The sequence below is a fragment of the Scyliorhinus canicula genome, chromosome 13 (assembly GCF_902713615.1).
Source record: "Scyliorhinus canicula chromosome 13, sScyCan1.1, whole genome shotgun sequence".
In the NCBI taxonomy this organism is placed as follows: Eukaryota; Metazoa; Chordata; class Chondrichthyes; order Carcharhiniformes; family Scyliorhinidae; genus Scyliorhinus; species Scyliorhinus canicula.
In genome coordinates this window covers 7,543,209-7,665,104 of record NC_052158.1, presented here as the reverse complement: position 1 = coordinate 7,665,104, position 121,896 = coordinate 7,543,209, and the positions used below count along the sequence as shown (strand labels likewise).

At 48.2% G+C, this 121,896-nt stretch overlaps 3 protein-coding genes across 9 annotated transcripts; all 3 read left to right on the top strand.

Annotated features, from left to right (window-relative positions):
- The first annotated feature begins 842 nt into the window (after positions 1 to 842).
- LOC119976296 (zinc-binding protein A33-like) lies at positions 843 to 9,607 on the top strand. 3 transcript variants are annotated; one of them, XM_038816725.1, is made up of 7 exons: positions 843 to 1,118; positions 1,203 to 1,264; positions 1,357 to 1,452; positions 1,537 to 1,770; positions 3,184 to 3,206; positions 6,445 to 6,560; positions 8,872 to 9,607. In XM_038816725.1, the coding sequence occupies exons 1-7, from the start codon at positions 857 to 859 to the stop codon at positions 9,456 to 9,458; spliced, it is 1,380 nt and encodes a 459-aa protein (XP_038672653.1). In that variant the 5' UTR covers positions 843 to 856; the 3' UTR covers positions 9,459 to 9,607. The 3 variants fall into 3 exon arrangements, with proteins under 3 accessions (XP_038672653.1, XP_038672652.1, XP_038672651.1); XM_038816724.1 differs by having other exon boundaries at positions 843 to 1,264; positions 1,543 to 1,770; XM_038816723.1 differs by having other exon boundaries at positions 843 to 1,264.
- Positions 9,608 to 15,890: 6,283 nt separating this feature from the next.
- LOC119976297 (butyrophilin subfamily 3 member A3-like) lies at positions 15,891 to 49,446 on the top strand. 5 transcript variants are annotated; one of them, XM_038816730.1, is made up of 10 exons: positions 15,891 to 16,043; positions 18,341 to 18,492; positions 20,220 to 20,309; positions 28,975 to 29,322; positions 30,511 to 30,795; positions 36,398 to 36,517; positions 38,715 to 38,752; positions 40,726 to 40,752; positions 48,385 to 48,411; positions 48,682 to 48,883. In XM_038816730.1, the coding sequence occupies exons 3-9, from the start codon at positions 20,252 to 20,254 to the stop codon at positions 48,397 to 48,399; spliced, it is 891 nt and encodes a 296-aa protein (XP_038672658.1). In that variant the 5' UTR covers positions 15,891 to 16,043; positions 18,341 to 18,492; positions 20,220 to 20,251; the 3' UTR covers positions 48,400 to 48,411; positions 48,682 to 48,883. The 5 variants fall into 5 exon arrangements, with proteins under 5 accessions (XP_038672658.1, XP_038672654.1, XP_038672659.1 ...); XM_038816726.1 differs by lacking the exon at positions 38,715 to 38,752 and having other exon boundaries at positions 48,682 to 49,446; XM_038816731.1 differs by lacking the exon at positions 48,385 to 48,411 and having other exon boundaries at positions 48,682 to 48,882.
- A 17,939-nt stretch (positions 49,447 to 67,385) lies between these two features.
- LOC119976302 (E3 ubiquitin-protein ligase TRIM39-like) lies at positions 67,386 to 85,075 on the top strand. The gene is made up of 3 exons (XM_038816742.1): positions 67,386 to 68,582; positions 82,903 to 82,923; positions 83,998 to 85,075. Exons 1-3 carry the CDS (start codon positions 68,450 to 68,452, stop codon positions 84,507 to 84,509), a joined length of 666 nt encoding a protein of 221 aa, XP_038672670.1. The 5' UTR covers positions 67,386 to 68,449; the 3' UTR covers positions 84,510 to 85,075.
- The last annotated feature ends 36,821 nt before the right edge of the window (positions 85,076 to 121,896 follow it).

The following is a 121,896-nucleotide window of genomic DNA, read 5'->3' as shown; positions in this document are numbered from 1 at the left end:
AAAGGATGAATGAGTGGACAAGTAGCAAATAGGGACTATGGCGACATTAGTGGTATTGTCAGTGGGTTAGTAATCCAGAGACCCATGATGGGAACCGGGTTCGAATCCCACCTGGCAGATGGCGAAATTTGAATTCGGAAATAAAAGTTCCATGACTATGGAACCATTGTTGTAAATACCCACCTGGTTCACTGCTCCGCCATCCTGGTCTACATGTGACTCCAGATCGTCAATCATGTTAACTGCCCTCAAAATGGTTTATCGCTGGCTTTTAAAGCAGGCCAAGGCAGGCCAGAAGCACGGTTCAATTCCCGTACCAGCCTCCACGAACAGGCGCTGGAATGTGGCGACTAGGGGCTTTTCACAGTAACTTCATTGAAGCCTATTTGTGACAATAAGCGATTTTCATTCATTTCATGTGGCCAATTCAAAGGTAATTAAGGTTGCACACATCCACCATATTCAATTTTTAAAATTTCACATTCTTCATAGCACCAAAAGAGCTCAACCTTTCCTCATATATTCCTTATCCAGAAAAAGAGTTGAGAATCTTCTCTGAACAGGATTTTTTTTTAAATAAGGAGACTAAACTGTACACGGTATCCAGGTGTGGTCTCATCAAGGCCCAATACAAAACGTCCCTACTTTTATATCGTATTCCTCTTGCAGCAAACAGCAACATTTCATTTACATTTCCTAATCATGTGCTGTATCTGCAAACTGGCAGTTTGTGGTTGATTACCAGATCCTTCTGTACAACTGAGTTTTGCAATTTCTCGCCGTGAAATTGATAAATTCGGCAGCAAAGTTATTTGAAACTGAAAGTGCTTTGAATCAGGAAGTGTGGAATATAGAAATGGCTACCAGGCAGCAAATCCAGAGTTTGGCCGAGGAGGCTATTTGTCCCATTTGTCTCGATTTCTTCACTGATCCGGTTTCACTGGAGTGTGGACACAACTTCTGCCGCTCCTGTATCACCCAGTGTTGGGAAAAGGAGAGAAACTCCTGCCCGGAATGCAGAATGAAATTGACAGAAGGAAGCCTCAGAGCCAGCCGGGTCTTAGCGAGTCTGGCCGAGAAAGCTCGAAAATTGAAGCTGAATCAGAAAGAGAAGGAAAGTAAGCTCCACTGCAAGGATCATCAGGAAGAACTGAAACTGTTTTGTGAAACTGACAAGAAATTGATCTGTGTGAATTGTGTAGTTTCGCAGGAACACAGAGAACACCGCTTCATCCCGATTAAAGAAGCTGTTGAAATCTACAAGGTAAAAGGGAACAGATTTTTTCACCAGATTATTTGATCATATTTTCAGGGTCTAACGCTTTTATTCTCTGTTTTTCCTTCTTTCAATTCCAGGATGGGGTGAAATCTTCCTTAGATTTTCTCACCGAGAAGAAATCGACGGTTCTACAAATGGAGCAGAAACAGAAAAGAAGGATTTCCCAAATTAGGGTAGAAGCCTCCCTGTAGATTTGCGAAATTTGATTTGTTTTGTTTTGCTTTCAATGCGGAATGTTTTAACTTTTCTATTTGCAGGAGCAGGCGAGCAGTCTGCAGAGCCACATCACATCCGAGTTCGCCGAAATGCACCAGATTCTCACCGAGAAAGAGCAGCGTCTAATCCGAGACCTCAGGGAGGACGAGGAAAGAATTCTAAATATAATGCAGAAAAATCTTCGAGAACTTCAGGAGAATTTAAAATCTACTGAGGAGAGACTTTCAGAATTGCAGAAGCAGCTGAAGCAAACAGACGGAGTGACATTTCTCAAGGTGAGCGAGTATATTTCAGTGAAAATGTGCAGTCACAACATGACAGGGGAGAAGCTCGAAGGAAACACAGCCATTTCACAATGATGTGAAACTGATTTAAACGTTTCGATTGTTTTGACAATTCTGGGTGGGTCTCCGATTGGTTCCAAACTATTCATTCTCCCACAGTATCGAGAGAATCCTGGAAATAGCTACAAACTCCCAGGAAATGATTCATCGCAATGTTAACACTCATCTCGCAATTAATTGTTATTAAGTGTCTACCGCTGATGAGATGCGCCAAATGTGTTAATCTAGTCACTGAGTGGTGAGTAGTTCTTGCTTTCAGCTCTCACTGCTGGCTAGCACTATAACTATTACCAGGTGAGTGTATAAGTCTCACCTGCCAGCATATAGCCTCTTCATTAGCAAGCCCCAAGTAGTGCCGGCTCCTCCTAGGCCCAGGCTAAACTATAGATGGCTCAGAGGAGGTCTGACTCCCAGATCCGTGGCATACAGGTCCCAGGAGTGGGGTTATGCACTAGGGCCCACGGACCACACCCTCGCTGCCTTATGGGTGTCTCAGACAGAAGTAAACCCTGTCAGAAAATTCTGACAGGAAATTCAGCGTGGAGACCCGTGCGCTGTAGCCTGTCAACTATCAGGCAGCTTTCTAGCAACTCCTTCAGTAGAGCTGACGCCAAACTGTGTCATCTTTTCCTTTGGACATTACTAACAATGTCGAAACATAGATCCTGATGCTTTGGGAACTCAGGGTCTCCACACTATTTGCCCAGCACTTCCATGAACGTGCTGCAAATAAAGGTTTGTGCATGGACATATCCAGGATATAAAAATAGTCATTTTGTACAAAAGCAAAGGAAATCGTAGCAATTGCAACAATTACCGAAGCACATTTTGTGAAGTATTATTGGGAATGCCTTTTATTTTACTCTTTCACATATCATGGGCCTTGCTGACTGGGCCTAGATATTTCATTGTCATAGACTTCCTATAGAGCAGAAGGAGGTAATTCGGCCTATCGAGTCTGCACCGACCCTCTGAAAGAGCATTTCACCCTATCCCGGTAACCCCACCTAACATTTTGGACACTCTGGGATAATTTGCGGGTTAAGAGGATTACCCATGCTAAATTGCCCATCATCATCCAAAGGTCAGGTGGGGTTACAGGGTTGTTGGCATAGGGGTGGAGGGGTAGCCTTGGTGGGATGCTCTTTCAGCGGGCCTGATCAGACTCGCTGGGCTGAATGGCCTCCTTATGCACTGCAGGGATTCTATGATTCTATCATTCCTTGTCTGCAGTAATAGGAATTGACAATTCTTAGCAGCTTGTGACAATGTGAGTGTCATTTCTGCTTTCTGGATATAGACAGCCATCTCTGTCAACTCAGATTTGTGTTTTGTTTATTTCAGGTGGAAGCATCTCAGAAGAGGAGGTAAGATGGGAACTTTACTGAAAATCTAACAAGTTGGGTAAAATAACACAGAGAATTGTTTTTGGTTGATTTAAAGTCACTTTGAGCAGCAGCAAATGCAACATCATTATTCAGAGAGGGAGTGAGAGCGAAGCCAGGCATCTACAGGGCAGTTAGCCTGACATCATCAGTGACATGCTAGAATTTCTATTAAGGAGATGTTTCCAAGACACTGAGAAAATCATCATATGATTAGGTGGAGTCATCATGCTGTTATAAAAATGTTTGTTAGGTTATTGGAGTTTCAGGAGGAAGCAACTAACAGGTTAGATGAAGGTAAACCATAGAATGAAATATATTTCAATTTCAAAAGCTATTTTGACAAGGTAAGCACTCATAATGTTGCTATCCTGCAACTCAAAGCTATCTGGTGCACTCAAAGCAACCAGCATGCTCAAAGCTGTCTAGTGAACTCAAAGCTATACAATTCACTCAAAGCTATCCAATATGCTGAAAGGTATCCAGTGCACTCAAAGCTATCAAATATGTTCAGAGTAACCCAATGTATTCAAAGCTATCCAATGTGCTCAAAGTTATGCAATGCATTCAAAGCTGTCCAATATGCTCAAAGGTATCCAGAGCGCTCAAAGATATCCATTATGCTCAAAGCTATCTAATATGCTCAGAATAATTCAATGCACTCAAAGCTATCTAATGTGCTATACAATGCACTCAAAGTTATCTAATACATGCGGAGTAATCCAAAGCATGCAGAATAATCTAATACACTCAAAGCTATCCAATGTGCTCAAAACCATACAGTGGACTCAAAGCTTCCAATAAGCTCAAATGTATGCAGTGCACTCAAAGATAGCCAGTATGCTCAAAGCTATCTAATACTCTCAAAATAATCCAATGTACTCAAAGCTATCTAATGTGCTCAAAGCTAACCCACGTCCTCAAAGCTATCGAGCATGCGCAAAGCATTCCAGCATACTCAAAGCAATGCAATATATTCAAAGCTATATGGCATGCTAAAAGCTATCCAACGAGCTCAACCTTATCCACTGCATGCAAAGCTATCCAATACACTCAATAATCTACATTAAAAATAGAAAGAAATTAATGATTTAAATAATATCTGAATTTATTCAGCTTTTCAATTTAGTCCCAAAACTCTTTCCACTATACAGTACATGCTTGAGAGCACCACCCATCAGTTCTGAAGCCATTTGTTCTTTCCACATGCACCCTGCCTTACCCACCCCTCCGCCCCCCCCCCCCCCCCCCCCCCCTCCCCACTTCCAGCCCGACAATTGCAGACCCTGGACACTCTCTCTCATCTCAATCTCAGGTTCTAAACTCTGTCCCCTCCAGTCTACAAACTCTTCCCCCTTTCTCCTTCCATTCTCCAGACTCTATACACCCCTCCCTACAGTCTCCAAACTCGTTATCCCCTTCCTCCAGTCTTCCTCTGTATTTCCATTCTCCATGAGGTGTCTAAATGTTTAAGTAATGTTGCTAATTGCAAATATTTGAGTGTGGCAGTTTGGGGCAAATGGTGACATTGCTGTCAGTTATGTTACTGCAATGTCAAATGAGAGATAAATGATTGCTTTTGAACAATTGATGTCAAAGGATGGCTAAATGCGTAAGCATAACTGATGTTAATTGAGAGCTAAATTAATGTTTCTGAGCACAATTGATACCAAATGAGTTAAAACAAACACAGTTGAATGCGAATGATGTTGAGATGTGCAGATAGGCCCCATCTATATCAATAACTTAGGTGAAAGGACTGAGAATAATCCAGATATCCCGCAATATCTAGGTCTGCTAGCCATGCAAAGTTAGCTTTGACAGACTATGATGAGGATACAAAAAGGCTGCAAAGGGAAATAAACTGGTTAGGTGAGTAGGCTATAAGGTGGAGTATAATGTGCAGAAATGAAATATTATTAACTTTGATAGAAAAATAGAAAGCAGAATATTTTAATATATGGTGGGGAATGTTTAAATGCTGATGTTTACAGGGGCTTGAGTACAGAAAACACAGAAAGTTAGCATTCAGCTACAGCAAGCGATTAGGAAGACAAATTGAATATTGGCCTTTATCACAAGGGACTGGAGGGCAAGAGCAAGGGGGTTTTACTTCAATTTTATGGAGTTCAGGTGAGACCACTCCTGAATACTGAGCACAGCTTGAGGTTTTTTCATCAGGAAGGATAAACTTGCCTTGGAGGCAAGTTCAGTAGGTTGATTCCTGGAATGGCTCCTGGGGCAGCACGGTAGCACAGTGGTTAGCACAGTTGCTTCACAGCTCCAGGGTCCCAAGTTCGATTCCCAGCTTGGGTCACTGTCTGCAGAGTCTGCACGTTCTCCCTGTGTCTGCATGGGTTTCCTCAAAGATGTGTGGGTTAGGTGGATTGGCAATGCTAAATTGCCCTTAGTGTCCAAAAATAAAAGGTTGTGGGGGGTGACTGGATTACGGGGAGGGTGCGGGTGTGGGCTTGGATAGGGTGCTCTTTCCAAGGGCCGGTGCAGACTCGATGGGCCAAATGACGTCTTTCTGCACTGTAAATTCTATCTATGTAATGACAGTGTATTCCAAGGTGAGAGAGTTCGTAGGTTGGGCTTATCCAGACTTCAGAAGATTGAGAGATGGTCCCTTTTAAACTTTTGTTATTCCAAAGGGGCCTTGAGAGTGTAGACCCTCAAAAGTTGAGTCCACTGGCTCTGAAATTTAGAACGGGCTTGGTTAGTCTCAGGATAAAGCGTTTCTTATTTAAGACTGAGATGACGAGGAATTTTTTCACCCAGCGTATTGGGAACATTTGAAATGCTGGAGCCAAGAAAGTTGAGCCTGCTCAATTGTTAGGTTTATGCACAGTTCAGGCCGGCAGAAATGCAGACTCTGGAGGAGACAAGTGTGATGGGAATCACGGACATCAGTGAAACAGAGATCAAAGGTCAGCGAGAATCTTATTGAATGGTGGAGCAGACAAGTTGATTTGATTTAATTTGATTTATTATTGTCACATATATTAGTATACAGTGAAAAGTATTGTTTCTTGCATGCTATACAGACAATGCATACCGTATATAGGGAAGGAAGGAGAGACTACAGAATGTAATGTTGCAGTCATAACTAGGGTGTAGAGAAAAGATCAACTTAATACGAGGTAATATGAGGTAATACGAGTTGCCATGCAGCCTCCCAATGCTCCTATTTCATATGCTCTCACATTATCCATTTTAGGATTAGTAACGATGTAAATGAACTGTCACTAGCAAATGGTGAGATCTGCATCGAAAAGTTCAACGGTCCTTTGCAGTACTCAGTGTGGAAAGAGTTGCTGGATGCTATTAAACCTGGTAAGAGTTCTTTCCGTTCCTGTTTCCTGCGTTTAATCTCATAGTCATGCACAGATTTCAATTAGAATATCTTCATCTGCTAAGTGGACACAAACCAACACAGTTAAAAGCAGCAGTGAATGAAAATAATAATTCATTCACCAAGGCCATCTTCCAAATACCATCGCCATCAACGTATCAGCTGAAACTCTCAGCTCCCTAAACATTACCAATACAGGAACTCTCAGATGAAGCACTGTCTCCAGAACCTATCGATACTTTACAAACTTCAGCAAGTGGAAACTCCGCCATTCCCAGCTGAACCTTTCCTCCTCTACAATCCTCATCCTCTATATACATCTCCACCTTGTGGTCCAGACTCATGTCCATGACCAAGGCCGATGATGGGGCAATATTTAGTTTTAAACTAAGCCCCCATTTCCAGTTTTTTTCATTTTCTTATCTCTATCCCCACAGAGTTGCCCAGTGCTGAGGAGGGTAATGTTTGATATTTTCAGAAGCTGTGCCCTCCCCCTGTAGAATCATAGAATTCCCACAGTATAGAAAGAGGCCATTAGACCTATCAAATCTGCACTGACCCTCTGAAAGAGCACCCTACCTAGAGTGAGGCCACCACCCTATCTCCGTGACCACAACTACATTTCTGGACACTAAGGGCAATTTAGCCTGGCCAATCCACCTAACCTGCACATCTTTGGACTGTGGGAGGAAACCGGAGCACCCGGAGGAAACCCACGCAGACACAGAGAGAACGTGCAAACTCCACACAGGCAGTCACCTGAGGCCAGAATTGAACCTGGTTCCCTGGTGTTCTGAGGCAACAGTGCTAATCTCTGTGCCACCGTGCCGCACAGTGGCAACACTGGAAGTCCCAGTGTTTTCTGCTGTTGTCAGATTTTTAGTTTCTCCACTCTGGATGGCTCAGTTACATGTAGGAGAACAGGAACTCAAATCAGAAATGGTGAAATTAGGATGAAAACCTTCCGCCATCACCAGCAAGACACCCCGAGTGAGTCTCCCCCCCGATCCCCAGAGTCTCCCCCCCGAGCCCCAGTGAGTCTCCCCCCCGAGCCCCAGTGAGTCTCTCCCCCCGATCCCCAGTGAGTCTCTCCCCCTGATCCCGTGAGTCTCTCCCCCAATCCCCAGTGAGTCTCTCCCCCCGAGCCCCAGTGAGTCGCTCCCCCTAAACCCCAGTGAGTCTCTCCCCCCGGTCCCCAGTGAGTCTCTCCCCCCGATCCCCAGTGAGTCTCTCACCCCGATCCCCAGTGAGTCTCTCCCCGATCCCCAGTGAGTCTCTACCCGATCCCCAGTGAGTCTCTCCCCCGTTCGCCAGTGAGTCTCTCCCCCCAATCCCCAGTGAGTCTCCCCCCGATCCCCAGTGAGTCTCTCCCCCGATCCCCAGTGAGTCTCTCCCCCTGAACCCCAGTAAGTCTCCCCCCGTTCACCAGTGAGTCTCCCACCCCGATCCCCAGTGAGTCTCTCCCCGATCCCCAGTGAGTCTCCCACCTTGATGCCCAGTGAGTTTCTCCCCGATCCCCAGTGAGTCTCTCCCCCCAATCCCCAGTGAGTCTCTCCCCCCGATCCCCAGTGAATCTCTCCCTGAACCCCAGTGAGTCTCCCCCCCGATCCCCAGTGAGTCTCTCCCCCGTTCGCCAGTGAGTCTCCCCCCCGATCCCCAGTGAGTCTCTCCCCCATTCGCCAGTGAGTCTCCCCCCCGATCCCCAATGAGTCTCTCCCCCCGATCCCCAGTGAGTCTCTCCCCCCGATCCCCAGTGAGTCTCTCCCCTGAACCCCAGTGAGTCTCTCCTCCATTCGCCAGTGAGTCTCTCCCCCGATCGCCAGTGAATCTCTCCCCGATCCCCAGTGAGTCTCTCCCCGATCCCCAGTGAGTCTCCCTCGATCCCCAGTGAGTCTCTCCCCCCGATCCCCAGTGAGTCTCTCCCCCGATCCCCAGTGAGTCTCCCCCGATCTCCAGTGAGTCTCTCCCCCCGATCCCCAGTGAGTCTCTCCCCCGATCCCCACTGAGTCTCCCCGATCCCCAGTGAGTCTCTCCCCCCGATCCCCAGTGAGTCTCTCCCCCGATCCCCAGTGAGTCTCTCCCCCCCGATCCCCAGTGAGTCTCTCCCCCGATCCCCAGTGAGTCTCTCCCCCCCGATCCCCAGTGAGTCTCTCCCCCGATCCCCAGTGAGTCTCTCCCCCGACCCCCAGTGAGTCTCTCTCCCCGCCGATCCCCAGTGAGTCTCCCCCCCCCGATCCCCAGTCAATCTCTCCCCCATCCCCAGTGAATCTAATTTTCTGCTTTTTCTCCCAGTCTCTGTGACCCTGGATGTGGAAACAGCACATCCCTGGCTCGAGGTGTCTGAGGATCTGAAGAGTTTGAGATTGACCCGAACCCGGACACGAACCCAGTGGAGTCCCCCAGACACTGGGAAGAGATTTACTGACAGGCCATGTGTATTCGGATCAGAGGGATTCACATCAGGGAGACATTACTGGGAGGTGGCAGTGAATCGGTACTGGAGTCTGGGAGTAGCTGCAGAGTCCGTGGACAGGGAGAGAGTTGGCCAAGTGAGCCCGGAGACTGGATTCTGGACTATTGGACGCTATAAGGATCAGTTTAATATAAACAACTCACTTGTATGCCCTCTCCCTGTCGGTCAGATCCCCAGGAAGGTGGGAGTTTATCTCAGTTATGAGTCTGGGATAGTTTCATTTTATAACGCGGACACCAAGTCCCATCTACACACCTTCACTGGGAACAAATTTGCCGGGAAAATGTATCCTTTCTTTGAAACTTGCGATGAAAAGAAGTGGATTCGAATCTGCTCCGGTTCTGAACCGAGTCAGGAAAAGCGGCGGACCCTCAGGCTGGTCACATCATCCCTGATGTCACAATGACTTGACCTCATGATTAGGGTCAGAGGCAGAGGTCAGGGGTTGGGGGTTATAAACCATCATTGACAACAGGTTGTCACTAAATCTGTTATTTAATTTCTAAATTATACATTCAATATCCCAAACTGTAAATAAAAACAATACAAAGAGACATGTCAGAGGATTAAAATAAAAAGTAAATTAAATATCTTGTGTCTCTCCTTCCTTATTTATTCCCTGCCAAACCCAGGGAGTAAATTCCACAGATTCACCACCCTCTGGCTGAAGAAATTCCTCTTCATCTCTGTTTTAAAGGAGTGTCCCTTTAGTCTGAGATTGTGTCCTCTAGTTATAGTTTTTCCTATAGTGGAAACATCCTCTCCACATCCTCTCTTTACAGGCCTCGCAGTATCCTGTAAGTTTCAATAAGATCACCCCTCATCCTTCTAAACTCCAACGTGTCCTCAACCGTTCCTCATACAACAAGCTCTTCATCCCAGGGATCATTCTTGTGTACCTCCTCTGGACCCTATCTCCTGCCAGTGGCATTGAAGGTCACCGCACCCCCCTCAATTTCCTCTGTGGATCATTTCAGGGACTCTCAAGTGAATTAGTGCGACATTTCACAGCCCACCACACATAGATGCATCAAGGAGATCGCCGATGTAATCTACAAGAAAGTAAATCACTCTGTGAGATTTTCACTTGATGAATATAGCCAGGCTGTAGGATTCAATTGGTTTGAAGCTATCTCTGGCTTCTCGAAAATGCAGCGGCTTTGAGGGCTCCAAGGCAGCATGTCGTGGGAGTTAATCAACTATAAAGGTTTCTACTGCATCAATCTTCAACCAGTGTGTCTGATCAATGGAAGCATATAATGCTGTGTGTGCCAGGTATTCTGGGAGTTATCATGACTCATGCATTCTGAGTCACTTCCAGGTGCCTGAGATTTTCAAACGGCCAGAGTGCCGACAGGGATCGTTGCTTGAGGACATGTCAGCCTCAGAGTGCTTCAGAGGAGAGGTACAATGCAGCTCTCGGATCCACATGGTCCCGAATTGAGCAGAGAATTGGCGTGTGAAGATGTGCTTCTGCTGTCCTCACATTAGGGTATAAAGGGTTACAAGCGCATAAAGCACACACTTCCAGTAAAGATTGTAACACACCTCCATGATGTCACACGACTGTGCATCTTCAGTGTGGTTGACACCACATAAATGTGAGTTTCGGAAAGAGAGACAATCGCTGAGTGGGAGGATGGCTAAACCTCCAAATAAGAGATTCACGTATACACAATCACCATGCCTTCGGTTGACCAAGCTGTCCATACCAACATAAACTGATACGCAATATTTTTAGTGGTTGCACACTCGTGACGCAAACATGAGGTCAATATTTCTTCATTTTCCTCACCCTACCACGACACCTGGGCGTATCCCTGACATCCAGAGCAGAGTTAGAGGCAGCTTGCTGACTGCTACATCCTGATGTCTGTGATGACCTTGGCAGATGTCCTCTGGTGGCCCAACAGCATGACTAAAGGGTCACCTGCTCAGGGGCAAGTGCACCCTCTTTGGCCTAAGCAGCTGGTGGATATAGTCACAGGCAGAGGCTGTTCTGAATAGCTGGACATCCTTGGACATCCTGAGAGGGAGGATCCCTGGTGTCTGACTGATGCTCATCCTCCCTATTGCTGCCTGAGGGCCCCGGCGTGGATCCTTGAGGAGAAGGGGCACCTAAGGGAAGGTTAAAGTGCCCTCCATCACCTAGCCACGGATGGATTCCAGAAATGTCTGTGATCATGGAGACCAGGATCGAGCGCAGATCTAGCAAGACCTGCTGGACTAAGGTCTCTATGATGACCTCAAGGTGCTGGTATATCTGAAGCACGACATCATAGAGAACATGAATGGGCGCCTCCATCATTCTCACCAGTCTGCTGTGTGTTTGCCAAATCTCTGCCTGATGTTGTGCCTCCTGTTATTGGACCTCCAGCATTGAATCAGCAATCATCTGACTTGGACTGAGCGGGTGCCCGATCTCCAGGAGCCCTGAGAGTCCAGCAGATCTGTGCTGGCCCTGCTTCTAACTGCTGTGGAGACGTGTCAGTGAGGTGTTCTCCAGCGACACTGAGCCTAATCCATAACTGTGACCCACCGAGGCGAATGACTCTGCGCTGGTGGAGGGTTCTGGTGAGAACAGTGATGTTTTTTCCTCAGTGGCTTCCTAAGGTTTCTCCTCTGATGTGTCTGGTGGCTGGGGATTACGTGGGCCCTCCATGTGAGCCTAGATCTCCTGGTTTTATCTCATGAGCAGGTGTAACACAAGATTGCATGCCACTCACTGTGACAGTCAGCTCATGGAGGTGTTATCCGTACTAAACTGCTGGACTTAGCCAATCGCCCCTTTCCTAAAAGGAGTGATTCCTGTCCTCTCTAGCCAGCTCACCAGCATCTGCCTCGAATTTGGGGAGGGATGTGATGTTGGCAGTCCCTCCTCTCGTCTGGGATGTTTCCCTTAAGTTGTGGGCCAGCTTGGTCTGCAATTAGAAGAACAAACAAGACGTAATAAGAAAGAATGGGGCAGAGGTTGGGAAACGTGCAGTCCCCCATGTGAGTGGAGAGCCCTCCCCAGGTGGGGCTCAAGATGGTGTGCGCAACATGATAGATAAGATGGTGGTGATGTAAAAATATCCGTGAGACTATCGGTGGTGATATATGTCCCCTACTAATGTTGTGTGAGATCCCTGCAGAGTATAACCCTTTGAATACATGATACCATAATGAGTAATAATAATAATAATCGCTTATTGTCACAAGTAGGCTTCAATAAAGTTACTGTGAAAAGTCCCTAGTCGCCACATTCCAGTTCGGGGAGACTGGTATGGGAATTGAACCCGCGCTGCTGTCTTGTTCTGCATCACAAACCAGTTTTTAGCCCACTGTGCTAAACCAGCCCCTATAAGGGCGCAGTGATGGAATTGTCACTGGACTAGTAATCAGAGACCCAGGGTATTCCTCTGGGGACCAGGATTCGAATCCCACCATGGCAGATGGTGAATATGAATTCAATAAATGTCTAATGATGACCATGGAACCATTGTTGTAAAAACATTGCCGCTAATTTTGCTAATGCTAATTGCCTTTAGAGGAAATCTGTTGTCCTCACCTGGTCTGGCCTATATGTAACTCCACATCCACGGCAATGTAGTTGACTCTTAAAAAAATGCCACTCAATTCGAAGGCAATTAGGGATGGGCAACAAAAGATGGCCTTCTCTGCGATGCCCACATCCCATGAAAGGATTTTGTGAGGATTTAAAGGTTAACTCACCCTGGCGGAGTAGATTATATCATTCATCAAAATTCTTGCCGCACTGGAAGGCATTGCGGGTGCTGATACCAGCTACAATGACCTGCTCTGCTTTGGCCTCCCAGGCTGGAGAGGTGAGGTGTATTTCTTCTAGCCAGCCCTCTGCTTCTGAACAGCTGTGCGCAAAACCTGGAGCACATTGTGGTAGAAGTGAGATGCAACCTTCGCTTTTTTGTGGACAGCCACATCTAAAGGTCTCCTGAAGCTGGAGAGAGTGAAGTCTGGACGCTCGGGTGGCATTTAAATATGGCACCTGAGGGCGGCACGGTGTCACATTGCTTAGCACTGCTGCCTCACGGCGCCGAGGTCCCAGGTTCGATCCTGGCCCTGGGTCACTGTCCATGTGAAGTTTGCACATTCTCCGCGTGTCTGCGTGGGTCTCACCCCCACAATCCAAAGATGTGCAGGGTAGGTAGATTGGCCATGCTAAATTGCCCCTCAATTGGAATTTTTTTCAAAATTAATAAATAAATGAATAAATATTGCAACAGGGCCATTGACACTCTTAGATAACAGTGAGGTAGACAAATCAGTTGCTGACCCGCCAGATGATTGAGAGAGATACTTGCCTCTGCGTAACCAATTAGCTCACAAAAGCAAAACCTGCCACAATTTCTCTCCATTTGACCAGTGGGAGACACAGTGCAGAATCTGTCTGAGACAACAATTAGCTTCAAAAGTGGAAATGCTCTGCCCATTTTACATGGTTTCTCATTGTAAAAATGCTGACTCAGCAGTGCTGGGTTTTGTTTTGGTTTTATTTTCAGCAACCACAGTGTTCAGTTTTGACTCTTTCCCCTCTTCCTAATCCATCCTGTCCTCATTTCCCTTTCACTCCTGATGAAGAGTTTACATCCCAAATACAGATGTTGATGGTGAGGAATGGTTTACATTCCAAATCTGGAGGTTGATGGTGATGCAGAGTTTTATGTTCCAAATACAGATGTTGACAGTGAGGAAAGATTTACATTCCCAAATCCAGATGTTGGTGAGAGGAAGAGTTTGTATTCCAAGTACAGATGTTGATGATGAGGAAGTATTTACATTCCAAATACAGATATTGATGATGAGGAAGTATTTTAATTCAAAATACAGATGTTGATGGTGAGGGTTTCATATTCCAAATACAGATGTTGACGGAGGAAGTATTTACATTCTAAAGACAGACATTGATTGAGGAAAGATTTATGCTCTAAATACAGATGCCACCAAGTCAGTTATAATATTGCACCATTTATATTTATTTTCCTGAAACTAATTTATGTACACTGGAAATGATTGGGGGAAAAACTGTTGTACTTGCCTTGCCCGCTTTGTCAGGTTGTCCATGTTCTCCTCAACTATTCAAACTGGAACTGTTTACATCATCTTTCCACCCAGGGAACACCAAATGGCCAGTTGCCCTGGTAATTGTATTTTTTATAATGTGGAGAAGCTGGCGTTGGACTGGGGTGAGCACAGTAAGAAGTCTTACAACACCAGGTTAAAGTCCAACATGTTTGTTTCAAACGCTAGCTTTTGGAGCACTGCTCCTTCCTCAGGTGAATATTTTTTATAGCTATGTTTTATGAAATGTCCTGGAAAGAGAGTCACGTTATGTAGTTAAATGACATAAATGGGCGTGTTCTGTGAAGAAGGGAACTTAGAGCCTGGTGTTTCTCTACAGTTCCTGGTTTTGGCCTGGGAATGTGGTCACTCCAATTGATGATGTGGAGATGCCGGCGTTGGACTGGGGTGAGCACAGTAAGAAGTCTTACAACACCAGGTTAAAGTCCAACAGGTTTGTTTCAAACACGAGCTTTCGGAGCACGGCTCCTTCTTCAGGTGAATGGAAAGGCTTGTTCCAGAAATGTTTATATAGACACAGTCAGAGATGCCCCGGAATGCGAGCACCTGCAGGCAATCAAATCATCAAAGATGCAGAGAGAGAGGTAACTCCAGGTTAAAGAGGTGTGAATTGTCCAAAGCCAGTTCAGTCGGTAGGCCTCTGCAAGTCCAGGCTTGTTGGTGGGGGCCAAATGTAATGCGACATGAATCCCAGATCCCGGTTGAGTCCGCATTCATGCGTGCGGAACTTAGCTATAAGTTTTTGCTCAGCAATTTTGCGTTGTCGCGTCTCCTGAAGGCCTCCTTGTAGAATGCTGACCCGGAGATCAGAGGCTGAATGTCCTTGACTGCTGAAGTGTTCCCCAACTGGAAGGGAACATTCCTGCCTGTTGATAGTCGCACGATGCCCGGATGTCCCGAAGCGTGGTACATTGGCGAGACCATGCAGACACTGCGACAACGAATAAACGGGCATCGTGCGACTATCAACAGGCAGGACTGTTCCCTTCCAGTTGGGGAACACTTCAGCAGTCAAGGACATTCAGCCTCTGATCTCCGGGTCAGCATTCTACAAGGAGGCCTTCAGGAGACGCGACAACGCAAAATTGCTGAGCAAAAACTTATAGCTAAGTTCCGCACGCATGAATGCGGACTCAACCGGGATCTGGGATTCATGTCGCATTACATTCGGCCCCCACCAACAAGCCTGGACTTGCAGAGGCCTACCGACTGAACTGGCTTTGGACAATTCACACCTCTTTAACCTGGAGTTACCTCTCTCTCTGCATCTTTGATGATTTGATTGCCTGCAGGTGCTCGCATTCCGGGGCATCTCTGACTGTGTCTATATTAACATTTCTGGAACAAGCCTTTCCATTCACCTGAAGAAGGAGCCGTGCTCCGAAAGCTCGTGTTTGATATTAACATTTCTGGAACAAGCCTTTCCATTCACCTGAAGAAGGAGCCGTGCTCCGAAAGCTCGTGTTTGAAACAAACCTGTTGGACTTTAACCTGGTGTTGTAAGACTTCTTACTCCAATTGATGTTTCCCTTCCAGGTGACCCCTGGGGCAGTGTCCTCAGATTGAACTGAGAGCACTGGGCACTGCAGGACTGGGGGATAAAGCAAATGACATTATTTCAATTCACCAGTTTCAATTTTTTTGCATTAGTTGGTTTCCTATTGTCCTTGCATGATTGCTCCGTTTTTCTTTTGATATGTCTGCTTACAGTTTCGTCAGAAAAGAGGATTTGAAGAAGCAGAGAGGACCAGGTCCCCGGATTTCCTCACCTCACTCAGTCCCGCCCAACTCCAAACTCACCCAGTGAGCCGGGGCAAGTTCCCGTCAGGAAGTTCTGAGTAAGGACGCTCTCCCCGGGAGATGGGGAGTGGCTGCTCAAAGTGTTGAACAGGTAAGTGGCTATTTCGCCTCACAAAGAGTTGAATGGGAATAAAGGGTTCACTTTCGGATCTTTCACCGGGAATCAGTGAGTGTTAAAGCCGCTGCCGTGTCCCACCTGTCGGCTTCTGAGGGGAGAGAGAGAGAGAAGGAGGGAGGGAAGGCGGTTCGTTTTTGTGCTGAGTTCAGGATAATGGGAAGACGTAATGGGATTTCTGTCGGGGCCATGAGATTTGAATCCTTCCCTCTTCTCTCCTGAACCAGTACTGGGATTTATGTTTGCATCAGGAACTTTCCAGCTCAGTAATGTGTGGAATTCCCTGCTGCTGGACTGTGTGGGTTTAGATGTGGATGGAGTAGAGAAAGAATTGAGATTTTTTTTGTTGACACACATCCGTGGATAGATTTGTAGCGCATGGAATTAGACAGAATTTTCCACAGACATCCTCTCCCAATTTTCTTGCAGTGTCCCCTACTCCCATTTCCCTGTTTGTTTAAAGTAGTTTTATCCCATCAGTCAGAAAGCAAACAAACTGGAGGCCTTATCTGTTGGCAATAAGAGTGAATGGACCTGGTGGAGGTCTTTACAATTGTGATGGGATTTGACATCATTGTCGGGGTGACTGTTTCCACTTGTAGGAGAATCCAGAACTTGGGCGGGGGATATATTTAAAATAGTGATTTATGAGCTCAGTAACGAATTTAGGAGAACATTCTTTATCCGGAGACTGGTTAGAATGTAGAATTCTTTACCCAATGGAATGATTGAGGCAAAATCATAAATGCATTTAAGAGCAAGCTAGATAGCTACATGGTGACAGGGTGAGATGAAGCAAACAGGGTGGGTTAGAGATGTGTGGATTTTCTCTGCTGTAAATTATTTTCATTCATTCATGGGATGTGGACATTTGACTGAGAAAAGGACAGTATTCATTGTGTAGGGAGCAAGATTAGTGAGAGGAAGACTGAACTGTGTGTTCCCAAATATACGATCACCATAAAACCATGTTGTTACTGCAGAGAAGGTGGAGGACAGTGTTGTAGTGCTGGCATGTGGGTATCACTGGCTGAGCCAGTATTATTACTGTCCATCCCTAATTGTTCTTCAACTGAGTGGCATTCAGAGGGCAGTTAAGAGGGTCTGGAGTCACCTGTAGGTCAGGCCAGGTAAAGTCGGCAGATTTCTTTCCGTAAAGGAACTGATTATGACAATTGCTGAGAGTTTCATGGCCATCATCAAACTTTCAATTCCAGATTTTTATTGAATTGATATTTCATCTGGGTCTCTGAATTACTAGTCCACTGACAGTATGACACCACCACTTCCACCTTCTCTGCAGTAACAACATAGTTTTATGGCAATTGTGTATTTGGGAACAGACGGTTCTATCTCTCACTAATCTTGCTTCCAAAACAATTAAGAATTAATATTGTCCTTTTCTCACTCAAATGCCCATTATTAATGTCTGACTCTGAATGCTGGCATACTTCTCGACCAGGCCTGATCTTGTCCCTCGCCTGTGCACTTACAGTATAATGATCAGGAATGTATGTCATGATATTTCTCCTACTAAAATGGGGCAGTGTATTATAGTTCCTGACCCAACTGAGAGCAGTTCACTCGCATTAATAGACAGACATCAAACTTTTGACTGTTCAGGTCCGTAGGATGACTGGTTAAACCTGTTGGGTCAATATTAAATTAGATTCGTTGTTGATGTGTTGGAGCATCTGTACTCACTGCAACAATATTAGATCAGTACGAGACCAAGGGCAAAGGCTGGGACAGTGGCGCGAAAAGCAACAGCACCTGGACCGGATGGATTACAACCCAGAGTTCTAAAGGTGTACTCACTGGAGTTCAGAAGAATGAGAGGCAACATTATTGAGACATAGACGATTCTCAAGGGGTTTGACAGGGTAGATGCTGAGAGATTGCTTCCTCTTGTGGGACAGCCTAGGACCAGTGGGTATAATCTCAGAGTAAGGGGGCGCCCATTTAAGACTAGGTTGAGGAGGAATTTCTTCTTTCAGAGGGTAGTGAATCTGTGGAATTCTGTACTGCAGAGAGGCTGGGTCGTTGGGTGTGTTCAAGGCTGAGAAAGACAGATTTTTAATTAGTCAGGGAATCAAGGCTTGTGGGGAGAAGGTGAGAAAATGGATTTGAGGATTATCACACCCGATCAGCCATAATCTCATTGAATGGCAGAGCAGACTTGATGGGCTGAATGGCCTACTTATGCTCCTATGACCTATGGTCTGTCTTCTTCACTCTTGTTGGTTCAAATGCTGAAATTCTCTCCCTAACAGCATTGTGTGTATACCTACACCACATGGACTGCAGCAGTTCAAGAAGGCATCTCACCACCTCCACCATCTCGAGGACAATTAGAGATAGACACTAAATGCTGGCATGGACAGTCGTGCCTACATCCCTTGAATGCAAAGAAAAGCCTGAGGAGGTATGAAACCTAATCCTGCTCCTTATTCCTTGTGTCTTCTAGTACTTTTGTTAATTTTTAAGTAAAAAGTTACAAATTAACTTTCTAACTTTCTAATACCTATTCACCTCTTAATTCTTAAACCTTTTACTACTGCGGGATTGTCGCCTGGATGATATTTAATCAATTTTATGTTAAATTACACCACCTCCCAGTCTCTCCAGTTGGCAAGGAAACAACTCCAGCTCTTTCAACCCTGCCTCAGTGTAAATTCCTGATGCCTGGATTCATGGTTGTTGATCCTCTGTGAATGGCAACAATATCCTTACAATGAAGTAACCTGTCTGCGCTGTGCTCCAAGTGAGTTTGCACCAATATCTTATGAAGGACAGAATAAGTTCTTATCATTTGTTTCAAACCCAGCGATCTGATAACCATGAGCATAAGAAATAGGAACAGGAGTAGGCCGTTTGGCCCCTGTGTTATAGCGTGCTCTGCTATTCAATAGGAACATGGCTGATCCAACATTCCTCATGTCCACTTTCCTGCCCTTTCCCCGTAACCCTTGCTTCCCTGACTGATCAAGAATCTATCTGTCTCAGCCTTAAATATACACAAGAACTCTTCCCGCATAGCTCTCTGCGACAACTCTCTTCGAGAAGAAATTCCTCCTCATCTGCACCCCCTTTATTCTGTGACTATGTCCTCTGGTCCTAGACTCTCCCTTGAGGGGAAACATCCTCTCAGCAGTTAACCTGTGAAGCCCTCAGGAATCCTGAGCTGGATTCTCCATCCCGCCAGACCCATTTCCTGGCACGGTATGCCCCTGCTGGCAGCAGGATCCTCCATCCCGGCCAATGGGGTTTCCCAATGTAGCAACCGCCATGCCATCGGGAAATCCGCGGGCGTGCGTGCGCTGCTGGCAAAGCAGAGAATCCCGCCCCATGTATCAGACTCTTCCCTGTTGTGTAACACGATGATGATTTCACAATGTTCTCCACTCCCTGCTGCGTTTTTCCAGCTCTTTTTCTTTACTTCAGCATCTGCAGTATTTTGCTTTTACAATATTTCTTGAGCAGTGATTATCTGGAACATTTGTTAAAATTCCTTTACTGAAGAATGTTTGGCTTGTTTTCTTTTTCACAAAAAAGGAAGCTTGTAAGGTGACTAACAATAGAATAAAAATGAGTTCACCTAAGAATGTTAATTATATCAATTGAGGTTAAGTATGTACATTGTAACATTGGATGGTTACACGAGCACTCGGTGAGATTCTAATTTAAAAAGTTGTGTTTCTTTCCCCCTTTTACAATGAAATGAAAGTGCCACTTTTTTGGGGTGAACCATTTGTTTACTTGATTATTTGATTGAAAAGTACAAAGAGATGATTACTGACATTGGGGTGTGGTTGGGTTAGGATTTAAATGCCTGTAATATTTCACTCTGAATAAATCTATACCGAGTTAAGGAAGGATTGTTGCTTCACCAACTTGTTATCAGGACTATAACTAAGAACATGGAGGACTTGCAAGTAAAATATACCAGCCCTGAAATAATGCTGTGGGATAATGCAGCTCAGTGTATTTGGCTGGAATTCCAGTCTCCATTGCTTTGACAAGAAATAGTAATTGATGAATTTCAAATGGGTCAAACCTCAATTAAAACATCAGGGAATGGAATGGAAAGAAAGTTAATTCCAGTGTTGTAGTTATGTTTCATTAAGAAATACATCTGGGAATATTTTTCAGGTGAAAAAACTTCAATCATTTTCCTCCCAGTGATGAAAGGAAGATGCTTCAGTATATTCTTCCTACTTGGTCTTCATAATGTAATGTTGGGTAAGTTATGGAATCATCAATGTAATCTGACTGGAATTATTATTTTTTGAAGCAATATCTTCACCTGCTTAGCTCATGTGTGAGTTTTCACAAACTGGAAATCAAGGCCCAAATAATGAGATTGTGGAGGAAACTCACCTATCCTTCATCTTCTGCATCTCATTCTGTTCTCTCGCCAGAAATATTTACATAGAAAATAGGAGGAGGCCATTCGGCCCTTTGAGCCTGCTCCACCATTCATTATGATCATGGCCAATCATCAAGTTCATCTTGATGTCACCATGTAACCTGTTTCTTTTTACATTCACTGGCATCTTGGTGCACAACTCTATATAGAGTACGTTACCAGTAAAGGCGATGACAAAGGGTCCACACCACACAAAAAAAACAGAACTTATCCCTTCTCTTCATTCATTCTGATTGATCTCCTCTGTATTTTCATCACTTTCTGTTCTTGCACATTTCCATCATTTCTTCTCACAATTGTTGCAATTCTATTACTTCAGAAGCAAAAGCCAATCTACCTTTTTTTTCTCTCAGGGTCATGAGTCATAGACATATAGAACAGTACAGCACAGAACAGGCCCTTCGGCCCTCAATGTTGTGCCGAGCCATGATCACCCTACTCAAATCCACGTATCCACCCTATACCCATAACCCAACAACCCCCCCCCCCCCCCTTAACCTTACTTTTTAGGACACTACGGGCAATTTAGCATGGCCAGTCCACCTAACCCGCACATCTTTGGACTGTGGGAGGAAACCGGAGCACCTGGAGGAAACCCACGCACACACGGGGAGGACGTGCAGACTCCGCACAGACAGTGACCCAGCCGGGAATTGAACCTGGGACCCTGGAGCTGTGAAGCATTTATGCTAACCACCATGCTACCGTGCTGCCCACTTCCAAAGAGTCTTTGGAACTCTCTTCCTAAAAAGGTGGTGGAAGCTGAGTCTTTGAATATTATTAAGAGAGAGATGTGGATAGGTTTTTTGTTTGCAAGGTGGTGACAGGCTTTAGGGGGCAGGCAGATTTGAGGTTATGATCAGATGAGCCTTGATCTTATTAATTGGTGGAGCAGGCTGAAGGGGGCTGGTCGAGGGGCTGAATGGGGCTGCTGGAGGGGCTGAAGGGGGCTGCTCGAGGGGCTGAATGGGACTGCTTGAGGGGCTGCTGGAGGGGCTGAATGGGTCTGCTCGAGGGGCTGAAGGGGGCTGCTCGAGGGGCTGAATGGGGCTGCTGGAGGGGCTGAAGGGGGCTGCTCGAGGGGCTGAATGGGGCTGCTGGAGGGGCTGAATGGGGCTGCTCGAGGGGCTGAATGGGGCTGCTCGTTGGTTATATGTTTATGTTTCTGTACTCCTAATTCTCCATTTCTGTCATAACTAATGGAACACTATCCTTTTTTACAAGAGGAATTAAACAAAAAAGTAAGGCTGTCATGCTTCAGTTACACAGGGCATTGGTGAGTCCACATCTTGAATATTGTGTGCAATTTTGGTCATTAATTAAGGAAGGATGTAAATTTATTAGAGATGGTTCGGAGGAGGCTAACTAGATTGATACGTGTAATGAGCTGGTTGTCTTTTAAGAAAAGGTTGGACAGGAGTCCAAAGTTTCCACTGGAGCTCAGGAGAGTGAGGGGTGACTTGATTGAAGTATGTAAGATCCTAAACGGTTTTGACAAGGTGGAAATGGAAAGGATGATTCCCCTTGTCCAGAAATAGAATCATAGAATTCCTACAGTGCAGAAGAAGGCCATTTGGCCCATCGGGTCTGCACCAACCCTCTGACAGAGAACCCCACTTGGGCCGACTCCCCTGCCCTATACCCATAACCCCACCTAAACTGCACATAATTTGAACTCTATGGGGCAATTCAGTATGGCCAATCCACTTAGCCTGCTCATCTTTGGACTGTGGGAGGAAACCGGAGCATCCGGAGGAAACCTACGCAGACATGGGGAGAATATGCAAACTCCACACAGACAATCACCCAAGGCCGGAATTGAATCCTGGTTTCTGACACTGTGAGGCAGCAGTGCTAACCACTGTGCCACTGTGCTCGGGGAGGGTGGGGGGGAGGGGAGGGGTGGGGGGGGGGGGGGCTCTTAAAATTAGGGGTCAGCCTTTTAGGACCGAGATAAGGAGAATTTGTTTTCTGAGGTTTATATGACTTTGGAACTCTCTGCCTCAGAAGCCGGTGGAGGGCGGGTCATTGAGTATGTTTACGGCGGAGGTCGATAGATTCTTGTTTGGCAAGAAAATCAAAGATTTTCTGGGGTATGTAGAACTTAATACAAACAGATCAGTCTTGATATTATTGAATGGTGCAGCAGGATATAAGGGCCTACGGCCTACATGAGATTCCCAGCCATATGGTTGACTATTGACTGCCTGAAATGGCCAAGCAATCCGTTCAAGAAGCAATCAGGGACAAATGTAGACTCTGCCAGTGATACTCGTATCGCATAAAAGTATTTAAGAAATACTTGCCGCAGATGTTCTCTAATATTATCTCGAGTATTGTAGAAGTCATCTTCAGCCAGGATTCTCCCACCCCAGGATCCTCCGGGCCATCCGTGAGTCAATGTACAATTGGTTAACTTGTCCCATCCCCCATGGTGGGCCCATCTGCGGAGAGACCAGAAAATCCTGGCCTTTGATATTGGCATATAATTTGGTGCATAAGCATGGATGATGGTAACAGAATCCCTTTCTGATAAGACATGAAGAGATATGAGTTCAGAAGTCACAGCAGGCATCCCTATTATCTGTGTCAGACTGTTTGTTGACAGTTCATTCCACCCCATGTTCACGGTAGTCAGCTGCAGGTTTGTCACATAGAATCATAGAATTTAAAGTGCCGAAGGAGGCCATTCGGCCCATCGGGTCTGCACTAGCCCTTGAGAAGACCACCCTAGGCCTCCACCCTATCCCTGTAGCCCAATAACCCCACCTAATCTTTTTTTTAAACTAAGGGGCAATTTAGCATGGACAATCCACCTAATCTGCACATCTTTGGACTGTGGAAAGAATCCGGAGCACCCGGAGGAAACCCACGCAGTTGTGGGGAGAACACGCAAACTCCACACAGCCAGTCACCCGAGGCCGGAATTAAACCTGGGACCCTTGAGCTGTGAGGCAGCAGTGCTAACCACTGTGCCACAGTGAAGCCCATCATTTGAAAGTATGAAAATGAAATGAAAATGAAAATCGCTTATTGTCACAAGTAGGCTTCAAATGAAGTTACTGTGAAAAGCCCCTAGTCGCCACATTCCGGCGCCTGTTTGGGGAGGCTGATATGGGAATTGAACCAGCGCTGCTGGCCTGCCTTGGTCTGCTTTTGAAGCCAGCGATTTAGCCCTGTGCTAAACCAGCCCCTATGGCCTTGCATATTGATGTAGTCTCTGCCCTTCTAGTCTCTCGAAGAGGAGCAATGTCAATGTTGAACTTGTGTAGCTCATAGTTGATTGATACCACCTTGCGCACATTGGCTGTAGGTCCTCATGTGTGCCCGGGTACCAACCTGACATTCCAGCATCTAAGGTAAAGAATCCTCACATTTTATTCCTCATTTACTCGTCTACCACCTGCTTGTCAGGATCTCAAACCCTCACACACCCATACAGGAAGGTGGACCTGGTAGGTACCTTATTGGCTGGGGGCTGTCCAGCTTGAGGCGGACAATGACTTGCCAACAGAATGTGATCATTCTCACCGTCAGAGCTTACCTGTGGCACCCAGCCGTTCTGTCGATCAGGTTTGGCTTATGACTTGTAAACTGCTACTTCCTATGTTTGTCTCTTCACCTGTAAGAGGAAGGACAAATAATCAGCTATCTGGCTGCATTGTCTGAACAGAATGTGAAAACCGGTGTATTAAACTTATAAACAAAACCCTGAGCAAGGGCAAGGGTCCCTACGACTAGAGCCCACTTGATTGCAGGAGTTGCTGGAAGGTAAAATCTAGCACTACTGAAAGGGATCAATAGGGGCCTACGGGATTCCTCTCGAAGAACAAAGACCATGACAGCACAGGAACAGGCCCTTCCGCCAACTAAGCCTGGGCCAATCCAGATTTCTTATTTAGATCTACTACCTATTGCGCAAGCATTCTGTATCCCTCTATTCTACAGCCATTCGTGTGTCTATCAAGATACATCTTAAACGTTGCTATCATGCCTGTCACCCCCACCTCTGCGTGAAACACTTTCTTTTTTTATAGAAATTTAGAGTACCCAATAATTTTTTTCCAATTAAGGGGCAATTTAGTGTGGCCAATCCATCTAACCTGCACATCTTTGGATTGTGGGGGTGAAACCCACGCAGACACGGGAAGAATGTGCAAACTCCACATGGACAGTGACCCAGGGCCGGGATTCGAACTCGGGTCCTCAGCGCCGCAGTCCCAGTCCTAACCACTGTGCCACATGCTGACCTCTCCTAAACTTTCCCCCTCTCACCTTGAACCTATGCCCTCTTGTAATTGAGTCTTCCACCCTGGGAAAAAGCTTCTGACTATTCACCCGCAGGGTAGCATGGTGGTTAGCATAAATGCTTCACAGCTCCAGGGTCTCAGGTTCGATTCCCGGCTGGGTCACTGTCTGTGTGGAGTCTGCACGTCCTCCCCCTGTGTGCGTGGGTTCCCTCCGGGTGCTCTGGTTTCCTCCCACAGTCCAAAGATGTGCGGGTTAGGTGGATTGGCCATGCTAAATTGCCCGTAGTGTCCTAATAAAAGTAAGGTTAAGGGTTGGGGGGCAGCACGGTGGCACAGTGGTTAGCATTGCTGCCTACGGCGCTGAGGACCCAGGTTCGAATCCCGGCCCTGGGTCACTGTCCGTGTAGAGTTTGCACATTCTCCCCGTGTCTGCGTGGATTTCACCCCCACAACCCAAAGATGTGCAGGATAGGTAGGTTGGCCACTCTAAATTGCCCCTTAATTGGAAAAAATAATTGGGTATTCTAAATTTATTTAAAAAAAAATAATTTAAAAAAAAAAAGGGGGGGGTTGTTGGGTTATGGGTATAGGGTGGATACGTGGGTTTGAGTAGGGTGATCATGGCTCGGCACAACATTGAGGGCCGAAGGGCCTGTTCTGTGCTGTACTGTTCTATGTTCTATGTTCTATACCTCTTGTAATTTTGTAGATCTCAATCCGGTCTCCCCTCAGCCTCCGTCTTTCCAACAAACACAATCCGAGTTTATTCAATCTCTCCTCAGAGTTAACACACTCCAGACAAAGAACAATCCTGGTAAACCTTCTTTACCCTCTCTCCTAAGCATCCACGTCCTCCGGTAATATGGCAACCAGAACTGTACGCAATCTTCCAAATGTGGCTTCACTCAAGTTTCATCCAACTGTAACATGACCTGCCAACTCTTGCACTCAATGCTCCGGCTGATGAAGGCTTGCATGCTGTATGCCTTCTTGACCACCGTATCCACTTACATTGCCACTTTCATGGAACTATGAACCTGAACGCCCAGATCCCTCTGTATGCCAATGCTCCTAAGGATTCTGCCATTTATTGCATTATTCACACCTGAATTTGATCTTACAAACTGCATCACCTCCTCATTTGTCCAGAGTGAACTCCATCTGCCATTTCTCTGCACAATTCTCCAATCTATATATATTCTGCTGTATTCTCTGACAGTCCCCTTCACTATCTGCAACTCCACCTATCTTAGTGTCATCTGCAAACTTGTTAATCAGAACATTTACATTTTCCTCTAGATCATTTACCTACCACTGATGTCAGGCTCACCAGTCTATAATTACCTGGATTATCCCTACTTCTTAAACAAAGGGACAGCATTGGCTAATCTTCGGTCCTCTGGAATCTCACTTATGGTCAAAGATGTGCAAAGATATCTGTTAAGGCCCTAGCTATTTCCTCTCTTGCCTCCCACAGTAACTTGGGATTTATCCCATCCAGCCCAGGGGACCTGTCTACCTTAATGCATTTTAAGATATCCAATACTTCCTCCTTCATTATACTGACATATCCGAGAGTATTCTCACACCCATCCCTAACCACAACATCGGTCATGTCTCTCTCCTTGGTGAATACTGATGAAAGTACTCATTTAAGAATCTCACCCATTTCCTCTGACTCCATGCATATCTTCCCTCCCTTGCACTTGAGTGGGCCTACATTTTCCCTACCGAACCCTCTTGCTCCTTATATATGTATAAAAGACCTTGGATTTTCCTTGACCCTACTTGCCAATGACATTTCATGACCTCTTTTAGCCCTCCGAACTCCCCTTTTGAGTCATTGTCATTGACTCTCCTGATCTGGGTCAAATAATACCCATGGCTGGCACCTGTTTGTGGGACACAAAGGCATGTCCACGCACCAGTGGGCCTCCATATCACCTCTCTGGAGTCCAAGGTTCCTCCAAGATCTGCTCAATTCAGCTTCGAGACTCGTTGTCATGTGTCACCATGAGGAGGCAATAGAGTGGAGAAGCAGAGACTTGCACACTGGGATCCTTCTTCACCATAAACTAGCAAGCTGCAGTGGATCATACACTTGATGCACAACACCACCCTGCAGTAAAACTGCTGCATTACAGAATACCAGGAATAGAGCTGAATGTATGCTTCTTGTCCCTGGGAAATGCTTCACAGCTGGTGTCATCAGCCAAAATTATTTCAATGTTATGTTGAAAGGGTGTTTCCTCTTATGGGTGAGACCAGAGTCCTAGGAGGCAGTGTTTTAAAATTAGTGGTTGCCCTTTTAGGACAGAGATGAGGAAAAAATGTTTTCTGTGCGGGTTGTGCAACTTTGGAACTCTCTGCCTCAGAAGACAGCAGAGGGCAGGGTGATTGCAAGTAGTTGGTGATATGGAACTCAAAATGAACAGATCAATGATGATTTTATTGAATAGTAGAGCAGGCTCGAAAGGCTGAATGGCCTACTCTTGCGCCTGAGCTGATTTATCCTGAAATCGCTGGAGTTGGGTTGACAGTGAGAAAACCGCGGCTTGTTCCTTTCCACCCTCCTCTGTACAAATCTTTCAGTAGTTGCAGGCGCCCTGAAATCTCCCAGACCCCCTGGTTCCTGTTGCTACTCATGGAAGGCCTACTAAAATTAAGGTTTCAATGATCCCTCACTTCCTTCCCAGTTTCCTAAATACCTGTATTGTCATGTGAGAGTACCTTTAAGAAATTAGCATTTAAGAAATGGGTGTTTATAAAAATATCTGTAATGGATGTACCTTTAAGAAATGGGTGTTTATCAGTGATGTCAGAGTGTGGATGGAGCTGGGCTGTATGTCTGCTTTATTTTCGTTTTAGGCTGTTTGCTACAGGGTGTGTTTAGTTTTGTTTTGTGAACTGGATAGCTACAGGCAAAGCAAGGAGCTGTATAAGGATCTCTCTCTGCAAACTAAAGACTGTCTCCAAATCAATTGGGTGACTTCAAAGTGCTGACTGCTCTCGGCAGTGAATTTAAACCTAATCTCTGTGTTAAAAAGGGTCTTTTGTCTTATGGATATTAATAAGGAAAGATTAAGGTTTACTTATAGAATATTGTATCTGTGGGGAGGATTAGTGTTGATAGGTGATAAGATGTTTACTGTGTATTTATAAAATGTTAACTGGTTTCATAAATAAACATTGTTTTAATTTGAAAGTACTTTAGATCTCTGTTGCATCACACCTGTAAGGTAGGCCCGTGTGCTGCCCATAACTACAATCTATTAAAAATTGTGGGTCAGGTGAACTCCGTGATACACTTTGGGGCTCTCTAAACCCTGGCCCATAACAATATCAAAATAACCTGACGGGATGTTTAACTAACATTTCACAACTGCACTATTCTTCCAAGTGTAATTCTAAGATTAACAATCAGAATACCCTTTATGACCCAACATATTACTGGGGGGGTGAGGGAACAGGATTTCCTCCCGCGTCTCCGTTGTCGTGGGAACGAATAGAGGGGAGAGCGGGGAAGACGCAAAATGACTTTTCCGCTGGCGGGATTTCCCTGCGCGATTGCGCCCGATTTCCCCCCCCCCCACACACCACCAGTGATGTGATGGTGGCACGAACTCCATTAAATTCATTTAAATATGATTAGCATGTTGTCTTGACGGAAAATGCCCAATGATTGGCCAGGGGCACAGTGGGGGTTTCTGTTGCAGAGGTTTGGGGTGGGGGTTCTCTGGTGGATGGGTTGGCTTCTGTGTCTGTGGGGCTGTTCCTTTATAAAATCTTTATTTCTTTTACAATGGGTGCCTGGAGCCGAAGTTGCTGTTGGGACAGGCGCATTCAGAGCCCACCCTGCCAACATGACATCGTGGGACTTGCCTCCAGGATTTAATTTTCCCAACGTGTTTAAAAATTCAGCAGGAAAAGCTGGTAGTGCAGCCGGCAGGCTACGCATCACTTTTCCCACCCGAGTTGTCACTCAGGAAAAAAAAGAGAAAATTCCATCCATATAAATTGATTAAGAGAGCCAGTATTTACCTAAAGAACGCAAGAGGGAATAGTTACAGTTTGTTCTAATGTTCTAATTTATTTCATAATTGTGAACATATTTTCCAGTTTAATGACTTTTAAAGGAATTATTTACACTGAAAATAGAATTTTATTTCTGTCCTTTTCAAATGATCTGCCTGAAGATTAAATGTGAAGTTGTTTGTCTATTTTGCAGAGAAATTCCATGTTCAGGTGCCTAACAAGCCTATCATAGTCACTGTGGGTGATGATGTTGTATTAGAATGCCAACTGGTACCAGTTAAACCTTTGGATAACCTGGAGGTTCGATGGTTTACATCAGACTACGCTTCACCAGTACATTTATACAGCAATGGACAGGATCTACCTGATGTGCAGGACAAAGCTTATAAAGGGAGGACGGAACTTTTTAAAGATCAGTTTCTCCATGGAAAAACCTCTCTCAAACTGAAGAAAATAAAAACATCAGATGAAGGAAACTACACCTGTTTCATTGACTCGCAAACATACCACGCTGAAGCAGTATTAAACCTGAAAGTTGAAGGTTTGTCCATCTCTTTGTAAACTATGAAGTCTTTGTAAACTAAGTAAGAATGAAATATGAATTTCGCTTATTGTCACAAGTAGGCTTCAAATGAAGTTACTGTGAAAAGCCCCCAGTCGCCACATTCTGGAGCCTGTTCGAGGAGGATGGTACAGGGATTGAACCCACGCTGCTAGCCTTGGTCTGCTTTACAAGCCAGCTATTTAGCCCACTCTGCTAAACCAGCTCCTATAGTCCAACTTTAACCCGGTGCTGTAAGACGTTTTTACTGTGCTCACCCCAGTCCAACGCCGGCATCTCCACTTATGGCTTTGTGAACTAAGAATTCATCATATTGGTGAATATGAGGCACAATAGTCAAGTTGCAACATTTTTAAATCGTGAATGACAATTATCAAGTTTTATATTACTGGAAAATGAAAATCATGAAGAATTTACAGGAAGGTTCCAGATTTTTGTTCAAAATTTCAACTGCTTTCTTCAGCAAAAGCCCAAAATTTATGCCATTCTTCAGATGCTGCTTCAGGTTCAGGGGCTGATTTAGCACACTGGGCTAAATAGCTGGCTTGTAATGCAGAACAAGACAGCAGCGCGGGTTCAATTCTCGTACCGGCCTCCCTGAACAGGTGCCGGAATGTGGTGACTAGGGCTTTTCACAGTAATTTCATTGAAGCCTACTTGTGACAATAAGCTATTATTATTATGAAATAAGATTGTATCACCTGGTGTACAGACAAAACAGGGAAGAGGGAGATGTTTTTACAAAATCATTCATGGGATGTGGGAGTTGCTGGCTTGACCAGTATTTGCTGCTCACCTCTAATTGCCCTTGAATTGAGTGTCTCCCTGGGCCATCTCAGGGGGCAGTTAAAAGTTAACCACCTTGCTGTGGATCTGGAGTCACATGTAGGCCAGACCAGGTAAGGAAGGCAGATTTCCTTCACTGAAGGACATTAGTGAACCAGATGGGTTAAAAAAACAGAAACTGGCGATATTAATTTGGCAGTTATTGATGAAGGCATTGAATGAAGATGAAGGAATCCAGGATGATTGTGAATGCTGGAAACAGGAAACATTATCCGATTCACAGACAGACTCCTGTCTGGGAAACAAGGTTCACAAGTGGCGGTGGTGGCAGAAGAGTTTTGCATGAGTAAAAGTTTGAATTCCATCAAATCCTAATTGCAGGTTTTGGACACCGGCCTTGGATGCAGCTGGAGGAAAACAACAAAGACGGACTTCGTATTGTGTGTAAATCAGATGGATGGTATCCTGACCCAGTGATACGGTGGGAGGATGGGAATGGACAGGATGTAACAGCACAGTCAGAATGGGAATTCCTAAAGGACTCCAGAGGCCTTATTACTGTCCAGAGTCATATTGATGTCACAAGTGACTCGGTAAACAGGTTTTCATGTTTCATGGAAAACCCGTTATCGAAGAAAAGACAAGAGGCCCATGTCCAGATATCAGGTAGGTGCAAAATTAGAAACCTGTCCCCTCTCCTGAGGGAATTAATTCGGACTGGGTGTGGATCCACGGGCACTGTTTCCCATCTGGAGCATACCCAAGGGATATTTTTTTATATTTAAATCAAAAGGGTTGGCTTGCTAGTGCTATCTGTGATGCTGCAGGTGAGCCTGTTGTGTCCTCACCCAATGGCCACATGCGTATATTGCAACAGTGGTCGCTGGATAGAGATTCAGAGCTAGATCATTCACGTTTTGCATGGCTGAGTATTATTGGTTACCTGGGATACAGGTGAATGTCACTATTTGTCCGGAAACTACTGAAGGAACAGTGTGGGAAGGGGAGAAAAGAACTGTTGTCTGTAAAACTTCAGACACTTTGAACAGTTTATTAATCAAACGTTTTACCCAGGTATCTTTATAGACGAGACAAACAAAGGACAACGCAAGTGCATAAATGAAAAGAACTTTATTCAACAAACAGTACACCAGTTACCTTTAAATTAACCCTTAAATTATTCTACTCATTACAGCCCCAGGATCCATAATACTACCCTGCCAATGAGCTCCGTCGTGCTGGGGGTCTGATTCTCTGAGTCTCCAGTTCCTTGGCTTCCTTCTGCCCCTGGTCAGTCACCTCTATTACCTCTGCATGGCGTCTTCGCTGCTGGGAGGTCCGGGGGGTTCCATTCTTATACCCCTCCCCGCGCCTTTCCAGAATGTTCTCCGGCCCCCAAACGATGAGGTCACAGGGTGGGAGTGGCACCCCCCATTGGCGTTACTAATGGCCACCCAGCAGGACACCAGTGGTCCATTTTCTGGTGCATTGTTTGTATGTAACCGTGTCCATTTCGAACAATCGATCCATGAATAGAGGATTATCTCTTGATGGTGATTGATTTACTCAACCATATGAATAGGGCTAATTGTCTCTTGATGGGTCAAAAACAGAAAATGCGGGACAATTTGAGCAGGCCTGACAGCATCTGTGGAGAGAAAAGGGAGCTATCGTTTTGAGGCTTGATGACTCTTTATCAAAACTTTGACAAAGCGTCATCCAGACTCAAACCGTTAGCTCCCTTTTCTCTCCACAAATGCTGTCAGACCTGCTGAAATTGTCCATTTTTTTTGTTTCAGATTCCACCATCTGTAGTAATTTGCTTTTGTCCCTTGATGGGGGGATTTAAACGTGGCCGAGTTTGAATTCCAAAGGGCTCTGCTGGAGCTATCTGTGGATTGATTTAAAATGGCTAATGTTTCATTTAAAGTGGCCACTGTACATTTTACCACAGAATTGGATGCAATCTTCCGGCCACGCTGCGTCAGAAAAGCATCTCACCGTGGCGCAGTGTGGCCGGTGAAAGCCAGGAGATCCCGCTCCCGGGATCCACTTGGCGCGCAACACCTCCCGAGAGTCAACGCAATCTCGCGAGACGTTGCCCACAATGGGCGGGATCGGTTTTTGGCAAATCTTCATATTAGAACGAGGCAGTAAGCCTGACTCTAATGTGCAGATTCCTGAGGTACCTGAGGCCTTGGGATTCTATCCCTTCATCTCCGAGACCTCGGGCAAGTGCCGTTTGTACTGGGCAGCACGGTAACATAGTGGTTAGCACAGTGGCTTCACAGCGCCAGGGTCTCAGATTCGAATCCCCACTGGATCACTGTCTGTGCGGAGTCTGTACGTTCTTCCTGTGTCTGCGTGGGTTTCCTCCGGGTGCTCCGGTTTCCTCCCACAGTCCAAAGATGTGCATGCAGGGTTAGGTGAATTGGCCATGCTAAATTGCCCTTGGTGTCCAAAGAAAAAGGTAAAGGTGGGCGTACAGGGATAGGGTGGAAGTGTGGGGCTAGGATGGAGGTGTGGGCTTAGGTAGGGTGCTCTTTTCGAGGGCCGGTGCAGACTCGATGGGCCGAATGGCCTCCTTCTGCACTGTAAATTCTGTGAGATGGAACGGCGATTGTGGGGGTCTCCAGGAGGATTGGAGGCCCCCAGCTGCATACCCTTTGGGCTGGGTGGTACCCTGGTACTGCTGGTGCCATCTGAGTATCCAGTTCAGGCTGTGATTGGCCTGCCGTCTGTACCCTGTTCAGCCTGTGATTGGCCTGCCGTCCGTACCCTGTACAGCCTGTGATTGGCCTGCCGTCCGTACCCTGTTCAGCCTGTGATTGGCCTGCCGGCTGTACCCTGTTCAGCCTGTGATTGGCCTGCCGTCTGTACCCTGTTCAGCCTGTGATTGGACTTCTATCCGTAACTCTCCAGTCTATGATTGACTCCAGTCCTACATCAATGAAGTTGGTGTAGGACTGGACTCTATCACAGACTAGAGAGGGTACGGATCGCTACACCAATGAAGCTGACATTTAATTGTCCTCTTAAAGTGTCCTAAAAAGCTGCTCAATCACACAAATCCATTGGAAAAGAAAAGGAAAAACAAGCTGCATGGATTTCTCATCTGCAAACGGGACGGAGAGCAATAAATTTCACATCAGCCATTGACTCTGCAAGATCCTCCTCACTGACATCTGGGACTTGACCATGGCTGGGAATGCTGTCCCAAAGACCAGTTAAGCAACAGCCTGAGGCAATCATACTCACAGTACACATATTTCAGTCAACGTTGACTCCTCCATTACTGTATCCTGGGTATGTCCTGCCCCAGATCATCAGAGATACGACCGCAGTGATAGATAGTCGGGTGGGAATGGCATTGAGAACTCACAGAATTGACGCGGGTCCCAATGAAAGCCTCCATGGTTACAGGTAAAATCTGAGCAAGGAAACCGCTCGCTGATTAACATCCCTCCCCCTCCCCAACTATTGTCATCAAGGTTCACTCAATCACCAATAGACTGCTTATTGGTGCTCAGTATTTGTTCCTCCAGAGCATAAGCATGGATCCACATCCTGAATTCCAGAGATAAAATGGGAATGACTGTCCATGATGTAAAGGGGTGCGTTCATCTGACTGGCTCCAAGGAACCCGAGTAAAATTGAAATCAGTAGAGATCAGAGAGAATCTCTACGGGCTGGAGTCGCAGCTGACAAAAGGAGGATCATTGTGGTTGTGAGAGATCAATATCTCAACCTCAGAACATCACTGCTGGAGTTCCTCACGGCAAGGTCTTTACCTGCTTCATTGGTGACCTTCCCATCATCATGAAGCTGAAGAAGGGCTATTTGCTAATTGTGGTTCTCTTCTCCAATTTGCTTTTCTTTCGATAATGAAGCAGTCCATGCTGCTTGCAGCTAGCGTTCTAAGCTTGGCCTGATGTAGTGCGATTCTTGCTTTGCCACTTAACTGCCAAATAATGACAAACTCCAACAAGAACGAACTGTACACTTTCACTTGACATTCAATAGCATCACCATTGCCAAATGCTCCAGTATCAGTGCATCGATTGAGTCACCATTAATCAGAAATGCACCAGGATCAGCCACACAACTGTAGTGGCGATGACAGCAGCTCAGAGGCTGGGTATTCTGCAGCACGGGGGGGGGGGGGAGGGGGCACGGTAGCACAGTGGTTAGCACAGTTGCTTCACAGCTCCAGGGTCCCAGATTCGATTCCCAGCTTGGGTCACTGTCTGTGTGGAATTTGCACGTTCTCCCCGTGACTGCGTGGGTTTCCTCCGGGTGCTCCGATTTCCTCCCACAGTCCAAAGATGTGCAGCTTAGGTTGATTGGCCATGCTAAATTGCCCTTAGTGTCCAAAAAGGTTGGATTGGGTTACGGGGATAGAGTGGGGGGAGTGGGCTTAGGTAGGGTGCTCTTTCCAAGAGCCGGTGCAGAGTCGATGGGCTGAATGGCCTTCTTCTGCATTGTAAATTCTATGATTCTAGCAAGTGGCAAAGCTCCTGATTCCCTCGTCTTTCTACCAACTACAAGGCACAAGATAGGAGGTTATTTCCCTTGTGGGAGAGTCTTGGACCAGAGGGCATAGTCTCAGAGTAATGGGCCCATTTAAGACGGAAATGAGGTGGCACGATGGCACGGTGGTTAGCACAGTGCCAAGGACTCGGGTTTGATTCCTTCCTTGGGTGACTGTCTGTGTGGAGTTTGCACATTGTTTGCATGGGTTTCCTCTCACAGACCAAAATGTGCAGGTTAGGTGGATTGGTCCCCCTAAATTGTCCCTTAGTTCAAAGGTTAGGTGGGGTTACGGGGAAGTGAGGCTCAGTAGGGTGCTCTTTCAGAGGCTTGTCAGATCAGTCATGATCTCATTGGAGAAGCAGACTCGATGGGCTGAATGGCCTACTTCTGCTCCTATGGTGATGTAATGCTGGCTCCAAGCCTGCTTGGGTGCAGTTGCCCTATCGCGTAAAGCTCAGTAACATCCAGGGCAAAGAAGCTTATTTGATCACCACCCTACTTGCCAGATTCAGCACCTCCTCCATCCACCATTGTTGCATCCTGACCAAACCGTGACCTCCATCAGCAAAGGAGACAGGCACAGAGGAACAGCATCATATCCAAGTGTCCCCTTTAACCTTTGAACTTTTGACTTCCACCAATGAAGACATCTGAGGAACCTGAGCAGAGAGAGAGTGTAGACGTTGACAAGTCCAGTGGGGCAGCTCCGGCAAGCTGAGGAAGGCAAAGCCTCAATCCAGAATCTAAGAATAAACAAAACCCATTGCTACAGCTGTTTCTGTGACTTGAAGATAGCATTGGTGGATCCATGCCATCCATACCTAGTTGAGCAGGTTCTGCAAGACATGTTATTTTTTAGAAGAATATCGCCCATGGAACTCTATTTGGTTGTGCTGTGCCATCGACCAGGAATCAAGTTAGCTCCTGGAAGAAGAGGAACTGAGATAAGGAAGACAGAGCTCGTGACTGAGATTGACCAATGTGATGAGTAGATTGGTGGGCCAAATTTTACGATATGTTTTAGTTAAATCTGCATTTAATGTGTAATTAATAGTTTATAATTGACTGCAATTTGCCTGTTCTCACCTTTAAATAATATTGACTCTGGATTTAAGAACATCAATGATTAACTAAGACAGCATTTAATCTTTGCTTTGATTGACTCTTGTCTAGTAAACTTCCTTCTGTTTTAACTGTGTAATCTTGCAACTTCATTTTTTAGTGAATAACTGGGATCTCTTTATTTTTCAAAAGAAAGTTACTAATATAATTTGGACCGGGATCAGTACCTGAGATTACTGTCAGTCTTAGTCTTAAAATGAGGAGAAAGAGCTCTTTGATTGAATCTTGGAATCATAGAATTTACAGTGCTGAAGGAGGCCATTCAGCCCAACGAGTCTGCACCAGCCCTTGGAAAGAGCACCCCACTTAAGCCCACACCTCCACCCTATGCCCGTATGCCACCTAAACATTTTGGACACCAAGGGCAATTTAGCATGGTCAATCCACCTAACCTGCAGATCTTTGGACTGTGGGAGGAAACCGGAGCGACCGGAGGAAACCCGCGCAGACTCAGGGAGAAAGTGCAAACTCCCCACAGACTGTGTCCCAAGCCAGGAATCGAATCTGGGTCCCTTGAGCTATGAAGCAATGGTGCTAACCACTGTGCGACCGTGCCGCCATGTACCATGCCAAACAATGCCAGCCAGGTACTAATTCTTTTTTCTTGCCTTAGATGAGTTCTTCCCTAAAGTCAACATCTGGCTGATCATTTTCTGGGTGGTTGCAGGCCTCGTAATTACAGGTGTTGCTGTCGATGTAATGATACACAGAAAAGAAGATAAGAAGATTGAAGGTAAGAGTGCAAATAATAGTTCAGCATTGTTGCGATAAATAGGTCTATAAAACATGACATCAGTGAATGTGAATAGCAAAGTGACTGCAGATTGCAACCGTAGTCATAAAGTAACATTTGAATTATAATTATAGGAGGAATTTCATCATCTAAACCATAGGCTCAATTAGAAAATAGTGGCGAGAAAGTGGAACTTTATTTTAGTATACGCAAGGCGAATTTAATCATTATGCTGCTACTCAAATAATGACATTTCTTGGCTTAATTCTAGGTTACCAGGGGAGGAAGAAGATCTTTGTGTAGAGGAACAAAACAATGAGCACAATGTGATTTGTGTCTAGTATAGGAATAGACAAGGAAAAGCTGAATACAGGGAAACTTAGCTGACAAATGCAATCATGGCATCATTTAAAGAGACCTTATTATTAACTTGAACTGTTGGTCAATATTGTGGAATAAAGAAAAATCAAGTAAGTTCTCAATGAAAGGGAACGGGAGTCTATTGAAGCCTGGGATTGAATGGAGGAATAGACCTGTTGGGCTGGGTGGCCCTTTTACAGCCAAACCTGACCTGGCTACCATCTGCCATTCAAACACACAATTCTGCTCGAGTAACTGTACAGTGATCAAGAGAAGGAGCCCAGTTCAATATTTACCATTCCCTGGTATGAAATGCACTCCCAGGTAATAAGATAAAGAGGGACTAAGGACAGTGGTTTCAGTCCATTCCATATAGATTTGGTGGAAATTTCTGCTAATCCAGAGTTGGATGTCAGACAAACAACACGACAAACCAGAGGCAGGACAGAAGCTGAGACCACAATGAGGTAGATTCAGGCATCGTTTACTGAGGTAGATTCGGGCGCCGCTTAATGAGGTAGATTCGGGTGCAGTTTAGTGAGGAAGATTCGGGCACCGAGGGAGCTGGGCGCCTATTTATTTGGGTGAGGGGTGGGGGGAGTTGGGCAACTTTCCTGGAAGATGGCAGCTTCCCTAAAGGATATCAGTGCACCAGATAGACTTTTTCAACAATGATGTCATGGTCATCATTAGATTTTAATTCCAGATTTTTATTGAATTCTAATTCCACCATTTGCTGAGATTTGAACCTGGATCCCCAGAGCATTACCCTGGGTCACTGGATTACTAGTCCAGTGACAATACCCCAACACCACCGATGAAGAGAAGGAATCATTAATGTTATCACCACATGACCTCTCATCTCCGGCCCCATAATCCTCGGACCCCTGTTCTCATCCATTTATGGCCACTTGAGCATCGCTGACTTTATTTGGTTCACCATTAGCAACCATGTTTCAGCGATGCCGTTCGTTACTACTAGAATTGGAAATCCCAAAGCACTTCCTCGCTGGTCTCTCACATTCTACCCTCTAAAGTTGAGGTAATCGAAAAGTCTGCTGCCTGTGTCTTAACTCTCAGGAAATATCATTACCCTTCACCTGTGTCCTCGCCTATATTGGTTCCCAGTTAAGCTACACAATAAACTTGATCGGCTTATTTTTGTTGTCAGATCCCTATATGGCCTCACTCCTTCCTCATCTCAAATCTTCTCCAGTCCCACAACCCCTTGAGATCTCGTGAGCGTTCCTGATTTTAGTCACTGTGGCATTGGTGGCTGTGCCTTCAGTCACTGAGGCTCTAAACTCCAAAAGTGCCTCCCTCGACCTCGTCACCTCATTTTCCTCCATTAAATCTCTTGAAAACCCAGCTCCTTGATGGATGAAGCCTTTGGTCATCTGTTGTAATGCTCTGTGTCTTGGTGACATATTTTGGTTTATTAAGCCTTTGTGCTGGGTCTTGAAGCAATTTATTATGTTAAAGACATTATGTCAATCAGAGTTGTGGTTGATTCTACAGATGCGTAGTACTCATTCAGTACATCAGCATCACTACGACTTGAATGATAGACTACAGATTTATTGATTATGTACCATTCTGCTTCATTGATTTATTTGGCCCATTTAAGAATTGATAATAGGGACTGGTTTAGCTCACTCGGCTAAACCGCTGGCTTTTAAAGCAGACCAAGCAGGCCAGCAGCACGGTTCGATTCCTGTACCAGCCTCCCTGGACAGGCACCGGAATGTGGCGTCTAGGGGCTTTTCACAGTAACTTCATTGAAGCCTACTCGTGACAATAAGCGATTTTCATTTTTTCATTTCATTTTATAATTCAGTGCATAGACAGAATCCAGAAGGTCAATGTGGAAAGATGGTTAGTGGTTCATATTTTTAAAAAACATTGCTTTGAAAGAATTTAAGATTAGTAGAAAACAACATTGTTTTCTGAAAAGTTGCATAAAAGTCCCTTGTAATGCTTAAAATGTATCACAGCCTAGCAATAGCCTAGAAACAGCCTGAGTAACAGCAACATTTAGTAATAAAAATGTACCAACAGCAAGGTTAATGCAAGCATCTTATCATAGAATCATTGAATTTACAGGCCATTCAGCCCATCGAGTCTGCACCAGCCCTTGGAAAGAGCACCATACCTTAGCCCACCCCTCCATCCTATCCCCATAACCCATAACCCAGTAACCCCACCTAACGTTTGGACACTACTGGACAATTTAGTATGGCCAATCCACCTCACCTGCACATCTTTGGACTGTGGGAGGAAACCGGAGCACCCGGAGGAAACCCACGCAGACACTGGGAGAACGTGCAGACTCCGTACAGCCAGTGATCCGAGCCGGGAATCGAACCTGGGACCCTGGAGCTGTGAAGCAACAGTGCTAACCACTGTGCTACTAAGCTGGCCATATCTTTGTAGGAATGGCACATGTGGCGGGTGCACATAGACATTTAATTAATTTGATGGACATTCGTGAATTTTAAGTCATGACCAGTGCCTGGATAACAAATCTTGTTCTAAGTGATATACAGTTGTTTGAATAAATCAGCAAATCTCAGCTGAGAATTAGAAACCGATGAGAATGTAAGGGGGATGAAAGGGGGATTAAACCGATGATAAGAATTTCTTTAAGAATAAGGATTCATGATTAACGTTTTTGTTCTGAATCTATGCTCTTAAGAAATTCTGAAACATCCATTGGTTTTCTAATATTTTCTTATATTTCCGTTTAACTCTCTTTGTTATGTTTTGGTGTAAGGCAACCAAGGTGAATGAACAGCAAATTAAGGTGTATTTTTTGAACACCTTCAATCAACCAGACCTGTGACTTTTATTTAAAAGATAAATAAGAGATCGTACAGTGAGCTATCATTTTACTTTTTATGTTTCGTCAAGATTTTGAGTTATGTTAGTCACTGTTTTCTCACATACACTTCATTTGTCCATCTTATATGCTTTCTTCAACCTACCCCTGAATTCTCTGTATTCTCCCTGGTGTTTGATTATGTTCTACATTTATCACAAACCTCTTTTCCCATTTTACTGCCACCTCTACTTCCCTTGCCTTTAGGGAGCTCGACAATTAGAAACCCAGGGCGAGATTTTGCAGCCGGAATAACTGGCAGGATATTCCGGCCTTGCCAGAGGCATCCTCCCACAGTGAGTTCCTGGGCGAGCCATACAGAACACCATAGACCTCAGCGGGGCTGGGTGATCCCACCAGCGGCCAATGGTGAGCTTCCTCTGCCACTGAAAAACAGGCCGGGGGGGAGGGGTTGGAAAATTCCAGCCTCAGTCTTTCCTCTTTATGGGAATAGTATTAGTTTCTGGCATTCCTGCCAATGGTGACCCCCCCCCCCCCCCCCCCTCTCCCCCACCCTGTTGTAGGTTCCTCAGTGGTGGAACTGCCGAGACTCTCAAAACACCACAGATACTGTCGGGACTGGATGATCCGGCTGGCAGCCAAAGGCAAGCTGTCTCAGCCACCGAAGAACATGGGGATGTGGGAAATCCCACCCAATGAATATACAGCCTAATTTGAACAGTGCATTAGGTAATGTCATTAGCTGAACAGGCCATCACCTCATTATGTCATCACTAGAGAATTAAGTGAAAGGTGAAAAAATATTTGTAAATTCTATCAAGTCTCCAGAGTGTTAGAATATTAAAACAATTTCTTAATATTATCACACTTTCTTTGTTAAACTGTAATGAGTTTAATTTTGTATTTAGATAGGAATTGTGCTCTGTTTGTGTCTCCAGTATTGTGGTACAGTGTTGGACAGTAACTGTACAATCTCTCACTAATATAGTCCTGTGTCCTTGACTTTCAGAACTACAACGGTTTTGCACTTTGGAAGGTAAGCGATTTAGGAACCATATTGGGTCTCTGATTTACATCGGCAGAATAAGAAGATTGCAGTTCAATTCCAGCTGAAAATGGCTGCAGCATTTGGTTGGGCTGAGCTGTCTGGTTTTCAACTCCCAATTTTTGGAGTTGCAATGTAGTAATCGTGGGATGATTGCGTAAAGTAGCTTAGTTTAGTTCTCAATCTGCAGCTCAGTCTTTCACTGTCTCAAAATAATCATCCCGTTAAATTAAAACACGATATTTAATGATTCAAAAGAGAAAACATTTTTAGCTAGTCCGGCAGAATCTGAGAAAAGCAAAGTTTTTTTTAAAATTTAGAGTACCCAATTATTTTTTTCTCCAATTAAGTGGCCAGTCCACCTAATCTGCACATCTTTGGTTTGTCGGCGTGAAACCCACGCAGGCATGGGGAGAATGTGCAAACTCCACATGGACAGTGACCCAGGGCCGGGATTCGAACACCGTAGGCTGCAGTGCTAACCACTGTGCTACATGCCGCCCAGAAGCAAAGTTAAAGGGTGAGATATAGCCGGTCTGTTTGCCTCGGGTGCAAATCCCTTCACGGCCGCTAAATCACGCTAGAGGGCCATAACGGAATTTGTGCCAGTGAGATCTCGGATTGAGATATTCTCCACCCCCTGCTGATGACATGATTGGGGCATGAATCTGATCTCCCTGGGTTTAAATCTATTTAAATATAATTAAAAGGCTCGACACCATATCATACGGTTCCATTGAATGCTGCCCCTCCTGGTGGTGTGACATCATGCAGCGGGATCACGACTGGTTTTCAAAAATGAAAACCAGTCGTGATGACCATGCGAGGGGTGTGGAGGTGAATATCGACCCCAGGAGATAAGGGACATGGCTGGGCAGTGCTGGGTCGGGCCTTTGGGGTGGGGGAGAGACGGAATTGGCATGGAGAGTGTGACGAGGTGGTGCCCAGATGCTGGCGGAGGTGGGGGGGTGGAGTCACCCTGATGCTTGGCTGATGTATGAGTGGGAAGGGGGGGGGGCGGTTTTCCTCTGCCTGCGAGAGATAGGGTGACCCCCAGGGGCCAGATATCCATTTGTAAAGGCTCGGATGTCTGTGGGGTGGGGGGGGGGGGGGGGGGGGGGGGGGGGGGGGGGTTGGTTCGATTCCTGGAGTGGCCCCCGGATGTCTGGGTGGAGGGACTTTACCTTAGCCTTGACATCAGAGCACCCTTTAAGGAGATAACGTCCCGATCTCTGGAGATGGGCTTGCCTGCTCTCTCAGGCCCCTCCCTGGCTGAGTGACAGTACAAACCACGCCTCCTCATTTTTTATTTTTTGACAAGTGTTAGAAGATCTGTTGAAAAAACCCAACTGTGTTTCTAGAGAAAAACACGTCGGTTTTTAGTCAGGACATGACACCTTTGCCGTTTTCGTGGAAAACTCTTTGATGGAACCATCAATTCTACAGACATGTGCTTGTAGGATTAGAATAGCGGTTTTAATATACTTACAACAGAGCCAGCCTGTTAGCTGTTGAACGTTTGGTGAACTGGCTGGCTGACTCTGTGGCACGGATCTTTATACAGCAGATCCAGGGGGAGGAGTTCTGGGTGGAGCCAAGGGAGGAGCTCAGTACAAACTCTCGCGTACTCCCAGAGTTACGCCCCCTGGTAGTCAGGCAATGCAACTGCACTTACAATATCGGTACATATATACAATGGGAACAGAGTGACATTGGTAACTATAATGCCATGTGAATCTCATTCACCACATTCACCCCCTGTGAAAAAAATCGAGTCCGGTGGGGGCAGTGGCTCAAAGGTTAGTCTGTCCGGTGGACGAATTGTTCGTTTCGATCTGCGGAGCACCGGAGTTGCAGCCTCTTGCGGTGGCTGGGTGGGTGTTGAGAGCTGGGGTAAGATGGCAGACACCGGGGCGGGTCTCGTCCAAACTTCATACACCTCTGGCTCGACCGGAGACTGGGGGCGCTGGGGGCGGGCTGGTGCTGGCGCGTGGAACAGGTGGGGTGAGCTTGCGGAATCGGGGGCGCGAGGGGGCGATAGCATAGGGAACAGGGTAAGGGGTTACTCAGTGGGGGTAGGGGGGGCTGGATCGAGCGGGTGCCGGGTCCCGAAGGGATACTGTGTCCTGGCGACCGTTCGGGAACTCCACAAATGCGTACTGGGGGTTGGAATGGAGGAGGCGCACCTTTTCGACAAGGGGGTCAGTTTTGTGCCCCCTGATGAGCTTCCTCAGGAGGACCGGGCCTGGTGTCCTCAGCCACGCCGGAAGTGAGACCCCCGTGGTAGTACCCCCTAGAAAAAATAAAGAGCCGCTCGTGAGGGGTTTGATTTGTCGCTGGACAGAGAAGGGATCTAATTGCGTGGAGCGCGTCTGGGAGGACTTCTTGCCATTGGGAGACTTGGAGTTTTCTAGACCGGAGGGTCAGTAGGACAGTCTTCCAGACCGTTGCGTTCTCCCTCTCCACCTGCCCGTTCCCCCTGGGGTTGTAGCTGGGAGTCCTGCTCGAGGCGATGCCCTTGTCGAACAGGTACCGACGCAGCTCGTCGCTCATGAAGGACGAAGCCCAGTCGCTGTGCACGTAGCTGGGGAAACCGAACAGGGTGAAGACACTATGCAGGGCCCTAATGACTGTGTGGTAGGTCATGTCGGGGCACGGAATGGCAAAAGGGAATCGGGAGAACTCATAGATGATGTTGAGGAAATAAATGTTCTTGTTAGTGGACGGGAGTGGCCCTTTGAAATCGATCGCAAGGCGTTCAAAGGGCCTAGAAGCCTTGACCAGGTGGGCCCTGTCTGGTCTATAGAACTCTGCACAGATCAGGCAGTCCCTGGTGACCGCTTTTACCTCCTCGTTGGAGAAAGGCAGGTTTCGGGCTCTGATGTAGTGGGCGAGCCGGGTGACCCCTGGATGGCAGAGGTCATCGTGGTTGGCTTTCAGACGGCTGATCTGCGTGCTGGCGCATGTCCCGTGGGATAGGGCATCCGAGGGCTCGTTGAGCTTCCCCGGTCGATATGTAATATCGTAACGATGGCTTGTGCTTCCTTCTCGACTGAGGAGTGTCGGAGTTCTGAAGCGGATAGGGTACGGGAGAAAAATGCAATGGGCCTCCCTGCCTGATTTAAAGTGGCTGCTAGAGCTACCTCTGAGGCGTCGCTCTCAACCTGAAAGGGAGTGGATTCATCCACCGCCCGCATGGCTGCTTTGGCGATGTCCTCCTTGATGCAGCTGAAGGCCTGGTGCGCCTCAGCTGACAGGGGAAATCGTGTGGCCTTAAAGAGTGGGCGAGCTTTGTCCGCATATTGAGGGACCCACTGGGCATAGTATGAGAAGAACACCAAGCACCGTTTGAGGGCCTTGGGGCAATGAGGGAGGGACCCGCATACGGTCCGGGTCTGGGCCCAAGACTCCGTTTACCACGACGTAGCCGAGGATGGCCAGTCTGTTTGTGCGGAAAACGCATTTCTCCTTGTTATAAGTGAGATTTAATTTCTGTGCCGTTTGGAGAAAACGGTGGAGGTTGGCGTCGTGGTCCTGCTGGTCATGGCCGCAGATAGTAACATTGTCCAGATACGGAAACGTGGCCGCAGCCCGTACTGGTCTACCATTTGGTCCATTGCTCATTGGAACACCGAAACCCCATTAGTGACGCCAAAGGGAACCCGGAGGAAATGGAAGAGGCGGCCATCGGCCTCGAATGCCGTGTAGTGGCGGTCCTCCGGGCGGATTGGGAGCTGGTGGTATGCAGACTTCAGATCCACCGTGGAAAATAGCCGATATTGGGCGATCTGGTTAACCATGTCTGCAATTCTGGGGAGGGGTAACGCGTCTAGGAGCGTAAAGCAATTTATGGTCTGACTATAGTCGACGACCATGCGAAATTTTTCCCCGGTCTTGACGACCACCACCTGAGCTCTCCAGGGACTATTACTGGCCTCTATGATCCGCTCACTGAGCAGCCGTCGGACCTACGATCGGATAAAGACCCTATCCTGTAGGCTGTATCGCCTGCTGCGAGTAGCTACTAGTTTACAATCTGGAGTGAGATTGGCGAAGAGAGGAGGGGGGGAGATGCGCAGCGTGGCTAGGCTGCAGATAGTGAGTGGGGGCAGGGGCCCGCCGAAGCTGAGGGTGAGGCTCTTGAGGTTGCACTGGAAATCCAGGCCTAATAAGAGTGGCGCGCAGAGGTCGGGCAGAACATAAAGTTTAAATTTCGAATAACTAGCGCCTCGAATTGTGAGCGTAGCGACGGTGTGTCCTTGGATTTGGACTGAGTGGGAGCCCGAAGCGAGGGCGATAGTTTGGCTCACAGGAAAAATAGGAAGCGAACAGCGTCTTACCAGCTCTGGGTGTATGAAGCTCTCGGTGCTCCCGGAGTCAAAGAGGCATGGTGTGCTGTACCCGTTGATCTGGACCTCCGTCATCGAACTTCGTAGGTGCTTGGGGCGGGATTGGTCTAGGGTGACCGCGTTGAGTTGCGGGCCGCGTGATGGGTGCCCGGGGAAGTCGTTGTCTTCTGAGTGGGCGTCCGGTTGAGTAGATGCCGGTACGTTCTGGTGAGCTTGATGCAGGATCGCTGCGCTGAGTTGCGGGCCATGTGATGAGTGCCCGGGATGGTCGTAGTCTTCTGATGAGCTATCTGAGCATGGAGATGCAGATGGGGCCCGTGGATCGCACGTGGTGAGCGGCGAGGAAGATGGCGGCCCCCATGAGTCGCACGTGGCCGGCCGCATGGTGGGGGTTTGCCAAGATGGCAGCTCCCATGGATCGCACGTGGCGGGAGGGGGCGGAGTCGTAGGCCGCAGCGTTTTGGGGCCCGCTGGTGCTGGGAGCGATTTGTTCTCTCTACTGGGGAGTTATAAACTGGGGCCCTTTTCGTGAGGCACACTCTGGCATAGTGGCCTTTCTTCCCGCAGTTGCTGCAGGTCGCGGATCGGGCTGGGCAGTGCTGCCGCGGGTGCTGGCTTTGGCCACAGAAATGGCAGGCTGGGACAGCTGAGTAACTGGCTGGGGCAGCAGAGTAACTGGCTGGAGCAGCCGAGTAACTGGCTGGAGCAGCAGAGTAACTGGCTGGGGCCGCAGAGTAACTGGCTGGGGCAGCAGAGTGACTGGCTGGAGCAGCAGAGTGACTGGCTGGGGCCGCAGAGTAACTGGCTGGGGCAGCAGAGTGACTGGCTGGGGCCGCAGAGTAACTGGCTGGGGCCGCAGAGTAACTGGCTGGGGCCGCAGAGTAACTGGCTGGGGCAGCAGAGTGACTGGCTGGGGCAGCAGAGTGACTGGCTGGGGCCGCAGAGTAACTGGCTTTGGCAGCGCGGTAGCTGGGTGGCCGTGCGGCACAGGCCTGGGGGAGTTGTTGGTCGGGGGCCCACGATGAGGTCGCGGGGTCCGCGGGAAACGAGGTGAGGCTGCGGAAGGAAACTTCCATAGTGGTAGCAGCCTCCACAGTAGTATCTAAGTCCTGGGCACCCTTTTCTAGCAGTCTTTGGCGCACATAGTTCGATCTAAGGCCCGCTACAAAAACGTCCCGCACAGCAAGCTCCCTATGTTCAGCCGCGGTAATGGCCTGATAATTACAGTCACGTACAAACTCGGCTAGCGTTTCTGTAGGCCGCTGATGGCGAGTCATAAACTTAAAATTTTTTTTTTTTAATAAATGTAGATTACCCAATTATTTTTTCCAATTAAGGGGTAATTTAGCATGGCCAATCCACCTACCCTGCACATTTTTGGGTTGTGGGGGTGAAACCCACGCAGACACAGGGAGAATGTGCAAACTCCACACGGACAGTGACCCAGAGCCGGGATCGAACCTGGGACCTCAACGGCGTGAGGCAGCTGTGCTAACCACTAGGCCACCGTGCTGCCCTAGATGGCGAGTCATAAACACGTGGCGTGCATAAACCTCAGTTAATGGGCCTAACGTACATTTTGTCCAATATTGCCAGCGATGCGGTTTAAGTACCGGCCGGATTTAGCTGTGTGGAGATTCTGTGGCTTACCCTCGCGTGCAGTAGGCTGAGCTTTTATTCCTCCGTTGTTTCAGCGGTGCTGGCCTCTGCCAGGTAGGCCTTAAAACATCTCAGCCAGTGGGAGAAAATTTCTTTAGCCTCTGCATCCTTCGGGTCGAGTTCTAGGCATCCGGGCTTGAGGGCTGCTTCCATGATTTACTTCGACTGTTTCGTATGTATATTAAATTGATGGAACCATCAATTCTACGGACACGTGATTGTAGGATTAGAATAGCGGTTTTAATATACTTACAACAGAGCCAGCCTGTTCGCCGTGGAACTTTCGATGAACTGGCCGGCTGGCTCTGTGGCACGGATCTTTATACAGCAGCTCCAGGGGGAGGGGTTCTGGGCGGAGCCAAGGGGGGAGCCCAGTACAAACTCTCGCGTACTCCCAGAGCTACTCCCCCTGGTGGTCAGGTAGTGCAACTGCACTTACAATATCGGTGCATATATACAATGGGAACAGAGTGACATTGGTAACTTATAATACCGTGTGAATCTCATTCACCATACTCTTTTGGCTCGAAAATCTTAACGAGCGAAACTGAGAAAGGTCTTTGAGATCTAAGAGGTTTTCAGCAAGTTCAGTCACAGGGAGCAGGGGGAGGTGGGGTAATCACAGAAGGGGCGTGGTGTAGTCTGTGATGGTGTGGACGGCTCGAGAGATTACAAAAAGAAGATAGTAATAGGGCAAGTAAAGAAACAAAAGATGTTTCTAAGGTGGTGTAAGTCAAATAACAGAACAATTATTCAAAAAATGGGGGTGGAGGTTATGATCTGAAAATTTTCAACTCCGTGTTGACTCTGGAAGCTTGTAGAGTGGCGAAGAGCATTTGATCCATGTTATTACTCACTGAATTATAACTAGCACTCATGTAATAATAATCTTTATTATTATAGTGACTAGTGTCACAAGTAGGCTTACATTAACATTGCAATGAAGATACTGTGAAAATCCCCTAGTCGTCACATTCTGGTGCCTGTTCGGGTACACAAAGGGAGAATTCATAGAACAGTACAGCACAGAACAGGCCCTTCGGCCCTCGATGTTGTGCCGAGCAATGATCACCCTACTCAAACCCACGTATCCACCCTATACCCGTAACCCAACAACCCCCCACACCCTTAACCTTACTTTTAAGGGCATTACGGGCAATTTAGCATGACCAATCCACCTAACCCGCACATCTTTGGACTGTGGGAGGAAACCGGAGCACCCGGAGGAAATCCACGCACACACGGGGAGGACGTGCAGACTCCACACAGACAGTGACCCAGCCGGGAATCGAACCTGGGATCCTGGAGCTGTGAAGCATTTATGCTAACCACCATGCTACCGTGCTGCTCAGAATGTCCAATTCACCTAACAAGCATGTCTTTCGGGACTTGTGGGAGGAAACCGGAGCACCCGGCGGAAACGCACAAAGACATGGGGAGAAGGTGCAGACTCCTCACAGGCGGTGACCCAAGCCGGGAATCGAACCCTCCCGGGTGCTAACCGCTGTGCCACCGTGTTGGGAATTTCTTTGTCCTAATCTGTGAGGATGCAGTTTGTAGTTTAGCTGAGTCAGCAAGAAGTGTTGAGATGTGAAATATTCTTTGTTCCCTGCAGGTTATGATGAAGTGAAGATAGATTATGGTAAGTACGGAACCATGATACAATTCAATAAGACCGTGTCCTAATTTATGAAAAAAATAGAAGTACAGTTCCTGAATAATTCCGTGTTAATGCCCAAAAAGTTGACCTGATTTAGATTATTCCCCCCCCCCCCCCCCCCCCACTCCGCCAAATGGGATTGCTCTATTTTGGCTGTTTGTGAGTTGGAAGAGATTTTAGGGATATTGTAAATGATTGTAGCAAATACCCCAATTGGCGTGGATCGCTCTAATTCTCCCCTTTCTCTCCCAGTCTCTGTGACCCTGGATGTGGAAACAGCGAATCCCTGGCTCGAGGTGTCTGGGGATCTGAAGAGTTTGAGACGGATACAGACTGGGAGGAGTCTCACTGACACCAGGAAGAAGTTCACCTATTGGTCCTGTGTGCTGGGGTCAGAGGGATTCACATCGGGGAGACATTACTGGGAGGTGGAGGTGACGGGAAATCAGTTTTGGAACCTGGGAGTAGCCGCAGAATCTGTGGAGAGGAAGGGATGGGTCAGACTGAATCTGGACACCGGATTCTGGACCATCGGGCGGATTGAAAAACTGATTTATGTAAACTACTTTCCTCGATCCACTATCTATGTCGGTCAGATTCCCGGGAAGGTGGGAGTTTACCTGAATTATGAGTCTGGAACAATTTCATTTTTCAGTTTGGATACCAAGTCCCGTCTCCACACCTTCACTGGGAATAAGTTCACCGAGAAACTTTATCCTTTTTTTGAAACTTGGGGTGAAAATAGGTTGCTGAGAATCTGCTCCAGTTCTAAGCCAGATCTATAAAAGAGGTGGGGCCTCGGATGGTCACATCATCCCAGACAGCACAATGACTTGACCCCATGATTAGCTCGGGTCAGGAGCAGAGGTCAGAGGTTGTAGGTTAGAAACAACCATTGACAACCTGTTGTCACGAAATGTGTCATTTAAGTTCCAAATTGTAAAATCACAGGCAGACTGTAAATAAAAACATGGCAAATAGCAATGTCAGAGGATTAAAATTAAAAAGTAAATTAAATATCTTGCGTCTCTCCATCATTTATTCCCTGCTTCAGGCAATCAAACCTCATCCTCCATCTCTTCACCTCTTTCCCAGTCTGGAGCTGGGAATTCTGTGTTTCCATGTCTCACTCTGCTCCCACAACATGAAAGCCTGAGAGGGAAATCTAGATATTGAAAGGGAACAATGTCTGCATTTTCATGAAGTCTCAGAATATTTGATTTTTCATATTTGAAAGTTTTTACTTTGATCGTAAGCAGTTCTATTTCAATTACATAGGCGATATGAACGAGGAAAATGCAAGTAACAGAGTTTCAACATGCGACAGCATCATTGATTCCTGTAAAGGAAACGCCTGACATTGTCCCATACCCAACTTGCAACCCAACAAATGCCATTCCCTCAAGACCCAGTTGTGCAATGCTGCAATCCATCTGACTGAATGTCCATCCTTTCAATGACACTGTATATAATCCAGCTTTGGCACCACCCTCCCCCACACCAACTCACCCTTTTACACTGAAATGGCCTTTCATCCAATGCTGCACCCTTTCATCACAGGAGGGCCGGCATTTTACACGAGACATGGCTCTGCTGGATATTTTGAAGTGGGGCAGGGGACATGGCAACAGTCTGAACCATTGTGACCGGAAGGTGTAGGTGGCAGGAGGGGGGGGGGGGGGGTGGAAATCATCCAGTAAAACTGCTGCTCCATAATGCCAGCTGTACAAGTGGGCCAAGACCAGCTGCAGGTGGAAATGAAGCCCATATTTGGAGCAAATATCAATGAGAGTTCAGCAGTTGCCAGAAAAGTGAAATACATCGAAAAGAAACATACTGGGAATGCTGGAAATCTAAAGTAGATACACGTTTCTGCACACCTTACCCCATTCCCCACCTCTTATCTAAGTAAAGATAGACAGGCATTGGAGGCAGTCCAGAGAATGTACACTGGGTTGATCTCAGGTATAGAGGGATTTTATCATGAGGAGAGGTTGAGTAGGTTGGGCCTGTACTCATTGGAGTTTAGAAGAATGAGAGGTGACATTATTGAGACCTATAAGATTCTCAGGGGGTTTGACAGGGTAGATGCTGAGACGATGTTTCCCTTGTGGGAGAGTCTAGGACCAGAGGACATAATCTCAGAGTAAGGAGGCCGCCCATTTAAGACAGAGATGAGAAATTTCTTCTCTCAGAGGGTTGTGAATCTATGGAATTCTTAGAGCCTGTGTCGTTAAGTATGTTCAAGGCTGAGATAGACAGAATTTTAATCAGTAAGGGAAACAAGGGTCATGGGGATAAGGTGGGAAAGTGGAGTTGAGGATTATATCAGATCAACCGTAGTCTCTTTGAATGACAGAACAGACTCGATGGGCTGCTCCTACGTTTTCTCGTCTTTTGTTCTTTGGTCTCTTCCAGTCACGATGGTTCAGCAAAGTCTGGCGTTACCTCTGGAGAGAGAGAGAAAGTGTTTTTTGATTTCAGATTGATTGCCCTTTGTACAATAGTATTCTCGTGTTGTTTGATATTCTGGTAATATTCCTCAGGAAATTTGACCAGTTGACACAACTCCATCTTAGCCTGATCTCCTCATTCCCCCACTCATTCGTATTAAAAATATAAATAGGTTACAAGTTGTGCTCCAAAAATGAGAACCGTCCTCAGGTATTTAATAACATACAACATTCCTGATGAGAAATACATAGGCTGGAATTTTCAGGATGATGGATGCTCGGCGCCATCTGGTGGAGTTGGTGGGAATGCGCTCCTGCCGACTCCTGCAACGGATCCAATACCGCTTCCAGCTCTAACGAGCATTGATTGGCTGAAGTCACCTTGAAAACGGAAACAACTTGTTTGGACAACTGTTTGATCCAGATGTTCTGAACAACTGAAGTATGAGTCGGGGCCCATCACAATTCCCACCTGCAAGGCGCTGGAAGTTGTTTAAAACAAACAATCTGCTTTCATTTCTTGTATTCAAAAGGTCAAGGTTTAATACCCCTGTCCTCAAAATGTGTCGGATGAAACCCAAATTGTCGTCGATGTAGTAAAAAAATACGTCAGTGTCTTGCGATTAGAGTCAAATGTCACAAAGAGGTGTGTTTGTGCGGATGGAAGAGGTTCACTTCGACACATAGGAAATAGGAGCAGGAGGAGGCCATTTGGCCCTTCGAGTCTGCTCCGCCATTCATTTATTGGGGCATATATAGTGTCTTCATTTATTAGTTCTGATGGGCTCCCTTTCATAATGCGATTAAGAACATAAGAACTAGGAACAGGAGTAGGCCATCTGGCCCCTCGAGCCTGCTCCGCCATTCAATGAGATCATGGCTGATCTTTTGTGGACTCAGCTCCACTTTCCGGCCCGAACACCATAACCCTTAATCCCTTTATTCTTCAAAAAACTATCTATCTTTACCTTAAAAACATGTAATGAAGGAGCCTCAACTGCTTCACTGGGCAAGGAATTCCATAGATTCACAACCCTTTGGGTGAAGAAGTTCCTCCTAAACTCAGTCCTAAATCTACTTCCCCTTATTTTGAGGCTATGCCCCCTAGTTCTGCTGTCACCCGCCAGTGGAAACAACCTGCCCGCATCTATCCTATCTATTCCCTTCATAATTTCAAATGTTTCTATAAGATCCCCCCTCATCCTTCTAAATTCCAATGAGTACAGTCCCAGTCTACTCAACCTCTCCTCATAATCCAACCCCTTCAGCTCTGGGATTAACCTAGTGAATCTCCTCTGCACACCCTCCAGTGCCAGTACGTCCTTTCTCAAGTAAGGAGACCAAAACTGAACACAATACTCCAGGTGTGGCCTCACTAACACCTTATACAATTGCAACATAACCTCCCTAGTCTTAAACTCCATCCCTCTAGCAATGAAGGACAAAATTCCATTTGCCTTCTTAATCACCTGTTGCACCTGTAAACCAACCTTCTGTGACTCATGCACTAGCACACCCAAGTCTCTCTGCACAGCGGCATGCTTTAATATTTTATCGTTTAAATAATAATCCCGTTTGCTGTTATTCCTACCAAAATGGATAACCTCACATTTGTCAACATTGTATTCCATCTGCCAGACCCTAGCCCATTCACTTAACCTATCCAAATCCCTCTGCAGACTTCCAGTATCCTCTGCACTTTTCGCTTTACCACTCATCTTAGTGTCATCTGCAAACTTGGACACATTGCCCTTGGTCCCCAACTCCAAATCATCTATGTAAATTGTGAACAATTGTGGGCCCAACACGGATCCCTGAGGGACACCACTAGCTACTGATTGCCAACCAGAGAAACACCCATTAATCCCCACTCTTTGCTTTCTATTAATTAACCAATCCTCTATCCATGCTACTACTTTACCCTTAATGCCATGCATCTTTATCTTATGCAGCAACCTTTTGTGTGGCACCTTGTCAAAGGCTTTCTGGAAATCCAGATATACCACATCCATCGGCTCCCCATTATCTACTGCACTGGTAATGTCCTCAAAAAATTCCACTAAATTAGTTAGGCATGACCTGCCCTTTATGAACCCATGCTGCGTCTGCCCAATGGGACAATTTCTATCCAGATGCCTCGCTATTTCTTCCTTGATGATAGATTCCAGCATCTTCCCTACTACCGAAGTTAAGCTCACTGGCCTATAATTTCCTGCTTTCTGCCTACCTCCTTTTTTAAACAGTGGTGTCACGTTTGCTAATTTCCAATCCACCGCGACCACCCCAGAGTCTAGTGAATTTCGGTAAATTATCACTAGTGCATCTGCAATTTCCCTAGCCATCTCTTTTAGCGCTCTGGGATCATTCCATTAGGGCCAGGAGACTTGTCTACCTTTAGCCCCATTAGCTTGCCCATCACTACCTCCTTAGTGATAACAATCCTCTCAAGGTCCTCACCTGTCATAGCCTCATTTCTATCAGTCGCTGGCATGTTATTTGTGTCTTCCACTGTGAAGACCGACTCAAAAAACCTGTTCAGTTCCTCAGCCATTTCCTCATTTCCCATTATTAAAACTCCCTTCTCATCCTCTGAAGGACCAATATTTACCTTAGCCACTCTTTTTTGTTTTATATATTTGTAAAAACTTTTACTGTCTGTTTTTATATTCTGAGCAAGTTTACTCTCATACTCTATCTTACTCTTCTTTATAGCTTTTTTAGTAGCTTTCTGTTGCCCCCTAAATATTTCCCAGTCCTTTAATCTCCCAGGAATCTTTGCCACTTCATATGCTTTTTCCTTCAAATTGATACTCTTCCTTATTTCCTTAGATATCCACGGTCGATTTTCCCTCTTTCTACCGTCCTTCCTTTTTGTTGGTATAAACCTTTGCTGAAATAGAGCAGCTCATATTACTGATGTGATGTTAGAGGATGGAGGGAGCTGAGATGAGCTCACATTTGCTTTTTGGGTGTTTTAGTTTCAGTTTTGAGAAAAAGCGCTTGGGTGTGTCTTGATGTGTTGGGTGCTCTGGATCCGTGGAACACTTACAGGCTACCAACACTTAAAATAGTACAACACTATTTTATTAAGCTAGAAACTGTTGAACATACTTTCACTGTGGGTTAACACAATATTAGATTAAACTAAAGACCTATGCCTATCCTAACCAGTTTATGCACTCAGCACACGATGAAGACCTGTGCTGTAAGCTCTGTCAATCTGAAAGGCTGCATCCCGAATGAGCGGGAAAACTGATGCCCTCTGTCTTTATAGTGAGTGTGCTCTAACTGGTGATTGGCTGCGATGTTGGTTGGTCCTAATGTGTGTCCATCAGTGTGTGTGTCTGCACCATGATATACTGGTGTATATTATGACATCCGCCTTTTATAAAAAAATGTATGTTTGTGGCAATAAATAATGTGTGGTGATAATGTTCCTAACTACGTGTGGGGTGCAAAGACATATTTACATGACTATGTACATAAGAACTAAGCTATTTACATGGGAAGGTGCCTGGTGCAGAGAAGCAGTATGCAACAAGAGTAACAAGATCAACATTATATACAAACTAGGAAAACGATCAAACAAAGCAACAAAACAATTCAGAGAGTCCATCAATTTGAAAAGTTCTTAAATATAGTCTCTGAAGTGGGCGACGAATTCTGGTCGACCGCCTCAAGGGTGGGTCGAGAGCCGCCGGTTCAGGAGCGGGCTGGACTGCATCACAGTCAGGGGGAGGCAGAGTGACAGGGAGCTCTGCATAGTCCGTGGCAGGGTCAGCAGGAGGGCGAGGCGAAGGGCGCGTTGATTGCGGCGCAGAACAGAGCCATCAGGTAGACGAACAGGAAGAGCGGGGGGGGCACCTACCGAAGGACAACAGCAGTTGCAGACCAGCCACCATCCGGGAGATGGACTCGGACGTTGTCATCTGGAGCCAGAGCAGGGAGATCAGCTGCACGGGAGTCATGAGCCGCCTTGTGCTGTGCACAAGACAGCTGCATCCGGAGAAGAACCGGAACGTGGTCGAGGTCTGGGACATGGATGGACGGCACCGTCATCCTCAGGGTGCCATTCATGAGTAGTTGGGCTGGCGACAGGCCAGTGGACAGTGGGGCGGAGCGATAGGCTAGCAAGGCAAGGTAAAAATCAGACCCAGCATCGGCAGCCTTGCACAAGAGACTCTTGACAATATGTATGCCCTTCTCTGCTTTGCCTTTGGATTGGGGGTACAGGGGACTGGACGTTACATGGGCAAAATTGTACCGCCTGGCAAAGCTGGACCATTCTTGGCTGGTGAAACAGGGGCCATTGTCCGACATAACCGTGAGCGGGATGCCGTGTCGAGAAAAGGTTTCTTTACATGCACGAATGACTGCAGACGAGGTAAGGTCATGCAACCATATCACCTCCGGGTAATTTGAAAAGTAGTCTACGATCAGGACATAGTCTCTGCCCAGCGCGTGGAATAGGTCGATGCCCACCTTGGTCCATGGTGACGTGACCAACTCATGGGGCTGCAGTGTCTCACGTGGTTGGGCCAGCTGGAAGCGTTGACAAGTTGGGCAGAAGAGCACTGTGTTGGCTATGTCCTCATTAATGCTGGGCCAGAACACTACCTCTCGGTCCCGTCAGCGGCACTTTTCCACGACCAGGTGGCCCTCGTGTAGTTGTTCCAAGACAAGCTGGCGGGATGACAATGCCGTCCAGTTTTAGAAAAACCCCGTCTACTACCGCCAGATCATCTCTGACATTATAGAACCCGTCCGTTAGGTGGCGCATGACATGCTGTAGCAGGGGGTCAGCCGCCATTTTGCGGCGAATTTGGACTAGGCGTTCATCCAAGGCAGGTAGATTGGAGGCCGCAAATGCCACATGGGCGTCAACCTGGCAGACAAATCCCGCTGGGTCATATGGAGTGTTGACTGACCTGGAGAGAGCGTCAGCACCAATGGGGTCCTTGCCTGGGGTGTATACCAGCTGGAAGTCATATTGCCGACGGCTTGAGAAAAATACGCTGGAGGCGAGGCGTCATATCGTTCAAGTCTTTCTGTATTATATTGACCAGTGGGCGATGGTCGGTCTCGACGGTGAATTGAAGAAGACCGTAGACATAATCGTGAAATTTAACAACACCGGTCAGAAGGCCCAGGCACTCCTTTTCTATCTGCGCGTAGTGCTGCTCCGTGGGGGTCATCGCACGCAACGCATACGCAACGGGGGCCCATGATGAGGCCTCATCACGTTGAAGGAGCACTGCTCCAATGTCGGATTGACTGGCATTGGTCAAAATTTTGGTCTCCTTTGCTGGATCAAAGAAAGCTAAGACCGGGGCCATGGTCAGTTTTGCCTTGAGTTTCCTCCATTCACGCTCGTGGGCAGGGAGCCATTGGAGGTCTGTCATCTTCCTGACCAGATTCCTGAGAGCCGTGGTATGAGAGGCGAGGTTAGGGATGAATTTCCCTAAAAAAATTGACCATACCCAGAAAACGGAGGACCTCCTTCTTGTCTTCTGGTGTTCTCATAGCTGTGATGGCAGCTACCTTGTCCGCATCCGGCTGTTGTATATTATGACATGTCTGTGTTTGCAGTAAGCTGGATCTGCTGTGATCTCTGCCAGGAAAGATTATCTCTGAATCATTTGGGTGATTTTAAACTCATAATAGTAATGTCTTTAACCTGATGGGTTTCTGTTTAAAGGTGTTAAGTCTTTTGGAGGTTTGAAGGAACATTTTGAAGGATTATTTAGTGTTGTATTATTTTAAGTAAGGGGTGTTAAAAGATCCAATGTTTATTTAAGAAGGTTAAGTTGAATTCATGGAATAAGCATTGTTTTTGTGTTTAAAAACCCACGTGTCCATAATTGTAATACCACACCTGGAGACCAAGCCGTGTGCTTCAAAAGCAACAATACATTAAAGGGAGAGGTTGGTTGAACTCCATGATACATTTTGGGGTTCTGAAAACGCCGCTCCCATAACATGCCTTAGACAGGAACTTCACATGTTCTCACTTGTGAGCCAAGTCTGTTGAGAAATGTGGGGGTCTTCAGTGCAGTCCAAGTTCGGGAAATGAAGGCAGAATCTTCATGTAACCATCTGCCACAAAAATATTTTGAAAAATTAGTGAAAGCCAGTAGGATCGGATGAGTCAGGCTGGAGGTTTTTCAGAGTGCTCGGGGGGGGGGGGGGGGGGGGGAATTTCAGTTTTGGGGATACTTGGGGGGGGGGGGGGGGGGAGTGGTCCGAATCATCCAAAGTCCCTGACTTAAAATTGCAGAGGTTTCCATATGTAGGGTAAGGCTGGCTTCTTACAAGAGCGATGGGTGACTTGATTAAAGAATATAAGATCCTGAATGATATTGAAAAGGTGGATGCTGAATGGATGTTTCCTCTTGTGGGTGAGCCCAGAATTAGGAGCCACTTGTAGGACAGATTAGGAGAAATGTTATCTCTGAGGGTTGTGCGACTTTGAAACTTTCTGCCACAGAAGGCGGTGGAAATGAATCACTGAATATTTTTAAGGCTGAGGCAGACAGATTCTTGTTAGGGAATCAAAGATTATCGGGGGTAGCTGGAAGATGTGGAACTCGACGCAAGTAGTACAACTTGATCTTACTGAATGGGAGAGCAGGCTCGAGGGGCCAAATGGACGACTTCTGCTCATTTTTTGTATGTTTGCATTTGCAAATTGAAAGTTGAAACTTTCCTGGCAATTCCTGTGCTGACTTTTCATGAGGAAGTCTGAGGGGTCCTCCATCACATCACCTGGGGTGCCTCTAGGATACAACCCTCTGCCAAGTAGAAGTCCTGGGCCATTGTTTTGTTTATTCTGGGCTGGATGTGCTAACTCGTCTGTCTCGCACAATATCTACACAATTTCAGATTGGGCGAGAGTGATCTTAACACCTAAGAAACACAAAAATAATTATAATCTAATTAATATTACATTAAGAACACACATTACAGTCCAGGTGGTTAATGTGTGGATATGTCTGGGACAGTGGACAGGACTTTAGTGAAACCCTCGGGCTGGCAGGATGGGTGCAGTGGTTTGGAATCTAGATTGTTTCTGCAGCAGACTTTGCCGTGCCTGTTTAACTATGACATGGCATTAGAATTTAGCTTGTAGATTTTCTGAACATTGACGGTGCAGATGTATGACAACCCACATCTACCAACAAAACAGTTTCTATGAGCGGCAGTAGTGTAGTGGTTAGCACTGCTGCCTTACAGTGCCAGGGACCCAGATTCGATTCTGGCCTTGTGTGACTGTCTTTGTGAAGTTTGCACTTTCTCCCCATATCTGCGTGGATTTCCTCCGGCTGCTCCAGTTTCCTCCCACGTCCAAAGATGTGCAGGGTAGGTAGGGTAGGTGGATTGGCCGTGATAAAATTGCCCCTTGGTGCCGAGAGGTGTGCAGGTTCGGTGGGGTTATGGTACTATGGGGATAGTTTAGTTTAGGGGCTGGTTTAGCTCACAAGGCTAAATCGCTGGCTTATAAAGCAGACCAAGCAGGCCAGCAGCACGGTTCGATTCCCGTACCAGCCTCCCCGGACAGGCGCCGGAATGTGGCGACTAGGGGCTTTTCACAGTAACTTCATTGAAGCCTACTCGTGAAAATAAGCGATTTTCATTTTCATTTCATAGAGCGAGGGAGTGGGATAGGGTTCTCTTTCAAAAGGTCGGTACAGACTTTTAAAAATAAATATGTTTATTGAAGTTTACGGTTTACACGGGACAGGAGATGACTGAAACGATTTTTATTTACAATTTATGTGCAGTTCCTTATTGGCACCCCCCCCCCCCCCCCCAAATCCAACAACTCCAGATGGAGAAATTTCGATAGGTCCACCAGCCAGGATGGTGCTGCTGATCGTCAGCCGAGCAGCATTCATCAGCAGGCAATTGGGGAAGCGAGGGCAAGAGCGTCAGCCCTCTTCCCCATATGTAGTTCTGGCTGGTTCAATACCCTGAACATTGCTACTCTCGGGCACAGCTCCAACCTCACCCCACAACCGTGGACATCTCCTCGAAGAAGGCTGTCCAGAACCCGACAAGCCTGGGGCAGGCCCAGAACATGTGGGTGTGGTTGGCTGGACCTCCCTGGCACCATTCACAATTGTCCTCCACCTCTGGGAAGAACCTGCTCATTCAGGTTCTGGTCAGCTGTACTCTGTGCACCACTTTAAGCTGCATGAGGCTTCGCCTTGCGAAGGAGGAGGTGGAGTTGGCCCCGCTCAGCTCTTCACTCCAGAGTCCCCACCCTACTTCTTTCCCTAATTCGTCCTTCCATTTCTGCCTTGTTCTGTCCAATGGTGTGTGCGTCTTTTGTAAAAGTCACCCTTGTATGTCCCTGCAGTTCCCTTTTTTAATACTGTCCAGTAGCAGCTCCAACGTTTCTCTCGGGGCTCTAGGGTACCTCGTCGTCTCCTTGCGGAGAATGTGGGGGTGAGACCCACGCAGACACTGGGAGAATGAGCAAACTCCACACGGTCAGTGACCCAGGGCCGGGATCGCAGCCAGGTCGTCAGCGCCATGAGGCAGGAGTGCTAACCACAGCACCACTGTGCTGCTGCGGAGAACGTTTTTGACTTGTGAATGTCGGTGTTCCTGTCTGTTTGGTACTTCCAGTCTCTCTGTCAGCTCTTCTAAGATCGCAAGTCTGCCCCCCCCCCCCCCGTGTAGAAACCCCTGATCGCTAGCGTCCCCCCGTCCTGTCTCCACCTCTTACGTATGGTGTCTAGCATGGCTGGTGGGATCCTCTGGTTACCGCAGGTGGGGGCCATGTTGGATACCTCGGTTAAACTTGTTGGTTCCAAGTTTTTTGTGTCATTACTACCACTGGGCTGGATGTGTATTTTGCCGGCGGGGAGGGGAGTGCTTTTGTGGCGAGGGCTTGGAGGGTCGTTGCCGTGCAGGAGGACTCCTCCATTCTCACCCATTCCATGTTTGGTTCCCTTACCCATTCCTTCACTCTCTCGGCTATGGCTGTGGTAGTATTGCAAGTTCGGGAGGGTCAGGCCACCCATGCTTCTTCTCCTCTGCAGTGTTGTCTAAGGGATACTTGGGTTCTTTCTCTCCCCCCCCCCCCCCCCCCCCCCCCCCAATATCCCCCCCTCACACAAGAACCATAATCATTTTGACTATTCTATGGGAAAAGGCCTTTGTCTATTCTATGGGAATGAATCGGTACGGATTTAAACAGGAAGAGGAACCTTGGCAGTAGGTTCATCTTGATCGTCTGCATTCTCCCTGCCAGGGAAAGCGTGCGTGGATCCCATCTCTGCTGGTCCTTTTTAACTTCCTCCACCCGACTGATCATAATCCACTTGTGAATCCGTGTCCAATCCCCAGGTAATGGAGTTTGTTTCGGCCTATTTTAAATGGGAGACCATCCAGCTCTGTCCCTCCCCCATTCGGGTTCACTGGGAAGACCTCACTTTTGTCCAGGTTGAGTTTGTAGCCCGAGAATGCCCTGGACTCTTCCAGGAGCTTCATGATTTCTTTTGTGGCGTTCTGAGGGTCCGAGATGGAGAGGAGCAGATCATCCGCATTGAGTGAGACTCTGTGCTCTCTGCCTCCTCTTCAGATACCTTTCCTGGCCCTTGCGTCTCGCACGGCGATTGCATGATGTTCAATTGCCATGGCGAATAGGAGCCAGGACAGTGGGCATCCCTGCTTGGTGCCTCTGTGCAACTGGACCTATTCAGAGTTGGCGGTGTTGTACAGGAGTACTTGGGGGCATTGAATAGGTGTTGCACCCATGAGGTGAACCCTGTCCCGAGCCCAAACCGCTCCAGTACCTCAACTCTGTCGAAGGCCTTTTCTGTGTCCAGGGAGATGATCACCTCTTGTGTTCTTTCTCAGGATGGGGTCAGTATCACATTCAGCAGCCATCCGATGTTTCCAGTTAACTGTCTACCCTTGACAAAGCACTTCCTGTCCTCTGCAACCACGTCTAGTACGCAGTTCTCCAGTCACCAGGACGTTCGCGAGTATTTTCGCGTCTACATTGAGCAGTGAAATGGGTCTGGATGATCCACATTCCATCGGGTCTTTGTCTTAAGAGGGCTGGTTTAGCTCAGTAGACTAGACAGCTGGTTTGTGATGCAGAACAAGGCCAACAGCGCAGGTTCAATTCCCATGTTTACCCGAACAGGCGCTGGAATGTGGTGACTTGGAGTTTTTCACAGTAACTTCATACTTGTGACAATAAAAGATTATTATTATTATTGTCTATTAGTGATATAGTGGCCTGAGTTAGCATTTGAGGCAAGTTGCCCCTTGCTAGTGAGTCTGCGAACAACGCCCACAGGTGCAGAGCGAGAGTTGGTTCTAATTTTTTGTCGAAGTCAACCAGGAACCCGTCAGGTCCCGGCGCCTTCCCCACCATCATGGAGTTGATACTCTCCATGAACTCTCCCAATTCTATTGACACTTCCAGCTCCCTCCATTGAAGTAAAAACTCACCACTATTCATAGAATTCCCCCTGTACCAAAAAGGGTCAATAAGACATTCTGAATGGTGAACAGGGATTCTCACTCCCTGGCTCCTATGCAGACTTAGGTGGGTGCTATTCGGGTCAAACTGTTTTCAAGTTATTCTCCAGCATAGCCCATATCTTCATAGAAGATTTTATCTACTTACCACTTAGTAGCATTGATCCTGGTTCCCGCATTGCTGAGTAACTAAGGTAGACTTAGTAATAACCACTTTTTCAGGTTAAAACTTTAGGTTATTTTGTCATTATATTTTTTCTTTTAAAAGATGAAATCACTGTCTTTACAGAAAGGTAAAAAGATATTTTCTTCAGATCCTCCTGGTCAGTTGTTAGACCTTCAGGTCTGCCTTGACAATCTCTCTTCTTCAACTTTTGGTCTTCCTCAGATGGATTTGCTGTTCCGCTCGGTCTCTGTGTTCTATCCGTCCCATGTACCGAGCTATGGGAGCTGACTCTGCTGGCTGTCCCCGATTTTAGGGTTCATATTCTCCTTCTAGCAGTTATGAAGTTTATATGACATTATCGTAAAGTAACTATTTTACTCTTGATTGTTCAAGGTACCTTTCATCTGAATGGTTTCTACCACGACTATGTATTCATGTTGAGCATGACTTTGGTTGATCGAACTCTGATTACATTTTTTCCCTTGTAATGTTCAAAAGTGCTTTGATTCTAGAGGGGTGTTACATCTGGTTCCTGTCACTTCTAAAGTTGCTTTATTACCAAATAGTGCCCGTAGCTTGTCAGAACTCGACTCCTATTTGGTGTTAACCTGTGTTCTCGTGGACATGTCGTCTCCAGTTTCCCAAATTCAACTGGTGTCAGCAGGATTTCACACCAAAACATTTGTCACCTAATTCAACTGAAGATTCTGGCAATTCTTTAATAACTGTTAACTAAAATAATTAACTTCAAAGAAGGTGCGAAATATTGTTTCTATTCATGTAACTAAAAGTTCAATCTGTTTTAACTTGAAAGACATGCATCAGTTATGCAGTTTGAGCTGATACAAGCTGTTTCATAACGCCTGTTTGATAAAGACTATCTGCATTTCAAAACCTTCTTTTGCAGCTGCTGTTAACCCTTCGTGGGATTTTCCCCTACATTTTCTCATACCTCAGGTTCTGCCAGACTTCTATGTTTCAAAGGACATATTTTTCCATTTCTCTTTACACCGTCTATCAACCCCCATGACTGGCATGGCCAATCCATCGAGGAACTGTTTCATGCCTGGGGCCCCGTCCGGGGGGGAGGGGGGCGGGTGCTCGGAGATGTACAGTCCCCGGTAGAAGGCCTCATAATGCTTTGTTGACCTTTTCTTGGATTGGCTACCAGTCTGCCTCTGCTGTCCTCTGCTTTCTCAGTTGGTGAGCCAGCAAGCGGCTAGCCTTCTCTCCGTGTTCATAGAAGGTCCCCCGATGTCTGGTGGAGTTGGTGTACTGCCTTCTTGGTGGATAGCAGGTTCAAGTCCATTTGTAGGTTTTTCCTCTCCAGCAGAAGCTCTCGGATCGGGGCCTCGGAGTACCTTCTGTCGATCTCCAGTGTGGAGTCGATCAATTGTTGCCTAGCCGCCCTGTCTTCCCTATCTCTAAGTGCCTTGGAGGCTATGATCTCTCCCCTAATCACTGCCTTAAGTGCCTCCCAGAACGTGGAAGGTGAGACTTCCCTATGCCGGTTGTTATTAACGTCGCCTATGGGTTGTGATATTTTCTGGAAGAAGACCTTGTTGACCAAGAGGTTAGTGTTCCAACCTCCATATGGGCGTTAGGCATGGCCCGTCTCCAACCTCACATCCACGTAATGTGGAGCGTGGTCAGAGATGACAATCGTGGAGTATTCTACTCTTGACTATTTCTGGAAGCACCCTTTTCCACACTATAAAGAAGTTGATGCGGTTCAGGCCTTGTGCACTGGTCCCGCCATGGGTCCACATCCCCTATTTGCTCCATGAACGTTCCCAGTTGCCTCGAAATGACTGTCGCTTTTCCTGTTCTGGGGTTTGATCGGTTTATCAATGGGTTCTGTACTCAGTTAAAGCCCCCCCCCCCAATGATAAGTTGGTGTGTGTCAATGTCGGGGATTTCCGTCATGGTCTTCTTTACAAATTCCTTATCATCCCAGTTGGGCGCGTGCACATTTACCAGGACTACTGGTGTCCCGTCTAGGACAGTGCTGACCATGACATACCACACCTTTTGATCCATGAGCATATTTGACGCTGTAAACACCGTCCTCTTGCTTATCAAAATAGCTACCCCCGAGCCCTCGTTCCATATCAGGAATGGTCCCACCCAGCCCTTCCTTACCCACAGTCAGTCCTTCTCCCTCAGGTGTGTCTCTTGGAGGAAGACTATGTCGGCTTTCAAACTTCTCAGATGGCCGAAGACTGGATCTTTTCACTAGGCCATTAAGTCCCCTAAACGTTCCACGTGATAATCCTGGTGATGGTGTTTCGCCCCCTCCTGTGGGAAAACATTGCAAACATTGTTCGTGTCTATTACTGGTGGATGCGCCCCTGCATATTAGGGTTTCCCCCAGTTAGGGGGACATCAAAAATGGCCACGGTTGCCGTTCTCACTCTGAGGTTTCCCTTTGTCCAGGGGCCACCCAACATGCCAGCCTGTGGTTCCCCTTCCCCCTCCATCCCCCTTTCTACTCCCGCCTTTTCCCGCCCTCCGTGTGCTCACCCCTCCCTATTAACCCCCTTATGGTACTCCTCCCCGCCCTCCCTCAGACACTCCTTCCTGTCTGGAAGATGTGCCGTGGCCCCCATTCCTCTTATACCACCTGCCGCTGGCTTTCTCTGCTCGTGTGGCCGCCCCCCTCCCGGGTTGATCTTACTCCCTCCCTATGTCCGATCAATTGCCATTCCCTCTGCCTCCTCTTCCCTCTTTCCTGCGCTCCGCTGCTCTTGCCCCTTCTTCCCTGTGAGCTGGTGCTCTTGCTCAAAGGGAGGCAGTACTGACCGTGCAAACATTGTTCATGTTTGATAGATCTACCGTGCGGTTTCAGCAGCACTTTGCGATTACTGGAACTCAGTAGAAATTTAAGTTAAAACTTCTCAGGCGCAAATAGGAATTGTTTTATTTGTCTTCTATTGATTACAATTGAAAGTCATTTAAAAGGCAATTCGTAGACAATTTGAAGCTTTCAAAGAATCACAGAAATGATCTACTTGCTTAGGCAAACAGCTCGCAATAACTTTAGAAATCAAAGTCTGAAAATGAAATATGAAGAGAGCAAATAGTTCAGTCAAAGTGTAGATTGATTCCAGAAAGAGAGAGAGAAAGAATTCCAGTTAATGATCCAGCTCCAGCTAAAAATGGCCAAACAAAGCGTTACATCTATACTATTTCATACCTGTCTTAAGCCATCTAATTACACCCCAATATAATCCTAATTGATTTGGGTTAGACTCAAACACATCTGATTTGATGGCAAGTCGTCCATTTTAAATATGCAACATTAGTTCTAATTGTTTCGTGTCTGCATACTTCTGTATGTTAAAGAATGCAATATTGTGCTGTTGTCAAGACCAGTTTGAACTGGTCTTTTGCTGACTTAGCTGTTATAACAATAGAGCCTTCATGTTACTGTGTCGTTGCCATGCTGTTGCTATGGAGCCTGCCCTGTCCTTGGACACTGTCTTGAAAAATGTATTCATTAGTTCAATTAAAGTGTTTGTTTTAATCTCTACTGCTTTTGCACGTATCAGGTTCTTTTGTGTAGTAAAGTGAATTATGCTGTGTTGTGCTGTTTTGTAAGCTGTATGTTTTGAGATGACCTGAGGTTATGAGAGTGTTGAAATCCTTAATTTAAAATGGGTAAAACTGGGGCTTAATATATATCCTAAATAGCTATCAATATATATCCTAAATAGCTATCTTTTACCTATGAGGTGTGTTTGGAAATAGTTCACTTCTACAATGTCCATTACTTTTCTTTCTTCTTTCTCTCTCTGCATCTGCCTCATCGCTGCCTTTTCTGCTTTCTGTCCAGGCTATTTGCCCACACCAACTCATCAGCCTCTGCCAGGGGTGGTAAAATAATGTTCTTTATTCTGGAATGTCACACAGAGCCTGGCTGTGAATAGCATCCCAAATTTTTTCCCGTTGTACAAGGCCGGTTTTGCTTGGTTGAACTCGGCCCTGCACTTTGCAAGGTCTGCCCCAATGTCTTGGTACATCTGTATTCTGTGTCCTTCCCAGCTGCTTGCTTTTGCCTGCCGAGCCCTACGCAGGTTTCACTCCCGATCCTGGTACCTGTGTAGTTTGGCTATTATTGCCCTTGGCTGCTCCCCGGCCTTGGGCTTCGGTCGGAATAATCTGTGTGCCCTGGCGATCTCCAGTGTCTTGGAGAAGCTGTCCCTTCCGACCAAGTTGCCCAGCATCTGGGCCACATAGTCTGTTGGGTCCCTACCCTCGATCCCCTCTGGCAGGCCCACTATTCGGATGTTGTGATGCTGAGACCGGTTCTCCTAATCCTCGACTTTCCCCTTCAGGCTCTAAGGGCCACCAGAGCAACTGGAGTCAACGCCTTCTCAAGCTCCTGTATCATCTTCCCCTGAGCTTCCAGCTTCTTCCCCATTCCATCGATTGCCATCTGCATGGCGACCAGCGCCTCCGCTACCGCCACCTGGATCTCCACTTTCATTTCCTCCTTCATCACGGTCGACTCCTCACCCCATTGATCTGTCGATTTGATTACTCGCTGTTCCTGTCCTTTTCCACTGCTTCGACCTTTCTTGCAGCCTCTTGAGCTCCCACTTGCTGGCATATTGCTACTTTCCTCTTCCTTTACTGTTTAAGGTTTGCATTAATCTGGATTTTCGGGCTCAATTTGTCTTAAAAGTGCCTATTTTGTTGTGTTCTTGAGGAGAGCCACCTGATGTGCGACTGCTTAGCACATCCCTGTCCCCGGAAGTGGTTGGTGCAGACTCGATGGGCCAAATGGCCTCCTTCTGCACAGTAGGGATTCTACAGAGGATAGTGGTTGCTCACTTGTGAAAATATCAGGGGTGTGCCAGCTCGCATTTGGGGTGCAGCCATTCAATGTTTGACAGCCGGTGAGATATGCCCCTAACCAAGTTGTCTCGGTTGGAGCTGCCAACCTGTTGGGAGCTATGGCCACTGTTGAGATTGCACTGAGTCTGAGAGTAATGTCATGGGAGTGTCCCTTTAAGAAAGGTTTTTGTCTTATCACTTGGCTTCAGTGATGTAATTTTGTTGGTGGAGCTGAGTTGTGGCTGTGTGAGGCTTTTAGTTTCACTTTCAGATTTGACTGCTGCGGACTGCAAACAGGAGAAGAAGTGTTTGGTCTGTCTCTCTCTCTCTCTCTCTTTTCATTTTTAAAACTGTTTCAGAAATAAACAGATGATAGCTACCTGCTTTGGTAACTTAAAAGGTATAGTTTGCTTTCCGGATGGGTTTAAACCTGCTGGTGAGACGGAGTCAGAATCTCAGGGAAAGATGGTTTCATTCTAGTGAGAATGCAGTGTGCTGGGCCACGTCCTTGAATAGGGTTTTTGGTTTATTGGATTTTGTTTTTGAATTGGAACAGTTAAGGGGGAATCCATTAGGTATTATACGTAGATTACTGTAGCTGGGTGGTGTCTTTATGTTTGCAATTGATAAAACATCTTGCTGTATGTTTATAAACATATGTTAACTAAGTTCTTAGAATAAAGTTTGTTTTGATTAAAGTGTCTGGGAAGACTGATGAATCAGACCTGGAGGGAAGACTCCTGAGGTCATCCTAGCCAAATGCAACAGAAAGGTTGTAGGTCAGGTAGACTTCACAATATACTTTGGAGGGGTGGAAATTGCGCAGTGGCTAGCACTGGGGCTGCAACGCTGAGGACCCGAGTTTGAGTCACTGTCCGTGTGGAGTTTGCACATTCTCCCCATGGCTGCGTGGGTTTCACCCCCACAACCCAAAGATGTGCAGGTTAGGTGAATTGGCCATGCTAAATTGCCCCTTAATTGGAAAAAAAATTGGATACTCTAAATTTATTGAAAAAACAATAATAATATACTTTGGAGTTTCTAAACCCTGGTCCATAACAGGAAGGTGTTCAGAACTATAGGTTTCCCAAACTCCCATAGCAATGCCTCGGGAAATTGGAGTTGATCTGCCAGACACTTTTCCTCCTGTTCTATGCCACCAAGTGATTATTGATATTAATTCAATTTCCATTATCTGACGTTAATAACATTTGTCCTCTATATCTCATTTTTATTAACGCTTGAACAATTTTGGTGACATTTCTGCTGCCTGTTTTTCAAATATATTCCCCACATTTTTACAATGTTTGGTCGTACGGAGGCAGGCATCCTGCCAAACACACCTGTTTTACGTTTGTGCGATGTGAGCATCACTGGTAAGGCTGCCAATCCCTAATTGCCTTGAGAAGTTGGTGAGGTACTACAATGGTCCACATATCCTCAGTCTGCCTTGGATCCCAGAGATTTGTATTTTTGTGACCTTGCTGTAAAGGAAGATGACATAAAATACACTGCCCACATTGTTAGCTCCTCAAAAATGTCATGTCACTCGCAGCCTTTCCTTGTTGGTTCACCTGACTTAATCCGTGTCTTTAAAAGTAAAGGATAAATATCCCTCAGAGTTTCTTCTGATCATTTGTTCACAACTGAGATTCGGGTGACTGGCCTCTAATTATTCGGTCTATCAATTTCTTCCTTTCTCTCCTCCGACACCGCACCTGTAGCCAGAGAGGATTGGAAAGTGATGGTTAGAGCTTCTGTTATTTCTTGCCCTGCTTTTGACTTTACATTCCTAGACTAAAGAACCCAGACTGTTCAATCTTTCCTGTTCTGTGCTGGCATCAATCTGGGAAATCTTCCTGTCCAACAGTGAGAATTGTGAACTGTAGCAATGTCATTTCTGTTGTCTAGATGTAGTCAGCCAGTCTCTGTCAACTTAAATATCTGTTTTATTTTTTTCAGGAAGCGTTTGTACATCACTCGAGGTAGGTCGTGTTCGTTACTGGAAATGAATAAAGTAATTTCGGGAAGGAGGGGTAGTTATGGTCAAATAATAACTTGAATGTTTAATATTTTCAGAAATTGGTATCCGGACAGCAGCAGAATAATAGAATCTGAAGGACTGCATAAAAAAGAATTCACCAACCCTTTGGGTGATCCACTTTGGAGAGATTTGCTGCCTGCCATTAACCCCGGTAAAAACTCAATTTTAGTGACCCTGCATAACTGTAGCAAGGTTTCTTTCTCCTTGTCCTCCAATCCATTGGCATTAAAAACCAACATGCCTTTTGCTTTCTAATTGCTGGCTAAATGTGTCTGTTGTATGAATAAATCCAGGCTTCTCTGAGCATTAAGGTTTATAGCTTTCACTTTCGAAAAAAAAATGTTCTGCTTGAAGCAATAGAGACCCCTTAGAAATGCATGTCCACAGACCCCTGAAGTTAGCAGGGCTGGTAGATAATTTTGTGAAGAAGGCATACTGGATATATGAGCAAACGTATGCAATATAAGAGCTGTAATTATTTTGGATTTGTTTGTTTATTGTCATGTGTACCGAGGTACAGTGAAAAGTATTTTTCTGCGAGCAGCTCAACAGATCAGTAAGTACATGAAAAGAAAAGGAAATAAAAGAAAATACGTAATAGGGCGACACAAGGTACACAATGTAACTGCATAAACACCGGCATCGGGTGAAGCATACAGGGTGTAGTGTTAATGAGGTCAGTCCATAAGAGGGTCGTTTAGGAGTCTGGTAACAGCGGGGAAGAAGCTGTTTTTGAGTCTGTTTGTGCGTATTCTCAGACTTCTGTATCTCCTGCCCAATGGAAGAAGTTGGAAGAGTGAGTAAGCCGGGTGGGAGGGGTCTTTGATTATGCAGCCCTCTTTCCCCAGGCAGCAGGAGGTATAGATGGAGTCCATGGATGGGAAGCAGGTTCGTGTCATGGACCGGGCTGTGTACACGACTGTCTGATGTTTTTTGCCGTCTTGGGTCGAGCAGTTGCCATACCAGGCTATGATGCAGCCAGAATAGGATGCTTTTTATGATGCATCTGTAAAAGTTGATAAGAGTTAATGTGGACATGCTGAATTTCCTTAGTTTTCTGAGGAAGTATAGACGCTGTTGTGCTTTCTTGGTGGTAGCATCAACGTGGGTGGACTTGGACCGATTTTTGAAGATGTGTAACGCTAGGAATTTAAAACTGCTAACCATCTCCACCTCAGCCCCGTTGATGTTGACAGGGGTGTGTACAGTACTTTGCTTCCTGAAGTCATTGATCAGCTCTTTAGTTTTGCTGGAATTGAGGGATAGATTGTTGTCGCTGCACCACTCCACTAGGTTCTCTATCTCCCTCCTGTATTCTGACTCGTCGTTAGTCGAGATCCGGCCCACTATGGTCGTATCGTCAGCAAACATGTAGATGGAGTTGGAACCAAATTTTGCCATGCAGTGGTGTGTGTACAGGGAGTATAATAGGGGGCTAAGTACTGAACCTTGCGGGGCCCTGGTATTAAGGACTATTGTGGAGGAGGTGTTGTTGTTCATTCTGACTGATTGTGGTCTGTTGGTCAGAAAGTCGAGGATCCAGTTGCAGAGTGAGGAGCCAGGTCCGAGGTTTTGGAGCTTTGATATGAGCTTGGCTGGAATTACGGTGTTGAAGGCGGAGCTGTAGTCAGTAAATAGGAGTCTGGGACTTGCGCTGGCGGCCATGGAGGAGTAGGTTGCACATTCGATAGCTCCCGCCTGTAACGGGCTTTCGGACCTTTTTCCCCCGACTTTTCTCGGATTTTATGGGATAAAACGGTGAACCGTGCCACAGTAAGGAGGATTCCCTCTCTGGTGTGTGGAGAATTGGACGAGAAGTGGCCGTGTGAAACATCCTGGTAGAAGCAAGCGGAGCTGGTATCGCGGGACAGCATGGCGGAGGACAAGGGCAGAGGAAAGACGGCACAATGATCGACGGAGCAGCTGGTGAAGTTTTTTTGAGGATTGCTTCGCCAAGCTGAAAAAGGATACGATGGACCCGATCAAAGCTTCGATTGATCAAGTAGTCTTGAATCAGGAGACCCGGGGGAAAGCGATGCAGGAGATCGAACAAAGGTTATCCGACCAGGAGGACAAAAAAACCGTGCTGGAGAACAAGGTGGAGGTGTTGGACGACCGCCCAAAAAGGATGCAGGAGAAGCTGGAGGACCTGGAGAATAGGTCCAGGAGGCAGAACCTCAGAATTGTTGGCCTCCCTGAAGGCAGTGAGGGATCGGATGCTTGTGCATATGTGTCGGACATGCTGGAGAAGTTGATGGGGGGTGGGGCGTTCTCTCAACCCCTGGAAGTGGACTGAGCACACAGAGCTCTTGCGAGGAAGCCCAGGGCGAATGACTTGCCGAGGGTTGTGGGTTACGCACGAGGAACGGGACTTTTATTTTGAGACGCCGGACGATGTATGGAAGAAAAGAAGCTGGAGATGTTTTAAAGGACATTTAAGTCTGGGACCATTGGTAGCTGCACCTCTCCCGTTCTCGCCGGCCCGTTACTACACAAGTCCGGTGGTAGTGGCGGCACTGAGGATCTGGGGGCAATGGAGGAGGTATAAGAAGGTGGAGGGTGCATCAGTCTGGACCCCGATTTGCAACAATCACAGGTTTGTACCAGGCAGGCTGGATGGCGGGTTCCAGAGCTGGCAGAGGACAGGAACTGGAAGGATGGGGGATCTGTTTATAGATGGGAGCTTTCTCAGCTTGAAGGCGCTGGAGGATAAAATTAAACTGCCGCCAGGGAATGTTTTTAGATATTTGCAAGTGCGAGACTTCCTGAGGAAATAGGTGCCGGCCTTTCCATTGCTGCCGCCACAGGGGATACAGGATAGAGTAGTTTCCAGTCCTTGGGTGGGAGAGGGGAAGGTATCGGATATTTACCAGGAGCTGCTGGAGGCGGAGGAACCCCGGTGGAGGAGCTTAAGGGTAAGTGGGAGGAGGAGAGCCAGACTTAGCCGAATACAATTTAAGGTCGTCCACCGGGCACACATGACGGCGGCGAGGATGAGCAAGTTTTTTGGGGTAGAAGATAGATGTGCGAGGTGCTCGGGAACCCCAGCAAACCATGTCCACATGTTCTGGGCATGCTAGAAGCTCAGAGGGTTTTGGCAGGGGTTTGCAAAGTCAATGCCTACGGTGCTAGAAAGACAGGTGGTGCCAAGTCCAGAGGTAGCGATCTTTGGAGTGTAGAAGGCCCAGGAGTTCAGGGAGTGAAAGAGGCCGACGTCTTGGCCTTTGCCTCCCTGGTAGCCCGGAGACGGATCTTGTTAACGTGAAGGGACTCAAAGCCCCTGAGTATAGAGACCTGAGTTAGTGACATGGCTGGGTTTCTCAGTCTTGTGAAAATAAAGTTTGCCTTGAGAGGGTCAATGTTGGGGTTCTCTCGGAGGTGGCAGCCGTTCGTCGACTTTCTCGGGGAAAATTAAAATGTCGGCAAAAGCAGCATTCTGTGTTAGATGGTTTTGGTGTGTGAAGATGGGTCGGGTGGGGAATTGTTTATTTTATGTTAATGTTATTGTTTTTGTTATTGTTATAAAAATTGTGCAAATACCGTAATAAAAATATTTTAAAAAAAATAAATAGGAATCTGATGCAGGAGTCCTTTTTGTCGAGATGCTCTAGGGATGAGTGTAGGGCCAGGGAGATGGCATCTGCTGTGGACTGGTTGCGGCGGTTTGCGAATTGCAGTAGTGTTCTGGGAATATGGAGGTGATGAGCTTCATGATCAACCTCTCGACGCACTTCATTACGACTGAAGTCAGGGCCACTGGACGGTAGTCATTGTTGCCTCATTCTTCTTTGGCACTGGTGTGATGGTGGTCTTCTTGAAGCAGGTGGGGACCTCGGAGCGGAGTACGGACAGGTTAAAGATGTCCACGAACACCTCTGTCAGCTGGTCCACGCAGGCTCTGAGTGCACCACCAGGCATCTCGTCTGGACCTGTCGCCTTCCTAAGGTTCACTTTCAGGAAGGCCGATCAGACTTTGAAAGCTGTGATGGTGGGTATGAGTGTGTTATGGGCTGCTGGGGCACTCAACAGCGGATCGTTGGTCTCCTGCTCGAACCGAGCATAGAACGCCTTGAGTTCATCGGGGAGGGGTGTGCTGCTGCTGTAGATACTCGGCTTCATTTTGTAGCCTGTTATGTTGTTTAGGCCTTGCCAAAACCGCCGTGAGTCTGTAACATTAATCTGTGACTCTAGCTTGGTCTGATATTCTCTCTTGGCATCTTTGATGGCTTTGCGGAGGTCATACCTGGAATTTTTGTATAGGTCAGCGTTGCCTGACTTGAACGCCTCAGACCTGTCCTTCCGGGACAGCTGGGAGATGATGCTGGTCAAACAAGAGTTCAGTAACTGCTGGAGTGCTGTGTGCAGTTCTGGTTACCATATGATAGGATGTTTCACTATTTCACTAGAGAGGGTACAGTGGAGATTTCTGCGGATGTTACTTGGACTGGAAAATTTTAGTTATGAGGAACAAGTCTACAGGCTAGGATTGTTTTTAGGTGCCCTCGTGACACCCTGCAGAATACTTCACACCCTGTCTGATACTTTACCCTGGCAACAGGGAGTCACTGCACTGTGTAGTACCAGCGATGATTGTTACAAAAATACCTGTCTAACAATGGATTCTATTATAAAGACTGCATTTCTGCTCTTTACTGTTCAGCCCTGTGCAGTCCCTTACCCATTGATGCCATGAGCTAATCATAAGAAATCGGTGTCGAAGGCTTCTGGTGGCGGCCATGGAGTGAAAGGTGGCACATTTGGCAGCTCCTGCTCATGGTGGTCTTTTTGTGGCTTCTGTGCTGGATTGTTGCAGGAATTTTGTGAAGTAAGGGTGTAGAAGGAGGAACAGAAGGAGGGGATCCCCAGTTTATGGAGCTGCGGCCCAGAAAAATTCAGAAAAGGGGTAATCAGAAGTTGGTGGCAAGTGAGGACCAGATATCGAGTGTGGGAATGACAGGTGTGCAGGGTCCGGCCCCGCCAGCTCAGTGGTCAACGGCCCAGTTGGTGAGCTTCTTGAATGTAAGGAGTGTGCGGAGGAACTGGCCCGGGTGGTAGACTTGATCAGGCGGTGGTTGACCGCGTGGAGGCAAGGCTGATGACCCAGGGTCAAGCGATCCAGAGGTTGGAGGAGCTGGCGGGGGTGCAGGAGGAACAGTCCACCTCGATGGCAGCAGAAATTGTGATGCTGCAGGGCGAGCAGAAGCGACTGCTGGAGAAAGTGGAAGACCTGGAGAACCGCCCTCGGAGGCAGAACGTCCGGATTGTGGATCTGCCGGAGGGAAAAGAAGGATGTGTATGTGTGGGGGAAAATGCTGGAGAGGTTGCTGGGGGAAGGCGCTAAGCGATTGGAGGTGGACCGAGCCCACAGGGCACTTCTGCGTAAGCCTGAGGGGGGTGATGGTGGTACGACTGCATCGGTTCCAAACAAAGGAACGTATTATGAGATGGGCCAGGCAGATGAGGGGGTGTACATGGGAAGATGCTGAGATCCGGGTATACCAGGACATGGGAGCAGAACTCGCAAAGAGGAGGGCGAGTTTTAACAAGGTCAAGTCGGCCCTGTATGAAAAAAGAATAAAGTTTGGACTGTTTTACCCGGCCCGTCTATGGGTCACCTGTGCGGGTCGGGAACTGTACTCTGGCTCCCCAGGACAAAGTGGACTTTATGAAAGATAAACTGATGGGGGATCTTGAACTTTGACTGTGGGGGACTGAGCTATGAGCTATGTTTTGTAAAACTTTTAACTTCCGATTTGTGATGCTCGGACTGACTTTTGAGGCGTTGTATATATATTTTCTTTTTCCGTTTCTTATCTGGTTCTGTTTGGGGTTAGGTTAACAGATATTTTATTAAGGGAGGTGGGATGGGCCTTTGTGCTCGGACCTTGGGAGGGACTATTTGTTTGTTTTTGCTTCTTGCCATTGTTTTGAGTGTTTGCACTAAGAGCCGAAGGGAGGGGAACCAGTGGGGGGTAGGATGCTAGACGCCGGGGGTGGGGGCTGTCAGGCTAGCTGGGGGGCTAGTCCACGGAAGCAAAGTAGGGTGAGCTGAAGACCAATGTGGAGGGGGAAATGTGTGGGGAAGAGGGATGGGAGGCGGTGGGGGGGGAATTAGACTGCTGATGGGGAGGGGATTCTTAAGTTGGTGGAGGAGAAGAGTTGATGACGGTAGCTGCTGGAGGGCGAGCCAGGTGAGGTGTGGGACATGGGCCAAGGACTGGCCTAGGAGAGGTTATGGCTGATCGACAGGGGAGGGGGATGGGGTGCCCCCTCGACCAGGTTGGTCACATGGAACGTTCGCGGACTAAATAGGCCGTTCAAAGGGCCCGTGTGTTCGGACACTTGAGGCGGACATGGCCATATTGCTGGAGACACACTTGAAGTTGGAAGATCAGGTTAGACTGAGGAAGAGATGGGTCGGACAGGTGTTCCATTCAGGATTGGACTTTAAAAAGAGGGGGGTGGCAATCCTGGTCAACAAGAGGGTGGCATTTGAGGTGGGGAAGATAGAGGTAGATATATTATGGTTAGTGGGAATCTGGAGGGAATGGCCGTGGTATTGGTAAATATATTTGCCCTAAACTGGGATGATGTTGAATTCGTTAGGAGGGTGCTGGGGAAGATTCCGGATCTGGACTCGCATCGATTGATTGATTATGAGGGGTGGATTTCAACACAGTCCTGGATCTGATACTGGACCGGTCGAGTCCCAGGTCTGAAAAGGTGTCAGCTATGGGAAAAGCTGCAGAGGTTTATGGAGCGTCTGGGAGGGGTGGATCCGTGGAGATTCGATAGGCCAAGGAACGAGGAGTTTTCATTATACTCCCATGTACACAAGGTGTATTTCCGGATAAACTTCTTTGGGCTGGACAAAGCTCATGCTGGCTGAGATGGTGGGAACTGAATATTCAGCTATTGTGGTGTCAGATCACGCCCCACGTAGACCTACAAGTGAGCAAAGGAAATGCCCAGCGGCTGCAGTGGAGGTTAGATGTAGGGCTGCTAGCCGAGGATGAGGTGTGTGAGGGAGGCCATTCGGGGATACATAAGAATTAATGATACGGGTGAGATCTCGGGGAGGAGGGTAAGAAGCGATTCTTGGGGCTGGAGTTCCCGAGGGTAGATGAGGAGTTGGTGGAAGGCGTGGGAGGCCCAATCAGACAGGGGGAGGTTATAAACGAATTGGGGGCGATGCAATTGCGTACGGCCTCGGGACCTTATGGATACCCGGTGGAGTTCTACAAAAAGGTTTCTGGGTTGCTGGGGCCGCTCCTGGTAAAGGTTTTTAATGAGTCAAAGGAGCTGGGAGTGCTCTCCCAACGCTATCGCAGGCATCAATTTCCGTTATTTTGAAGCGGGATAAGGATCCAGAGAGCTGTGGCTCATATAGGCCGATTTCTCTTCTGGATGTAGTTGCAAAATTGTTGGCAAAGGTCTTGGCCACGTGCATAGAGGATTGTGTCCCAGTTATAGGGGAGGATCAGACGGGGTTTGTGAAGGGACGACATTTGACATCCAACATTAGACAGCTCTTAAATATTATAATGATACCAGGGGATGGACGCGAGGTTGAGGCGATAGTAGCCATAAATGCAGAAAAGGCCTTTGATCGGGTGGTGAAAGTACCTGTGGGATGTCGTGGGAAGGTTTGAGTTCAGGCAGGGATTTGTGGATTGAGTCCGGTTGCCATATCAGGCACAGTTGACGAATGTAAGGACCAACCGAGTCCAGTTAAAATACTTTAGTTTGTGTTGGGGAACAAGACAGGGGTGTCCACTCTCCCCATTACTGTTTGCCCTGGCCATAGAGCCCTTGGCAATGGCGCTTAGGTCACCGAACGTCTGGCGGGGGATAGTGAGAGGGGGGTGGAGCATAGGGTTTCACTCTAACGGACGACTTGCTCATTTACATAACAGACCAGTTGGGCGGGGATGGTTTAGTTACCTTTTAAAGTGGTGAGAAAGGAGTTTTAGGTACCTGAGGATTTAGGTGGCAAGGGACTGGGGTCAGCTCCGTCAGTTAAATTTGCGCAGGGCCGTTGAGCAAATGAAAGGGGACTTCAGTAGGTGGGACATGCTCCCGCAGTCATTGACAGGGAGGGTACAGACTGTGAAGAAGTCCTCCCGAGATTGCTGTTTGTGTTTCAATGCCTTCCAATTTTTATATATTTTTCAGGAAGGTGAACGTGGTGATCTTGGGTTTTGTATGGGCTGGTAAGACCCGAGGGTGAAGAAGGTCCTTTTGGAACGGGGACGCGGGGAGGAGGGCTTGACCCTTCCGAATTTTATTAACTATTACTGGGCGGCCAACATATCGATGGTCAGGAAGTGGGTAGTGGGGGAAGGGTCGGTGGGAGTGAGTGGAGGCGGCATCTTGTAAGGGTTCTGGAGGCTTTACTAACGACGCCTCTGCCATTCTCGCCGGCTCGGTACTCCACAAGCCCAGTGGTAGTGGCAGCCCTGAGGGTGTGGGGGCAATGGAGGCAGCACATGAGACTCGAGGAGGCGTCGGTGTGGTCACTGATCTGTGACTGACAATCCTGATTCTTTTGCTGTCAGTCTGGTCTCTAAAATGTGAGATGGATTTGCAGGTATCAATTATTGTTTATTTTAGCCAGCTAGCTGGGGTGACTCCCTCTATTGGGAGAGCAGGACACAACCAGTCTCCTGAATCTTCAACAGCCAGAGTGAACAACGGCACAAAACATTTCTGTACAGATACATTCAAGTTGCATCAAATTTCACATACGACCAAATAAGTAATGAATGCAAAATTCCCATAGGCTATCCCTATACACTTCTTGACCTGGCCATATATCCTGATTGGCTCACTTCACATTCTTCAGCCCTTGGGGGGGGGGGGGGGGGGGGGCTTTCACTCAGCATTCTCGTCCTAGCAATTACCCATTTTGTATCACATTCATTTGTTCAATTCCTCATTCCCTCCTTTTATCATTTCATGATAGCCTATTGGTCCAATCCCTAGCTGTGCTCAGGATTCTCCTCTCGCAGGATTCTGCTGAGACTGCCCGCCCGCAGAGGGGCAGGGGACTGTGGTAGGGACTAAAGTCAGGATAGCGATTTGGCTGGGAAATGGAGGTGACAAAACATTGGTCGCTGTGCCATTAAAAAGAAAGTAGTATCCTTGATCCATATGCAGGCTAGCATCACAATCATATATCGGTTGAGCAGGGATTCCCCCAGTAGCCCAGTTTATCCAGCTTTGGAATGCCCATTCGGCCTTCCTAGCAATGCGGAAAGCCCTAGTCCCCACAGTGATATGAGAGACATTCGCCCAGCCACAAAGGAGCTGAAGACACATTGTGCTGATGTCAGGGTTACGTGACACTTCCGATCAGTACAAGTGGAGAACAGACATGTTGGGCGCGATTCTCTGCAAATGCGGAGAGTCGTAAAGGCTGCCGTGAAACTGGCCGTGTTTCACGGCAGCCTCCGCGCCCCCTCCCGGGACCCGATTCTCCCCCCCCGGTCGGGGCTAGCAGCGCGGCCCCGTGAAGCACGGCATCGCGGGCTTAGCGACCGTCGCTAAGCCCAAGCGTCACGGCGGCTGATAACAAACTGGCTAACCGATAGAAGACAGAGAGTGGTGGTGGATGGCAAATATTCAGCCTGGAGCCCAGTTATCAGTGGCGTACCGCAGGGATCAGTTCTGGGTCCTCTGCTGTTTGTGATTTTCATTAACGACTTGGATGAGGGAGTTGAAGGGTGGGTCAGTAAATTTGCAGATGATACGAAGATTGGTGGAGTTGTGGATAGTGAGGAGGGCTGTTGTCGGCTTCAAAGAGACATAGATAGAATGCAGAGCTGGGCTGAGAAGTGGCAGATGGAGTTTAACCCTGACAAGTGTGAGGTGGTCCATTTTGGAAGGACAAATATGAATGCGGAATACAGGGTTAACGGTAGGGTTCTTGGCAATGTGGAGGAGCAAAGAGATCTTGGGGTCTATGTTCATCGATCTTTGAAAGTTGCCACTCAAGTGGATAGAGCTGTGAAGAAGGCCTATGGTGTGCTTGCGTTCATTAGCAGAGGGATTGAATTTAAGAGCCGTGAGGTGATGATGCAGCTGTATAAAACCTTGGTCAGGCCACATTTGGAGTACTGTGTGCAGTTCTGGTCGCCTCATTTTAGGAAGGATGTGGAAGCTTTGGAAAAGGTGCAAAGGAGATTTACCAGGATGTTGCCTGGAATGGAGAGTAGGTCATACGAGGAAAGGTTGAGGGTGCTAGGCCTTTTCTCATTAGAAAGGAGAAGGATGAGGGGCGACTTGATAGAGGTTTATAAGATGATTAGGGGAATAGATAGAATAGACAGTCAGAGACTTTTTCCCCAGGTGGAACACACCATTACAAGAGGACATAAATTTAAGATAAATGGTGGAAGATATAGAGGGGATGTCAGAGGTAGGTTCTTTACCCAGAGAGTAGTGGGGGCATGGAATACACTGCCTGTGGAAGTAGTTGAGTTGGAAACGTTAGGGACCTTCAAGCGGCTATTGGATAGGTACATAGATCAGGGTAGAATAATGGAGTGTAGGTTAACTTCTTAAGGGCAGCACGGTAGCATTGTGGATAGCACAATTGCTTCACAGTCCCAAGTTCGATTTCGACTTGGGTCACTGTCTGTGTGGAGTCTGCACATCCTCCCCGTGACTGCGTGGGTTTCCTCCGGGTACTCTGGTTTCCTCCCACAGTCCAAAGATGTGCAGGTTGGGTGGATTGGCCATGAAAAATTGTCCAAAATTCTTTGATTAACCTAGGACAAAAGTTCGGCGCAACATCCTGTTGCATAGGATTGCCGAAGGTCCTGTTACATAGACTTACATAGAACAGTACAGCACAGAACAGGCCCTTCGGCCCTCGATGTTGTGCCGAGCAATGATCACCCTACTCAAACCCACGTATCCACCCTATACCCATAACCCAACAACCCCCCTTTAACCTTACTTTTTTAGGACACTACGGGCAATTTAGCATGGCCAATCCACCTAACCCGCACATCTTTGGACTGTGGGAGGAAACCGGAGCATCCGGAGGAAACCCACGCACACACGGGGAGGACGTGAAGACTCCACACAGACAGTGACCCAGCCGGGAATCGAACCTGGGACCCTGGAGCTGTGAAGCATTTATGCTAACCACCATGCTACCATTCTGCCCTGTGTTCTGTGCTGTATTTCTCTATCTATCTATCTATAACTACCAGGCTACACTGATATTTCATTTTTCAAGCAAGCTATGTAATGGGGACGGTGACGGGTGAGCCGCTCAAACCTGGCTATGGAGTTCCTTGAGGGCTTTAGTGAGGGCTAGAACATAGTTAGTCCTTTCTTCAGTCATATGGTGAAACTGGACCAGTCTGGGAACAGGCAGGTTCCAGGGTGTTCTATTGGGCCTGCCATAAAAGATCTCGACAGGAGAGACCGGGCCGATCCCGCAGGTGTGACCCGCAGCTGGAAGAGAGCAACGGGGAGCAACTTAAACCACGTTAACCCCCTGTCCACTCGTAATTTGGCCAATTTGGTTTTGAGGGTCTGATTGTGTCTCTCAACCAAGCCGGCCGTCTGTGACCAGTATGCACAGTGGATCTGCTGGCGTATGCCCAACTGGGAGCAGAACTCCTCATTAATCTGTCCAATAAAATGAGGCCCATTATCAGAACTTAACTGAGCCGGTATTCCGTACATAAACACCTCATCACATTTTTACAGCCACTGGCTTCCTTCTGGTGTGATGGTCACCAGTAATGGGATGTCATCTTGGTGAGTAATGATGGGCCGAGTCTATCGGCATCATCCAAGCCATAGCCAGCTTACAACACATATTAAGGCATCCAATGATTATACAGTATACAATTATAATAACAAGTATTATCAATCCATGCATCAGGTAAAACCCCATGACCGAGCTATGAGAGCTAACTCTGAGCTGAATCCTGCTGTCGGGTTTATATCCCTCTTATAGTTGTACTGACTAGCAACTATCCCTCATCCTTGTTATTCGTATGTACATGTCATGATTTGTAAACTGTGCACGGAAATCAATGGTAAATGCATCCATCTCGCAGACCAGTGTCGATAGACCCATTGTATTGTTCTTTCCTCAAGTCCAATCACCGTGAACCATAGCTGTTGCCGCTCAGGAAGGTAACACAATAGCTATGTCCGTGTGTTCCACTACCTCCAAGGCATCTGACTACCTTGGGGTAGAAGCACCGTAAAAGCTCCCTCATGTCCCTTAGAAACAGCACACAACTCAGTCCATCAGCGACCAAAAGGTCTTTTATCCCTCACTGTTTTTTTTTGTAGGAAGAGCTTTCCGTTTCTCATTGGAATGGTAAATTATGATATCATGTATTATCCACTGATTATCTTGCTTTATTAATTGCAGGAGCTTCAACCGATCCTGTTTCTATTCCTGACTTCCTTACACTAACGTCGAACATTGTACTGAATGATGTAATCTGCCAGTCCTGGCTTACTTGAGACAATAACTCAGTTTTCCTCAAACACCTTTTGTCCATTATCATTTTCCTTACAGCATGAAGTGTATACTTGCCATTAATCGTTTTTTTTTGCAATAACACCACTCGCACATTTAATACAGTTAACTTTTTGAGTTTACAACCCAATTGAATCCATACATAACAGTCCCTAACAACTTACTTTGTCTGTAATAACTTCTACTCTCCAATGCCATATTGGTTGCTGCAGTGGTTACAAATTTCCCCTCGTGGCATCAAGCTGCCAAGATTCTTAAAACTATTGTCATTTAAAATGCGGGGGTTCCTCGTCAGTCGCTGCTGTCTGCCGAGACCCTCATTTCTCACTCACAAACTAAATGTGAAATTATTTGTGTTATGCTCACTCTTAAAGATGATCCTTTACTGTGAGGTCATTAATTAATCCTTTTGGGCAGCATGGTGGTGTAGTGGTTAGCACTGCTGTCTCACGGCGCCAAAGTCCCAGGTTCGATCCCGGCTCTGGGTCACAATCCGTGTGGAGTTTTCACATTCTCCCCATGTTTACGTGGATCTCTCCCCCACAACTCAAAGATGTGCAGGGTAGGTGGATTGGCCACGCTAAATTGCCCCTTAATTGTAAAAAATGAATTGGGTACTCTAAAGTTATTTATTTTTAAATTAATTAATCCTGTCTCATTACACATTACCAGGTCTAAAATAACCTATTCCTTTGTTGGTTCTAAGATTTATCGTTGTAACCAACTGTCCGGAGTGCGCTCCATAAACTAATTCTTCAGGCTACATTTACTAAATTGATTCAACTAATCCATATGAAGATTAAAATCTCTTGAGGTTATTGAAGTATGTTTCTTGAATGTCCTCTCCTTCCATTATTTCTTGATTTAATTATGTCCAACTGTCAGGGAGCCTATAAACTATTCCCCCAGTGAAATATTTCCTTTGTTTACTTTATCTCCGAATTGATTCTACATTTTGATCCTCTGAACCAAGATCATTTCTGGCCGCTGCACTGATTTCATCCTTTATTAACAGAACTACCACATCTCCTTTTCCTTTCTCCTTGTCCTTTCAAATGTCAAATACCATTGGATAATCAAATCCCAGTCATGATCTCTTTGCCACCATGTCTTTGTAATGGCCACTATATAATGTGCTATTATTTGGTTCATCTTGTTATGATTGATGCGTGCATTTGGATAAAGAGCCTTTCATTCTTTTGCCATTTTCCCCTCTGACCTTGGCCTAAATTCTCTGATCATTGGGATTCACATTTCCCGCCGGCAGTCCACCCTGGTTTCCCGCATGGGTTGGTTACAGTGAGAAATCCCATTGACAAGCGACGGGAAGATCAAATTCCACCGCCAGCGAACGATACACAGCCATGAAACATGCAGCTGTGGGATCGGAGAATCCGGCCCCTTATTTTTCCCAACCCTGACTTATGATTGTACCGATTTCCCTTCCTGTCACTTCAGGTTTACATTATCAGTATCGCTACCTGCATTATTGTTTAGTTCTTTCTCTTTAACTTAACACCACAACATCCTACTCTTTAGTTTAAAATACTGTCTCCAGTCCTAGTTGTACAATTTGCCAGGACACAGATCCCAGTGAAGTTCACGTGAATCTGTCTCAATGGTGCAGCTTCATCTATCCCCAGCACTGGGGTCAGTGTCCAATGACTCAAAATTGTTTCCCATCTGTTCTTAAAATATTTCCATGCCTGGGGAATTCGCTGGAATTTCTCGGTCATTCCTGTCCGATACATGCACACACACACGCACACACACGCTCTGTACAGACACATTCCCACTGTACAGACACAGCTACACCCAGTCCTACAGAGTTAGGTTCCGCAATGCGTTGTAGCTGTGTCAAACCCAGGTTTTGTAAAATACTGTCAACAGAATTTAATTTTACTTTGAGGCTGCAGTTCCAGCTTTTGTTCATTTTCTTATTTCTCTCCCACAGAATCTCACAGAGTTGAAATGGGTGAGTATGATATTTTCAGAAGTAGTGACCTCTCTCTCTGTGGAAGTCCCAGTATTTTCTGCTGGTGTCAGATTCCCGTTCCCTCCCCTCAGAGCGGTTCTTTCTCATGTTGAGGAATAAGAAATTAAATCAGAAATGGTGATCATTGAGAGAATTTTTCCTGATCCGAGTGAGTCTCTCTCCCCTTCCCCTGTCCCCCAGCTTCTCTCTGCCCCATTCTTGGACCTGCTCACAGTGGCTCTCAGCAACCCCCCAACTCGTCTCTGCCACCTCCAGCCCCTCGCGCGCACCCTACCCCCAATTGCTCTCTGCTGTCCTTGGACCGCTCCTGTGTCTCTCAGACACCCAGCCAGTTGGTCTCTGCTCCCTCAGATGGACTCTTTCCCCCCCCCCCCCCCATCTCTCTCTGCCTGCCTTGGACGTACCCCCCCCCCCCCCCCCCCCTCCCTTCACCCCAGTGGCTCTCTTCCCCTCAGACACACCAATAGTTCTCTGCCACAACCCCTACAGCTCCTAGTGGATCTCTGACTCCAGATCCTCCGGTGGCTTTTGACCATTCAGCATCGCCTTGCTCCTGCCCACTTGACCACACCCCAGCAGTGCTCTGCACCCCCTCCACAGCTGTCTGACTTCACAGTAGCTCTGTGCTCCCCACAGACAGAACCCAACAGAGCCTCTAGCTCCCCCCCCTTGCCCCTCTAGCCCAGCAACTCTCTATCCCCCTCAACAGCCATCTCACATCACCCAGCTGCTTTCCCCCCTCCCCTCAGATCACCCCAATGGCTCCCTACCCCATTGGATGCCCCTTACCTGGACCCCCCCCCCAAACAGCATCTCTAGGCTCCACCCCATCTCAGCGGCTCTGTCTCAAACCCCTCGCCCACTGGCTCTGTGCCCCACCTCAGACACCCCAAATCCCCGGTTTCTGACCCCTCCCAACGGGTTTTCTTCTCCCCTCCCCTGTGCAGTGGCTCTCTGCCCTCTCAACCTTTGCGGCGGGAGTCAGCTCCTCTTCAATTCACCCCACATTCCTCAATGATCCAGTGACTCTCTAATTCTCTGTTTTTTCCCCAGTCTCTGTGACTCTGGATGTGGAAACAGCGAATCCCCAACTCGAGGTGTCAGACGATCGGAGGCTTTTGAAATACACCGGTTCGAAGAGGTCAAGTCAATCTGACACCAGGAAGAGGTTTATGGACAGTCCCTGTGTGCTGGGGTCAGAGGGATTCACATCGGGGAGACATTACTGGGAGGTGGAGGTGACGGGGAATCAGGTCTGGAGACTGGGAGTAGCCGCAGAGTCTGTGGAGAGGAAAAGAGGGGTCAGTCTGTGCCCAAAGAATAGATTCTGGACCATTGGGCGGGATTGGAGCCAGCTTTCTATAAACTCCTCTCCTCGATCCCCTCTCCGTGTCAGTCAGATCCCCGGGAAAGTGGGAGTTTATCTCAGTTATGAGTCTGGGACAGTTTCATTTTTCGGTGCAGACACCAAGTCCCATCTCCACACCTTCACTGGGAATAAATTCACTGAGAAAATGTATCCGTTCTTCTTTACTTCGGATTTAAAGAATTGCCTGAAAATCTAGATCTAGAAAAGGGGCAGGGCCTCGTGGTTCTCCCTGACGTTATAATGACTTGACCTTGTTATTAGGGACCCGGAGCCGGAGTATATCTCGCAGCTTTTACTGCAGATACGGGTCCCTGTATTTTCGGGTCGGAGGCTGCGTATGCGCACGGCAGCGGCCTCCAACGGCCGTGTCGGGCTCCATGACAGACTCGGACTGTGGAGCTAGACCCAAAAAAGAGAACCCCCCCAAACCGGCCGCGCACCCGACCCTCAACCCCCACACAAGCATTCCCCAGCTGCCTATAAGGCCCTCCCCCGGCCTCCGATCGTCCCGCCCCTGACCAGGGTGGCCGCGGACTGAGTCCACAGCCGTCACTCGAGTATCCCAATCGGCTGGGGCACATTAGTTCCACAGCGTCGGGACTTCGGCCAGTTGGGGGGCGGAGAATAGCTGAACGGGCCTGTGGCAATGTTGCCAGGTAGGTCCCAGGCAGTGAGGCGTACTCCCAGAGTACGCCGCTTTTCGGGGCCCTCAGAATCAGTGCCGGTCCTGATTTCTTGGGGGAACATGGATTCCCCCCCCCCCCCCCCCCCCCCGGCTGCAATTTTGGCTCAAGGGTGAAGAGAATCCAGCCCCAGGTGTGTCTAACTAGTGCCTTGTATAGTTTTAACAGGACTTCCCGATGTTTATACTCCATTCCTTCTGCAATGAAGGCCAACCTTCCATTTGATTCCTCATTACTTGCTGAACTTGCATGCTAGCTTTTGGGATTTATGTAGGAGGATCTCTAAATCCTTCTACGATGCAGAGTTTGCATTGTTGCAAATGAAGCATGTATTCAGATAGAGTTCCTTCAATTCTGTCTTTTAATTATTTTTGAAACATCTAGACTTAACTTCTGGTGCACTGTTAAATGTCCACGCTCTTACCCTTCCTGCCACACACAGATGGATCAATTTCTTTATTGCTACCCTGCCCACTTGCCTTTCCTTCATTAATTGATCACATCTTTCCTCACATTATCTCTTTTCTCCACTATTTAGTTTCATGCCCTCTCTACCACCGTGTCATATGACTCACCAGGTTTTTTTGGGGGGGAGGGGGGAGGGCGTAATTACCATTGAACGAAAACTGAACTGGACCGGCCATATAAATACTGCGATTACCAGAGCAGGTCAGAGGCTGGCAATTTCGCAGTCAGTAACTCACCTCCCGACTCTCCAAAGCCATCCAAAAAGCACAAGTCAGGAGTGTGATGGAATATTCTCCACTTACCTGGTCAAGTATCGCACAGAGGTAGATAACTTTATGGCTGATGTGCCTTATAAGTTATTTTTGGGATATCTAGAAAGTTGTTCTGAGTGTATAATATACGTTGTTCCAAATCATATTGCTAAAAGAGCTTGTTTTTTTTAATATGCAATAAAGACTTTTCGATAAAAAATAGAGTTTGCATATCTTTTTAAAAAGTGAAATCTTGTGGGGTAGTTCTGGTTAAAATGAGGTAGTTAGATTTATTCTTAAATGTTAATAGTCCCAAACCGCATCAGGACAAACCATCCACTGTGTGCATTAAAGCCTAGTTTTATCTTCCACCTGCTTTCCAATTGACATTTTTCCTCCAACTCCCTCCCTACAAGCTGATCCTTCCCCCAGAGTTTGTGCTGCTCGTTCCACATTCCCTCTCTGTTTAACACCGACACACTCCTCCCTCACACCCTGAAGAACCAATCCCAGGATCTGCCCTTTTCCCTCTCTGCTCCTGCACCACACGTTTTCACCCTTTTCTATTAGTTTCCACTCATTACTATCTCCCAAACATGGACCCCATGCTTTCCACCTCATCCCTAGATTGATTGATTTGATTTATTGTCACATTCAAGAGTCTGGTAACAGCTGGGAAGAGCTCTTTTTTGAATCTGTTCTCAAACTTGTATCTCCTGCATGATCGAGGAAGTTGGAAGAGTGAGGAAACCTGGTGGGAGAGGACTTTGATTCTGCTGTTGCCAACGCCTGCAACCCTGACCCCCTGCAAGAGCCTGCCTCCATCTTTACCCAGCGAGCACCCCCATTCCCTGCTCCAGCCCTGCACATTCTCTACACTTGGCGAACAGTACAGCAAGTTTGGGAGGCCTAATCACACCTCCCCACCCATCCTCCTTTCGTCTCCTCTGCAAAACCACCCTCCTAATCCTGGCCACCTTACCCCCTCCCACAAATTAACTAGAAGATCAACTTGTCCACCCTCCGGTGGGTAAAAAGACTGCCAGACATTGAAATAAAAACAGATCATGAAAAGCATTGATTTTAACTGACTGCACCTGGTCCAAAAACGTCAGAGGAGATAGTCCCACCTCGACAGATCGGTCTTCACCCTCCCTACCAAGCCCATGAAATTAAACATCTGAAGCCTTGTTCAATCTCGGGTCATCTGCACCGACAGTGGGTTGCCACCAAGCAGAATGGCACCCACTCTCACTCCTACCCCCGTATACCACAAGAACGTCCGGAATCTCTGGAGCAGTTCCATTATACTCCCAACGGATGTGCTCTGTTCTGAAATATGCAACAGCAGATCGTTGGGGGATGTAATTGAAAACATGGAAAGATGTGTAATTTGAAACATGGAAGCCTGGCAATACCTGATTTAAGAAATGAGAGGATACAGGGAAAGATCCCACCAAGGGTTAACAGCAGCTGCAAAGTGCAGGATTATAAAATGCAGATTCTTTCTCTCAAACAGTCTTAGCAAACAAACAAACAGGATTCTTGTATGAAGTTTAAAAACAATGGTTCACACCTTCATTGAAATTAACCACCTTAGTAAACATCTGGAAAAGCATGGATGAGGGGTACACTTGAGTGATAAATGTAACCCTTTCAAGTTATAACCAAGTGGATTATAGCATACAGCTAAAAGCAATGATCCACACCTTCATTGAAGTAAAATCAGCAGATAGAAAAAAATGACTAGGAGGGCAAATATATAGGTGTGAAATTCTGCTAACACCAGGTAAATTAAAGAAAATAGGAGACTATCAGTCTACGAGAAACATAATTTAGAGCCAAAATCAAAGTCAAAATTATGAGCTGGGGACACAACTGGAAAATAAAACTATAGAAATGACAGGAACCAAAATTCATACCCCTATTGAAACCAAAGCATTTTTGTATATCACAAAGGAATTTTGAACATCGCAAAGGACACAATGTAATCTGAGACCTGAGAGGTGAGGTCATATCAAAATAAATATTTAGTTGTGTTAGAAAAGTTCAGATTAAAGGTACCTTTTACAATCCAAGTGCAATAAAAGTTACTTTTCAATAAAGTCATAAAAACTTAATAACTGTTAGAAAGAGAATATAAACCCAGAGACCAGAGCAGGAAATATCAGAACCAGAGAGAGAGAGAGGCACGGAAGGAACAAGAGAAGCAAGCAGAGTCACCTTACAGTCAGCTCTGTCATGGGAAAGGGACAGAGCCAAGTGGCCAAGCTAAAACAGCTAATACATCTAAGGAAGACTAAAATTTAAAGAGGAGGCAGAGTCAGCTCAGAGATAGCCAGCTCTCATAGCTCAGTACATGGGATCGACCAGACATAGCAACCAAGCTAACCAGCCAATACATCTAAAGAAGACCAGATTTTAAACAGAAGATTGATTGTCAAGTTGGGCCAGAAGGTCCCTTCAACCAACCAGAAGGATCCAGAAGCAAGATCTTTTTACTTTTCTGTAAAGACAGTGATTGCATCTTTCAAAAGAAAAAAATATATAATAATAAAATAACTTAAAGGTTTTAACCTGAAACAGTGGTTATTCCCAAGTCTACTTTACTTACTTAGCAATGCGGGACCCAGGATCGATGCTACTAAGTGGTAAGTAGATGAAATCTTCGGTGAAGGTATGGGTTATACCGGGGAATAACTTGAAAACATAGTTTGACCTGAATAGCACCCACTGAAGCCTGCATAGGAGTCGAGGAGTGAGAATCCCTGTTGACCATTTAGAATGTCGGCCCTTTTTGATATAGGGGGACTTCTAAGAATAGTGGTGAGTTTTCAACAACAGGATATGGACACCCTATGCTCCAGGAGCCTCCCAACCCCCACCCTCACTCTCCCCTTCCATAACTCTCCTATGCGCAATGGCCAAGGGCTCTCTCGCCAATGCAAACAATAGGGGGACACTGTCTTGAACAGTGCAAAGTACTCTTGAGTTCACGCTGTTAGTGTGAATACTCGCCATCAGTTTCTTATACAACAGCCTCACCCACGTCACAAACCTCAGCCCAATCCCAAATCTCATAGTACTGCCATCAAATAGCCCCACTCTACCCAATCAAATGCCTTCTCTGTGTCCAGTTCCATCACCACATCCATCTCCTTTCCCGCTGCCGGAGAATGATCACATTTAACAACCTCACATTCGAGAACAACTGCCTTCCCTTCACTAACCCCGTCTGATCCTCCCTAATCACCTTCGGGAGACATCCTTCCAACCTTGCCATCAACACCTTTGCCAATATCTTGGCATCTGCATTCAGCAGAGATATGGGCCTGTACGACCCACAATCCACTGGTTCCTTCTTTTGTAACAACGAGATTGGAGGCTGCCCCATTGTTTACTGCAAGACCGCCCGACCCATCACATCCTCAAAATCAACATCAACAGCACCAGCCTGTCCCCATTTCTTATAAAATTCAACTGGGAAATTATCGGGCCCCACCACCCTCCCTGCCTGCATCCTCCCGATTGTCCCTTCACCTCCTGCTCCCCCACCAGCCCCTCCAACCCTGGTCTATCCTCCTCTCCCAGCCTCGTATACTCCAACCCATTCAGGTACTCCCTCATTCTCCACTCCTCCTCTGGTGGCTCCAACTTATACAGTTCCTGATAAAAATTCCTCAAATACTTTATTAATCTGCTCCACGAGCTTACTTGTCCTATCCCATACCCAAACTATCTCCCTTGCCCTCCCTCCGGATTTGGCTGGCCAGCATATGCGCTGCTTTCTCCCCATACTCATAGAAAGCCCCCTTCACCCTTCTCAACTAGCACACCGTTTTCCCATTAGACAATTGGTCGAACCTCACCTGCAACTCCTTCCTCTTGGCCAGATGACCTGGGTCCGGGTCCTCCCATCCACCTCCCAATCTACTTTAGCCTTGAATGAGATCACCCCCCACTCACTACCGCCTTCAGAGCCTCCCAAACCATCGATTGCAAAACCTCCCCATGCAATTAAACCCCATATTTCTCAATCACATTCCCGATCTTATCACAGAAGCCCCAGTCTGCTAACAACCCCACACCCATTCTCCACCCCGGCCTCAAAGCTATCCACTTCTCCAAAACCACATCCATCCAATGCGGAGTATGAGCCAAAATCATGATTGCTGAATACTCCGACCTCCTAACCCCAGCCAATAGCACCTTCCCCACTATGAAAAAGTCAATCCTCTAATGCACCTTGTGTACCAGAGAAAAACAAATACTTCCTTTCCCTCGGGTGTAGGAACCTCCAAGGGTCCACTCCTGCCATCTCCCTCATGAGCCGAATCAATGGCCGCCCCCCCCCTCGCCCCCTGCTGAATGGGCCAGCGAGCACAGGGGATAGCCCAGCGAGCACAGTTGAGACCTGTCCACCTCAGTTCCAACACCATGTTACAACACCCCCCCCCCCCCCCCCCCTCCCACTATCAGCTCCTGGGTATCCAAACCCAGGATGGCACCCAGCATCCTCTTCACAAACCATGCATTATCCCATTTGGGACCATATACACTCGCCAGTGCCACCAGCCTCCCCTTTAACACCCCCGGCACAATCACATACCAACCCCTCGGTCCACCACTACCTTCTCCATCTGTAACCTCACCCTCTTGCCCACCAATGCCACCACCCCCCTGTCTTACTATCAGACCCTGAGTGGGAGACCTGACTCACCCATCCCTTCCTGAGCCTCACCTGATCCTTCGCCCTCAAATGGGTCTCCTGCAGCGTCACCACTTCGGCCTTTAAACTCTTCAAATGTGTAAAAACCCTCAGTCTCTTCACCGGTCACCGGGGTCTCTCACGCCCCCCTCACCCCTCCACCTCTCCTATCCACCATCATCATAACCCCTGGCCCTGCCCCTTTGGCCTGGCTCGCCCGCCCTTTTGTTACCATAGACCCCCCCCTTCCCAGAATCCCCCCATCCACTTCCTCTTGCAAGCACCTCTCCCGGTTTGATTCACTCCCCCACATCTTTTGCACCTCCCAGGCCCATTGAAACCTGTTCAACCAAATTTAAACAACTGCCCCTGCCCCCACCACACTCCCATTCACTAGCCAACCTTGACCTTCACCAGAGCGGAGGCCCCTGCCCAGGTTCCCCCAATCCCCTCCCCATAACCCAGTCCCAGAAAAACAAACTAAACCAGTGCCCCCCATAGAAAGCCACAACCCCAAAGCCCAAAATATCTGTCACAAATCTAAACAAAGGTAAACTACCTCCCCCGTTCAACTAACCCAAAACCCAGCATTCCCCCCTCCCCCAACAAATACAAAACAACAGAAAAGAGAGATAAAGACAAAGCACAGTCCCCATCCCCTCAGTCCAAGTCCCAATCCCAGTCCTTTCTCTCATTTCAATCCCAATCCTTCGGCCTTCACAACGCCTCAGAGTACAAATCCCTCGAGTTGTCCATCACCATCAACTCTCCTAATGTATATGAAGAATAAAATCTCCCACGGTTATTAAGCTATGTTCCTTAAACACCCACCACTCCTACCAGTGACTTCCTTCCTTTATTTTATATCCCATTTTCATCTTCCTAAACCAAGATCCTTTGTCACTTACGTACTGATTTCGTCCTTTATTAACAGAGCTACCTCACCTTTTTTGCTTTCCCCCCCTCCCCGCTGTTCTTTTGCAGTGCTCTTAAATGTTGAGTACCAGTGAGGGCCACTTTGCAGCCACATCTTTGTAATGGCTATCATCCCATCCTCTTTCATTTCGATTTGTGCTATCATTTGATCCATCTTGTTATGAATGCTGTTTGCAGTCAGATAAAGAGCCTTTAAATTGGTCCCTTGTGCCATTTTTCTCTACTGTGACCATATTTGCTGATGCACTCTTATGCTTGTGTACTTTGTTCTCCTGTCACACCCTGGTTAACATTATCCGTATTGTATCAGTGCCCCCCCCCCCCCCCCCCCCCCCCCACCCCCGCACTATTGCCTTGCCTTTTCCTTTAACTTACCAAACCTCCCTTTGTGCAAATCCTTTGGTGGATAGGTGTTTAAACCCTAGGTGTTGTTAATCTATTTTGTGATGCATTAACCTGGGAGCAGTATTTGGTTTTACATTGAGACTCTAATTGCAGTTTTTGTTCATTTTCTTTTTTCTATCCCCACAGAGTCTCCTGGTGCTGTGACAGGTGAGTTTAATGTTTGATATTTTCAGAAGCTGTTCCCTCCCTCGTTTTAAGCCCCAAACCTTTTTCCAGTTGTCACATTCGTAGTTCCTCAACTCAGGCGGGCTCTTTTTCATGTTGAGAGAACACAAAACCAAGGAAGAAATGGTGAAATCGGAGAGAGGGAATCTTTTCTGATCCTTTCCTCCTCTGACCCTCCGCAAGCCTTTGCCTCTTTAACCCTCAGTGAGTCTATATTGTCTTGGGTGGGTCTCTACCCCCTCAGCCAGTCCCCCCCCCCCCGCCCACATCTGCCCTCTCGAACTGCCCAATGGCCCTCTGTCCCTGTCCCACAGTCCTCACAGCTACCATTTGCCCTTTCTGATCCCTCCCCACAGTAGCCACCTGCCCTCTTGGAATCCCCTCCCACCCCACTCCCCAGTAGCCTTCTTGGACCTCACCCCCTCAATGATATCAGTGATTCTCTCTAATTCTCTGCTTTTTCTCCCAGTCTCTCTCCCAGGGTTTGAGGTCCGAGGTGAAACAGTGATTTATTGTACTTCCTTTAAGTTCGTGTACAGTATTCACTGCTGGAGATTGTCTCTAAATGCAGATTGCCAAATCAGAACATCTCTGTCCAGTCTGCTAGCAAGACCCTGAAGCTCCCAGGTACCTGTCCTTTTCATTCTCTGTCCCAATTTCACTGCAGTTTTGCCCATCTGCACTGTTCCAATGAAGCTTAATCAAAGAAAGGACATTTTTTGGTTTGGTCTGTTCATAGCATCCAGATCACTCAACATCGAGTTCAACAATCTTAGATCGTAAATATTATCCCTATTTTTTCAGACAGAATCTGCGATTATCATTTGTGTCCACTTTTGGATGTGAACTTTGTTTCTTTACTTGTCCCATTATCATCACTTTTTGTCATTTAATCTCACCTTCCCTCCATTACAGGTCTCCCCTTGTCCTGCCCTTGTACGTGCTTAAAATCCGTCACATCTTAACCCTTTTATCGAGTTCTGATAATAAGGTACAGACACGAAACATTTCTCTCTGTACAGATGCTGCAGGGTCTGCTAAGATTTTCCAGCGTTTTCTGTTTTTATTTCGGATTTCCAGCAGCCCAGGTACTTTACATTTGTATTAGCGCCATCTGGTGGACGTGATCGGCACTGAACGATATTTGGCTGCAGTACCGTTCCTTGCCAGCCGGTGGCGGTGCTGTACCCATTGAACCGAATTCTCAGCGCCGCCTGTGGGATAATTTATTAACAGCAGTACCGCTCACTGCCAGCAGGTGGCAATATTGCACTGACTAGTTTTCAAAGTTGAACGAAACAGAGGTTTCAACACTAATTTCCCGCACTATCTTCACATAGTTTGAGATATTTAACATGTTAAAAAGTCTATAGATCTTTAATTTACTCAATAACTGAGTCTCCATACTCCCCTGGAGTAGAGAATTTCAAAGATTTACCACTCTCTGTTCCTGGTTCCTCATGAAAACTGAGGCCCTCACCAACATCAACCTCACCAACATCTCACTCAATCCCTCCACTGCCTCTGTGTTGTCAAACTGCTTGTCTAATGTACTTTGGATGTGTTAAAACTTCCTCCTTATAAACTCTGGTGTCCATCACGAAGCTCATTCCCTCACCACTGAACCCAATCCTTCTCCATATTCACTGTTGGGTTGAACCAGATTGTTTTCAGCCAGGGTGTCCTATTTAATCTGGATCAGAGCTTCAGACCTCAAATCCACACCATCACCAAAACCAGCTCAATCCACCATCACAACATCACCTCACTCCAGCCCTGCCTCAGTTCATCAACTCAAACTCTCATCAATCCCGTTATCCCCTTTGGACTCGACCATACCCTCCGATGCCAAGGGCCTGCTCTCTGCAATTTACCCCCCCTTCCCCAAACCCCCTCCCTGACGGTTCCTGATGGATGCTGTCTTCCACGTGTGTGATAGGCTCCAGGAAAACAGTTTATGGAGGCCCAGTCAGGGAGACACCAAAAATTCCTGAGATGGGAATAGGCCTTATCCCCCATTTCCATTAACATCATTGCCTTGTAATGTTTGGTTAGCTGACAGTGTTTACTGGATCAGCACGGTAGCATTGTGGATAGCACAATCGCTTCAGGGTCCCAGGTTCAATTCCGGTTTGGGTCACTGTCTGTGCGGAGTCTGCACATCCTCCCCGTGTGTGCGTGGGTTTCCTCCGGGTGCTCCGGTTTCCTCCCACAGTCCAAAGATGTGCAGGTTAGATGGATTGGCCATGATAAATTCCCCTTAGTGTCCAAAATTGCCCTCAGTGTTGGGTGGGGTTACTGGGTTATGGGGATATGGTGGAGGTGTTGACTTTGGGTAGGGTGCTCTTTCCAAGAGCCGGTGCAGACTCGATGGGCTGAATGGCCTCCTTCTGCACTGTAAATTCTATGATAATATAAAGAACCAATTCCAGCTGCCATACCACCAGCTGTGTTAATTCAAGTTGTAATAGTTGTCAGTGACTGTCAGAGAGATAAAGAGGGAGAGAGAGGCAAAGATAGAGAGACTGTGAGGGTGACACACACACACATACACATCAATAATGAAAGAGACTCAGAGAAAGCTGGGTCACTGGCTGTACGGAGTTCGCACGTTCTGGGGATAGGGTGGAAATGAGGGCTTAAGTTGGTCGGTGCAGACTCGATGGGCCGAATGGCCTCCTTCTGCACTGTGTGTTCTATGATACAGAACATTCACTGAGACATGGAATCACTACAGTGCAGAAGGACATTTGGCCCATCGAGTCTGCACTGACCCTCCGAAAGAGCACCCTATCTAGGTCCATTCCACCGCCCTATCCTTACCTAACATTTGGACACTAAGGGGCAATTTAGCATGGCCAATCCACCTAACCCTCACATCTTTGGACTGTGGGAGGAAACCAGAGCACCCGGACGAAACCCACGCAGACATGGGGAGAATGTGCAAACTCCACACAGTCACCCAAAACCAGAATTGAACCTGGGGCCCTGGCGCTGTGAGGCAGCTGTAGTTAACAATGTGCCATCGAGATATGGAAAGAAACACATTGACAGAGACACATAGAACGACATGGAGACACACATACACACAGATAGACACTGAAAGAGATTGAGAGGGACATGCAGACACTGAACACAAAACACAAAGAGAGACAGAGGGAGACACATCATCGTTTAAATAATGAGACACAAAAACTGAGAGAGACAGGAAATACACAGACAGAGGAAAAGGCAGAGACACCCACTGACACACACACTGACACACTCATAATTCAAACACACACACATTCACATATACACACCCACTCACAGATATACACACTCAGATACACACACATTCACATATACACACCCACTCACAGATATACACACTCAGATACACACACATTCACATATACACACCCACTCACAGATATACACACTCAGATACACACACATTCACATATACACACCCACTCACAGATACACACACACACATTCACACACACATAAACACGCATTCACATACACACACATTTACGCAAACAGACTCACAATCATGTATACACACACATACACATATATACATGCACACTCACATGTGCACACACGTACACATTCATATACACACATTAACACACACTCACACACATTGATATGCACACACTCACATATTTACATATACACTCACATATACTCACCAACACATGAACACACATAGATGCACGCATTCACGGATATACTCACACACACATATTGATATCCACTCAGACGCAGACAATCACACACACACACATTCAGCTATACACACTAATGCTCTCTCTCACACACAGGGGGCAGTGGCGTGATGGTATTGTCGCTTGGCTAATAATCCAGGATAATGATCTGGGGACCCTGGTTCAAATCCCACCATGGCAGGTGATGGAATTTAAGCTCAATAAAATATCTCAAATTTAAAAAGTCTAATCATGCTACAGTTATATAGAACCTTGGTAAGGCTGCAATTTTGGTCACCACACATTGGAGAGGATGCAGAGGAGGTTAACCAGGATGTTCCTGGTCTGGAGTGTGTTAGCTATGTGGAGAGGCTGTTTTCATTAGAAAGTCAGAGGTTGAGGGCTGACCTGATAGAGGTCTACAAGACTATGCGGGGCATGGATAGAGTGGATGGACAGGCACTCTTTCCCAGGGTGGAGGGGTCAGTCACCAGGGGGCATAGGTTTAAGGTCATGGGGCAAAGTTTAGAGGTGATGTGCGAGGCAGGTTTTTTACACAGAGGGTGGTGAGTGACTGGAACACGCTGCCAGGGGAGGTTGTGGAAGTAGATACATTACCGGCAGTCAAAAGGCATCTTGACAAACACATGGATAGGATGGATATAGAGGGACACAGCACAAGGAAGTGCTGAGGACTTTGGCAAAGGTTGGTATCATGATCGGTACAGGCTTGGAGGGCCGAAGGGCCTGTTCCTGGGCTGTATTGTTCTTCTTTGTTCTTTGAAACCATTGTCGATTGTTGTGAAAACCCATCTGCTTGAAGAAAAATACTTTTCACTGTACCTCAGTACACGTGACAATAAACAAATCCAATCCAATCTGGTTCACTAATGACCTTTAGGGAAGGAAATCTGCCGTCCTTACCTGGTCTGGCCTACATGTGATTCCAGACCCACAGCAATGTGGTTGACTCTTAAATGTCCTCTCAAGGGCAATTAGGGATGGGCAATAAATGCTGATACAGTGTGCAGCGCCCACATCTCATGAATGAATAAAAAAGACACAGACTCACATATACACTCACACACATGTACACATGCACATATTCACTCACACACACATTCACATACAAAAACACACACACATATATACACTCATATTCAAACATGCACACACATAAACATGTACACACACTCACATTCACACACACATATTTACATACACACACTATCCAACAAACACATTCACGCACACATATATACATGCATTCATGGATATACTCACACACACATATACTCTCAGATACACACAAATTCACTTATACATACAAATGCTCTCTCTCTCATACACATTCACATATACACACACACATGTACACATAAGCTCTTGCACACACTCACACATACACACACTTACACACACATTCACATATATACGCGCACATACATACATATACATACACACACACTCTCACTCACACTCACGCACACACATAAACATACAGACATTGAATGAAACATCCAGACAGAGACACAGAAGAAGGAGATTGAGACAGACACAAAGCGACACACCGGTAGAGAGACGGCAGAACATACAAAGACACATTGACAGAGTGTTGGAACCAACAATTCTATGGTCACGTGCTTGTAGGATTAGAATAGTGGTTTTAATATACTTACAACAGAGCCAGCCTGTTAGCTGTTGAACTTTCGGTGAACTGGCCGGCTGACTCTGTGGCACTGATCTTTATACAGCAGCTCCCAGGGAGGAGTCCTGGGCGGAGCCAAGGGAGAAGCCCAGTACAACCCAGCATTCCCAGAGCTACTCCCCCTGGTAGTCAGGTAGTGCAACTGCACTTACAATATAGACACATATATATACAGATTATAATCCCGTGTGAATCACATTCACCACATTCACCCCCTGTGAAAAAAATCGAGTCCAGCGCGGGTGGTGGCTCACAGAGTTAGTCTGTCCGATGGACAAATTGTTCGTTTCGATCTGCGGAGCACTGGGGTTGCAGCCTCTTGCCGTGGCTGGGTGGGTGTTGAGAGCTGGGGTACGATGGCAGACTCCAGGGCGGGTCTCGTCCGAACTTTATAAAACCTCTGGCTTGACCGGAGACTGGGGTGCTGTGGGTGGGCTGGTTCTGGCTCGTGGAACCGGTGGGGTGAGCTTGTGGAATCGGGGGTGTGAGGGGGCGATAGCATAGGGAACGGGGTAAGGGGTTCCTCAGTGGGGGTAGGGGGGGGCTGGATCGAGCGGGTGCCAGGTCCCGAAGGGATACTGTGTCCTGGCGACCGTCCGGGAACTCCACAAATGCGTACTGGGGGTTGGAATGGAGGAGGCGCACCTTTTCGACAAGGGGGTCAGTTTTGTGCCCCCTGATGTGCTTCCTCAGGAGGACCGGGCCTGGTGTCCTCAGCCACGCCGGAAGTGAGACCCCCGTGGTAGTGTCCCCCTAGAAAAAATGAAGAGTCGCTCGTGAGGGGTTTGATTTGTAGCTGTACAGAGGAGGGATCTGATTGCGTGGAGCGCGTCTGGGAGGACTTCTTGCCATTGGGAGACTTGGACCTTTCTAGACCGGAGGGTCAGTAGGACGGTCTTCCAGACCGTCGCGTTCTCCCTCTCCACCTGCCCGTTCCCCCTGGGGTTGTAGCTGGGAGTCCTGCTCGAGGCAATGCCCTTGTCGAGCAGGTACTGACGCAGCTCGTCGCTCATGAAGGACGAACCCCGGTCGCTGTGCACGTAGCTGGGGAAACCGAACAGGGTGAAGACACTATGCAGGGCCCTAATAACTGTGTGGGAGGTCATATCAGGGCATGGAATGGCAAAAGGGAATCGGGAGAACTCATAGATGATGTTGAGGAAATAAATGTTCTTGTTAGTGGACGGGAGTGGCCCTTTGAAATCGATCGCAAGGTGTTCAAAGGGCCTAGAAGCCTTGACCAGGTGGGCCCTGTCTGGTCTATAGAAGTGCAGTTTGCACTCTGCACAGATCAGGCAGTCCCTGGTGACCGCTTTTACCTCCTCGTTGGAGAAAGGCAGGTTTCGGGCTCTGATGTAGTGGGCGAGCCGGGTGACCCCTGGATGGCAGAGGTCAACGTGGATGGCTTTTAGACGGCTGATCTGCGCGCTGGCGCATGTCCTGCGGGATAGGGCATCCGAGGGCTCGTTGAGCTTCCCCGGTCGATATTTAATATCATAGCTATAGGTGGAGAGTTCGATCCTCCACCAAAGGATTTTATCATTTTTTATTTTGCCCCTTTGCAAGTTGTCAAACATGAAGGCAACCGATCGTTGGTCGGTGATGAGGGTGAACCTCCTACCTGTGAGGTAGTGCCTCCAGTGACGGATAGCCTCCACAATGGCTTGTGCTTCCTTCTCGACTGAGGAGTGTCAGAGTTTTGAAGCGGATAGGGTACGGGAGAAAAATGCAACGGGCCTCCCTGCCTGATTTAAAGTGGCTGGTAGAGCTACCTCTGAGGCGTCGCTCTCAACCTGAAAGGGAGTGGATTCATCCACCGCCCGCATGGCTGCTTTGGCGATGTCCTCCTTGATGCAGTTGAAGGCCTGGCGTGCCTCAGCTGACAGGGGAAATTGTGTAGCCTTAAAGAGTGGGCGGGGTTTGTCCGCATATTGAGGGACCCACTGGGCATAGTATGAGAAGAACCCCAAGCACCGTTTGAGGACCTTGGGGCAATGAGGGAGGGGGAGTTCTCATGCGGTCCGGGTCTGGGCCCAGGACTCCGTTCTCCACGACGTAGCCGAGGATGGCCAGTCTGTTTGTGCGGAAAACGCATTTCTCCTTGATATAAGTGAGATTTAAATTCTGTGCCGTTTGGAGAAAACGGTGGAGGTTGGCGTCGTGGTCCTGCTGGTCATAGCCGCAGATGGTAACATTGTCCAGATACGGAAACGTGGCCCGCAGCCCGTACTGGTCTACCATTCGGTCCATTGCTCGTTGGAACACTGAAACCCCGTTAGTGACACCGAAGGGAACCCGGAGGAAATGGAAGAGGCGGCCATCGGCCTTGAATGCCGTGTAGTGGCGGTCCTCCGGGCGGATTGGGAGCTGGTGGTATGCAGACGTCAGAACCACCGTGGAAAATAGCCGATATTGGGAGATATTAACCATGTCTGCAATTCTGGGGAGTGGATACGTGTCTAGGATCGTAAAGCGATTTATGGTCTGGCTATAATCAACGACCATGCAAAATTTTTCCCCGGTCTTGACGACCGCCACCTGAGCTCTCCAGGGAATATTACTGGCCTCTATGATCCGCTCACTGAGCAGCCGTTGGACCTCCGATCGGATAAAGACCCTATCCTGTAGGCTGTATCGCCTGCTGCGAGTAGCTACTAGTTTACAATCTGGAGTGAGATTGGCGAAGAGAGGAGGGGGGGAGTTGCGCAGCGTGGCTAGGCTGCAGATAGTGAGTGGGGGCAGGGGCCCGCCGAAGCTGAGGGTGAGGCTCTTGAGGTTGCACTGGAAATCCAGGCCTAATAAGAGTGGCGCGCAGAGGTCGGGCAGAACATAAAGTTTAAATTTCGAATAACTAGCGCCTCGAATTGTGAGCGTAGCGACGGTGTGTCCTTGGATTTGGACTGAGTGGGAGCCCGAAGCGAGGGCGATAGTTTGGCTCACCTGAAAAATAGGAAGCGAACAGCGTCTTACCAGCTCTGGATGTATGAAGCTCTCGGTGCTCCCGGAGTCAAAGAGGCATGGCGTGCTGTACCCGTTGATCTGGACCTCCGCCATCGAACTTCGTAGGTGCTTGGGGCGGGATTGGTCTAGGGTGACCGCGTTGAGTTGCGTGCCGCGTGATGAGTGCCCGGGATGGTCGTATTCTTCTGATGAGCTATCTGAGCATGGAGATGCAGATGGGGCCCGTGGATCGCACGTGGTGAGCGGCGAGGAAGATGGCGGCCCCCATGAGTTGCACGTGGCCGGCCGAATGGTGGGGGTTTGCCAAGATGGCAGCTCCCATGGATCGCACGTGGCAGGAGGGGCGGAGTTGGGGCGTAGGCCGCAGCATTTCGGGGCCCGCTGGTGCTGGGAGCGATTTGTTCTCTCAACTGGGGAGTTAGAAACTGGGGCCCTTTTCTGAGGCACACTCTGGCATAGTGGCCTTTCTTCCCGCAGCTGCTGCAGGTCGCGGATCGGGCTGGGCAGTGCTGCCGCGGGTGCTGGCTTTGGCCACAGAAATGGCAGGCTGGGACAGCTGAGTAGCTGGCTGGGGCAGCAGAGTAACTGGCTGGGACAGCTGAGTAGCTGGCAGGGGCAGCAGAGTGACTGGCTGGGGCCGCAGAGTAACTGGCTGGGGCAGCAGAGTAACTGGCTGGGGCAGCAGAGTAACTGGCTGGGGCCGCAGAGTAACTGGCTGGGGCAGCAGAGTAACTGGCTGGGGCAGCAGAGTAACTGGCTGGGACAGCTGAGTAGCTGGCAGGGGCAGCAGAGTGACTGGCTGGGGCCGCAGAGTAACTGGCTGGGGCAGCAGAGTAACTGGCTGGGGCAGCAGAGTAACTGGCTGGGACAGCTGAGTAGCTGGCAGGGGCAGCAGAGTAACTGGCTGGGGCAGCAGAGTGACTGGCTGGGGCCGCAGAGTAACTGGCTGGGGCAGCAGAGTAACTGGCTGGGGCAGCAGAGTAACTGGCTGGGGCAGCAGAGTGACTGGCTGGGGCCGCAGAGTGACTGGCTGGGGCCGCAGAGTGACTGGCTGGGGCAGCAGAGTAACTGGCTGGGGCAGCAGAGTAACTGGCTGGGGCAGCAGAGTGACTGGCTGGGGCAGCAGAGTAACTGGCTGGGGCCGCAGAGTAACTGGCTGGGGCAGCAGAGTAACTGGCTGGGGCCGCAGAGTGACTGGCTGGGGCCACAGAGTGACTGGCTGGGGCCGCAGAGTGACTGGCTGGGGCAGCAGAGTGACTGGCTGGGGCAGCAGAGTGACTGGCTGGGGCAGCAGAGTGACTGGCTGGGGCCGCAGAGTAACTGGCTGGGGCAGCAGAGTGACTGGCTGGGGCAGCAGAGTGACTGGCTGGGGCAGCAGAGTGACTGGCTGGGGCCGCAGAGTAACTGGCTGGGGCAGCAGAGTGACTGGCTGGGGCCGCAGAGTGACTGGCTGGAGCAGCAGAGTGACTGGCTGGGGCCGCAGAGTGACTGGCTGGAGCAGCAGAGTGACTGGCTGGGACAGCTGAGTAGCTGGCTGGGGCAGCAGAGTGACTGGCTGGAGCAGCAGAGTGACTGGCTGGAGCAGCTGAGTAGCTGGCTGGGGCAGCAGAGTAACTGGCTGGGGCCGCAGAGTGACTGGCTGGGGCCGCAGAGTGACTGGCTGGGGCCGCAGAGTAACTGGCTGGGGCAGCAGAGTAACTGGCTGGGGCAGCAGAGTGACTGGCTGGGGCAGCAGAGTGACTGGCTGGGGCCGCAGAGTGACTGGCTGGGGCCGCAGAGTAACTGGCTGGGGCAGCAGAGTAACTGGCTGGGGCAGCAGAGTAACTGGCTGGAGCAGCCGAGTAGCTGGCTGGGGCAGCAGAGTAACTGGCTGGGGCCGCAGAGTAACTGGCTTTGGCAGTGCGGTAGCTGGGTGGCCGTGCGGCACAGGCCTGGGGGAGTTGTTGGTCGGGGGCCCACGATGAGGTCGCGGGGTCCGCGGGAAACGACGTGAGGCTGCGGAAGGAAACTTCCATAGTGGTAGCAGCCTCCACAGTAGTATCTAAGTCCTGGGCCCCCTTTTCTAGCAGTCTTTGGCGCACATAGTTAGATCTAAGGCCCGCTACGAAAACGTCCCACACAGCAAGCTCCCTATGTTCAGCCGCGGTAATGGCCTGATAATTACAGTCATTGGAAAGATTATTCAGTTGACGTACAAACTCAGTTTCTGTAGGCCGCTGATGGCGAGTCGTAAACACGTGGCGTGCATAAACCTCGTTAATGGGCCTAACGTACATTTTGTCCAATATTGCCAGCGCTGTGGTGTAAGAACCGGCCGGATTCAGCTGTGTGGAGATTCTGTGGCTTACCCTCGCATGCAGTAGGCTGAGTTTTTGTTCCTCCGTTGTTCCAGCGGTGCTGGCTTCTGCCAGGTAGGCTTTAAAACATCTCAGCCAGTGGGAAAAAATTTCCTTAGCCTCTGCATCCTGTGGGTCGAGTTCTAGGCGTCCAGGCTTGAGGGCTGCTTCCATAATTTCTTCGACTGTTTCCTGAGTATATTAAATTGTTGGAACCAGCAATTCTACGGACACGTGCTTGTAGGATTAGAATAGCAGTTTTAATATACTTACAACAGAGCCAGCCTGTTAGCCGTTGAACTTTTGGTGAACTGGCCGGCTAACCCTGTGGCACTGATCTTTATACAGCAGCTCCCGGGGGAGGAGTCCTGGGCGGAGCCAAGGGAGAAGCACAGTACAACTCTCGAGCATTCCCAGAGCTACTCCCCCTGGTGGTCAGGTAGTGCAACTGCATTTACAATATAGACATATATATATACAGATTATAATCCCGTGTGAATCACATTCACCACACAGAGAAAGACAAAGACATAGATAGAGCCGCAGAAAGAGTGGAAGAGAAAGAAACAGAGAGTAACACAGAAAAACAATACGACTGAGAAAGATAGAAATGGAGAAATGAAGAGAACACAACAGGTCCTAGAATCCCTAAAGTGCAGAAGGAAGCCATTCAGCCCATTGAGTCAGCACCGGCCCTTTGAAAGAGCTCCGTATGTCGGCCCAGTCCTGCGTAAACCACTAATCTTAACCTTTGGACACTGAGGGACAATTTAGCAAGTGGCCAATCCACTGCACATCCTTGGACTCTGGGAGGAAACCGGAGCACCCGGAGGAAACCCACGCAGACACGAGGAGAACGTGCAGACTCCGCACAGACAGCGACACAGCGGGGAATCAAACCCGGTCCCTGGCGCTGTGAGGCAGCAGTGCTAACCACTGTGCCACCGTGCTGCCCCTTATATAGTTAAAAAGGTTATAAATTTATAAAGTTCAGCACTCAAAATAATCCCGAGAAGTGGACACAGGAAGGAAGGTGAAGAATTATTTGTTCCTAAGGAGTAGATGCTGAGTGAAGTGAGATGATATTAAACACCTTCCCTTTCTGCAGCTCAATGTTACAATTTGTTCAACATCCATTCTGTTTGTTTCAGCTCCCAATGACTAACTGGAAAACGAGATCTGATCTCACAACTTGACGTCAAATTTCAGCTATAAATACTGTCTTTTCATTCATTATTCATCGAATAAATATACAGGAAAGAAGTCGCAGTCTTCAGACTAAAAGTTAGCATTCATTCCATTGGGAACATAAGAACATAAGAACTAGGAGTAGGCCATCTGGCCCCTCGAGCCTGCTCCGCCATTCAATTAGATCATGGCTGATTTTTTGTGGACTCAGCTCCACTTTCCGGCCCGAACACCATAACCCTTAATCCCTTTATTCTTCAAAAAACTATCTATCTTTACCTTAAAAACATGTAATGAAGGAGCCTCAACTGCTTCACTGGGCAAGGAATTCCATAGATTCACAACCCTTTGGGTGAAGAAGTTCCTCCTAAACTCAGTCCTAAATCTACTTCCCCTTATTTTGAGGCTATGCCCCCTAGTTCTGCTTTCACCCGCCAGTGGAAACAACCTGCCCGCATCTATCCTATCTATTCCCTTCATAATTTTAAATGTTTCTATAAGATCCCCCCTCATCCTTCTAAATTCCAATGAGTACAGTCCCAGTCTACTCAACCTCTCCTCATAATCCAACCCCTTCAGCTCTGGGATTAACCTAGTGAATCTCCTCTGCACACCCTCCAGTACGTCCTTTCTCAAGTAAGGAGACCAAAACTGAACACAATACTCCAGGTGTGGCCGCACTAACACCTTATACAGTTGCAACATAACCTCCCTAGTCTTAAACTCCATCCCTCTAGCAATGAAGGACAAAATTCCATTTGCCTTCTTAATCACCTGTTGCACTTGTAAACCAACCTTCTGTGACTCATGCACTAGCACACCCAGGTCTCTCTGCACAGCCGCATGCTTTAATATTTTATCGTTTAAATAATAATCCCGTTAAGCTTTACTCTAAAGTGTGGTGGATAAACCATTCATTGTGTGAACTGTGATCAGCGTCACCTCCATACATTACCCTGAGGAATTGTCACACAGACTGAACTCTTACAAGCAGAGTGCCTGCGAGAATCCATTAATCTGCAAATATCGGGATTCTCCGGCCCGCCAGCCCCCTTTTCCTGGGCGGCGGCCCCCACCGAGCGGGATTCTCCGGCCCGCCAGCCCCCTTTTCCTGGGCGGCGGCCCCCACCGAGCGGGATTCTCCGGCCCGCCAGCTCCCTTTTCCTGGGCGGCGGCCCCCACCGAGCGGGATTCTCCGGCCCGCCAGCCCCCTTTTCCTGGGCGGCGGCCCTCACCGGCAGCGGGATTCTCCGTCTCTGCCACCTGCCAATGGGATTGCCCATTGTGGCCACCCCACACCGCCGGGAAACCCGCAGGCGTGGGAGCGCTGCCGGCACAATCTTCCGGAGAATCCAACCGGAAGAGAAGCCCACTGCCGGTCAGACTTGTTGATCAGATTGGCCGCCATTCAGCAGATCAAAGTCTGTTTTGGGCGTGTTTGCCGAGGAGTTTTGCGATGGCTGCGTTGGCGAGATTGTGGCCAGAATTCAACCACATTTTGTGCCAAAAATGAGCCCTCACGAGATTCTCAACATTACTGCATCCCAACTTGATTCACCCAACTTGCACCTCAGCAGCTTTCCTCTAACAAGAGGGGTGGGGGGGGGGGGGGGGGGCTGCTTTTAAACGCTCCCTCACCCTCACTCCCAGTCAACACACAAGCATGGCAGCGCACAGACCTGCTCCTCACTTGGGGATGTTGACTTCCTAAGGCTTCAACACCCTGTGGATGAGAGGCGGGGCACCCTATTCCCCCAGGGACAGCAGCAGGGTCAGCAATGCCGTCTAGGACGCAGTGGCAGCGGCTGTCATTGTGGGCAGTATGACCAGGAGGACCCACGTCCAATATTAGAAGAAGAACAACGACCTCCAACGAGCTGCAAGGGTAAGTTACCACATCTCTCCTGGCATTGCTTCAGCCTGGCACACCTCAAATCTCCCTCCCAATCTACTGGCTGACACCACACAGTTGCTGATGGACATCAGGTGGAGGGAGGAACATCCAAGGCAGACAGCAGTCGGAGGTCTGCTGGATCCCGGGACACAGCTGGGTCCCGGCCAGATGCTGAGCCTCTGGACCAGCTTCTCCCAGAGCTGATCGGCCACATCCGATCTTCGAACATGTTCTGTGGAACCCCCTGGTACCCACTAGCACAACCCCTTCATGTCTAGGTGTAGTGCCCACACATGTCACCTGCTATAGACCCCCCCCTCCTTACCCATTACGGGTGCGGTTCACAATGCCCTCTCTTTGTCCCTGCAGGAGAAGTTATCCCATAATAAGCGGGAAAGGGTGAAGACGGAGGGTGGGATGCCAGAGATCTAAGTCCTCGCTCCCTATGAGGAAGGGGCCCTGGAGATCGCTGGGTTGACCGACCACATGTCCACTGTCTCGCAGGGTCTCCCTCTAACAAGACTGGGCCACCTGGAGTCGCCCCCCCCCCCCTTCCTCCTAACCCAAAAGAAAGTCTCGGAGGTTAGCGCTGAGGAGACCACCAGCAAGGTGTCACAGCTCTCACCCCCACCTTCCACCATCTCCATGGCGACATTAGTGGACAGGCTTCTGAGGCCCAATCTGCTAATGGACATCAGGAGGAGGCAGGGACATCCGAGGGGGACAGCAGTCAGAGATCAGATGGGACAAGGCCCTCCCAGAGCTGATGTGGATGATAGGACACGGCTGCGAGATTCAGGACGGATTGTCAGCGACATTCCAGAGACTGGAAGGCTGATTGGAGGAGTCCCCAAGGCTTCAGGAGCAGGAGATGATGCTGACAATGTGTGGCACTGAGGCCAACACTGCTCGGGTGGTGACTGCACTGGAAATCCTGGAGCATGACGTCCGCATCTTGAGTGATGGAGTCTGATCAGTCCATGATGACCATGGCTGAGGGCCTCAGCATCTTGTCCCAGTCAGTGAGGGACATGTCCCAGCTGATTGTGGACCTTGGTGCAGGTAACGGGAAACCGCAGGAACTGGCAGAGTCCGATGGTGCAGAGAGGCCTCTGGTGATCACTGCAGCTGCCCATCCATCCCATGGAGTCACCCAGGGCCCTACGGGCACCGTTAGGGAGGAGGAAGTGCTGGAGGCCAACCTGAAGCCTCTCACCAAGGAGCCCAGCGGCCTCCATTTCTTCTGAATCCCCCCTCCTGACACCGGTACATCCCAAGAGCAGTGGGCAGAACAGGGTGGATTGGCCATGCCAGGGTAAGTTGGCCAGGGACCCCTGGCTCCAGGCCCTCCAGAGGATATCTGCCAAGAGCATCAAAGGCCACAGGACAAGGAAAGCAGCAGGCCACCTCCACCTCTGTACACCCTGGGGACACAGCAACACATAGCTTGAGACCAGGGAAGATCAACAAGAGTGAGGGGAGGGGGGGGGGGGGGGGGCACTGGGGGAGGGAGGAGAGGGGGGGAAGGAAATATTTGGGCGTTTAAGCTGGCACGCCTGATCCTCGAAGAATCTGGAGACAATCAGGGCCTCCCTCGTCCTCCTCGCATTTCAGAATCTCGCCGCAGCCTGTCCGGCTCCTCCTTGGGATCAACCTCCTGGTCTGCCTCCTCCTCCACTTCCTCCTCCACCTCCTCCTTCAGCATGTTACCCGGCTGCGATGTCAGCTTGTGGAGGGCACAGCAGACCACCCTCTGGGGGGTGGACTGCAAGGCACCGGCAGAGTGGTCCAATGCATGGGAATGCATCCTGAGCCGCCCAATGCTCAGTGACAGCATGGTGGTAACGTGGGCCTCATTATAACGGGTCTCCAACTCGGTCTCCGGCGTCATCAGCAATGTCATCAGCAGGTATCCCTTGTCCCCCACAAGTCAACCCCTCACTCTGGGCTGGTCCTCGAAGACACCATGGTTCTCCGAGTGCCCCAGGTTGCAGCCGTCATACACACTCCCTGGGTAGCGGGCACACAGAGATAGTGGTCGCACACGATCTGAACATTCAGGAAGTGGAACTCCTTCCTGTTAATATAGGGCATTGCCTGATGCCCCAGAACTCACAAGGCGACATGCGTGCCATCTATTACCCCTGGACCTGGGGCATCCCGGCTATGGTGGCAAATCCTGCAGCCTGGGCCTCTTGGGCGGCCTGGTCCAGGTCGAAGGTCAGATGCCCAGGCAGACAGAGCATCCATTCCTCCCCGATACACCTGTGGGCTGAATATTGTGATATGCCAGACAGGACAGCTCTGGAATGACCCAGTGGCAGAGACGTTTAGAGCGGCAGTAACCTTCACAGCCATCGGGAACGGGTGTCCTCTTCCTCCACGGGGTGCCATGTCTGCTGAGACGTAGTCTTCTACATGGCGTCCATCAGCTCATTGAATGACCGAGAGGCCTGTGCACCTTGGGCTGTCGCTGGCCTCTCCTTCTGGGTCCCCCCTCAGCCTGATGGGCATCTGGGTCTTCAGGGTGTGCGGCGGCCCCCTGCACATGGTGATGCCACCTCCAGCCTGCATTGGCGTTGCTGCCGTCTCCGGCGTCTGCCCACCTCCGCTGCCACCAGTGCAGTGAGGGCCGGCTTCACGGGAGTGACACGAACAAACATATTTGTATCTGGAAGGAAATGGAGAAGGAGAGAGACCGACAATCAGTTCGGGACCCTAAACCCCCCCCCCCCAAAGCCTCCCCAGCCTTACCATGACTGTCCTCCTTCTCCCAGACTGCCATCCAGAGAGCCAGCTGTGCAGGCAAACCTCACTCTGCACACTCACCCCCAGCCACATCAGGAGCCCGTAGAATCCACACCTCTGCCAGGAACATTAGGGAGGCGTGTTCGCTGCCCTCCACTCATCCGGAGATGTACCCTACAGCCACAAGAGGGGGTCCACTGTGCTCTTAGTGATTATTGGCAGCTACCTCTATGGTGCTGACTGGTTCAGACACACTGTTCAGGCATCAAAGATTGTAGGACATGGCTCATGTGCCTTCAAGGAGGCACTTGAGAATTAAAGAGTGTGAATTGCTCTCACAGCTAACAAGGCTAATTCCTCATTTGAAATAGGCCTTCAGCTGTGAAGCTAGAGGCTGCTCACAGTCAAAGGGAGTGAGATTGAATCTCAGGATAGAATCCACAGCAGGGCTCTGTCCTGGGTGAGTTTGGTGGGACAGAGAGGCTGTAGTTGTGGGTTGCCCCTGTTATGGGAGTCCACAAGATGACTTGAAGGCCTCACAGGCCCAAAGCCCCTCACCACCACCCCCTCCCCCCCCCCCCCCCCCCCCGGCCCAGGGGTGCACACCCCAACCTGGAACACGTCAGGCCCTGACAAGCCCAAACTCTCTGAAGGACCCCGTCACCCCCCTCATGCCCCCCGAGCACTGGGGCAACAGCTTCGGTGTCCTTGAGCTGCAGTCTGGTGAATGGAAATGGTTACTCACCTCCTCAGGAAGCAGAGGTAGTTTTACGTCATCTATGTTTGTCATGTGGGTATGAGAAATAAAGTATCGATTTAAGTAAGTTTAACTTAGTGTTCCTGTGTAAGAACGGCTAAAACTCTTGTTAATAAAGGAGTTTGTATGTATGTATGGGGGGGGTTTAAGGGTCCATTTTAAACTGTGTCTAAATCGTGCCTGGTGAGTTTATGACATGAAAAGCAGTCACGCAATTGGAGAATGATTGAGCTGTTGCTGAGCAACCAGGGGCAACATTTAAGTTAGAAAGACCTTTTGAGTTCAGTTTGAACTGGTCCAAAGGCAGCTGGAGCTGGGCAGCGAGAGAGAAGATTGTAGGAGGTGGCAGCGAGAGAGAAGGTTGTGTGGTGGGGGGGGGGGGGGGGGGGGGGGGGGGTGTGGCAGTGAGAGAGAAGGTTGTGGGGGGGGGGGGTGAGGGTGGCAGCGAGAGAGAAGGCGACTTTCACAGGTGGAGTAAGGGCAAAAAAAACAAGTCACAGAAACTAAAGAACAGCTAGTTGCAGAAGCCAAGGAATGAAATGAGAAGTTGCAGACAGATTGAAGTCGAAGGGACAATGGAAGTGACTTTTGAACAGGTTCATTGAAGTTAAAGTCAGGGTTCAAAGGGCAGCACGGTGGCCTAGTGGTTAGCACAACCGCCTCACGGCGCTGAGGTCCCAGGTTCGATCCCGGCTCTGGGTCACTGTCCGTGTGGAGTTTGCACATTCTCCCGATGTTTGCGTGGGTTTCGCTCCCACAATCCAAAAAAATGTGCAGAGTAGGTGGATTGGCCACGCTAAATTGCCCCTTAATTGGAAAAAATAATTGGGTAATCTAAATTTATAAAAAAAAAAGAAAGTCAGGGTTCAAAAATGCAGACTTGATGTTGCCTAGAGCAATGTTTTTCAAACTTTTTTCCTGGGACCCACTTTTACCAACCAGCCGAACTTTGTGACCCACGATGCCTGATCTTTGCAACCCACGATGCCCTACCTTCGTGACCCACGCTACCCGAGCTTTGTGACGTACACTGCCCAAACTTCACAACCCATGCCGCCTTACCTTCGCTCCCCACGTTGACCGACCTACGCGACCCACATTTTCTCTTAGCTTTAATGCGAGAGATGAGCCTGATTGGTCCTCACGATCTCACTGCAATCAGGTTCACAGGAGGAGAGGACTATGTGCAAACTGGGTGCTGGTTCCTTTGTGCCATCCTTCGTGAGGATGGAAAATCCAACCTCGCACATGCAAGTTGTTGGAAAGGCCAAAAGAAACAAAATGCTTGTTTTACTCAGCACTGAATACTCCTCGGAGATTCTACTCCAGAATGCTGGCAGCCTCATTGACTTCTGGCATGTTGCTAAAGTGCTGTCACAGGTGAGGCACAGAAGTTTAGTTTCTTCATTTGGAGTCAGCTACAAGTTAATAACTGATTCTGGGATCTCAAACTCAATGAGATGTTTCACCCACTTCCCTTTCAAAATGTTAAACTTCTCTGCAAAGTAGCATCAAAAACTGTTAATCCGTGCAGCCATATGTGACTGAATATGGCTTGGCAGTCTATCAGTTTCCTTACTAACACTGTTTCCTTTGATGTGTCGTAGCAGTGTGGGAAACATGAAGTAATTTTGGCTATGCGTTCGCAAATGCCAAACTTTCAATAAGTTTTGGAAAGCTGCGATATTCTTCACAGTGCTAAAAGCAATCACTATCCTTCCCTTGCAATTTGAGGTTCAGTTCATTTAGAATTGAAAAGATATCTGCAAGGTGAGACATAGTTCGCATCCAAGTTTCATCAGCAAACAAATCAGCCAGAGAGGACGATTTCTTGAGGAGGAAAGCATGGATTTGATACCTCAGTTTGTGAACTCTGACTAGCACCCGACCCGCTGACAGCCAACGTGCTTCTGGGTGGAACAATAAATCTGTGTGCTTGGCCCCCATATCGGAACACAGGGGACTGGATTCTCCGCCCCGCCGCGCTACATGTCTGTTTCACCCCGCCGGCGGGATTCTCCATTACGCCGGCTGGTCATTGGGGTTTCCCATTGTGGGGCAGCCCCACGCCATCGGGAAACCCGCCGGGCTGCCGGCAAAACGGAGCATCCGGCCGGCGGAGAATCCAATGTCAGTGCCTCACGGTGAATAAAACAATGATTCCAAACAATGTTCTGACCAGCTGCCTCCTTAATCCTTACTATAACTCCGCTGTTTTTCCCAGTTGTGTTGGCTGCTCCGTCACTTGTGATTCCTCTGCAACGAACCCAGTCGAGCCCGCATTTTCCAACCTCAAAACTATTCAATGCTTCAAAAATCTCTGTGCCAGTCGTGTGGGTTGGTAATGTCAGGTAGCACAGCAAATCCTCAACAAATTCATTGTGCCTACATAATGTAAACTAGCAAGGCTGCACAATCTGAAACATCTGGGACAGAAGTCTCTGTCGGCCAACACCAAAATCGGTAAATGTGATTGGACGGAGAATCTGTTTTGACATCAAAATCGTGGTGGATGCCGGGTTCACGCCAAATCGCAATTCTCCGGTGCCTCGAAAGCAGCGTCAATGCATTCAACTCCACACATACAGTAAACACCCTTGGCCTATCATTAGCAGGCCCGACACGGTATTTTCGACCAGGCACCGATGGGGTCAGAGGTGTGGAGAGGAGGGGTGAGGGGGCTACGTGGAGTCAGAGTCCACTGTGCCAACTGGGGGCCACCATGTAGCCTGTTGGATCCGGTTGGGCATGGGGGTCCGCACCATGCTAACGTGTTGGCTGTTCACCTCCTGCAGACAGTACAATGGTGGCCCTGGGGGATGCCCTGTGGCTGAATGGCTGCTTCAGGAGGAGGAAGGTCCAGCAGCTGTGAGGATGGAGAACCGGCTGCCCAACAGGCCAAGGAGGTGGTGCAAAGGAGGCGCCACATAAAGCCTCGTGTGTACCGGCAACGGCTGACATTCGAGGAGCTGGCGGACCGGGCATGCCGTGGAAGACTCCGGCTGAGCAGGGAGACAGTGCGATATATCTACCACATGATAGCACACCTGGCACCGTGAGGGTATGAGGGGGGGGGGGGGGGGGGGGGGGGAGGGAGGGGGGGTGGTACCCCCCTCCCGGCGGCTGGGGGGGGGGGGGGCGGTACCCCCTCCCGGCGGCTGTCAAGGTGATGGCCGCCCTGAACATCTACGTCACGGGCTTTATCCAGGGGCCGGGTGGAGACCTTAGACACTAAAAATCGCCCCCCCCCCCCCCCAGACACAGGCTGGAATTCTCTGGTCGTTGCGATTCAATCTTCCTGCCGGCAGCATTGCTCCGCCAGTGGGATTTGCAGTTGCGTTGGTTACAGTGGGAAATCTCATTGACCATCGGAAGGGCGATAGAATCCCACCACCAGCAACCAAACAACCAGCCCGCGGTGAGAAACTCGTGGCTGGTGGAAATCCCGCCTTCAAATAAGCCAAATTGGTGTCAATTGCAGTGTGTAATATTTTACCTTGTTGAAAAAACACTGAGGTGATGTGTAATGTGTACTATTGTGCCTTATATTCTAAGCTACACAGCTGTACTAGGGGCTATTCAGAGCAGTGAATAAAGTTATTCTGATATACACTCCAGTCCACTGTATATCTCTCGCATCAACTCCTGCTTGCTTTAAGTTACCCAACGTGAATCAGTGTGTTGTTAAATCTCATCATCCATCACAGCAATGTAGCCGACAATTCACTCTGCTCGCTCTTCCTCCCCAATCATTGGAGAGGTTGTTCAGAGGGACATCAGTCGAATGATTGAAGTCGATAGTGGGTTGATTGAACGAACTGCAGGAAAGTAAACATTTTGCGGTTGGATCTTGAATGGCTCATTGACTGAAATCAAAAAACATAGAGGGTTGAAAATAATCAGCGGGTCAGCGCAGAGGAACAAGGTTAACAGTTTTTGTGGACGGGCCTTCATCAAAACTGGGAAGAGGCGGGACTGTGACAGGCAAGTGCGGAGGCAAGGGAATGGGAAAGATTGTGGGTGAGTGCGAGAAGGAAAGGGAAGTGATGGGGTGGAAGACAGGCGGGATTAAATGGCAAAAGGGATAAAGGCAAAGAGCAAAAGGAGGTGGTGAGGAGACAAGTGAGAAAAGTAGATGTGACTGGAGAAGGTGTGAGGCAAACAACAGAATCATCAGCAACAGCTGGATCCAATAAGCACAGGGACAGGGATGAAACATAAAGGACCTGGATGAGGGAACCACAAGTAACATTTCCAGGTTTGCTGACGACACAAAACTGGGTGGAATTGTGAGTCGTGAGGAGGATGCAAGGAGGCTTCAAGGTGATTGAGACAAGGGCCGGGATTCTCCCCTACCCGGCAGGGCGTGGGGTCCCGGCGTAGCGGAGTGACGCCAACCACTCCGGCGTCGGGCCTCCCCAAAGGTGCGGAATTCTCAAAAATATTCCCAAAACCAGTACCAAAGACGCCGCCTGGTGCCGGGGCGGGCCGAAAGGCCTTCGCCGGTCCGCGCATGCGCCGGTGCGACAGCGGTCACTGACGTCCCCACCGGTGCATGCGCGGTAGGGGGGGGGTCTCTTCCATCTCCGCCATGGTGGAGGCCATGGCGGCGGCGGAAGAAAAAGAGTGCCCCCACGGCACTGGCCTGCCCGCCGATCGGTGGGCCCCGATTGCGGGCCAGGCCACCGTGGGGGCACCCCCTGGTATCCGATCACCCGCCCCCCCTCCCCCCAGGTCCCCGGGGGCCCACTCACGCCGCCAATCCTGCCGCCACCAGAGGTGGTTGAAACCACGTCGGTGGGATTGGCCTATCAGCGGCGGGACTTCGGCCCATCGTGGGCCGGAGAATCGCCGCGGGGGGCACGCCGATCTGCGCGGCGTGATTCCCACTCCCGCCGATTCCCGGGTGGCGGAGAATTCCAGCCACAGCGGGGGCGGGATTTTAGGCGGCCCCGGGTGATTCTCCAACCCTGCGGGGGTCAGAGAATTCTGCCAAAGTTGAGTGAGTGGACAAACACATGGCTAAATGTGAAGTTGTTCACTGCGGTATGACAAACAGAAAGGAAGGGGATTATTTAAATGGTGATATATTGGGAAGTGTGGATGGACAAAGGGATCTGGGTGTCCTTGTACAGCAGCCAATCAAAGTGGAGAGGCAGGTGCATCAAGCACGGTGGCACAGTAGTTAGCACTGCTGCCTCACAGCATAGGGGCCCGGGTTCAATTTCGGACTCTGATGACTGTGTGCAGTTTGCACCGTTTCTGCGTGGGTTTCTTCCAGGTGCTCCGGTTTCCTCCCACAGTCCAAAGGTGGGCAGGTTAGGTGGGTTGGCCATGCTGAATTGCCCCTTGGTGTCCAAGGGTTAAGTTGGGTTACAGGGATAGTTTGGAGGTGTAGGCTTGTGTAGAGTGCTTGTTCAGGGGCTGGTGTAGACTCCTTGGGCCGAATGGCCTCCTTCTGCAAGAAAAAGGCATTTCGGAAGGCAAATAGTTTGTTAGTCTTCATTGTGAGAGGATTTGAGTTCAGAGTGGGAATATCTTACTGCAGTTACACAGGGCCTTGGTGAGACCACACCTAGAGTATTGTGAGCAATTATGGTCTCCCTGCCTAAGAAAGGATTTGCTTGTCACAGAGGGAGTGCAGCGGAGGTTCACGTGGCTGATACTGGGGTTGGTGGGACTGTCCTATGAGGAGAGAATGGGTCGACTCGGCCTGTGTTCACTCGAGTTTAGAAGGATGAGAGGAGATCTGATTTAAACATCTAAAATTCGAAGGGGCCTGGTCAGACTAGATGCAGGGAAGATGTTTTCCATGGGTGTGGAATCTGGAACCAGGGATCGCAGTCTCAAGATATGTGATAGATCAGTCATTTTTCAAAGTCGGGGTCGCGACCCACCTGCGGATCGCGGGAGGTGTAAGGAAGGTCACGGAACGATCCATCGCGGCGTTCCCGATCGCAGGAATGAATGCACGAAGGCCGCAGCAGCCGGCTTTTAAAATGCCAGCTGCGACTGGCTTTAAAAATGATGGTCGCGAACGGCTTTCGGAATTCAGGCGTGTGCCCGCTCATCAGTGTGTAGGCCCGAAGCCCAGTGAGAAGCACCGCCTCTTCCTGACGTCGGCGCTGACCCAGGGGGAGATATTTTTGAAATTCAGTGCAGTCTTCCTGCCTGGAGTTACGGTAGAGAACAGGTCACGCGGCCCGAACGCTGACATCACGTGCTGTGGGCGCGGTAGCGATTCCTCCATTTTGCTGGCAACAAACAATCAACAGGACTGAAAATTTTTAAATGGTTCATTTTGTAATAAGGAAGAGAGGGCCAGAGACACAAACAGGCTAGGGTCTCACAACTAAACCTGCTGGAGGAAGTCCACAGCAGGACAAAGCAGTGGTGGTGTGAGCTGTTCAGGAGAATCCACAACAGGACAAAGCAGTGGTGGTGTGAGCTGTTCAGGAGGGTCCACAACAGGACAAAGCAGTGGTGGTGTGAGCTGTTCAGGAGGATCCACAACAGGACAAAGCAGTGGTGGTGTGAGCTGTTCAGGAGAATCCACGACAGGACAAAGCAGTGGTGGTGTGAGCTGTTCAGGAGAATCCACGACAGGACAAAGCAGTGGTGGTGTGAGCTGTTCAGGAGAATCCACAACAGGACAAAGCAGTGGTGGTGTGTGATGTTCAGGAGAATCCACGACAGGACAAAGCAGTGGTGGTGTGAGCTCCAGAGCCTCTGGTGAAGAACCCATACAGAAATGTAACATAGAATGACAAAGCCAGTGAGATCGTCAGGTCCAAGAAGGCTCACCTGTCACATTTAAGGTAAGTACAAATGGTGGGTCCAGACTGTCGGCCGGCATGGCTCCCGAAGGTTGGCCGGTTCGTTAAAAAATGGGTCCCTGGAATATTTTTTTGAAAAACACTGTGGTAGGTCATTCAGAACTGAGATTAGGAAATATTTCTTCGCTCAAAGGGTTGTAAAGCTGTGGGATTCTCGACCACAGGAGGTTACCAAAAGTCAATGAATATATTCCAGAAAGAGAGATTTTAATGCATCAAGGGATATGGGGAGAAAGTGAAAATATGGCATTCGGATAGAGAATCAGCCATGATACATACATTTTTTTAAAAAATGTTTTTTTATTGAGTTTTCATATTTTATATATGACAAATTACAAGTTATTAGAGAGAGAGAAAAAAAAAGGAAAACACAAAAATTTAACATGAATATTTACAGGTAAGCATCTTCATAACAATAATTGTGGCCGCCCCCTTTAGCCAGCATACATATTTTACATTCCCCAATATGGCCGAGGCACATGTTTGTAGGCATTTATTTATAGTTTGGTTTTGGGCCTTGGCTTGCCATCAAACCCCCATACCGAGCCCGTAGCCCCCCCCCTCCCTCCCCCCGGCTACCTTCCCCCAATTCTCGTCCATTTTCCCCTGGTTCTTGGCCACCCGACTATTCTTCCTCCTGTACGTTGGCCACAAACAGGTCCCGGAACAGTTGCATGAATGGCTCCCACGTTCTGTGGAAGCCGTCGTCCGACCCTCGGATGGCGAATTTGATTTTCTCCATTTGGAGAGATTCCGAGAGGTCGGACAGCCAGTCTGCAGCTCTGGGTGGTGCTGCTGACCGCCAGCCAAACAGGATTCTACGGCGGGCAATCAGGGAGGCAAAGGCAAGGGCGTCCGCCCTCCTCCCCAGGAATAGATCTGGCTGGTCTGAAACCCCGAAGACCGCCACTATCGGGCATGGCTCCACCCTCACCCCCACCACTTTGGACATAGCCTCGAAGAAGGCTGTCCAGTACTCCACAAGTCTGGGGCAAGACCAGAACATGTGGGCGTGGTTGGCCGGGCCTCTCTGGCACCGCTCACATTTGTCCTCCACCTCCGGGAAGAACCTACTCATACGGTTTCTCGTTAAGTGGGCTCTATGTACCACTTTTAGTTGCGTCAGGCTGAGCCTTGCGCACGTGGAGGTGGAGTTGACCCTATGCAGTGCTTCGCTCCAGAGTCCCCACCCTATCTCCATCCCCAGGTCGTCCTCCCATTTCCTTCTTGTTGCGTCCAGTACGGTGTCGTCCCTATCTACCAGTCGGTCATACATGTCACTACAGTTCCCTTTCTGTAGGATACTTGCGTCCAGTAGGTCTTCCAGTAGTGTCTGTCGTGGTGGTTGTGGGTATGTCCTTGTCTCCTTTCGTAGGAAGTTTTTGAGCTGCAGGTACCGTAGCTCGTTCCCCCCAGCTAGCTGAAATTTCTCTGTCAGTTCGTCCAGTGTTGCGATCCTGTCGTCCGTGTATAGGTCCTTGACTGTCAGTGTCCCCCCGTCCTGCCTCCACCTTTTGAAGGTGGCGTCAGTCAGTGCTGGTGTGAACCTATGGTTGTTGCAGATGGGAGCCTTGTCCGACATTTTGTACAGGCCAAATTGCTGCCGCAGTTGGTTCCAGGATTGGAGGGTGGCCGTCACCACTGGGCTGGTGGAGTGTTTTTTGGGTGGGGATGGGAGTGCTGCCGTGGCGAGGGCCCGGAGGGAGGTTCCCATGCAGGAGGCCTCCTCCGCATGCACCCACTCGGCTTCTGGCTCCTGGATCCATCCCCTTACTCGCTCGGCTGTTGCCGCCCAGTGGTAGAATTGTAGATTCGGGAGGGCTAGCCCCCCCCCTGGATTTTGTTTTTTGCATGACCTTCTTTGGGATCCTAGCATTTTTACCCCCCCATACGAACGCCATGATATGTTTGTCCAGCGCTTTGAAAAAGGCCTTGGGGATGTAGATCGGAATGGATCTAAACAGGAAATGGAACCTGGGCAGTACGTTCATTTTGATCGTCTGGACTCTCCCCGCGAGGGAGAGCGGGAGTGTGTTCCATCTTTGCAGGTCCTTTTTTACTTCCTCCGTCAGGCTGGTGAGGTTCCATTTGTGGATCCCTTTCCAGTCATGGGCTATTTGGATCCCCAGGTAGCGGAATTTATTTCGGGCTTGTTTGAACGGCAGGCCCTTTAGTGCTGCCCCCCCCCCCCTTGCGGGTGTACTGGGAAGATCTCACTTTTGCTCATGTTGAGTTTGTAGCCCGAGAAGGCTCCAAACTCTTTCAGGAGCGCTATGATTCCGTCCATGCTGCTTTGTGGGTCCGAGATATAGAGGAGCAGATCATCCGCATAGAGTGAGACTCTGTGCTCTCTACCTCCCCTTCGGATCCCCCTCCAATTTTTTGCTGCCCTGAGCGCGATTGCTAGCGGTTCGATTGCTAGTGCGAACAGCAGCGGGGACAGTGGGCATCCTTGTCTGGTGCCCCTGTGCAGCTGGAAGTATTGGGAGTTGGTATTGTTGGTCCGTACACTCGCCATGGGGGCGTTGTATAGGAGCTTTACCCAAGCGGTGAACCCTGTTCCAAGCCCGAACCGCTCCAGTACCTCTATGAGGTATTTCCATTCGACTCTGTCGAAGGCCTTTTCTGCGTCCAGGGAGACGATCACCTCTTGTGTTCTCTCCCCGGAGGGGGTCATTATCACGTTCAGCAGGCGCCTGATGTTCGCGGTAAGCTGTCTACCTTTGACGAAGCCCGTCTGGTCCTCTGTGACCACCTCAGGTACACAGTCTTCTAGCCTTTTGGCTAGGATTTTGGCCAGTATTTTGACGTCTGCGTTCAGCAGAGATATGGGTCTGTATGACCCACATTCCGTTGGGTCTTTGTCTTTCTTAGGTATCAGCGAGATTGAGGCCTGTGCTAACGTGGGTGGCAACGTGCCCCTAGCTAGCGAGTCTGTGAACATCTCCCGCAGGTGCGGGGCCAGCGCTGTCGCGAATTTTTTGTAGAAGTCCGCCGGGAATCCGTCCGGTCCCGGCGCCTTCCCCGTCTGCATGGAGCTATGATACATACATACGTAGATACATAGAAGATAGAAGCAGGAGGAGGCCTTTTGGCCCTTTGAGCCTGCTCTGCCATTTATCATGATCATGGCTGATCATCCAACTCAATAGCCTAATCCTGCTTTCTCCCCATAGCCTTTGATCCCATTCTCCCCAAGTGATATATCCAGCCGCCTCTTGAATATATTCAGTGTGAGCATATTGAATGGTGAAGCAGGATCGAAGGGCTGAATGGCTTACTCATGTTCCTAGGTCAGTCAATCTGAATTTACTCTCCCCAAACAACATGTGGGATCAGTCAGAGCTGTGCACTGAATTACAATAGCTATATCGCAATGGGTGTTATCACTGGAAGGAGTGTTTGGGAGCTGGAGGCTGAGCAGGAAGGAGATCTTAAAAAGCAGGTGTTACATTGGGCGGCACGGTAGCACAGTGGTTAGCACTGTTGCTTCACAGCGCCAGGTTCGATTCCCGGCTCTGGGCCACTGTCTGTGTGGAGCCTGCACGTTCTCCCCATGTCAACGTGAGTTTCCTCCGGGTGCTCCGGTTTCCTCCCACAAGTCCCGAAAGACGTGCATCAGGTGAATTGGACATACTGAATTCTCCCTCTGTGTATCCAAACAGGCGCCGGAGTGTGGCGACTAAGGGCTTTTCACAGTAACTTCATTGCAGTGTTAATGTAAGCCTATTGTGACACTAATAAAGATTATCATTATTACATTTCTTGAGCTCGCATGGGTAGGTGCCTGAGGTTGACTGGTGAGTGGATCAGGATGTGGCTGTGGGTGTGATCCATTCAGAATGCCGAAGAGGAGGAGCTGTGTTTGGTGTTTTGGCTGTGGCTGACTGTTTTCATTTGATGCACAGTCAGGGAGACAAGTGAGATTGTCTTACCAAGTTTCCCTCCAAGTCACTCCCCATCCTGACTGGGAAACCTATCGGCCGTTCCTTCAGTGTCGCTGGGCCAAAGACCTGGAGCTCCCTCCCTAACAGCACGATGGGTGTACTTACACCTCAGGGTCCACGGTGGTTCTAGGAGGAGGCTTACCGCCACCATGTCAAGGGGCAATTAGGGATGGACAATAAACGCTGTCTGAGCCAGCAATGTTCGCAACTCAAGAACGAATGAGAAAAAAATACGATAATTTCAGAGTCATAATTGTGCTTAAAATTTGAGTCACGCAGATTGACAGTTTTGTAATGAACATGTGATAAATAAACAGAGTAAAGTGCAGATAATCAGCCAATAAATATGAACAGCATTGGTGAGCCGCTAGGAAGAAGCAACAAGTAATGGACTGTGAGAGCAAGACATTTACAACAATTTTATTTCTGTCAAAACACTCAAGGAAGCGACAAATGCCACTGGGCTTTTTAAAATTCATTCCCAGGATGTTAGCATCAGTGGCAAGGCCATCATTTATTGCCGATCGCTGTACAAGTGACTAGTTTGCCAGAGCATTTCAGTTGTCAGTTATGAGTCAACCACATTGTGTAGGTCCTGCGTCATATAGAGGCCAGACTGGTTAAGCTCAGCTAATTTCCTCAAAGGACATTAGGGAACCAGATGGATATTTACAACAATCCTGTAGTTCCATGATCATTATCACCGATACTCGCTTTTTATTTAATTAACTGCGTTAAGATTGCCCAGCTGCTATGGTGGAATTTTTATATCTCTCATTAGCCCAGTCCTCTCGATTACTCATCCCGTGACATGACCAATATGCTACTGGCCCGTATCCAGTGTGGTCCAGTAAATGACCATATTTGGTTATCCTGACAGTGATGTGCTCTCAGTTTAACATACACTCAAAGGTAAAAGTTTCACTTTGTCACTCCCAGCACAGGCTGAAGTGCGTATTGCAAATGGACTGAAAACCACAGGCTGGGTACATGTGCATTGTCCTGTGTGGTACTGGCCTGGTCTGAGAGTAGAGAAGGAGGAATTTATTTTCCCTACCTCCCCTTATCAGCAAGCCTGTTAAAACCCTACAGCCCTCAAAAACCTCTTCCCAACACATAGTGAACCCATAATGTAGTTCAAAGTATGTGTGGTTAATTGTCAATTTAATGGTGATCCATAGCTGCCGTGACTGAGATGGGGCTGGGGTCTGTTTTGCAGCTTTATTTTTACATCTAGCACCTTAAAAAGGCATTCAAATTGGTTCACGAACGTGAGATTGAAATCGCATGGAAGCCAAGTTACATTGGGGTGGGAAGGAGATTTATAAACCAGTTGGAGTTTTATGACTATCTTCATTACCTTTTTCTAGTTGTTGTTTCTTTCCCCCCCGCACCTCGTGGTGTACAAGGCAGACTTTCAACTGTTCCCATATCAAGGTTTTCCCTGGAACAGGTCTCTAGCTTGTCAACGGAGGCATATAGCTTGAGAGGCGCCCCTCGACATCAAACATGGCTGACCACACCAAAAAATGACACGATTGTATCCATAAATGATGTGAATGAAACACAGAAACCAAAATTGTTACCAATTGGAGAGGGTTAATTTAAATTGCTCTGATACTTCCTCCTACCACCAGTCCATTAACAGAACAGTGTTTTTTTATCTGCCCCTTTACAATGATGGCATCTTTTTCAAACCCCTTCTGTTTTATTGTAATCCAATGTTTTACTAATAACCCCACAGCCTCCCCGAACTGTGGCGACGAAGGGCTTTTCACAATAACTTCAGTTGAAGGCTACTTGTGACAATAAGCGATTTAATTTCACAGGCAGCTCAAGCTAGGATAAACTTAGAGGGTTAGTTTATTTTCACACTCGAAAAGTGGGAAAATAGTTC

Excerpts from the sequence above, each read along its gene's own strand:
- LOC119976296 (XM_038816723.1), top strand. The coding sequence starts at position 857 with ATGGCTACCAGGCAGCAAATCCAGAGTTTGGCCGAGGAGGCTATTTGT. Across the intron at positions 3,207-6,444 it reads GAAGCATCTCAGAAGAGGAG|GATTAGTAACGATGTAAATG; the intron begins GTAAGATGGGAA and ends TATCCATTTTAG. Across the intron at positions 6,561-8,871 it reads GCTGGATGCTATTAAACCTG|TCTCTGTGACCCTGGATGTG; the intron begins GTAAGAGTTCTT and ends TTTTTCTCCCAG.
- LOC119976297 (XM_038816726.1), top strand. The coding sequence starts at position 20,252 with ATGAAAGGAAGATGCTTCAGTATATTCTTCCTACTTGGTCTTCATAAT. Across the intron at positions 20,310-28,974 it reads TCTTCATAATGTAATGTTGG|AGAAATTCCATGTTCAGGTG; the intron begins GTAAGTTATGGA and ends TCTATTTTGCAG. Across the intron at positions 40,753-48,384 it reads ACGGTTTTGCACTTTGGAAG|GTTATGATGAAGTGAAGATA; the intron begins GTAAGCGATTTA and ends TGTTCCCTGCAG.
- LOC119976302 (XM_038816742.1), top strand. The coding sequence starts at position 68,450 with ATGTTTAATATTTTCAGAAATTGGTATCCGGACAGCAGCAGAATAATA. Across the intron at positions 68,583-82,902 it reads GCTGCCTGCCATTAACCCCG|AATCTCACAGAGTTGAAATG; the intron begins GTAAAAACTCAA and ends TCTCTCCCACAG. Across the intron at positions 82,924-83,997 it reads ATCTCACAGAGTTGAAATGG|TCTCTGTGACTCTGGATGTG; the intron begins GTGAGTATGATA and ends TTTTTTCCCCAG.